The 140,837-nt window shown below is 34.8% G+C and overlaps 5 protein-coding genes across 15 annotated transcripts; 1 reads left to right on the plus strand and 4 right to left on the minus strand.

Annotated features, from left to right (window-relative positions):
* Positions 1-2,018: 2,018 nt before the first annotated feature.
* LOC123553966 (uncharacterized) lies at positions 2,019-41,449 on the minus strand. 7 transcript variants are annotated; one of them, XM_045343753.2, is made up of 19 exons: positions 40,770-41,449; positions 26,403-26,607; positions 25,822-25,920; positions 25,502-25,621; positions 25,150-25,218; positions 24,854-24,964; positions 23,659-23,736; positions 22,363-22,449; positions 21,519-21,659; positions 10,776-11,121; positions 10,015-10,209; positions 9,336-9,613; positions 7,615-8,120; positions 6,423-6,494; positions 5,853-5,918; positions 4,751-4,807; positions 3,950-4,000; positions 3,471-3,503; positions 2,019-3,259 (listed from the first exon to the last, which is right to left on the minus strand). In XM_045343753.2, the coding sequence occupies exons 2-19, from the start codon at positions 26,546-26,548 to the stop codon at positions 2,913-2,915; spliced, it is 2,802 nt and encodes a 933-aa protein (XP_045199688.2). In that variant the 5' UTR covers positions 26,549-26,607; positions 40,770-41,449; the 3' UTR covers positions 2,019-2,912. The 7 variants fall into 7 exon arrangements, with proteins under 7 accessions (XP_045199688.2, XP_045199687.2, XP_045199689.2 ...); XM_045343752.2 differs by lacking the exon at positions 40,770-41,449 and adding an exon at positions 39,944-40,228; XM_045343754.2 differs by lacking the exons at positions 6,423-6,494; positions 40,770-41,449 and adding an exon at positions 39,944-40,228.
* On the minus strand, positions 13,147-17,363 carry LOC128558644 (uncharacterized). The gene is made up of 2 exons (XM_053548623.1): positions 15,837-17,363; positions 13,147-14,863 (listed from the first exon to the last, which is right to left on the minus strand). The coding sequence occupies exons 1-2, from the start codon at positions 17,361-17,363 to the stop codon at positions 14,852-14,854; spliced, it is 1,539 nt and encodes a 512-aa protein (XP_053404598.1). The 3' UTR covers positions 13,147-14,851.
* On the minus strand, positions 17,427-18,562 carry LOC123565963 (uncharacterized). Its single transcript, XM_053548627.1, has 2 exons — positions 18,226-18,562; positions 17,427-17,962 (listed from the first exon to the last, which is right to left on the minus strand). The coding sequence occupies exons 1-2, from the start codon at positions 18,560-18,562 to the stop codon at positions 17,427-17,429; spliced, it is 873 nt and encodes a 290-aa protein (XP_053404602.1).
* Positions 35,411-88,990, plus strand: LOC123553965 (run domain Beclin-1-interacting and cysteine-rich domain-containing protein-like). Of its 3 annotated transcripts, none has more exons than XM_053548619.1 (22): positions 35,411-35,529; positions 50,317-50,473; positions 50,821-51,043; positions 51,674-51,780; positions 52,391-52,607; positions 56,925-57,572; positions 57,971-58,080; positions 59,468-59,650; positions 60,005-60,047; positions 61,432-61,500; positions 63,704-63,751; positions 64,168-64,242; positions 65,076-65,257; positions 65,537-65,623; positions 67,221-67,294; positions 67,880-67,944; positions 75,085-75,385; positions 76,422-76,500; positions 79,655-79,738; positions 81,620-81,713; positions 82,814-82,886; positions 88,345-88,990. In XM_053548619.1, exons 1-22 carry the CDS (start codon positions 35,510-35,512, stop codon positions 88,406-88,408), a joined length of 3,003 nt encoding a protein of 1,000 aa, XP_053404594.1. In that variant the 5' UTR covers positions 35,411-35,509; the 3' UTR covers positions 88,409-88,990. The 3 variants fall into 3 exon arrangements, with proteins under 3 accessions (XP_053404594.1, XP_045199686.2, XP_053404595.1); XM_045343751.2 differs by lacking the exon at positions 35,411-35,529 and adding an exon at positions 45,229-45,376; XM_053548620.1 differs by lacking the exon at positions 35,411-35,529 and adding an exon at positions 45,229-45,376 and having other exon boundaries at positions 52,391-52,553.
* Positions 88,991-108,653: 19,663 nt separating this feature from the next.
* On the minus strand, positions 108,654-127,058 carry LOC123553964 (toll-like receptor 4). Of its 3 annotated transcripts, none has more exons than XM_045343746.2 (3): positions 126,934-127,058; positions 113,465-115,614; positions 108,654-113,026 (listed from the first exon to the last, which is right to left on the minus strand). In XM_045343746.2, the coding sequence occupies exons 2-3, from the start codon at positions 115,556-115,558 to the stop codon at positions 112,931-112,933; spliced, it is 2,190 nt and encodes a 729-aa protein (XP_045199681.2). In that variant the 5' UTR covers positions 115,559-115,614; positions 126,934-127,058; the 3' UTR covers positions 108,654-112,930. The 3 variants fall into 3 exon arrangements, with proteins under 3 accessions (XP_045199681.2, XP_045199682.2, XP_045199683.2); XM_045343747.2 differs by lacking the exon at positions 126,934-127,058 and adding an exon at positions 126,381-126,890; XM_045343748.2 differs by lacking the exon at positions 126,934-127,058 and adding an exon at positions 117,161-118,116.
* Between the last annotated feature and the right edge of the window lie 13,779 nt (positions 127,059-140,837).

Here is a 140,837-nt window from a genome sequence, read left to right on the forward strand (position 1 = left end):
ACTTATATATAGTCGTAAAATTCTGATGAAAAGACAATTGATACTGCTGTCAAACTGTTAGATACTTACCAAAGTCTATGTCATTTTACACGAAGTCAAAATGTGTTGTGAAGTAAACTCAACATTATGTATAGACATATCTGCATGCTATTAAAAACCGGTGTTGTCATTTTATGCAAGAAAAATATTTTGCCAAACTTTGCGTATATTAGAACCGTGTTTCAAATGTTTTAAATGGGAAACGTTAAGAAAATCGTATAATATTCGTATGTTTCAATGTGTTAAGGAAGAGTATGGATCGATGGATGGAAGTGGGTATTCAAGTGTTCAACAAAGACTTAAGTTATTGCGGCCGACACTGACATGCACTTGTAATGTCCAAATTACGGACACAAATTTGCAGCTCACATGTCATCATAAAGAATACGTCCAATGCACTTGTACATATAAATTTGACATAACTAGACTAAACTCCAGTTTGGTCCGGCTTTAACCAGTTGTTATCATCAATATATTGATACGTATCTAGGTTACGTGTCCCGATTATGAAATATGTGTCACTGAACCTAAAGTTAATAACCAAACTGAAAAGTGAACCATCAGATGTTGGTACACTAAGAAAGTAGGACTCATTTAACCTGTTCGTCATCATCGACCTACATTGTATCTATATCTTTCTATGGTGCATAAAGTCAGAATAACTTGTTAACAATATATTTGAAGCTTTGTTGAACTTATTTTTTTTTCAAAGTTTAAAAATGTATTTTCTTGATTCTTTACAAAACTCATGCTCACGCCCTCGCATTGGGATTAAGTAATGGTTGTTTTCTTCGCAGTTTCTTCTACAAATTATGTCACGTGACAGCATTATATCACAATGATGTGTATTTCGTTTCTTTCGATATAACAAATATCAAGAAATAGCTTCTTTAAGTCAAGTAGAAAACCTACATGATTGTATTTGTCTAATATATTTGAATAGCACCATTGCCATGATATACATGTTAAAAGGCACTTTGCTTATTACAAAGGCAGCCACTTAATAGTAAAAAGACACAGAACGATCTGACCAGAGGGACAGAGCAGAACAGAACAGAAAGAGAGAAAGAGAGAGAGAGAGAGAGAGAGAGAGAACCTTTTAGATGCAGGACTGTCAGGTAAACTTAGCTTAGACAACAGTCTTGCGGTGAGTAGTACCGATACAAGCAAATCCGTGTCTCCTGGAAAGAACCAGTACTGGCCTTTTAGTTAGGTGGAAGACACTGTCCAACTCACTTACAGTGCTTGTACCGGAATTCGAACCCTGGACCTCTGAATTGACAGTCAAACGTGTTACCACTAGATCACCGGACCACCCGTTTAAATCGTGTATAAAATTTTCTCTTAAAAAAAAGTGCCAAGTAGCAATTTTGCATCTTACCCTATAACTCGGGCCATTGGAATGGTATTCAAGTAACTTAACTCTCACCAAGAGAGATACTTAACTGTAACACTAAATACTGGTTAGACTGGCTTACTTTAGTTCTTACAATCTGGCCTTTGTATAAATGTATTTGAACAAATTAGTCAAGTATTCACAAAACAATGGTTAATAAACCTTAAAATGACTGAAAATGAAATGGTCAGCTGAAAAAATGCTTGAAATATTATTATCATATGAAAATGTTTTATTTAAGCGCATTTACAGAAGCTGTCTCAGATATGAATTTCAACAATACTGCAGTCCGCCCTCTTAGCTGAATGGGAAGACTGCAGAATTAATTTACCGCAGTTTTATAGATCGTAAGGTCGTGAGTTCGATCCCCGGACGAGGCTTATGTTCTCCGTGACGACTGATAAAAGGCGTTGTGTCTAAAATCATTCGTAATCAACATCTGATTCATGTGGTAAAGTTGGCAGATTTTTGCGGAGAACAGGTTAGTACTGGTTCAGAATTTAGGAAAACTAGTTAGGTTAATTGCCCACCAATACTGTTGAAAAACGGCGTTAAACCCCAAACAAACAAGTAAACTACAAGATCTTTTAAAATTAATCTTATTATTGCATTGCATTTCAATAATTTATCTGAATATAATTCATGTAAGCATTGCAAGGTGCTTATATTCCAAATAAAGCTCCTCTTGAACAAAATCAAGCAAACACACGCACATAACTATATATTATATTTCACAAGCAACAACGAAATGAAGTTCTACAACACCTTGGATATTCTTATTCGATTGCACTACTTACATGTTATAATTTACATAATACTCTCAAGGTAATACGATACCATCGTTTTGTAGACAGGCATCTATACAGAACTCATCTTGCACAACATTTACAGAATGCACCAGACAGTTCACATGTGTTTGTTTTAGGAATTGCAATGAATTTTGTACTTTTGTTTATAAAAAAAAACGAACAAAAATAACTTCATTTGCACTTCCAGTTGGTTACTAGCAATTACTTTTCGTTTTGAAACAAAGTTTGAAAGTCACATTCAGTAACGTTTGTTGACATATCACATAATTTATCTTTAATGTTTGTAAATAAACTTATAAAATGACATACAATGTATATTAAAAAGATCACAAGACAAAACTTCGGCTATGCACTGATTAACTTTTTAGTACCCCGTCATATGTTAATAACAATTTGCAAGAAGACATCCTAGCAAAATTTCAGGATAAACAAAGTACAACAGAAGCGCTGGTGAAAGCTATATGATTTAGACTCGGTATAGTGGTTAGTGTGGTCCCTCACTTCTTCCATATGCACTAACGTTTGGCGAAGTGTGTAAGCAAGCAACACAATATAATGTATCTTTCTCCCGAACTTATTTTGTTTGAGCTCAAACGAAAAGTTCTTAAATGCAGTACAGTAGTTTATAACTACATGCCGCATTAAATCATGTCTACTATGGTTTTATTCTATGATCTCCTTGTCCTTTGTCGAGTGTTTAAATGGGCAAAATCTTCTGATGAAAGTCCCCGATTTTGTTTGCGAACATCAGACACAATGTTAGCAAGATCTCTCCTTCCAATGTCAAACAGTGCTTGTATAAGTTTGTCTGCCAAATCTGCTTGTGTCTTCCGCCCTCTCCATTCGTACAACACGTAGAAAGACGCTAGTGAACTACTATGGCGGTACATTCTATATATCTGGCTGATTTTCTCAGGCTTTAGACCCAGGCAAACACCAAGGAGACTCCCTTCGTCACTGATTACATACTTTGCAAGATTCACCAAACTGTTTCTGTTGAGGATTTTTAAGGAAGCTGAAAGAGAAAGTATATAAACGCCATGCGAAAGAGTTTGTGCATCTGAAATACAACGAAATGCAATCAGCATAGGATGTTAAATGATCAAAAATTGTAAAGGACAATCTGAGATAAACATTTTTGTCAGGTGTGCCTGTTTTTATACTCGCCTATGAAATAACAAGTGTTTAGTTTTACATGAATAACCTTGACATATATGTAAACATACCTTCTTTATCCGGTTCCGTTGGCTCATTTTCATCTAAAATAGATAAACATACAAGGTATTTAAATTCCTATTTTGACAATCCAATCAAAGCTCTTTTTAGTGTCTATAAATGTAGTAAGCTGTTATATGTTACATTTTACAGATTTCACGTTTAGTTATCGTGGGCAAAATATATATCTTTCTCAAATTTGCTGTCTTAATTTAGTTATTTCACATATCATTTCAAAATTTCTGTTAATAGTTTCTATGTATCCCTTTAGGAGTATTCTACGTAATTTAGACTAAACAATTTACTAGTAATTGAACGCAGACCAACAGATAACAATACCTTTCGGTGGCATATCACAATAACTCTACCATACGTTAAACAGTTCACAATTCCTTACAATGGATATGGATATTTTTGCCGTGATTCTGTCCAATTTTGAACAACAAAATATTTAAATCTATCATTTTTACCCATGCATAACAGATCATACCTAGTGATACTGAGGACGACGACGTCTCCCTCATTAGTGACGGTGTAAAACCTGTAAATATAACAGAAAAAGGACAATTTATTTTAGATTATGTCATTAGTTTTCTCAATATCCCTTTTAGGGTGGTCGTATTCCACTATTCCATATGCAGCAGTTCCTTAAGTTAATTGTACATATAATTGTCCATACATACATAATCTACCTGAAAATGAGCTATTCAATTGTAAATCATCACTGAAAATAAATGATATGTTCTTCATTATTGTAGTCTTTTAAATACTTCGTATTTCTGCATTATCAGTATTAAAGTTTATTTGATTACATTAAAAGTGTAAATTACTGTCAAAACATATATATACTATTTTACTATACGTCCATATATTAATAAATGTTTAGAACTACCATGCGATATTTTGCATACTATAAGAGATCATATATAATGTTTCTACCGTGCAACTGAAATTTTGGTCGTACATTCCTATAAGTATCTAATTCTTTATACTATGGTCGCTAGAGTGAACCAAATCAGTTTTATGTTATACATAGCGTGATGTAGAAAAAAATACTAATTAATGCTATGAAGCTTTTAAACTGCGACTAAAATTTAAATTTGAACATCTAAAATCTGCTTAAGCAAACTCAAACTACGCAATAACGTGTTGTATAAAGCTGCAAACATACAAATGTATAAAAGTAAAAATACAAAAATATGCAAAATATACAAGACAAATGCTTGAATTGTTATTATAATATCTAGCAAACAAGAAAAGAAGACAACGTATATGATACAAGTCACCATACCATGCTTGTTGTCTTCAAATTCGTACGTTTTTGACCGCAAAATTGTTTCTGGTTTTCCTGTATGGTCGGATATATTAAAACATTAAATCACTAGAGTTTGAATAGGATTATTAAAATTTGATCCAGTTTTAAATGTGTATATGCGATCAGTCCCTATGGAATATTTGTAAGCGTTAGACTTTTTTTAACACCTAGATTTCTATTACGGAAACAAAACAAACAGATAAGAAATACTAATATTTTCTGTAACATTAAATGATATCATAAAAGTAAAAATACATTTTACGTTTAATTAATAAAAATATTATTAGTATACAAAATGTAAATATCTAGTTTCATATGCAGATATCGAAACATTAGATAATTATATCCATCTTGAAAGTGTGTTTAAGAAGTGTACAGATTTAGATTAACAGACGGTTAATTAATTACATGTGTATATGTGTGTTACTTTTTCAGGAAATTAGTGCATACATTTCCATGAATAAATTTGTAAAAGCCCAGTCAGTAACAATTGAGAAAAAAAAAACATTTCTGGCAGAAGTATTATATAAATAGTGAAAAGTAACTTGTTAATCACAAGAGAAAATACATCGTTCTAGTGAAAGACTTAGGCTTCAGTACTGATGAAAATACGGACACACTGTGTAAACGGCAATACGCTTTCGTACACGATCGAATTTGCTCCTGTTGAAATATATAAATTCTGTTCCTACATTAAGCACTGTGTCGAATAAGTAAAAATACATTTCTTATGACAATTAAAGTAAACATCAATATCATATTGGACTATTATCAGTTACATAATATGCTACTAATTTTTGCGGGGCCTTGTTCAACAAGATAATCGAGTATAGGAATATTTCAAACTAACGCTCTGAATAATATTTCAAATGATCTCAAGTTGCACAAATGTCCCCGCAAAGCCATTTTAATATTTAGTATACATGATATCATTATTTCTGGTAAATACAAAGTAAAAATAAAAAAGCAAAACTCTTTTTTATAAAATTTACATAATTATACGTCTGAACGATTAATTTTCTCTAAACTATAAGAAAAAGGTGTCTGTGAATATAATATACGGGTACAATAGACATACTAAGTTTATCTTTAATAACTTCCGTCTCCTTCTCTGGCTGAGGTTCCTCCTTTGTCTTCTCTGAAACTAAAATATACCTGCATTTGTTAATACCCATGTCTCACTCTACCTGCGAGAGAGGCTTTTTTGTGCTGTAAAGATTATTAGATATTTTATTGGAAAAGGGAAAGACAAATTAAACAGCATTTTATTATAAAACGATGTAGCAGTGAGAGCCCGCAGAGAATTGAAATTGAGAGACGCTCTGGAATTTATATTGGTGGCTGTCAAGATTTAACGTGACGTACCATATCAGTAAAAATGGTAATAGCTGTAGCGTGAACACATAGACTCTAAACATATTAATAGTGTTACAAATTGGCAGAAGAACACATAGATATTTAATGTAGAGTAGAACACAAGCTTGTTGTGACATATTTCAATTTACAAGAACTGCAGACAACAAAACAAACATGTAACCCAACACCCTACAAGACATGGCACATTGGTTTTAGGGCAAGTACAACAAATATGTTAGTTCAGAAAAACGCAGTAAAGAGATCGCCGTCAAGGTCAAGGTCCTTTTCATACCTTGGTAACTACTAAAGACATCGTCCTCTGTCCCTGGAGAAGCGGGTGGGGTAGGCGCTATGTACCCTTGAACTGTAAATACACCGCAACCATTGTTAATTGTTGGTGAAAGATATATACGGTAATCACAATGAACAAAACAAATTAAGACCACTGTGCTACTTCTACTTTGAAAATTCCTGGTCCAAGGTCATAAAACTGAGTTTGGAAAGAATGCAATCTTACCACTTCCAATGTCAATGCTGTGTTAAGAAACCGTCAGTCATATGCCCAAGTTTTACAAGTGCTCTCCAAAATCAGTTTTATAACCTTGACCCAGTATTCTAAATTTTCTTTAAGGTTTTCAGCGGTGACTAAGATTAAATAAGCAATGGCACAACTTCTACGGTTAAAATCTAGAACAGTTATAACATATGCAGATCTTGTGCTCATTGTTGCTGACAAAGAGAAAGTGAATGAAGATCTACATAACCCGGTTTTTTCCGGTCTCCCACAGAAATATATGACAAAATTGTTTTCAAAATATATAAATCTATAGTTATGCTACCGACATAAACATGACTGTGAGTGCATAAAGTTATATATAGCACTACTAATATAACAGCACTCAATATAACATCATAGCACTAGATTCAAAATGAAATGTTTAACGCCTTCAAAGTTCAAATTACTGATTAATTGATTTGGCTTTGCTATTACTTTTCTGACATTCTAATTATGAATTTTTGTCTTATGGATTAAGTGTTTATCAGGATAAAACATAGGATTAGAGGTGTTTAAATCGTTAAACAATATTTATATTTCCTGAAGAGAAGATGTACTGCCAAACTGGAACTGTGTTCAGAGTTCTATTTTTATTCCAGTAATTCATTATCAAAAATACACTACTTGCTCCATTGGCATCCTGGTTGACATTGTTTTTGCTAAACGTACAGATGTTTTTTGTATAAATATTAAAAAACTTTATCAAACTTAGATGGTTTATTTTTCTGTATACGAAAGCTCACGTCCGTTTAAGAGCATATATAGCTCAAAGGTAGAAAGTTTGTGCAAACTTATTAAAATGTGCAAATGAGGTTGTTCTAATAGCTAAAAGTTCAAATTCTTCAAATTGCAAAAGAACAATTTAATTATAGGAAACACTACGATACTAACAGCTAAAGTTGCAACAGAAATGCTAAGTAAATCTTACCAATTAAAGCTAGAATATCCTGTACACTGCAGAAGTATGTGTGCAGCACAGAGTTATCTCTCCCTAGACGCAGAACAAAAGTTATTTTCCCATTGAAATCTGCTACTTTCACAGGAAATCGTACGTAGTTATCAGAACCCTCAAGGTAGGTCAAAGTATAAGCATCTTCTGGTATATCCGGGTCAAGTGACACACTCCCTTTGATTTCAAGCTTGATGTCGTCTGCTTGCTTTAGCAGACGATCAGGAGATTGGCTTTTCGGAAGTTCAATTAGACCAATTTTAGCTTTATCTTTAATAACATCTGACAGTCGATATTTTTCAGCACAAACAACACTCAACACGATTTGGTTCAGGTCAGCTTGTGCTTCATGTTGAGCATTTTGGTTTTCAACAAAAATAAGTAGTTTGCAGAGTTGTTTCTTGCCTAGAAGGACCTCCATCTCCTTTCTGACAAGGGCTTCAGTTCCGGTACTGTACGTTCTGTCAACTGTTGCTAAAACCGTTCTGGAAGTATAGAAACTTACATTGATTTTTCTGTAACGTTCTATAACTACACCTGTAGAGCACCACTACACGACAAGAATACAAATACAAACCATGTTAGTGCTGTAAATATTTATGGCTTATTGGCTTTCTACCGAGAAATATTTCGCGACTTTCAGAGCGCAATATTATTCCTCTAAAGAACGAATGCATATTTCCTGCACTGGCACGACTATCGGACCTGGGACAAAAATATGAGTAGACTAATACACACCCCTGTTTTCATCCTAAATGAATCCAAAATGAAAAATATGTAGTGAAATATGAGCCTCCTTCAAATGATACATACGAGTATTTTTCATTTTGGACTCATTTAGGATGAAAACAGGGGTTTTTATCAGTCTGATCATATTTTTTGTCCCAGGTCCGATACTCGTGCCTGTCAATCTGACTAAAGTACTTGATCTTCTAAACGAAGATCTGAGAACGACCCATTCACATTCGTCTTCTGTATATTTTGGATTTCCAAGATTGCTATTTTTATTTTCGCAAATCTATTTTTGTTTTAACCAATCAGACAACTTGTTCGAATGTCAAAGAGTAAGAAAAATTTGTAGTAAATCCAGGGCTCGAACCCGGGACCTCTCGTTTACAGAGCAAATGCGCTACCGACTGAGCTAACCGGCTGTCTGACATTTTTCTACATAAAAATTGTTAATATCAAATACCAAGGCTTTTTAAAGCTTGCAGAATGTTGTAAGTTAACTTTTGATTGGCTAGAGGAAGGGTTGTCAGAACGAGGCCATCAATAGCTCGTTGTCAGATCCTATGCGTAGCGTAATAGGAGATGTACTTCAGTCAGATTGTCGTGCCTGTAGTTCTTGATGCAAAGCAAATAATATTTTGATTACATACGTATTAATATCAAGACAAGAAAAGATTTTTAAAAACACTGGAGATGATATCAAGTACCACCAATGTAAAAAAATTCAAGCCATTTTCCGAAACATTCTAGAATATGACAATTAAATTATCTACAACAATTATAATATATCAGGAACTGAGCCGAACAAATCACATTTGGAAATGCCCCTCGGAGGCAGAACAAACGTCTTTTAATATCGTTCCTTTATGAAAATGCGCTTTAAATATATCTAAGGACTCTACTGCTGTACTTTATCACACAGCTCTAGTTTAGAAATAAGAAAGCACGAAATAAGAAATGCCTGCACTTACCCTCCATTTCCCGAGCTTACAGTAAAAATGTTCTCCCCTGTTTCTTCTAACATCCCCTCGCTATCATTCACTTCTATATTGTCACTTGTATACTTCAACACAAGAATTTTTGTGTTAGGATCATTTAGTACAGTAAATGGTATTTTAATGGAAATGTTTTTCTCTTCCATGCTGATTCCGTCTAATTCTATGGCATGTGAGGTGGCTTTAATGTGTTTGAAATCTTCAGGGCAGGCGGCGCGATACTGTCGTTCTGCTGGTTTATCAGTTGGTTGCACCTATAAAATTAAATACAGCTAGAGTAAAATTTTATCGGGTCGCTCTTATTTCTAATACTTGTATAAGCTTTCAGGCCTGCGCTTTTAGCATGTTAAGATTTTTGTAAATATGAGGGAGCTGACCTCCAAGTTGAGAGGCAGAAAAACACAAAAAGTCTATCCGACGACATCGTCAGCTATCAAGAAATCATAACGTGGATAGTGTTCTATATTAGAAAACTACTAAATTAATATGTGTAAAAGCTGAGTGTCAAATGATATCAATCTAATATTACATTTGCTAATCCACCGAATAGTTTTTAAAAATGAGTTGTTTCTTGCACTTCTTCTGACGGTAATCAGTTATTAGGTATGATTAATTGTTAATGATCAAGTCGATCATGGTAGTCGAGGAAACTAACCATCATTTTGACTAGAGAGGCTTTCGATCTCGTTCCTTTAGGAATAGTAGCCTCCATATTTGGATCGTATGGTGTGGATAGTTTTCCGCCCTCGGGGCCTATCTGCTTCTTGGTTAAAGGGCGTTCTTCGATGGCAACAAAACCATCTAACTTGCAACCTTCGAATACCAGAAAATCCCCTTTACCAAAGTTTCGCTGAAACGAAATGTTAAATTTATTACTGATGATATTTCAGTGACAATTTACAGTATATCAGCCTATTGTATTTTTCTGAAAATCATTATCAAAGTAATTAAATAAGATGTGCCTTAAATGCTCCTGTAGACACAAATATTCGATTTATATTGGTGTATTGGCATAAGCTTCATCTACGCATACACTGATGAAACAGTTCTCTCCCTTTGAGCATATACTATCAATTCTTGCTCAAGCTTTTTTTTAACTTTTTATTGCAAGCTATCGACATTTCTAAATATTTTCAAACAGACAGAGCTTTCTGAAACGAACAATTAAACCAACAACAGTCATATGGGAACAATGACATCAACGCACTGTATATTTTGTCAACCGATGAATAACAAATATAATGAATTCAACAAAAATGTTTCTTACATTTAATAGTATTTTACATGGTTTTACCATACATGCCCTATTCTATAAAGACTATATAAGGTCAGAACATTGATGCCATAGCTTTTACTGCCGTTTCAATACATACGGTACAATAATGTTTTGACCATTACTCTCGAATTGTTACTTACATCATATTGCGCATCCCTTTCTTCCCATTGTTCACCAACTTTCACCTTAATGAATAATTTCACTTTAACCTCATCATAACGTTTTGTCAATGGACAGTGGACTTTAATTCCTTTCCATGAATTTGGTGTCTTCCCATACATTATAAATATGTCTGAAATTAACTTCTGATTCTCTCGTAAACCTATTTCTTCTAAATATCCTTTGCGTTGTTCATTAGGACAATTAGCAAGCCTCGTATTAGCAACGTCTATCCATTTGTATGGTTGGCACGCGGCTCGCACGAGACACGAGTTTCTTATTTTTAATGGTGCGAGAGAAGATTCTGCTACTTCGTCTGGTAAGGATCTAAAAAGAAAAAAAAACGTCAATGTGTGTCTAAGGGGAAAGATGGAACATTCACAAACGATTATTCATTACATTACTTGAAAAGATAGATAGATAGATAGATAGATAGAGAGAGAGAGAGAGAGAGAGAGAGAGACAGACAGACAGACAGACAGACAGACAGACAGACAGATAGATAGATAGATTTCGGCATACAGACAGACAGACAGACAGACAGACAGATAGATAGATAGATAGATAGATTTCGGCATAGGAAACATACAATGCTTTACAAACATATATAATAAAATAACGGCATTACTAAAATAGAATGAATATAAGTTTCAGTTGAGAAAACAAACAAAACAAATTAAACCATGACATGCTTCCAATATCAAGGATAACACAATAAAGTGCCAGCGCTTATTTCTATTGTGGTCCTTATAATAGTTAGTTAATTTGTTTATTTTAGTCCCATTCATGTATAAAACAAACACTGATATTTACAATATAAAAAACATAAAAACAACATATACATGACAAATCTATAAAGATTTACAGGAGACTAGAACATACACATTTTATGACTTTGCATGTGGTTTCGAAACAATATACCAATTAAAACAGGCAACATAGAACTTTGCTGTCTCATTCATGTATAAAACCAACATTGACCATTACAATAAACAGCTCGCTCGACCTTTCAGTGCTTGACTATGAATTAGAGCTACACCAATAAAAAACAACAACAAAAAACACACACACACACACAAAGGGGCCTAACTCTGTCAAAATTCAGATTAGAGCTATGTGGATTAGGGCCTGGTGGCAAACTTAAAAGACACTGAAATAAAACTCTGATAACATCACAATTAATTTGCATATCACAGGTGAACTTTGAAATGTAATTATCACAGCTAATTGAATTTAATTTGTAGAGACAAAAATCTAGTGGACAAATTTAACAAACAAAAAATATCACAGAAATATTTAACAAACAAAAAATATCACAGAAATACTTAATCATATATAATCAATAATACTGGTTTAGTAATACCAAGTTTTTGAGAAAGCACCACTTGTAGATCGCACTGTAAGCATACCATGGAATTAAATGCTTAAAATTAAGATATTATTAGAAATAAGACATACCTAAGCCGAAACAAACAGCTAAACTTAAAAAAATTGTTCGATAAAGATGCAACCAACTGACATCAACTACAAACTGTTCATTAAGTGACTTTTGATAGCAACCTTAAAATGATGCATTTTTTGTATTTTTGTTATATCTGATGGTAACCAAAAATGACCTTGAGCCCGACCATTTTACCTTAGGAAGACCATAACCTCCTTTGTTTCTAAGCCTAGTGTAGTATTTATGCACAGAATCTTGGGCTTCAAAATATTCATCCATACACCGAGGGGCCATATAACAAAACATCAAATGATGAACCCTTGTCTCAACTGGTAACCAATTAAGATATTTAAAATGTTCAAAACCAATATGGGTTCTGGAATCAAGATTAACTACAAATTTAACCATTTTATTTTGAGTAATTAGCAACATATTGTTCAAACCCTGAGTTAAGCCATTGTACCATACTGAACAAGCATAATCAAACATAATCAAAGTGACATTTGATCAAGCTTTTTAGTATATTGTGTAGCATTTATTTGATTCCGTTGATTAAATAAAAAATTTACTAAAAATAAGAAAAAAAAAACAAGTAAGCAGTACAAAAACAAAGGTATTAACCCTTTAGAAACATTTACCAACTATTTGCCAAATGACAAAAAAAAAATCCTTTATGGTTCCGATTACGGTGCATTTTCTTTAGTTTTGTTAAATGTTAGATAGTAAAGTATGTCATGTCTCAAAGACTCTTGTAACTACAATTTGTCCCATGATAACCTACTGGGACCGTGGATGATTTCAACAGTTTTCAGTTTTGCTCTTTTGATTATTTATCCTATGTTGCAGTTTGCACTGTCTCACTAACAGGGTCCTTTCTATATACTATACAAAATCAACAACAGACACTGTTGTGCGATTTGCGAGACACATTTATTTTGCGATGACATATTTAAACATACAAGCCGTAGATACATGTGAATTAATCAAACACAAAATGTATACGTTTAAACAAACGATCTTTGAATATGTTTTACATGATATTCATAAAAGATTTCCAAAACGTGGTCGACTCGCCCAGGAAAAACCAGTGTCTGGAAACCTGTGCCCTTTTATCACATGTCTTTTACCACTGAATGTTGGGCTTCATCCTTGAAAGATCTTTTATGAACAATATGTCGGATAACTATTAACTCTAGATAAGTTACGTTTCCTCAACATTGAGGTTACAAATTATTGTGTAAATAAAGTAAGTATTACAATAATGTTCCTCTGATCTATAACATTGAATTTAAATTTAACGATGTCACCGCACAGAGTGAATCGCTAGAACTAATTTCTTACCGCCAAAAAATCTTATTTATATCTGATCTCGAATCACTCGAGCATTCAAAACAGGTTTTGAAAGATAATAACGCTAGGACAAAGGTACTCCGCTATACGATGTAACGCGGAGTACAAAAAGTCCTTTCTATATACTATACAAAATCAACAACAGACACTGTTGTGCGATTTGCGAGACACATTTATAGAAAATTACAAAGTATAGAGAAGCTGAAAAATTTAAATTCAATGTTCTTTATATGCAACTCTTGCAAGTCTTAAATAATCTTAAGTTCTTTACAATTTTAACATTTTTTGTGACAGATAACCTTTTTTCAAGAGAGTCTTTTACATAACCATCCTTTGCTACATCGGTCTTCCAACGACCGTGTCTCTTTAAACACCTGTCTGATACACCGGTGTTAGCTACGGACGTAGCGCCACTTGCCCTTAAAGAATGCGTACCAAGTTTAAGGCCCGGCGCAACACTTTTCAATTTTTCAACAATACATTCTTTTGCCCTTGTGTAACTTAACTTTTTATTCTTTCCTATAAGAGACGCGACATGTTTTGATCTAAATGCAGGTTTAAACAAATATTCATCAGAGTTAATCGACAAATGTGCTGCAGACATATATCTTTGTAACATAGAATACGGACATGCAGAAGAACAACCTTTAGCAATAACTATTTCTGAACCATCTCTATAAACGTCTGTTTTGCTTTGCCTTATTTTCAAAACTAGATGGTCGGAATTGAATTGTACATCATTGCAATGCAAATTACTGACTTCGTTCATACGCAGAAAACCTGCATAGGCTAACATAATCATTGACAAATCCCTCAAATCAATAATATCAACACTATCTTGATATGTTAAGCAAAGTGCTTGTAACATTTCTGAGCTTATAACGTCTTTCTTCTGTACTGGCTTGGAACTTATACGTTTCGCGGTTTCTAACAATTGTTTGACGATACTGTTTTCCGTCGGGTCCTGAAGATCGTTGATATTATGTACCCATTTTATTCCATAGTAAGCTGCAGACACGACATTGTCTGACTTGCCTTGATCAAGTAAACTGGTAAAGTACATTGCTACGCTGATAGGTAACGCCGGTTTAGATACTAGGCTGTTTATATCACAATATGATTTAAACTGATCAAAAGAACTCTGATACTTTTTTACTGTATTGTCTGCCCTTGATTGTAAAAGATAACTCGCCATATTGTCCGTTACTGATCGTTGTAATTCTCCATGTATCCCTGCCTCGTCTAGTTTATGTTTGATTGTGTCCTTCAGACCAACACCTGTCAAAGAATTAATACTATTAAAATAGTGTCGTATACAACGTAAGTTTCTAATTTCATGAAACAGTTGTTAACAAATATAATTTTACACCGAACATTTTAGTGCTAGCATATCAAACGGTAATGGATTTTTAGCAAAATAACCATTGTTCCCCGATCCTGATAAAACGACATTTGTCCGTTTCAAATTTTTTGTTTCCTTCACAAAATCTCTAAAATTTCCATCATTATTTGTCAAACATGGCCAAAACGGCGCACTCTTCCAAAATGGAACAATTAATGTACATTTGGCTTTTTCTACTACTAACTTGTTAATGCAAGCTGTAACCAGCCTTGGTGGTGGAACCAACCAGTTTATATCTTGCCCCCATGGCTGAACTAAGGCATCAATGGCTTCTGTGCCTGGAACCCACCAACGTGAATTAAACCTTGCACATTTTTTATTTAAATGTGACGCAAATCTATCTACATTATGTGGACCCCATTTATTTTCTAAATAAGTAAATACATTCTGACTAATGTACCAGTCATCACAGTCAAAACATCTACTCAGATAATCTGCTTTTTCATTATTTTCCCGGGGAATCCATTCCGGACACAACATGATGTTTTCTTTTTCGCAGAACTTATGTATATCTAAAGCGATACTATGAATTTGTGTTTTTCGACTACCGTTTAATAACACAGTTTTAACATTTTTGTTATCGGAATAAACCTTAACATAGGAATTTCGCAAAACATTTGCTTGCGAATGGAGTACTCTATTAACGGCCTCGGTTTCTCGCCATGTTGAACTTTGACTTTGTTCTAGAGTATCCCACTGCCCTATGACTTCCGTGTCGGAAACTTTTTGTTTTGATTTCAAAAAACAATTTTCATTTGCATTTAAACATAACACATGTTTACCTGTATTGTCCACTTCCGGGGACGTGTCTTTCACGTAACTGACTATGTTTTGAAAAGTTTTACTTACTGTTCTGTCTGCTTCCGGAGACATGCTACAAGTAATAATGTCCTCTTCCTGGGACATACGATTTAACATACTATCTGCTTTAGGAAACATTACACTTGCAATACTGTCCGCTTCCGGGGACAAACTACTGAACTCAACTCGCGCATCATGTGACCTATCACAAATCGAAGTGTCCACTTCCGGGGACCTACTACTGGTCTCATCACCTGCCTCAGATGACAAAGTATTAATTAAGCTGTTGGTTCCTCTGAATGAATCAGACACTGAATTGTCCGCTTCCGGGGACGCTTTGTGAACTAGTAAGTCCACTTCCGGGGACTCTTTGTTAACTAATAAGTCCACTTCCGGGGACGACATACATTCTATTGTTTTTTCCTTCTTTGAGAAATTTTCGTACTCTGTTCTCCTCACTTCCGGGAGCTTCTGGGACTCTAATTTTACTATTCCTTGACTAACTGAACTACTTACTCTTACGTTATTCTCTACATACCCGCCGTAGCCAAATGCGCTGGCATCGACAAATATTCTATACAGACACACATGATTTTCGTTTAATTGTCTCCCTTTTCTGTTCAGTGTACTTACATTGCTTCTCCAGAACTGTAATTCATTCATGGCTAATTCTGTTACTTTAACAGGAGCATTCCAACTGGCTCTTGCATTGATACAATTGAATAATTCTCTTGTCATTAAACGAACTTTGTTACCTATTACGCTTTGTAATGATATTATCTGTCCGACGACTCTGGCCAACACTTTTACTGGAACTATATTTGCTCTATCTCGACATACCTGATATATCACGGAATCTAATGTAATTTCTAATCTTTGTATTCTTTCATATGATATAAAAATCATATTCTGTGCCATATCTAGAACATGCCCAAGCCAAACTAATCTCAGTGTCGGTACCCAATTACACTTTTCGTCAGCAAGTAAAAAGCCAAAAGCAACCAACGTTTGCATGGTAAACTCGCTTGAGCGCAAAGCTTTTTCATAATCTGAATGACCACCGATCCCATCATCGAGAAACATAATGATTTTATGTCCAGTTGCTCTTAAAAATGTAACAACTACCTTCAAAAGTTTCGTAAATATGTGTCCTGCTGTTTTTATGCCGAATGGTAAAGAATTGTAAACGTAATACTTTGTATGTCCTGATCTAGAATATGAAAACCCCAAATATGTTCTGTGCTCTGGAAAAATGTCTATATGGTGATATGCTCCTTTCAGATCGAAAGTAAATAGAAAAGAGTTTTTGTCAAATAATGTTTCTGCAACTTTTATGTCTTCAAACTTCACATTGAACTGGTGTAAAAAAGGATTAATGTGTCTGCAATCTAAGACTAACCTTGGTTTTCCATTTCTATTGTAGGCTACGGTTAAAGGATTGACTACATAAGGAATACTATCAATTTCGCTTACTATGCCTTTAAGCAGGAGATTTTCAATTTCTTGCTCAACAAAACATGAATTTTCTCGAGCAGTCTTGTTGTTTTTTAAAACAACACTGTCTGTAACACTCATAAAAGGCAACTTGTAGCCTTTTTCTACTACATTTAATATAAATGTACTGTCTGAAGCCTCTCTCTATTTGGACAAATTTTGCTTCAGTCTACCTACCGGAGACGATTGCTTTGTACTACTTTTTTCAGTAATGACGTCACTCTCTTTCACCACATTATTACTTTGTGAAAATGAGATATCTGGATCTTTAATCCGAAATAAATTTTCGTTTTGAAAATTATTGCTAATAAAACTACTTATCTTATTATTGGAACTGTTCGCAGAACATTCCGACGATCCTTTCCAGTGGCCTGGCTTCCCGCAGGCGAAGCACAATCCTGGTCTACGAGGCGTTTGTTGTGTAGCATTAGAAACTTGTACATTGCCGGCCGATGCTGTAGTTGGCTTCCGGTATGGCCATGATCTACTGCCACGAGTTCTCTTAGCTTTCTCCGCCTTTAACTTTTTGTTCGCCCTCGTCTCAGCCTTATAAATCCTTTTTTCATCGTCGGAATCGCTGGCTAATGGGTTGGATTCATACTCGTTTACTACCCTCCACCCCAGTTCTGACGAGTCCGCTAAGCGTATGAGCTTTTGTCTATGAGATATCATTTCTTTTGCTGAAAATGAATGCAAATATTAGCGACTATCTCTCTCCATATGTATATGTCTATAACGGTAATAAAATGTGACTAACGTTGACAAATATAAACTGTGCCTACTGAACTATTAAAAACACAATGAAGCCTTGCTTTATGTAAACATAGCGTTTATCTTAATCTTATCGTCTGCTTATCGATCGTCTGCTTACCGGTACATTTTAAACAATATTTACCCGTGCGTCTGAAGCGATAACATTAAAAAAATATATATAAAAGAATACCTTCAGCGATCTTTTGTCTGGACTCCTGCAATTTGTTTGATTGTATCAAATGATCTGCCTCATCTAGAGCGATGCTAACCTTGGAGTTGTATTTAAACTGCTCTTCATTTGACTTCCGTTTAAAAGTTTGTGTGCCTTTCAATATGCTTGAAATCTTATTCATTTGCTCAAAATTAGAATTTCCACTTATCTTTTCTAGCATTTTCTCCATATCTGTAAGCATTGAAGTTTTGTGTTCCTCTAAAGACGCCTTCATCCTGTCGTCTATCATAGCCTGGATTCTAGAATTTTCCATTCCCCACCGATCGTCATAACTGCTGCGGTCCGAGGTGTCCATTGTTCCGGCTTGTAACGATGTCACCGCACAGAGTGAATCGCTAGAACTAATTTCTTACCGCCAAAAATCTTATTTATATCTGATCTCGAATCACTCGAGCATTCAAAACAGGTTTTGAAAGATAATAACGCTAGGACAAAGGTACTCCGCTATACGATGTAACGCGGAGTACAAAAATGTATACTGCTGCCCTCGGTCGTTTGTAAATTCTGTAGTAAATATGTTTATGGCTACAAACATGTTGCCAATAGTAACTTCTTGAAAAAATACTTATATATAGAAAAAAACTTTGCATCATGGAAAAGTACTAATATATAGAAATAACGTTGCATCATGGAAAAGTACTAGTTATATAGAAATAACGTAGCATCTTGGAAAGGTACTAGTATATTAAATTATTCACGTTTTTCATCGTCTGCTAACTATTTTTGTCTCCAGTTCCCGTTAGTTATTTTACCGCGTTTTCCGCTTGCAATTCACGATTTTCTCATGTTTTCAGTGCACTATATAAGTGATTGTTAACTGATATTCTTCACTCGGGGTTGAATATTCCCTCCCACCTATGGTGGCTGATTTCTGCCATCTCGTTCTGGCGTGTTGGCGCGTTTGCAGGGCGCCAGAACGCCAGGACGCCAGGACAACAATTATACGCGTCAAGACGACAAACAAGGCATTTGTCGTTCTGGCGGGGGCGCCAACACGCTAAATTGGGAAGTTGTCGTCCTGGCGTTCTGTCGACTTGGCGCGTTTGCAGGGCGCCAAGACGCCAACACGACAAGTGAACGCGCCAAAACGACAAATATGGATTTTGTCGTCTTGGCGCGTATAATTGTCGTCCTGGCGTGTTGGCGTCTTGGCGCCCTGCAAACGCGCCAAGACGACAGAACGCCAGGACGACAACTTCCCAATTCAGCGTGTTGGCGCCCCCGCCAGAACGACAAATGCCTTGTTTGTCGTCTTGGCGCGTATAATTGTCGTCCTGGCGTTCTGGCGCCCTGAAAACGCGCCAACACGCCAGAACGAGATGACAGAAATCAGCCACCATACCCACCCACCGTTACAGACATTTCTTAATAGTTATTGCTGATGGCTTGTAGCAGTATTCGAATATTAAAGGCAGATTTGACATTTTGACTGTGATTTAAACAAGAGTAATCATTTAATTCTAGAGAGATTCCTCAGGGCAGACATTACGTCTCTTTTATATTCTGATAGAAAATAAGGTTCACAGTTACGTACCTTATATTTCAAGGGTCTTTAGACATGAACAGTTGATAATTATTACTGTTGAGTATTCATGTATTACCAGAACTTTAAAGGCAGATATACATTTAACATTATATGAGAAGATTTGAATTCTTCATTATTCTTTCGTTATAAAATGGAAATTACCGTTATCCTCTTTTGAGCTAGTTTTCATTTTAATTTGATTTTACCTTAAAAGAATGCAATGTTTTACATACTGCACATTTTTTCTTATTTTGTGGTTGTTCAACGAAGCTGAGAGAGACCAGAATGGCCATCTTATATGCTGTTTAACTATTCTAGATTAGATGAATTCAAGTTATTACATTTGGTTCATTCGGGACCTAATAGAAAACACATTTTTACAGTTTAAATTTTCATGTACATCTGATTGTATGTTTGCCTTAAATTTTGATAGTATGTTTTCAGGCTGAGTGGTGTACAAAGATAAAGATAATAACGTTTACCCCACTTCTACTGGTCGACCATCACTACATCGCACAACATCGTACCATCTAACATTTGCAAGACAAATATATTCGTATTTTTTTGTACATTGGAATGTATCCTATATTTTTCGTTTGTTGTTTTTGTAGTTAGGAAAATGAAATTAGTGAATAATTGATTTACTCACGACATAGAGTGAGTAAATAGAAATAATGTAGCATATTGGAAAAGAACTAGTATATAGACATAACGTAGCGTTTTGGAAAAGTAACAGTATATAGGAATGACGTAGCATCTTGGAAAAGTACTAGTATATAGAAAGAAAGTAGCATCTTGGAAAGGTACTAGTATATAGAAATAACGTTGCATCATCAAGGAAATAACTAGTATATAGAAATAACGTAGCATCTTTGAAAAGTGTTAGTATATAGAAAGAAAGTAGCATCTTGAAAAGGTACTAGTATATAGAAATAACGTTGCATCATCAAGGAAATAACTAGTATATAGAAATAACGTAGCATCTTTGAAAAGTACTGGTATATAGAAATAGCATAGCATTTTGGAAAGATACTAGTATATGGAAATAACGTTGCATCATGAAGGAAAAGAACTAGCATATAGAAATAACGTAGCATATTGGAAAAGTACTGGTATATAGAAATAACATAGCTTTTTGGAAAGGTACTAGTATCTAGAAATGACGTAGCATCTTGGAAAGGTAAAAGTATATAGAAATAATATAGCATTTTGGAAAGGTACTAGTATCTAGAAATGACGTAGCATCTTGGAAAGGTAAAAGTATATAGAAATGACGTACAATATTGGAAAAGTACTAGTATATAGAAATGCGGTAGCATCTTGGAAAAGTACTAGTATATAGAAATGCGGTAGCATTTTGGAAAAGTACTAGTATATAGAAATGCGGTAGCATCTTGGAAAAGTACTAGTATATAGAAATGCGGTAGCATCTTGGAAAAGTACTAGTATATAGAAATGACGTACAATTTTGGAAAAGTACTAGTATATAGAAATAACAAAGCATCTTGGAAAGGTACTAGTATCTAGACATGACGTAGCATCTTGGAAAGGTAAAAGTATATAGGAATAACGTAGCATCTTGGAAAGGTACTAGTGTATACAAATAACGTAGCATCATCACGGAAATATACTAGTATATAGAAATAACGTAGCATCTAGGAAAGTTACTAGTATATAGAAATAACGTAGCATCTTGGAAAGTTACTAGTATATAGAAATAACTTACGAATCAGAAGATAGGGATAACACATTGAGAGTTTTTGGAACGGTAGCATCACTGTCTTCGTTACTTATTGTCTGTCTGAACTCTCGTTTAGCCTCGTCTAATCTCGCAGAAACTCTCGGAGACAAAAACGTCATGTCTGTTCTGAAAACATAAAATTATAACATAAAATTATGCCGTGAAACCAGTATGTATACTTGTAATTATTTTAGTTGTACGCATGGAATAAATCACTGTCATTCATTTATACCAATTCAGGGATCAATATTGGAAGACCTTTGCACGTAAACAGACGGACGACACTAAACATAAACTAAATAGAATTCCATTCAAGTTCGACACCAAAACAATCACTTTCCGACTGCATATCATCTAGGTAAATTGTCAATACTCACTGAAGAAAATAGCCGATGGTACCGATAAAGTTAAGCAGTGTTAGGTTCTTTACTGTACGAGGTTGTGTTTCTAAATGTGTGTTGAAAACTTAATCGACAATTACCCGGTGGCTGATCAACTTCACTTCTGGATACAGCATAAGACAAAACAGCTCTAACATTAAAAACCGTAGTGATTTTGTCAGTCTGTAATCATGGGTAAATGTTTTAAAAATTATTCGCCAAGGTTCTGGAATGAAACTTCCTTTTCTGAACTTAATTTTACTTTGTTTCTTTTTGAAGAATTTGTCCAACTGACTTTGTTTGTTATTGTATCGTGCGCACAACTCTGGTTGCTTTTCTTTCACCTGATAAGTTTAGAAAGGAATTACAAATAAACGATATAACTAAAGTCCGAAATCAAAGTTAAAATTCAGTTTTCCGCCAGTTAATAACATTATGAATAAAAATACCTGACTTTAACACCATTTTGTACCAGCTCTAGCGCAAACAATATCCATTGTCTTAAAAATGGCACTATAATTGGTTCTAGTTGTTCTCTGAAATGATAAAATCATTTTAAGTTTAATGTACGGTAAAGTTTGTTTTAATACTCATATACAGTGCCTATATGTCAATGCTATAATGAAACAAGAAGAAAAATAGTAAGAGATATTTTTTTAATTCTGTCGTATCCATGGTACTTCTGTAGTGACGTTAAGGACAATTTTTTGTTGGGTTAAAAGGGGTACGGTTAAAATTTCTAAAGGGTACAAAACGGTCTAGAAGACATTATTGTCTAGGTAGACCTGTTGTTGCAGCAACAAAGCGAAAAAGTTAGGGATAGGGTAGAAAAAGATATTTTATTTCCAAATACCTCACACTATAGGCATTTCAGAAGGTACCTTCCATCATATTCTAAATGATTGATAGAATTTAAAGAAGGTTTTTGCTAGATGGTTCCTCTATTTGTTGACACTAGACCAAAAGTCCAAGCGTTCAGATTGTGCAAAATAGAGCTAAAAGATATATACAAATTGTGATCCAAAGAAACTTTCTGAGCTGCTAACTGGGGAGTAAACATGAGTTTATTGCTGTGAGCTACGCATAAATAACAAACAATGGCTGTATAAAATCAGGCAAGGCCGGTCATTGCAGAAAAGTCAAAACGTGCACAGAGAGTTTTATATGCAATTTTCTTCAATTCCAGTGGCCACGTTGTACAAATTCCATGCAAAGAGGGTAAAACCATCACAGACAGGTTCTACCAAAATAATATACTCACAACTGTCAAAAACTTCTATCAGTAATGTCTGGAAGGCATGCTGCTTATTCATGACAATGCTTCTGCCCATAAAAATGTCGAATTGTACAGTCTTTCTTAGAACAAGAAAAGGTTATTCAGGTTTAGCACCCATCTTGTTCTCATGAACTAAGTCCATTGGACGTTTCCTACTTCCCATCCTAAGGAAAATGTTCGCAGGTAAACGCTACGTCATTTACAGTGCCCTTGGTCCTCCATATTTTCAGTGTCTCAACATTATACAAAGGTGAGAATACTTAGAAGGGATGATGTGAAAACTGTCTTGATCCTACTGGTATTAAGGCATACCAACGTCAGATTTGTTAGTTTATATAAATAAAACCCGCGTATCATTCTGTAGAAACATTTTAACGGGACATTAAACAAACGGTTGCAAACAATAGTATATATCCTTTATATACGATAGAAATATTTTAATGGATATAATACGGTCATTCGTACTTACGCCATTGACAAAAATTCTCCCGGTTCAACCAGAGCCTTTGATAGACGAATACATGTCTCGGCAAAACAGTCAAAGCCTCTGAAAATAAAAGTATATGATTTAAATGAATGCTATAAATGTGATATGTAACTGAACAAATTCTCAACAGTGGAAAACAGTCACAATATACGCTCGTCATAGCAAAGTACTTTTGACAATAAGCATTTTATGACTATTATTATTATTATTATTATTATTATTATTATAGCAGATTTGTTGAGCGCCCTTTTCATATGAAATATACGTTCAAGGGCGCTTTACAATTAAACATGTGACATATCGCAGATATGTAGGAAACTCACAAAAACATGACATATGCAATCATAAGAACAACTTCAAGTGAAACTCAAGTCTTGCAAAACACACACATAGAATGTCATAACCCTTAAAATGTGACATGATGAAATAAAGGATGAATTGCCAATTTAGTTAATTACATGATGAATTGTACAGTAAAGAGATCTTCGTCAGCGACGAATGACTTGCCGTAGTTCTGTATCACAAAAATAACAATAGCATATTTATTATGGGTAGAAACAGTCACAGTTGGTATCTATATGTTGTAGAAAATTTTGAAAAAGTGTGTTGTGAGAGCTCTTTTGAATGGATTTAGTGATGAATCTTTTCTGAGATTGTCAGGGAGAGAATTCCATAGTTTTGCGGCGGCAACCCTGACTAAGTTTGGTGAACATTAGGTAAGGTCTGCTTTAGTTCTTAAGCGGACACTGTCAATTCTCGCAATATCAAGTAATTAAAGGGCCTTTGCTCCAGAGCCTCTGGAACAATCCAACTGGTTATAGAACTTGGGCGAGATGTTATGCTCATTAGCATTTAGCGAACGACTCCATATAAAAAGGACCCATTCAAGGGCATATAAAATAACTGTAAAGTAAAATAAACCAGTTTGTTTTACAGGATGTCATATGGCAATTTGTAACTTAGTCGGTGGATAAAAATACCGACGTTAATTCAGGCAAAGTCGAGCGCGAACATTTTGTGTGAAACAGACACTCCGCTAGCTGTATGGACGGCCAGCAAATTTGATTCAGACCTGAGCAAAATGTTAAAATTGCAGTAGTGACATCATTTAATCAATATTGTTATCGTAGTTCCTTTATGAAATTTGAAAATGACCTTTATTCAGTTAGACCGTTACCTGAGTTGTGATTCTGGAGAACAGTACATGCACATTCCCACCTGTATAACCGCAGGAACAAGGTCCAGTAAAGCTCGCATGTATAGCGGGATCTGTTTCGAACTTAGCAATCTGAAAGTAAGAGCATATCTGTACTCAAATGGAAAAAAGAAAAAAAGTTCATTACAATGTCACTGACTAGAGTAACATAATTCACTTAAATATGAAATTATAAAACCTAAAAATGACATAATATTTTCCTGTTTTAGCTTGTTTTACAGTCACAGTCAGACTTTTTGAGACATGTATATACTTACAAATAGTTACTGTTCTCGAAAATAAAAAGGAAGGGTGTACAGTCTGTCCAAAACAAATCTATCTGACTCCTGAAAAATAAAACAATTGAAATGACTGATTATCACACACTATAAGAAAAGCTGAAAATAGATTTTTTTAGAAACATCGAAACACCATAGTATTCAATATCGGCTGCTTTTAGGATTGTTACACGAGTCTTACGGGAATATGAAACAGAGTGAAAACATTTAATTAAAACAGAAACATTCAGTTCGCTCATCTTGTGCGTACGTATCTTTACAAGTATTTTAAAGAATTTATTTTAGCAGTTGTAAAGGTTTAAGGTAACCTGCCCGTTAAGAATATACGTACTGTTTAACAGAAAGGCTTTCACTTGGGTTTACAAGAAGCATATCTCTAACTATACCCAATATCTCGCCAACTTCATACAGAATGCCCATATATGACAGGAATGGAAAATTAGAAGCTAACCTGAAAAATAAAAACAAAATATAGAATATAGCAGTTAATAATGTTTTCTGAATAGACTGGAGATTCAATTCTCGAAAATAAAATCAGTGCAATCACTCAACAAAAAGTGCCAGATGACAGACACAATGCCTATTATAAAATGTCTAAGAAACAACACGTTTTACAAATATTATATTAGCCTATTAGGATATACAACATACTTTTGTTTATGAAAAGTAAGGTAGGACACTAGATGGTTGCAGATCTTTCCAACAGAATACAACACGTCGTCAAAAAACAAAGCTGGCTTATTCAAAAACCTGAAATAGAAAAAAAAAGGAAAAATAAACACTAGTAATGAAATGTCATTTATACAGGCAGGCGTATACCTTATACATTTCTAGTATAAAGATGAACAAATATGAAAACTCAAAGTACTAATTTTCGAGCATCAACAGTTTGAGAATTAGGCGCCGAATACGAGTCGACTTAAACTACATTTATACCGCATCAAACATCTGCTCGGTGACAATCTAGAATTTGAATTCACACCATATCCCTACATTGAGCAATATGAACAATATATTTTCAATCTTTGGTAATCTAGACGAGAAAGATATAACGAAGCTTAACAAATGAGGTATTAGCTAGCTTTAGTAAGTGTTGGTTGCATGAAGAACTTCAAGTCATTGTACTAATTTGACATTTACCTACTGTTTCTTTGTGGTTGTCGATTTGGTAAATATTTACTCACGTTTGTTTCCGGCATCAAACTTGAATTTAACTAGAAGCAACTATTTACCACATGTTTTGTTTAAGCCAAACAGCACCCTGTCCGTCCCCTATCTCGATGGCGAGGTCCTGTAACCGGCTACTCAAGTACTCCAGGCGTCTCTGGCAGGTCTTTAGTTCCTCTTCTCTACTATGTGTCATTTTGTAGGTGGCCATTTGACATATATGTGCTCTGTGTGTTTTTATATACTATTCCTTTCAAGTCATGTAAAAACCTAGACAAATACAGTAACGGAATGAAGGCATGCTACAACCTAGAAGAAATACAGTAATAGAATGTAAAATAATTGTCCATGCACCATTTTATGAAAAGATCTAAAACAACTACAGTAAGGGACTATCACTGTCATTGCAGTCATGTTAAACCCCCAAAACATACAGTACGCTATTTTCTCCCGATAGAATCTGTGGAAAGATCTTTTGGAAGCATAGAACACGACTAAACAATATAATAGCAGACTCGGTTTAATTGACTGTTCATGAGAGGTTATGAAATGTGAAGAACCCCTTTATGCCCCGCCCCCTGCCCCGTAGCACCGGCTTAAGCGGAATTTTATTACAGTAAAAATGTAAATATACTACATGACCCCAAAGGACCAGAAAATGTAACAACACTGAGTCATGTTAAGCCCTAAAAATACAGAAACGGACTGTCACACTCCTTGCACTGTTATTTTTAAGTCATGTTTAAACCAAGAAAAATACAGTAACAAACTATCCTTGTACTGTTTCTTTTTCACTCAAGTAAAGTCATAGAAAAATAGACAAGCATCATAGTTGCATGATTTCCTTTTAACTCATGCTAAATTCTATAAAATGATACAGAAATTAACAACGTTTGCACTTTTTCTTTTTCAAATCGTACTTTTCTTTTCAAAGCATAAAAAGATGCAGGTATGACATCTACCCAAGTCATGCCAAAGACGCGGCAAATAAAGGCACTAAAATACCCTCTATCATTTAGCACTGTTTGTGCTGTTGAAATAATACAAATATTTTATTCCAGAATGTTCAGTGTTGTGCTATTTCTTTTCAAGTATATGCTATGACTATGACATGGAAAAATAAAAGATTTGCAAATTTCCTTTTTAATCATCTTTGGCCCAAGAAAGAAACTGAACTGACCTATTCATACTAATGTCTTTTTTCAACATTATGAAATCAGATGAGTTGTCATTGTATTGATTTAGGAATCAAGTGACAACATCAAAATAAGAAGCTTTGCGCCACTCGAATGATATGTCTAATGTTCTATATCCTGAAGGGAGGAATGAACAGTTTCATATAGATTTCTAATGACGTCTGACTGAAAGTATACTATAACCCTCATAGTATTATACATTTTCGTCGTAGTTATATCAGATATATAGTAAGAGGGAAAAGAGTTCTCAAATTAAGCTCTTTACGTATAAAATAAAAAGTTCAAAACATTCATCAAATGTAATCTAAACCAAGCTAGATTTTGACTTTGGTTTACACGCATTTTAGGAGATAATGTGATGATCAGATATGGTTTGTCAATTGAAGTGCAAAAATATAATCCCTGGAAAGTATTTAAAGAATTAATAAGGAATGCGGCTGTTTTACCACAGACGTGCGTGTTTTATGACTGACATGTTCAGATTGATATTAGGAAATCAAATGAACAAAACATATGTAAATATACCAAATGTGCTAATATTTATGCCGTTCGTTGGCTTAATTCCAATAATATTCATTCATGTTCCAATTTCGGACAATCAATAAACAATTGCCCAAAACATCAAACGAGGAACGTCAATCAAAAATAAATGATTATAGCATATAGTTGAACAGCTTTCCTGAAACGGACCTGGACAAGCCTCCTTCGAAATTTTAGTTTAAAATTTGTTTTAAATAATGAGCATACGTGCACATGTTAAAACCTAGAAAACTACTGTAACGGGCTGTCACTGCTAATACCAAGATAAACACAGTAAAACGAACTATCACTTTACTTTACTGTTTCTTATTTAAGTCATGCGAAGCCCTAGAAAAAATACCTTATAACGGACTGTCACTCCCCTGCTTTTTTCTTATTTAATTATGCTAAATCCTAGAAAAATACAGTAAAAGACTACCACTCTCTTGAACTATATTTAAGTCATGCTAAAACCTAGAAAATACATTAACAATCTGCGAGTATCCTTGTACTATTTCTATTTAACTCACGTAAAACTGTAGAACAATATAAGGGACAATCAATTTATTTGCATCTATCGTTTTAACTCATGCGAAAATATAGTAAAAATACAGAAATGAACAATCTTTGTACTATTTCTTTTTCATGTCGTATTATTGTTTTCAAGTCATGAAAAGATGCAGGCATGAGTTCAATCCAAGTGGACAATACAACAGACACTACAACCCCACATCTATATATATATATATAATATTGTTTCGCACTATCCGGCCGGTATGATTTTATTACTCCGTAATGTTTCACAATTTCTTTTCCAGTATATGCCATGGTATTGAAAACCATACGAAGAAAATATCACTGTTTTGCGCTATTTCCTTTGCAATCATCCTTAACACCAAAAGGATACTGAACTTGACCTACTTATATCACTTTTTACACCATTTGTTTGAAGACATGCGGAGGTCTGGGAAAAATAAATTCTACTGATTTTAGGGATCAAATGACAAAATAAAAATAGGAAGCTTCAAGGCAATTGAATGGTGTGCCTAACTTACTTATATCCTGCAATTTTATATTGTAGGCTATATTTGATTTCTAATAACGTCCGGCTGAAAGTGTACTGTAACCTTCATAGTATAGTATATTTTGGTCCGAATTATGTGAAATGTATAATAAGAAAGACTTAAAATTAAGTAGCCTAAGTTCTCAAATTAAGCACTTTACGTGTTCAAAACATTAATCAAATGAAAGATAAACCAGGCTAGACTTTGACTGAGATTTTTTTATACTCCTTTATCATGATTTATGTTGTATATATTGTACATACAGTAATACTTTTTATTTACTTAGTTATTAAACGGTTTAAATGATTCTTCAAACGCATTTTAGGAGATAATGTGATGATCAGATATGGTTTGTCAATTGAAGAGTAAAAATATAATCCCTGGAAGCCAAAATAATTAAAAAGGAGAGCAGCTATTATAGCAGACGTGCGTGTTTTATGACAGATTTTAGAAAACATATGTAAATATACCAAGTAGCTTGACTAAATGCCAAGAATGTCCATTCTTGTTCCAATTTCAGACAATTAATATATTATTGCTCTGCACATTAAACGAGAAACGTCAATCAAAAAACATTAATTATAGTATATAGTTGTACAGCTTTTCTTAAACAGATCTGACAAGAACTCTAGAAATTGAACATTAAAATTTGTTTAGATAAAGATTATATAGATTAAAACCAACGGACTGTCACTTTCTGTGCAGTATTTCTATTAGAGTCCTGCTACAACAAATGTAAACACAGTAAAACATACTATCACTTTCCTCGCACTTTCTTGTTAAGTCATGCCAAACCCTAGAAAAATACCTAACAGTCACTCTCTTGCTTTTTCTTATTAAATTATGCTAAACCCTAGAAAAATACAGTACGGGACTGTCTTGTTTTTTAAGTTATGCTTGAATCTAGGAATGATAACGCAACGGACCGTCACTCACCTTGCACTTTTTTCAAGTCATGCTAAACCCTAAAAACTATAGTAACAGACTGTCACTCTCCTTGAACTATTTTTAAGTCATGCTAAGACATAAAACAATATATTAACAATCTTTCATTAACCTTGTTCTATTTCTATTTCTATTTAACTCACGTAAAACCGCAGAACAATGTAAGGGACAATCAACTTATTTGCACCATTTCGTTTTAACTCATGCGAAAACATAGTAAAATGTACAGAAATGAACAATCTTTGAAGTATTTCTTTTTCAAGTCGTGCTATTGTTTTCAAGCCATGAAAAGATGCAGGTATGAGCTCAATCCAATTATGATATGCTAAAGACGCGAACAATATAGGCACTACAAACCCCACCTATTTTGCCGTTGAAACAATACAGGTATGAATTATCATTCCATAAAGTTCAGTGTTGCACATTTTCTTTTCCGGTATATGCCATGACATGGAAAACACAGGAAGAAATTATCACTTTTCGCACTGTTTCCTATATAAATATCCTTGATCCCAGAAAGATGCTGAACTGACCTTCTAATACCACTTTTTAAACCTATCTTTTTGAAGACATGTGAGACAGCTGGAAAATAAAGTCTTAGTTGTCATTCTATTGACTTTCAGGAATCAAGTGACAACATCAAAATAAGAAACTAAGAGACACTTCAATGATATGCCTAATCTACTGTATCCTTAAGGAAAGAAAAAACTGTTTAATATAGAAGGCTATACTTGATTTCTAATGACGTCTGACTGAAAGTGTACTATAACCTTCATAGTATAGAATAGTTTGGTCCAAATTATGTCAGATATATAATAAGAAAGAATTAGAGTTAAGTACCCAAAGTTTGTACATTAAGCTCTTTACGCGTATAATGAAAAAGTTCAAAACAATAATCAAATGTAACATAAATCAGGCTAGAGTTTGACTAAGATTTTTCATGGGCCTTTATTATGATTTTATTTTGTAAATCAGTTTTACATATATTAATACTGTTGTTTGTTTGGTTTGGGTTTAACGCCGTTTTTCAACAGTATTTCAGTCATGTAACGGCGGGCAGTTAACCTAACCAGTGTTCCTGGATTCTGTGCCAGTACAAACCTGTTCTCCGCAGGTAACTGCCAACTTCCCCACATGAATTATCAGAGGTGGAGGACGAATGATTTGAGACACATATCTTTTATCAAATCGTCACGGAGAACATACGCCCCGCCCGGGGATCGAACTCCCAACTGAGCTAAGCGGGCGGGCATTAATACTTTTGATTGGTTTGTTAACCTCTGCAAACTAAATTAAAATATATCGAAAAGAAGAGCAGCTGTTTTACCGCAGATGTTCGTGTTTTATAACTGACATGTTTAGAATAGTAATAAACAATTAAACTGACAGAAAAATATGTAAATATACCAAACATGCGAATATTTATGCTGTCCTTGACTAAATGCCAAGAGTCTTCATTCATGTTCCAATTTTGAACAATCAGTAAACAATTGCTCACAACATGAAACGAGATAGGCCTATATCAGTCATTAGTGATTGCATGTAGCTGTACAGTTTCAAATGAAATTCGTTTTACATACAAATTTAACGTAAACATGCTAAAACCTAGAACTCTTTGTCATTTTTCTTATTAAGCCATGCTAAAATCTACATAAACACTGTAAAGCATATTTCTTTTTAAATCATGCTGAACCATAGAAAACACTGTAACGGACAGTCACTCTCCTTACATTATTTTAAGTTTCTGTAATGCACTATTTCTTTTTAAGTCATTCTAAAACCTAGAAAAGTACTGCAACTCACTGTCACTTTTCCTTTTAAGTTATGCTAAAACCTACATTCTAACATGGCTCGATTTGATTTCCAGTTAAACAAAGAAGAAAATCAAGCTCTGTATATTCAGCGATAAACAACGGTTAACGCGCGAGAGCATTATGACGTCAATTATGACGTCAAATTGCCGCATGACGTCCGATACATTACTCCTCGCGTAAATGAAGCCCAGCATAATATTTATTAAAATATATTAATGAGCATGTCAGAATGAAAACAATCAAGGTCTTCTTGTGATTTATCGTCTAATTTACCACGGTTCATCGTTCAGATGCTTCAGTATTTAACCACTCGGGCTAACGCCCTCGTGGTTCAATTCCTACGCATCTGAACTCTGAACCGTGGTAAATCAGACGATAAACCACTCGAAGGCCTTGATTATTTGTTAATTAACACTGCAACTCATTTTCACTTTTCCTTTTAAGACATGCTAAAACCTAGATAGACTTGTACTGTTTCTTTTAAACTGTAAAATAAGAAAAATGCAGTAACGGACTGGCTATATTTTTTTTGCGTTATTTCTTGTTAACTCACGCTGAAACCTTGGGAAACTAGAGCTGCTTTTGAGAAAAGCGAATGTCTCCCACAACTGCCTAATCATCTAAATAGCAAGTCAGTCTTTATATACTATTTACTCACTACAATTCAAGAGCCAGAACTCCAAAATGCCTAAACCGATTTGGCTCATTATCGAACTTGTCCGGGGTCTTATGGTGAAACACATTTTGTTCAAATTTGGTGACGATCGGATGAGAAATATTCGACTTAGAGTGCGGACAAGAGCAAAAAAGGCCAATTTTCCGGTAATTCAAGGGCCGTAACTCCAAAATGCCTGGACTGATTTGGCTAGTTATCGAACTGGGCCGAGGTCTCATGGTCAAACATATTTTGTTCAAGTTTGGTGAAGATCGGATGAGAAATGTTTGACTTAGAGTGCGGACAAATATTTTGGCCGATTTTTGGTAATTCAAGGGCCGTAACTCCAATATGTCTGGACCGATTTGGCTAGTTATCGAACTTGGCCGAGGTCTTATGGTCAAACACATTTTGTTCAAGTTTGGTGAAGATTGGATGCGAAACGTTCGACTTAGAGTGCAGACAAGAGTAAAAAACCGATATTTCGGTAATTCAAGGGCCGTAACTCCAAAATGTCTGGATTGATTTGGCTAGTTATCGAACTTGGCCGAGGTCTCATGGTCAAACACATTTTGTTTAAGTTTGGTGAAGATCGGATGAGAAATGTTTGACTTAGAATGCGGACAATAGTTTAGGCCGATTTTTGGTAATTCAAGGGCCGTAACTCCAATATGCCTAAACTGATTTTGCTAGTTATCGAACTTGGCCGAGGTCTTATGGTCAAATACATTTTGTTCAAGTTTGGTGAAGATCGGATGGGGAATGTTTGACTTAAGAGTGCGGACAAGCTTTGTGACAGACAGACACATACACACACGCACACAGACAGACACACACACAAACCGGAGTAAATCAATATGTCTCCCACACCACTGTCAGGTGGGAGACATAAATCTACTGAACAATCAATATACTAGTATTTACACTAATCCGTTCCAACTAATGCTATAACGTAAAGAATACAGAAACGAAATCCAAAATGTTTGCACTATTTCTTGTTTTAGATGAAACAATAAATGTAACACCCTGGGGTCTCACATTGTTTCTATCTTAATTCTGCAAAGACGCTGGGAAAAGGCACAGAATACCTCTTTCACACTATTTTTGTCTTGAATCGTCATAACCGCTGAAACAATACGGGTATGAACTGATTATTCCGTTGTGTTCAATCCTTCGCGATATTTTCAAGTATATGCCAAGCAAGAAAAATACAAGAGAAAATTTATAGCTGAAAGATATTAAACTGACCTACTATAGTATCACTTTTTACTTTATTTCCTTTGAAACACACGCGAAGCTCTGGTGAAATAAAGAACTAAACTGTCATTATATTGATTTTTAGAAATCAAAGGACAACATCAAAATGATTTTTATTTGTTTGTGTGTGTGTGTGTGTGCGTTTTTTTTCTTTCAGTTGTTTCTTTCTTTCTTTTTTAGAAGGGGGAGTGGGGGTGGTAGCAGGGTGGAGGCTACACTGACACAATAGAGGCCATATGGAGACATTCCAAAAGGAAGACCCTAGGTGCTCCTCCGGGTGTTACCTCAGAAACGATCGAGTACCTTGGTAGAACCACCGACCTTCGTAGCTACGTAGGCCCCTCCATATCAAAATAAAAAGCTTTGAGCCACTTGAATGATGTGCCTTATATATATATTATTATTATTATTATACCAGATTTATTTAACGCCCTTTTCATGATCAATTTCACGTTCAAATGCGCTTTACATAGTTCAAATGCAGCCACACAGGGCGCATAATTCATCCTCTACTAGTACAGACACAGAGCGATCTGACCAGAGGGAAAGCCCCCACGACAGAGAGATCAGAAATCAGATACAGGCTTGTCCGGCTAACTTAGCCTAGCTCGTTGCGAATAGACAGCCTGGTTCTTTAACGTGCCCAGTGTATAGCACTGATACACGCAAGGATTGCCTGGGTTTCTGACCAGTACACCTCTAGTTGGGTGGGAAACACTGAAAAGCGTTTCCGAAAATTCCCGAGTAGCTGCTGGGGATCGAACCCCCGACCTCAGGATTGGAAGGCCAGTGTGCAAACCACTGAGCTATCCGTCCTATATATACCTGAAGGAAAGAACAAAATGTTTTAATGGCCTATATAGTACACTGTACTTGATTTTTCCATTACTTGCCGCTGAAAGTGTACTATAACCTTAATAGTACAGTATATTTTGGTTTAAATTGTCAGATGTATAAAAAGGAAGAACGAAATTTAAGTAGCCTAAGTTCTTACACTAAGGACGGTCTTTACGTGTATAATGAAAAGTGCATAATTTCATGCACAAATACTTATAAAAGGCACGGAGGGATTTCAATAACAAGACACCAAACGTGATCTGTTGGGTATAAATAATTAGAATTTATTTTGCTTAAAAATGTTCCGTTTAAAAATAACCCGGCTCTATACAATGATTTATCATTGGACATCCGCTTACAAATAATTTGTGTAGTCTGTCGTTTTTTTTCAAACAACATTTATTTACGGCAGTAAATTACCCAACAAGTGTTTCTAATTTTCTAAACCGTATCAACCTGATCTTAAGCGGAATCTGACAAGTTTCCCACATGAATTAGAGGAGGGGGGAGTTTGACGTTGTTAGGAAAGTTGAACGCATAAAGTGTGTAAACGCCTCGACCGGGGTTTGAATCTACGACATCACGGTTTGAAGTATTGTCCTCTAGCTACTGAACTAAACAAGTGAAATGTTTTGAAATCAAGGAGATATAAGAAAGCTATTCAGGACGTAATATACAATAAGACATAGAAATGAAATGAAATGATTTCCTCAAATAGAGTTTTAATGTCCTTGAAATTTTATCTTCCGTTTATCAACTTTTTTTTCAAATCTTTCCTATTAACACGGAAACGTTACCAGGCTTTGTTCCTGTAATGCATTACCAGTATCCACGCCTGAAGTTGTCTGTTGTTTCTTGTGTTAATAACTTGATACAGTTTGGACAATGAGAAGACCAGAAACTATGTATGTATATCAATTTATTTTTGTTGAATTTCAACTTACACTGACACAATTAAGATACTAATATGATGTTGACTGATCAGTTTTTAATGGAAATTCCGAAAGTCAGTTGAATGAAGAATTCACAGCGGTGACGGTCAAGAGACCGGGATCTCTGCATATGAGCCGTGCCATGAGAAAATCAACATAGTGGCTTTGCGACCAGCTTGGATCCAGACCAGCCTGCGCATCCGCGCAGTCTGGTCAGGATCCATGCTGTTCGCTTTCAAAGCCTATTGCAATTAGAGAAACTATAAGCGAACAGCATGGATCCTGACCAGACTGCGCGGATGAGCAGGCTGGTCTGGATTCATGCTGGTCGCAAACCCACTATGTTGGTTTTCTCATGGCACGGCTCATATGTATTTTCAGAAATAGTAAAATAGGCAAAAGCATAAACATATTAAGTAACTGATATAAGTGTTGACTTCTGTGGGTGTTTAACAGGATATCACATTTTATATATATGCGCATTCTGTGGCGAAACGTGAAGGTATATATAACTGCCCTGTAACACATAATTAAAATAAGTACTATAATAGCAGTGACATTATTTTGATATATTTCAATGTCATCTGTAATCTGTTCCACATTACATAAATAAACTATTTGTGTATAGTTACTAATATTCCCCTATTTTAATCGCTGCATAAAAATATCCATTAAAATATGTCACGATGATTAGGCAGTTATTGACAATACATTTTGTCATATTCTTTAGCTATGAACGAATTTGTCATTATTATAAAATACACACGGGGATTTTTCCCCGTAAGCTGACTGATTGGTAGTTTTGTTTCACAGAAGTAAAATTTTAAACTTTCATATAAAATAAACAATTCTACGACATAAGAAATAAACAGACTATTTAATTGTATACTCATATAATATACAATGTACTAGTATTCAAAGTCGGTGTCTGTTTGTTGTGGTTGTTGTTTCGGATTTTTTTAAAGTTTTAACAGGACTGAAAAGTAAACGCAACATGAAACTATTTTCTCTTCTCTAACGGTTTTGGTTGTATAACAGCTGAACCTGCTTTAACGGTCACCTCTCTTGCCTTAAACAACCAATTAGCTAACCTCCTGAATTGACATTTTATCTAATTTCAACCTGTCTCAAGCAGCCACGTGTCTTAAGTAGCCAGGTTGTGAAACTCCGTTGAATGGTTGGTTAATACAGGTTTTATTGTAGTAATAGGTTATTATGATAAGCAGCATTTACAGAGTTTTAGTATCTTACTGCAGGTGTTACGATACCTGAATATGAATAATGATTAAAAAGTGTCTTATGATTGTTGATATTAGAAGTGGTTACCTGTATTATATTTTACATTATGAATATAATGTAATGTTTGTACATAGATGAAATCCTAAAAGGATTAGACGTACAAAATGGAAAATTTCATAAATGGAAAAAAAAATAACATTCATATTTTTGTTGACAATTTGTTTGTTTGAATAAAATTATTGCATATTATCAGCACTATTGATTAAACGACAGTTTCTACTTTACTGAAACAGTTCAATAATACGATTGTATCTGTATACAGCACTTGAATATGTCAATGTTATCCGAAATTGGTAAAACAAATATATATGACGCTTGAAACCAAATATTTTAACAGCATAGTCTAAAATAAGCTAACCGTTCTGGATTGCAGCTTAAAATACTCCATGTCCTGTTTCAACGTGTATTATTTTAACGGCGATACGCGGACGTTTTCGTGAAATAAATGACGAAATCGTACACTCCATTGCAATAAATATGTGGCTGTCTAACCTTAATGTCTTATTGCTAAAAGCTGGAACGACTCAGATCGTTCAGCACGACTTTTATGTCGAGTTATTGGTACTCTTGAACATTTCAGCCTGGGTGGTTCCAATTTTCCCGCTTTCATAGCTTTGGGTATTGTATAATCACGCCTTGGATTTGGTGCCTGCTTTTTAATTTTGTCTTTTGGCAGTTCCTGTGATATGCAGGCTCCATAACCTCAGATCCCCTTTCTAAATTCCAATTTGTTTAGTTCTGCTCATTGTTTCCTTGTTTAGGGCAAGCCCATTATTTTTTAACTGGGGACCATACGCCGCTTTTCATGGAATCACACGCTAGTGTATCATTGAAGGTTCCATGTGCACCGCCGTATGAACAGATCTGCGGATGTCTCTAAATTGTTTTTTGTACTTGTAGCATGTGTAAATGTTGAGTTCTGCTCAACCCGGGGCTAGAGGGTGTGGACGGTAGCATCCATTTCCACTACCGTCCGTGAACAGGCTCAATCAAACCGAGTCTGCAACATTTTCGTTTTTGTCGTGCTGAGTGACCTGTGGAGTTTCCTCTTTTTCTATTTCCTTAGAACTTTCTGCTTAAAGTAAGAACAGTTCAAAAAGGCACACGGTGTATGTAGAACTAACCATTCTTCAGCTTGTGTTTCAGTCCCATCCGCACACTATGTACTGATATGCGCCCGGGAAACATTTTACAGTGTCACGCTGTACAAACGGCGCTCTTTGGCTTTTATTTTTCATAGCCATGTTTCGAGCCCCCATCGACAAGGTGAAGCGCCAAGCAAGAAGAACTGCGACCACTAGATAGTTAGTGCGCTAGAGTAACCCCTTCAATGGGTTGCCCAACTAACAATGCTGAAAATATAGTGTTGACAATCTACAATCTACATACATATACCGCTGTTGCTAAAATATATTATCATTGGGCTAGGTTTCGAAGAAAATCTTCTTCCGCCCGTTCCTGTTTAAGATGCAACTGTGTGTTTCTTTTTCAAAGAAGATGGTGCTCAGAAGGAGCCAGTATGACATTTGGGTTTTGTGACTGTTCTATTAGAAGGTGCCACAAATATGTCACACATCTGGACTCGGAAAAGAATTCTCCAATATTGTCAGTATCAAAGAGCTACAATTCTGAGTTCTGATTATGTAATGATTCTCCACATTTTGTCAGAACAATAATTTTAAATCCAAATCAGGTGACTTTGATTTGATTTAAAAAAATATTTCGCCGCTTGAAAGAAAACGTCTCATTTTATGACATTGGCTTTTATTATATAATATAAAAACAAAATGTGGATTATTTTTCGACAGAAATCAAACTTGGTGTATTTTATGTATTTGCACGGACTTGCTTTAATGAACCGGATAAACTCTCAACATTAAAGAATAAATCTTTAAATAAAAATTCTAGTGTAAATCCTTTAGAATCTCCTCTGATAACAAGACATTGTATTGTAAGAAATTCGGTTTTGTATAAAAAGGATTTAGATAGTAATCAATTAATGAAATTTATACCTTCAATGTGAATTGGAGTTAATGTTTCCCTTCACAATAAATACCCACACGTGGTATTTGAACGATGATTTTGTCAAATCAGTATCGATTATACACAGCTGGAGTAAACATATGTAATTTATGAATCCATTCAGTCTCGTTTTACAATGTTCAACTTTGAGAAAAAAGAATAAAACCACAACGTCTTATTGCATACTATATTAAATGTTTATGATTGTTCAATAAATCTTAAAAATTGTACATTATGCAAAGTATGGCCTCGCGTCTTTGAGTTTGAAACTTCACTTTGGAATGAGGAATTCTTTCATGTGAGGAAGCCGTCCAGCTAACTTTAGGAAGGCCGAACATACTACCTAGGCACCCGTCCGTGTCTGAAATAATTACATGAGGGGCATACAGGAACTACCTCTATCATCAACATTTAGAATGTCGCCATATGATCTAAAAGTGTCTGTGTGACTTTAAATCCAAAAAAAACAAACTTAAATGAATCTTTCTTTCGTTGTAATCCATTTATGGCTCACGAACACACAATGTACAATGACATCTTGAGAACATTTTTATTGTATATAAAAAACTTTAAACTTACAGCAATATTTGTACAGTTACCCATTTGTCTTTAAAAATGTCACTGTATACTGTGGCCCGAGAGTTCTTAAAACAGATTGTGAAATGGCGTGAAATCCAGATAACGATAAGCGATTTATGATTTATTACTTGACTCATTTCGAACACTTCACTCAATTCATTCTGCAAGTTCAGCTCAAACGCTGCGTATTTAGTACCTGGGCACTTGAGTTAAGAGTTTATTTACAGGACTTAAGAGCATTTGTGGCCACCGTATGATAACCCTGAACAATATTTACGATACCCTTACCAGTTTTCAAGTTGATTATATTGCCCCAAGTTTTGTTCAGCCTATATGACAACGTGTTCCCAGTCACTAACAAAGCTTACATCCTCATACTTTCACCGGTCAGCACGAGTAACTGGGAAAGTGCCATAAGATTGTGGACACGTGCACCCTGGTTTTACTTTTTGTAATTCATAATTAAGCAACGATTTTTATAACTTACCCATCTGTTTTGGTATAGTTTCTGCTATAAGTTTAACATCCTTTGAACACGCAAGAAAAAAACAGAAACTATTATATTATGGCACATGTTTGCATTGTACTTCCATGATACAAAAAACACAACATAATTCCAAAAATTGGTAAAGAAAACCAAACACAATTATGATTTAAAGTTGTAGGTATTTTGAGCGACTGTAATCCTATATTCCGATATCCAGTCGTTGTTTGTAAGATATAACACATCGATATTGTAAAAGATCATTATTGCAATATGGGTTTAAAACGACCCAACTTAGGTTATAATAGCTGATAAAAGGTCTTACACATTTATTATTTAAGGCTAAATATCTTAGTAGATGGTTGCTTCCTTCGAAAAAGAATAATCGCAATTTGATTTTTGTATCAGAAGTGAAGTGAACTACAAAAGAAATTTTTGTTCCAGATATACTATCGGGAATTATATTTGCGTTTTTTCCCTTTTTGTCAAGATGTATTTGCACACTCAGTTGCTGAGGAAAGCTTAAATGTTCTTTATTCCTTTAAGCGACTGGGGTGAAAAAATGCAGAACAATGTATTGTTTTACATTTAGCCGTACAAGTTTTGTATTCACTAAATTGTAACATGTGACACTTTTATGATATTTAAGAAATGAAACGATTTTTTTCGGTGTTCATGCGAAGCGCGATTCATGTTTAATTTGCCGATCCTGTTCTGTCGTTCATTTCGCATGAACACCGAAAAAAATTATATTTCCTTTCCATTTGTAAACAAGATAATATTATAAATTGCACATATTTTGTGGCATTTAGCATTAAAATCAGCTTACCGGCCATTCTGTTCACCAGACGGAACAACTGCGACGTCATCTAAGGAACGTTCTCCTTGACTATACGCGGACGTCGTCAAAACAGCGGTCGGTTATCACTAAGCAGCGATGATGTAACTTTCGCGCCATTCCTTTTGCTGTTCATACGAAATGAACGTCAAAATTTTCAACGGAAAAGGATAGGGCGAATGTGAATATAAGTATTTACAAAATGTAGTACAATTTGTATTTAGAGACGTGCTTCTTTTTAAAATGATTCGCAGATTACATCAGTGATCACAATTTGTACAGTTTACACCAATCCATAACTGATGAGGAACATTTTCCGGTTTCGCTTAGAGCTGGCGTCATTTGAAGTTTGCAATATGCGCACATTTACGCGCCTGCGTGGAGACAAAAATATAAACATGTATGATATCCTCGATACTAGTATATTTATAGGTCTGAATGCAAATTTTAGAATAGTATACATATACTTTTGATTTTACCAATAAGGAAGAAAATGTTAAATATATTTTATAAGAACGTCACCTGTAAAATACTTTTGAATTTTAAAAGTTTGACAATGCCTTTAGAAGCATATTCATGTTAAAAAATGTTCTAATATATTTGATATTATGCTAACAAGGTTGCATATCTGTTTTAATCTATGTGAACAAAAATTAAAGTGTAATAATAACAGTAGTAAATAAATGTCACAGGAACCGTAAAATTTTAGTTTGTTTTGGTTTTAAGGCCAGATATATTGCATTGTGTGAACACTGGATCCGATCAGACATGTTTGAAGAGCGACAATAGATAAATGATCGTTAGTTAGCTGATAATCACGGTAATAAATCAGGTTAATTTTAGTTTTATTGAAATCTTAAGATAACCCAAAGCGAAAAAGAACATTTATAATCTGGGCTTCGAGGGCTCTTTTTATGATTCGATAATTATGAAAATAATATTATTAGCTTACGGTACCAAAATCCTAACTTGTAGACACGAAGGGTATTTAAAGCTCAACATTATTTAATCAGAAAAACGCGCCTATTTAAACTTTAGGAACTATTTGTAAAACACATTTGTTTGCAAAGTGGGAGCACGCTGCTGAGCCTTATTTTTCACAAACAGTGTATATCAACAAAGTACACACATACAGTAACTGTACGGACAAAGGCAAATGTCAATCCTCACTGCAAAATATAGTACGCTAGATAATATATCTAAAACTAAACTTCAACACCGGCGCTCCCCTCCCACTGTAGGGTATATCATTTTCCTAAGACTAAATGAAAATCGGTTAATCTTTTTTAGCAACACCAAAATACAAAATTATAAGCATCGACATATTGGACACTGCCTTAGCGTGCGGCCATACTGTGAAGTATGCAGAACGGCCATCTTGAATCAGAACAACAGGAAAGTAAACAACATTCTCGAAGAAACACCTAATTATAACAAACACGTCAGCATCCGTTCGGAAATCAGTCCGCTACGACTTAATTTTGTCATAACGCTCCCTTGGGCAATAGCTGTCCAATACGTCATACCAACTGATTCCGGACACGTGCAAACGCAGCCAAGGTTCGTAATTTCTAAAGCAACCTCACGCTTTCACCCCAACTGTCTTGACAACCTCACACTGATTTGGTCTGGAACTTTTTCTAAAATGAATGCGAAATGTATATTCGTAGCTTCTGAAGCTTCAGAAAACGAAATTTTGAAATAATTTACTTGAATGTGCATTGGTAATGTTTCTTTTCCCAATGCACATGTCACGCTTTATTTCGCGTGGCTGGCACAATTCAATCAGGAGTTTTGCTCCGAATCAGGAATCAATGCTAATGTTGACATAACACGTTCCTGCGTTTTTCAGAAAAAATAACCTACACTGATCATGCACACATTCTGGCCAAAGTATCATCATTCTTTAATTTAGCGAATAATACCCTGTTAGGACACAAGCATTCACTGCAAGTTATATTCCCATATCAAAGCAATAAGTGTCAGGTTGTCTCCATAAGTGCCGTCCTTATTGCCGTCAAAGTCTTATCATGACACCCTACTTTAGGACTTTGTTGGTATTTTTGGTTTGGAGAATGGCTATCAGACTAATACTTTCTCACCAATCACGTAATTGCTCGGTGCTGTAAATTTGTGATGTTGTCTCTTACAAAATCATTTACTCTTTCACACTCGTATATATAAATAACGTGGGCAATTTCTTCTACACAGGTCACCCAGTTGAAGCCCAATTTTCAATTCACCATGAGACTGTAGATGATACGGTTTTCTGTGTATCGTCTGTATATTGTATTTCCCAATATGGTCTTCATAAACTTGCCTTTAAATTCGAATCTTTTGTCACATTGTATCTTATTTGGAGCTCCATGGTTTCTAAGAACACCTTCAACAGCTTGTGCAACATTTTCTGACGATTTTCGTTCCAGCGGTCTAGGAATGATAAATCTTTAGAAAACACCTACAATTTGTAGTATAACATAATTGTATATAGCCCCCTCATGTTAGACACTTAGCCATGTCAAATTGACAATATCTATATGTCACATTTTTTTCTAATGCGTTCTCATTTACTGTCTTGAGTGAGACATTGTTTACGAATCTCGGATTTCAGATCTTGTCTGAAATAATACAGAACAAATTTAATATATTATTTCCTGTCTTCTTTCAGTCTGTTGTACAGCACACGCGATCCACCACCGTGGTTTTTCTCCAACACTTCTTTAACGTAGACAAGGAAATCCTAAGGCTTCCTCAGCAATCACTTTTTGCCGTGAGATAAGTTGGCACCGTGTTCATCTAAATGGAGGTCATTCTGTTTTCTATTCATAGATTTAGACTTTCGTTTAATCACTAGGAACACTGAATATACCACTTAACAAGTTAGTAACAATTACGCCGTAGATTGCTCTTAGCAGGCATTCTAGGGACTTTTTAACGAGATATCTAAACCAAAGCAAAGTATTTCATTAAAGCTCTAATTCTCCAACACACACATTTATTTGATCCAAATTCGATCCCAATAAGAACATGAGGGTCCTAGTGGCCCTATATCGCTCACCTGAGTGTCAATGCTCTAAAAGACACTCAAATATGAATATCAAATCAATAATGACAAATACACGTGTCATTCTGTGTAGTGATTCAGATTAGTGCAAAAATGAAAGGGCCGGGGTCTTAACATAATTTGATATGGTAGATTTTCTCGCGGCGCAGCTCAGTCTCTAGTCTGATTAAGCTCATAACCGAACCCGGTCGAGATCTGTCATAGACATTGTCTATAGGTAAAGGTAAGCTTAATTTAATGTCGCATGTAATCAACAGACAACACGAGCTACAATTTTAAAGCTTTTGTGCGACAAACTATATGTATCCAGTAACAGATATTTACCTGGGCTTGTTTTATCTCCTGCATAGTGTTTCAAAATATGATAAGTATTGTCACAGTGAGCGATTTGTTTGCTCTACAAGATGCCTCTGTTACAGTATTATTAATGTAGTCTTTGCATTCATGATGTGACCTATATGCGTTGACCCCCCCCCCCCCCCCCCCCTCCTCCCTCGCTCTGGTTCTATTCTATTCAGCGAAACACTTGGAAAAGGTTAATATACCCATTTAAAGCTTTATTACATTCTCATCTATATCTGAGTTAAATTAAAACAATGTACGGAAAACTGAAAAATGATATTTTAAAATCCTTTCCGCCCCTACTGAAGATGAAAAAACGCAAACGCTCGAGAAGATCTGTATGGTGATAGGTCTGTGGTGGCATATTTCTGCCACGAGATAGCTAGGTAGCTATCGCGATACTTTAAAAAATTATCTTGATAAAGCGAAGTTTTCTGAAAAGACTATCTCAATAGTGGAAGGTTTCCTGGAAATATTATTGCGACAATTTACATTATTTTCTGGATACTTTTAGTGTAAGTGCCCGCAACTGCCATTTATTAGATATATTACCCGGTTTCGCGATACTTTTAGAAATTATCTTCATATTTCAACTTTTTCTGAAAAGTTTATCGCAATAGCCTAATGTTTCCTGGAAATAAAGGGCATATCGAGAAAAAATAATTTATTGCAATAATATTTTCAGAAAAATGCACAACTTTGCTGGATGGAAATGCTGGAATGTTTAAATATTACCATGATAGTTACCAAGCATCTCGTGCATGGCAGTTACAAGCATTAACGCAAAATTTTGCGTTAAAATATTTTCAGGAAATGAATAAAAATATCTAGGAAATACTGTTTATTACTGAAATGTTTTCAGAAAAATGATAACATTTCCTGGAAAGTTTACAAATTATCGTGATAGCTACCAAGCTATCTCGTGCCATAGTTATTCGGTTTGTGCAGATATGTTACGGCAAAACTGTTTTTATCTCGGGCAAACTTGCTTAAACATGGAAAGTTAGAAATTATATAGATTTTATTCCAGTGCGCTATAGAATTGAAATTGCAACTGTGATTTTTTCTTTAAGTGATATTTTTATTTTTCGAATCACAATTGACATGCCTTCGTATGAATATAAATTGTCATTATGATATAAGCGGTCAAAATCAAAATGGCTGACAAAGACGAAGAGGAGGATGTCCAAAGGTTAAAAAATGAATATTTCTTGTCGATACAACACTTGTACATAAAAATACCTCCTTCTTTGTGAAGAAAATTATTTGTGTTGTAAAAAATTAAAACGCCATTTCTGTTTATCCTTTGGCTACATCAGGAATCCTCCTGAGTCCAAATGTTTTGAATTTTGACTTCTGATGATTTTTTAGATTTACGTACATGATTGATACAATGATAGTGTGATTCTAAGTGTTATAAGATGAAGAAATGTGTCTTCAGTGTAATAAACCAAACAGTGTACTGCCAATTCGATGGGGCGGGATTACCCAGTCTTTCGTTATTTAGGCCACAACACCCCAGTAATTCTAACAATATTAAGGTGACTATTTACAAGGCAGGCGTGCGAATAATTTCTTAGGGACATGACAGCCTTGCGAATAATTTCTTAGGGACATGGCCATCTTAGCCGGTTGTTCCTTATTGCCATACTGTACACACTCTAGTCTTATCAATAAGACCTGACATAACATATTTTAACATTTTGACATCTATCGGTTATGTCAGGTCTTATCGGATCGCCATGTATAACATGTAGGCCTAGTGAGAAGCGAACAAACTTCATGTCGCCTCTAATCTTCAAATTATGAACAACATAACCCAATCCGAAGTGAAAGAACAATACTTACACCGAAAATAATCCTTTTTTCAACTGCACATGTATGTGAATAATTATAAAATAAAAGTTACTTTTCATATATAAATATCGAGTTGTTTCTTTCCACTGTATGTATTGCCCTGTATCAGTATTATGGTGTGCAACATTGCCGGTCTATTCCGAATGTTGTGTAAACACAGTTTATTTTGAGAATCAATTTTAGACGAAATATTTTCCCTCTGGATCAATTGGCAAATAGTTCACGTGGAAAATTGTTTTCGTCTAAGTCGATTCTAAATATATTATAACCTGCTGAATATGCTTGAAAAATGGCGGAATGTGTATTGAAAACTGTACACAATTGACATATATTGGATATGAGGGCTTTTAAAGGTAAATTTAAACGATATATTACTAGAATATGATAAATAACGGTAGGCTGGACTGTCTAATCCTGCGTATATCGTATATTTTTCGTGTGAGAAAATGCTACATTCTACTGATTAGGGCCCTTTTAGACGTTACAATGCAGATTGAAAATAAAATGTAAAATAATAAAATAATGAATGTTGAAGGTAAAATGAGCATGTACACGTCTAATATTTTGGACTATACACACTCGTACTTGAGAATCAACGGCTGTATACGGAGAATGGCGGAAAAGTACGGATTTTGCAATCTATTTTTAGATAGGAAGTGGCAACGGTCTCGTAAGAATAGGCTCACAGGCTATTCCTACGGCTCTCCCATACTCCCATAAGAATAGTGAAATAGCCCTCAGGTGGCTATTCCTACGGCTCTAAAGACAGTTTTGTATGTCCATCTTGTATTGCATTGTACTGAATTAATTCAACTGATATATTTTCGAACAAAATGTTTACTTTTCAGTATCACATTTAGAGGAAGTAAGTTCGAATATAGGAAAAGGCTAATTTATATGTCAAATGGGCAATTTTGTTGTCATCACATAGAGTGTATTAGTTACAGAAAGCACATTTTATTATAGTTAGATAACAGCTTTCAACTCTATGCAGTTGAATAGCTGTATTAAACTACATCCAGGCCATACCTCGGGGAGGTCTTTTCACAGAGAAGGGAACATACAACGTGTAACATGATATTCAAAACATGATGTAAACTTAGAATAATGACATATTTATTACTCACACTATTACAGGGATTTTTCTAGATCTCTAAAAAGGGCAGGGTGCTGCTGAAAAGGGGCAGGGTGCATTTTGCGCGTTGCGTACCTTTGTCTACGAAAATCATAAGGTAGATTTCCATGGTTTTTGTTGTAATGTCTACATTGAAAGGTACAACAGAAAGATTTGAAATGAATCTGAATGTCAGGAAAAACATTAATACCTGTTTGTCTATATAACATGCTTATCATTTATAAATACATGCAATTTGTTTTATGTTTGCATACATTATTTTTGTTTGGAAAGTTTTCTTGATTAGAAATATACCATAAAGATACTATTGAATAATTTAATAATTCTGGTGCAAATCTGTCATTATTAATACATTCATTATATTACTGTTCAAAAAACGTTCCGTTGATACTCGTGTATAAATGCACATTTTTTTTAACCCGGACCCCACCCCCCACCCCGAATCGTGGGTGCATATTATACAAAGGTGTAGACAATTTTCCAACTACAAATTTAACAAAATAACTTTGTTTACGATTTTCGCCATTTTGGTAAAGGGAAACTACTCTACGCGCTGACTGTCTACGCTAAATTCTGAGATTGCCGTTACGTTCTGTAAAAGATCGAGTGGTTTATTAATTAATATTATAGAAATTTAATAGTATTTTGATGAAATAAATATAACAAAATCATAGATATTCTGATAAGCAGTGATACTAATTAAAGATCGACTGTTATCTTCAACCGAGATCAAACTGTGAACAACAAAATTGACACGAGGTGCCACGCTAATAATTACTGGCCATTAATCAGCATTTAATAAGCAGCAGACTTTAAGATGTTTTCTTCCTTCTTTAATCTGTTTTGCAGTTTGCTTTAATTGCTGACCTATCTAATTGTTGTTTGTTACAATTCAGTCGGTCGTCGTCTGCATACCGATACTGCACACATGCCTCGGGCAAATACACAGCACCTGTGTATAGTCGGTGCGTGTCATAACTTTGTATCGATTGACAATTATCTGGTATGGTATTTTGACAGATGATTGATGGGCAGTTTGTTTAGAAATACTTAATTAATGGCCAAAGGGGCGGTGCTAAAAGGGCAAAGGGGGGCTGAAGAGAGGCAAAAGGGTGGCGATTTCGGGCAGAAGGGCGGCGCTAAAAATGGGCAGGGCGCTGCGCCCTGCTATTCCGCTCTAGAAAAATCCCTATATTATCATTACATTCATTGAATTCATTGATTTGTTGCATATATCTATACATATATATCATTCGATGACAACAATATTACACATAGACATAAATTAGCCTTTTCCTATATTCGAAATCACTTCCTGTTCTCTCGGTGTGATACTGAAAAGTAAACAGTTTGTTCGAAAATATACCATTGGAATTAATTCAGTACAATGCAATTCAAGATGGACATACAAAGCTGTATTTAGGGCCGTAGGAATAGCCACCTGCGGGCTATTTCACTATTCTTACGGGAGAGCTGTAGGAATAGCCTGTGAGGCTATTCTTACGGGACCGTAGGAATAGCCACTTCCATTTAGATAGAAATTTTAAGGAATATCAAAATTAATTAAATGTTTATTTTTTTTTTTTTAGTTGTGTCATTGTAGCAGCAAGATAATTACATGCAAGATGTGAAATCATGTGTTCGCGAGTTAAAGAAATTTTGATCAGACATGTTTTTATTTCATGTCTTTACAATGGTTTTACAATCTGACTAAAGTACTTGATCTTCTAAACGAAGATCTGAGAACGACCCATTCACATTCGTCTTCTGTATATTTTGGATTTCCATTATTGCTATTTTTATGTTATCCAATCAGGCGACTTGTTCGATTGTCAAAGAGTAAGAAAAATATGCAGTTATTCCAGGACTCGAACCTGGGACCCCTCGCTTACAAAGCAAGTGGCCTACCGACTGAGCTAACCGGCTATCTGATACATTACGACATAAGAATTGTAAATATCAAAAGTCAATGCTAGAGGTAGATTTGCAAGATGTTGTAAGCTAGGCTCTGATTGGCTAGTGAAAGGGCCGTCAGAACGAGGCAATGAATAGGTCGTTTTCAGATCCTATGCGTAGCGTGATAGGAGATGTACTTTAGTCAGATTGAATGGTTTTAATGACTGTTTACACATTTTGCCCATGTCACGTTACACTTAACATAATGATGTCAGTGCAATAAGTGTGACTTCATTTGATCCCTCCTCTAAGAATAAAAGCAGTTTTGTTGCATTTTCTTTTAAAAATTTATCTGTAAAATACTTTCATCAGATTATAAGTTAAATTGAAATCAAAAAGGATTTTTGTTTGATAAATATGGTTATTCTTATTGATCAGTCACATTATGTCAGCTCGTCACTGTGAAGTCACAAATGGTAACAACAACAAAATGGTGCCTAAGTAGAAACTATCCACAAGTCCAATGTTATACAGGTTTTATCACTAAGACATAATACACTACATTAACTGTAGACAGCAAACACTTCGGGGAAGACAAGGGAAAAACTTGTTCAGTCAAAGACTAGTGAACATCTTGAACTCGGTTGTCAGTTGTTGTTGTATCAGCTTCATCTTTAAATCATTTAAAGAATTCCTGACATATATAGTTGATTTAAATAATGATGAAACAAAAAATGATTTACCCAGCAGGCGTTGATCTCTAAATTTATGGTCAGACCCTCATTTTTCTCATAGATCTGTGGTTCGGTCACTGTTTCCCTGTTTTTAAAAATGTGAATACAATCAGAGTAGTGTGTTGTTGGATATATTATCAGATGTCAAATAGATAATATCTTTGTTTATCTTAAACGGAATTGAATATTATAAATGGCTAAAACTTTTGGTGCTCAAAAGGTTCCTTCTTTACATTTTTGCTGTTTAAGGCTTTAATACAAACATGTGCTACACTGCATCTCATGCACCTAGATGATAATTGTATGTTAATAAACTGCAATTAAGTTGTGTGGAAATTGAATAATATAAGAAAAAACTTTTGATGATAAATTTAAAAGAAACTTGAAAACCTATAACCGCCGCTGCAGCTACTTGAAAAACAACAAAAACAATTTTCTGTAAGTTTTACAGAACTTTTTTGTCATGAAGAAGATAGAAATGATATAACAGAAAGTGGTTACTGTTTTCAGTGTTCGGTTGAAGCACCAGTTACTTGTAGGACTGAAGACGACTGTAGAAGGCCTCCTAGCAACAAATAGCAGCAATGTGTGGAGCACGTATGGTGGGCTGGGCAGGTTGTGCAAGGATGTGGAGAGAATACTGAACCATAGACTCAAGTTTGTTGTAGTGAGTAGAAGTTGTAGTGTTCAAATTTGAGTAAAATTTGTGTTTACAGAGAGTGTAGTACACATATATATATTTTATTGGAATTTCTTCCACATTATTTATCAACTTGTCAATTTATGCTTCTTGCGAAAAATGTTTCTGAACAAACTGTTTTGGTAGCTAAATGAGCATATTTCAGTGAAAAGTTAGATTTGTTATATTTGTCTGTCAAGGTCTTCTGTTCAGTCTTTGTCAATAAGATGCCCGATTCACACTTACTGAAATTGTTTTTCCTGTAAGTATTAATAATTACATGTAGTAAATTTCTGTGCATAGTATATTGCAACAAGATAACTTTGTTTTTGCAGAGTGACTCAGGCAGTGTTATGGACTTCTGGCCATTTGTCAAAGGGTTGAAATGGCTTAATCCAGTAATGACCCCTTTCATAGAGAAGATCAGGAAGGGTCAACACCAGAAAGGGGTTAGTAAAGGTCAAGTTTGGGTGCGAGAGAGTCTTAGGGAGCACAAACTGGGGAGCCAGCTGAAGGTTCTGGTCACCCATGAGCAGCATCTCCACAGACACTACTTTGGTATGTACAGAATTTGATAAAACAGTATCCTATGTAAAGCAAGCATTATTGTGGATGGGATTACACCCAAATCTGGGGCACTGGTTATACTTTTAAGGTTGAGGATAATTATAGTGAAGGCAGAGTCAGTATGGAACAATATCCACAATAATTTCAGTTTGAAATGTTTTACTGAAGAATTAACACAAAGGGCTTGTATTTTGAGTATCAAGTATAAGCTACACCATTTTTCAGTTTTTTGTGCCCTTTGTCCATCTATCGGACAAAGTTTTTGCCATACACATGTACGAAAGTATTTGACTTGGCATCAAGAAACTTTGTAGGACTGTTATTCAACATGTGAAGTTGTCCTAGAGTAGTGTTTGAGATTTTCATTTAATACAACCAGATTTATGTCCCTTGAATTAGTCAGAAATATACATAAGGACCTTGGAACCTGTTATAAGACTGTTATGATTCTGCATTCTTTTTATCTTTAAAGCTGTCTAGACAACACTTAAAATTTGGTGGTCATTAACTCTCTTTAATACAATGTCCAGACAGTGAGAGACAATTGAGTGACTCTGGGTCATAAAGACGCATCTCTGATTATCCTTGAAAAGTAAGATTTATTTGTGATTTATATTGTAGAGGATGCTTTTTTGTTCAATCCAAAATACTTCAAGGCAATGTGTATATGTCTTCAAGCAGTGGAGGAGAATAGAGTGTCCTTGTTAGCAGACATTGATGCTAAATTAGTAAGTATATATTTATATATACCAGTATGTATGACAGAGTACAAAAATACAGAGATGAATATTAATGTACAGTCACCTGTTTGACATAAAACCCATAAAACTGAAAACACAGTGATCTTAATACATCTTTAGCTGTACTATTCAGAGAATGAGGGACATTGTACTCACTCAGGTGTTGGCATTGGTTAAGTTTTTTTCTATGAAGTGCAGTATCTTCATCAATTGAAACTTTCTGTACTTATTAACAATGCCAGTGTATGTTAGTGTGACAAGATATGTAACTCTACCTGCAATATTTCACAGAATAAATTAGAAATTTGTTAAAGTCTTTATCTTCTTCATTACTTAAGTCTGTTCAGATATTGAATTGAAACATGCCATACTTGCTTGGTGCATAACTCTGCCTCCAGTATTTCCTGAGTTATGCCCCTTTTTTAACTTAACCAACCATTGCAAATACTATGTTAAAACCTCACACTCATCTTTCAGGTAATAACATTTTGTCTATAAAAAGGGTAGTCTTTATAGTTTAACTGAACAGTAGCTGCAGACTTAAAGAATTTACACAAATGAAATTGAATTAATTAAAATATCAATTTGTACATTTCAGCTATACTTGAATCCAAGCCTGTCGAAGGCTGCACCAAGTTTTATAAGAAGTGCATCATTACCAATGAACACGTTAATTACAGCACGTCCTTCGAGACACAAGGGTCACAAGTCTATGAACAGTGACATCATGGCTTTAGCTCCGCCTTTCTCTTCCCCACAAAGTAAGGAAAGCGAGCTTTGCACGTCAGATGAGCATGCTATGCCATGTAATATTGGTAAGGAGGTTGGCTTTTATACTAGCATGACATCAGTTAGCAATACTAACTTTTTAATTAAAGCTTTTTTGTTCTGTTTGATGTACAGGATCTACTCAGTATGGAATGTTTATTATTAGTCAAACTGTAACCTGTTGTAACAAGCTTTACTAATACAGGTAGTCTTTCATGTTAGACATACAGTAAAAATACAATGCTGCAACATGTGCTTTTGGTTTCAATTTTATGTTGTTGTAACCACCCATTATTGCCGCTGGAATTTTGATTTTGCATGTCACATAAAATGAATACATTAATTATATTTCTTGCTTGCTAAAAACAAATTTGAAGATCATTAAAGTAAACATTTATTGCTCTTGAAGTTCGTGACCTTTTACAATTTTAATTTCTTGTTGTTTTTAAGCTCATCTGAGCACAAAGTGCTCATGATGAGGTATTGTGATCACACTGTGTCCATTGTGCGTCAGTGCGTCCGTCAAGTCGTCCGTCTGTTGTCAACATTTGTGTTTAAACGACATCTCCTCCAAAACAAATGGATGAATGGATTTTGATGAAACTTGGCCATGATGTTCCTTGGGTGATCCTCTACCAAAATTGTTCAAATGGTTCTGCTTGGTTGCACATAGGGGCTGCCAGAGCTAAAAATAGAAAAAAAACTTCAAACGACATCTCCTCCTAAACCAATGGTCTGATTTTTAAATAATTTCACACAAATGGTCCTTATGTCACCCTCTACCAGTTTGTTCAAATTATACCAATTTGTCAAAAAACATGGCAGCTAGAGGGCGTGGTCACTTTTCCCTATATGTATATAGTGGAAATTTTAAAAATCTTGTGTGAAACTGCTGGCCCGATTTTAGAATAATTTTACACAAATAGTCCTTGTGTGACCCTCAACCAAGATTGTTCAAATTATTTTGATTTGTCAAAAAACATGGTCGCCAGAGGGCATGGTCACTTCTCCCTATATGTATATAGGAAAATTTAAAAATCTGTATGAAACTGCTGGCCCGATTTTAAAATAATTTTACACAAATGGTCCTTGTGTGACCCTCGACCAAGATTGTTCAAATTATACCAATTCGTCAAAAGACATGGCCGCCAGAGGGCGTGGTCACTTTTCCTTATATGTATATAGTAGAAACTTAAAAAATCTTGTTTGAAACTGCTAGCCCAATTTTAAAATAATTTTACACAAATTGTTCTTGTGTGACTCTCTACCAAGATTGTTCAGATTATTCCGATTTGTCAAAAAACATGGCTGCCAGGGGGGCGTGGTCACTTTTCTTCCCTGAATCAATAATAGCTATTTGGTGTGTGATATCAGATTTGTAATGTTTACTTTAATTGTTCAAATTAGTGCCCTAGGTTCAAAAGTGTGTGTGACCTGTATATAATATAGGCTAACATAGAAGAAACCTAACTTTGTACTTATACAAACACACTTGAAGCCTTGTACACAGGTGAGCGCTTTAGGGTCAATGACCCTCTTGTTTTGTTTTGTTTTTTGTTCAAAGATCATGTAACTTTGTTTCTTGGGACAATGTAAATATGTCTGGCTTTACTAAGTCCAACAACCAGTATAATTATATTTTTAGGAACATTGAATGACCATTGTCTTGCATCCGTCAGCCATCTTTCCATCATCTATAATTTCTTTGAAGAATATTTTCGCTTAAACCACAAAGCCAGTTTCCACCAAACCTTTCTGAAATGTTCCTTTGATGATCCTTTTTAGCTCACCTGTCACATAGTGACAGGGAGATCGCCCTTCGTCCGTCGTCCGTCCACAATTTCATGTCTGCATGATAGTGGTTTCATTTATGATTTTATTTTAACCACACTTGCACACAACTTGTATCACCATAAGATCTTGGTTCCTTTCTTGAACTGGCCAGATCCCATTAGGGGTTCCAGAGTTATGGCCCCTGAAAGGGCCAAAATTAGCTATTTTGACCTTGTCTGCACAATAGCAGCTTCATTTATGATTTGATTTTAACCAAACTTGCATAAAACTTGTGTCACCATAAGATCTCGGTTCCTTTCTTGAACCGGCCAGATCCCTTAATGGGTTCCAGAGATATGGCCCCTGAAAGGGCCAAAATTAGCTATTTTGACCTTGTCTGCACAATAGCAGCTTCATTTATGATTTGATTTTAACCAAACTTGCACACAACTTGTATCACCATAAGATCTTGGTTCCTTTATTGAACTGGCCAGATTCCATTATGGGTTCCAGAGTTATGGCCCCTGATAGGGCCAGAATTAGCTATTTTGACCTTGTCTGCACAATAAGATCTCGGTTCTGTGTTTGAACTGGCCAGATCCCTTAATGGGTTCCAGAGTTATGGCCCCTGAAAAGGGCCAAAATTAGCTGTTTTGACCTTGTTTGCACAATAGCAGCTTCATTTATGATTTGATTTTAACCAGACTTACACAAAACTTGTATCACCACAAGATCTTGGTTCCTTGTTTGAACTGGCCAGATTCCAGCATGGGTTCCAGAGTTATGGCCCCTTAAAAGTCCAAAATTTGCTATTTTGGCTTTTGCAGCCATATAGAGACTTCATTTATGGTTTGATTTGATACAAACTTCCAAAATATCTTCAACAACAATAAATCTTGGATTCCATGATGAATCTGTCAGATCCAGTTGTAGGTTCCAGAGTTATTTTATATTTGATTACCTGCCCTGATTGTAATTAAAATGGATTTATATCAGAAAGTACTTATAGGACTAACTTGAAATTTCATTATTGTCATTAGTTGGACTGAGACAGTCAGGGTAGATAACTATGGACTGATTTTATGTCAAATTACCTCCATTTATTTCAAATTAAAATGGGTATATCTCCATAACTAATGGAGATACCAAGACCACTTTTCTGTGGTACAACATGGATGGTACCTCCAACTTTTAGGTGTATTTTGACATATCGAGGGCTGAGCGGGAAACTATTGTAACTGTATATGAATAAAGAACAAGATACAATAGTTTCGCGCTCAGCCCACGATATCTGTTCCTTGTAAGAATTTGTTTTCTTTTTGGTTAAATTCCTTCTTTTTGTTGTTTGACCTTCTTGTCCTTAAGTGCAATGATAACAGGTGAGCGATATAGGGCCATCATGGCCCTCTTGTTTTGTGTCTTGGATGTCATTTCAATTCCACAGCTGTTGCATTCCTAGGATGATTCAAAACCAAATTCCTTCAATTCATATTAAAGCCCCGACTTTTGCTACCCTGGTAGAAGTTTGTGGAGGAGGAGACTACCAAATAACAACGCTACTCTAGGCTGTCTGTCAGCTAAAAATATCTCACTTTCAGTGATTCACGAGCAAATATAAACAGTGGGTAGTTGAATACATGCATTTATTGATGGTTATAATTTAGTATTTTTTGTATCCATATTTTAATCAAGCTTTAATATGAAAAATTCAAAATTGAGACTAGCATTGAATTTCCTCATATTTAAATTTTGTAATTAATATAAATTGAGTAGAGAACACTCATTTGGCTCTTCTGTCACTGCTGACAGGCCCATTAAGTGAGATAATCTAGCAATCAATGTAGAAATAATAAACTATCAAAGTCTGGAATATAGAACAATACATGCAAATTAGCAAGTGTTGCTGTGATAAGGTCTTGAAAACGATGAGCAATTTGAGATAGGTGACCCTCTACCAAATTCCTTCAGTTAAAAATCATGGCTAGCTTGTATTCACTATAATTATGGTAATACAGATAAATTTGAAAATCCCAATTTCAAAATAAATTCACAGCAGTGTTTCTGGGGCTAACCTTTTGGAAATCCCTTTGAGCCATGTTGATTTTTTGAAAGTATTGCCATCAGAAATTGGGGCTAGTTTTCTCTGTATAGCTGTATGGGGTCTTTAGAAATCTTCCCTGCGGAAACTTCTCCCTGATATCAAAAATGATTTTACAGGTATGTCCCTTTATAAACCCTCTTCTAAATTCCTTCAGTTATTTTGATTTGTTTGAAACCATTTAGTGGGGCTAGTTTTCTGTATAGGACTATACAGAAAACATCGAAAACCTCCTGTGAAACTGCCAGCCCAAATTTAAAATGATTTCTCTCATAATTATGATCTTTAATTGGCCCATAACCAGCATTGTGCAAGCCAGCTATGAAACTCAGGTGAGTGATCTAGGACCATCATGACCATCTTTTTAAGGTTTTAATTGCATGTTTATTATTTTTGTTGAAACTCTAAACCCTACTATTTCTGCTACATATTTTTGTGACTTTCATTTGTTGCTCACTTTAAGATATATTGAAATATATTGATACTATTTCAGGTTCAAGCACAAGTCCTGAAGATGGAAGATTGACAGCAACAGCTTCTTTACGTAATGTGTTGAGAAAATCTGGGTCAGACTCCCCAGCAGAGTTGTCTCCTCCTGCCACAACACAAAACTCTTTCAGTCTGTACAACAGTATCAATAGTGACCCGCTGTTGAACCTTGATCTTCTAGAACTGTCAAGATCACCCAGTGCAAGTCAAGAGAATCTGACTAGCAAATCAAAACTTGAAACAAGGAAACCATTAAACAGAAGTTCTTCTGAAACAGTTGTGAGTAAAAGGTTGTCAGAGAGGAGGGCTTCAGAAATGATGGACAAAATTATACATGAAGATGAGGATGATGTATTTCCAGCGAATAAATCTACGACCTCTACAATGACCTTAACTACTTCAATGACCTTGACCTCTGAAGGGTCAGAAAATAAAAGTTTAAAAGGATCTAGAGTGATATTTTCTGATTCTGAAAGTGTGGAGAAGGACACAAAATCTAGAAAATTGACTGAGAGGAAAATGAAACATACACACAAAAGGTCGAGATCTGATATAAGTGGCATTAAAACATCTGTGATAGAGGGAAGTATAGAAGGTGGAACAAAAAATTCAAGTAACACTTCAGTCAAAAGTGCTTCCACCTCAAATGCAGGTAGGTTATACTACTCCATGTTGTAAAAATATTTATAAATATTTATTTTTTGGTTTATTTAGAAATACCACTTAAGTTGCTTCCTGATACTGTCACAAACAGTCTCTTTTCTTAAAATTTTCTAATTGATTAAATTGGAAAAGAAATGTTGATGGTATCTGTTGGTTTCATGTGTTTCGTAGGATTTGACATTATATGTTACTATACGATATTTTGTATCAATATGTTAATCTTTGTAGGGGATGATACAAGTAAAGTCAGCTTTCCACTAAGAAAACCTTATTTTACAAAATGCATCTTGTAAAAATGTCTTTTCATTACATGTATGACTAGCTTGATATTGAATTGATTTTACTTGCTTCATTAGTAGAGTTAAATTGTATCATATAATATTTTAGACTGTGTAGATGGAGGGAATGGTGGATATTTTCCACAGCCCCAGCAGGGTCAGTCCTTGTTACATTATCTGTCCTCTCATGACTTTCACACATGTGCCAATCTCGAAAAGGTGAGTGGTAATTCATTGCATGTTTCTCTTTATTTTTAGCAAAATTATTTTCAGTTCCTTTCAAGATCTGACATAATATTGCCTAAATTGGTCTGTTTGCATGAATTTTTAGCTTACCTGAGCACAAAGTGCTCGTGAGCTTTTAGGGTCGTCGGATGTCTATTGTGCAATTGTCTGTCGTCCTTAATTTCTTTAAAGAAGAACATTTCTTTAACCAACAAGCTGATTTCAACCAAACTTCACAGCTATGTTCCTTGAATGACCCCCTTTCATTTTCTTTCAAATCTGGCTCATCCGTGCAGAATTCTTTTATTGCAACAGAAATGAAAAACTTAAAAAATCTTCTTGTGGGGAACTGCTGGTCCAGTTACAATATATCTTCACAGAAATTTTACTTTTGTGACCATCTGCAAATTTCTTCAATTATTCTATTTCATTAAAAACACAGGGCGTCAGACTACTTTTCCCTAGATGGCTGTTAGGAAAACTTTAATATCATCTACTCTGAAATCGCTGGCATGATTTCTAAAATAACTTCACAGTAATGCTCCTTGGGTGACCCTCTGTCAGATTCCTTTTAATTGTTCTGTTTCATAAAAAGCATGGTCTCTGGGTGTCGGGATTTGTTTTCCTTTTTGGCGATATATGACCATTTTGTGTCGATTCGCCGTAAAACCCAACTCACTCACTTGTTTTCCTTTTATAGCTTTATGGGAAAGTTTGAACTTCTTCTCCCCTCCAACCATTAGCCTGATTCTAAAACAATTTCGAAGTGATGTTCCTTAATTGACCTTCTACTATGTCCCTTCAGTTCATTGTGTTTTATTAATATGGTGGGGCTAGTTTTCTCTATGTTGATTTATGTAACACTTTGTGAGCCTCTACCCAATTCCTTCAAGGTCCCATCCACATTACCCGAAACCACCCCACTCCCCAAACACAACCCCCACAATTTATTTGCTCCCCCACTTCACCCTAAACTTAACCCTCACAAACAACAGTGTAAGATTTGTGGGACCCTCTACATAAACTGTTCAAACAAGTTGTGATACTCATGTGAGCAGTCTAGGGCCATCATGGTCCTCTTGTTTACCTACAATGTTGATGGATGTAAGTCTTGGATAGAAACTTTAAACTGTTTTGATTAGAGTGTGATAACCTTATGTATTATTGTCCAAATGTGTTTCCTTCAACGATTCTATGTATAGTTAACATATTTCAGTTCCTATGAGTGATTTTCAGTTGAGTATTAAATATACGTTTGCTGTTACACACTATATAACATGCCAGTGCAGTTAATACCCAATTGAAGACTGCAGTAACAGAATTCATTTCTTGAAACAAATTAACCTGTCAATTTATTTTAATACGGAATGTCTGTATTCAGGAGAATGCCCACTTCAGTATATCTGAGGCTCTGATTGCTGCTATAGAACAAATGAAATGGAACCATGTAATCAGTCCACACACAGGCGGACGGATGGAGGAACCAGACGATGAGGAGAGTGATGAGGAAATAAAACAACTGCAGCAACGAATACGCATTCGGAAAAGGGAAAAATTGAAAGAGGTGAATTCATTTTTACATCCTTGCCATCAATAAATGGGGTGAGAGATGAAGTGTTACCACTGTGCATGTGTATTTCGTGTGTATGTTTTGTGTGTTTGGACAAAGCGTTCAGTATACTGTATTGAAAGTTCTGCATGGAGGGATTTTAGAATAATTTGGAACAAAAGAACAAGCATACCAAGATGATGCATCACATTCAAGAACCATGATTGTTTCAAATAATTGTACCATTATTATTTACTTTTAGCATAGAAATACATTGTATATTTGCAACTGTTACTTAACACTTTTTCTACGTGTCATATCAGTTATAATAATTTCTAGTACAAATTTCTGACATATTTCAATTTTCAGAGAGCACGTGGATTTCCAGCATTTAGTGATGGGAGAACAGACAGTATGTATTTAAACAAATAGTGTTGTCTATATGTTGTAAAGCTTGCTTTCCCTTCTTGTTGCTAATGTCAAGTTTTATATAGAGGTTATGATTTTCTATATGATTTACTTTCTCAGTCGATATTAAAGTGTTTATGAAAATGTTGTCATGTGTACTGTGGAGTAAATTTTGTTTTATGTGATTAAGAAAGCCAAGATTTAGTTAATGTATGACATAATTCATTTGTTGATACTCCTTTTTTTGGTCTCTTTTTAGCTCATCTGATTTTTTGAAAAAAAATGATGAGTTATTGTCATCACTTGAGCGGTTGTCGGCGTCGGCGTCGGCGTTGCCTGGTTAAGTTTTATGTTTAGGTCAGCTTTTCTCCTAAACTATCAAAGCTATTGCTTTGAAACTTGGAATACTTGTTCACCATCATAAGCTGACCCTGTATAGCAAGAAACATAACTCCATCTTGCTTTTTGCAAGATTTATGGCCCCTTTTGTACTTAGAAAATATCAGATTTCTTGGTTAAGTTTTATGTTTAGGTCAACTTTTCTCCTAAACTATCAAAGCTTTTGCTTTGAAACTTGGAATACTTGTTCACCATCATAAGCAGACCCTGTACATCAAGAAACATAACTCCATCTTGCTTTTTGCAAGAATTATTGCCCCTTTTGGACTTAGAAAATCAGTTTTCTTGGTTAAGTTTTATGTTTAGGTCAGCTTTTATCCTAAACTATCAAAGCTATTCCTTTAAAACTTGCAACACTTGTTCACCATCATAAGCTGACCCTGTACAGCAAGAAACATAACTCCATCCTGCTTTTTGCAAGACTTATGGCCCCTTTTGGACTTAGAAAATATCAGATTTCTTGGTTAAGTTTTATGTTTAGGTCAACTTTTTCTCTTAAACTATCAAAGCTATTGCTTTAAAACTTGCAACTCTTGTTCACTATCATAAACTGACCCTGTACAGCAAGCAACATAACTCCATCTTGCTTTTTGCAATAATTATTGCCCCTTTTGGACTTAGAAAAATCATTTTCTTGGTTGAATATTATGTTTAAGTCAACTTTTCTCATAAACTATCAAAGCTATTGCTTTAAAACTTGCAACAGTTTTTCACCATCATAAGTGGACACTGTACATCAAGAACCATAACTCTATCCTGCTTTTTGCAAGAGTGATGGCCCTTTTTAGACTTAGAAAATCATGGGTAGGACAATATTTCTATTATACAAAAAAAATCAGATGAGCGTCAGCACCCGCAAGGCGGTGCTCTTATTTAGTTGTTAAATTAATGTTCTGTCACTTTTTCCAGTTGTTTCCAAATAAATTGATGTTAGCCGTGATAGTGTTGTATATATTATGTGAATTATCTTTGTTCATTTGCATGTTTAGCCACACCTACCACCAGTCACAGCAGGTCTGAGTCACCTTTCAGTTCAGCACATGAAAGTGATTACTCAGGTGTGTATATAAATTGCATGTTTAGCCACACCCACCAAAAATCATTGTGAATCAACTGATTGCTCAGGTGTGTATGTTAATTATGTTTGTTGATTTGCATGTTAAATCACACCTACCAAATATCACAGTGAACCAGTTTCAGTATTACTGGGTACGCCAGTACATGAAAGAGATTGTGGAGCCTCCTTGGCCGAGTGGTTAAGGTCGCTGACTTCAAATCACTTGCCCCTCATCGATATGGGTTCGAGCCTCACTCTGGGTTTTGAATTTTTCATGTGAGGAAGCCATCCAGCTGGCTTATGGAAGGTTGGTGGTTCTACCAAGGTTACCGCTCGTGACGAAATAATGCATGGAGGGGCACCTGGGGTCTTCCTCCACCATCAAAGCTGAAAAGTCGCCATATGACCTATAATTGTGTGGGTGTAACGTTAAACCCAACAAAATAAAAAAATAAATAAAGAAAGAGATTCTTGCAATCAGTGATAACTGTTACTCAGGTGTGTATTTTTTTCTGTTCATTTGCTTACTTAGCCACACCTACCTCAAGGCACTTACCAGTATGCGAATTACTTAAGTTCATTTGCATGCATAGCCCCCACTTACCTCAAGGCACATAAAACTAGAATACCCTGCAAGCTGAGTCACACCTACCTCAAGGTTCAAGGCAAATAGGCATTCAGTGTGTGAATAGATTTCTTTCATTTGCTTGTTCAGCCACACCAACCTCAAGTCATTAAAAGCATCTGTCACAGTTCAGATCATCATATGTATGAGTTTGTTTTAAGTGTTTGCTCTGTTAATACCTTTATAGTTTGACTATTTCAAGACTAGGTAGAGCTATTTTACTTTGTTAGCTCAGGTTTTATTGTGAGCGTCTGGCGTCGTACATCATCTGTCAACATTTTTCTTTAAATAACATCGCTTCTTAAACCATCAGGCCAATTTGATAAAACTTCACAGGGATGTTCCTTGGATGGTCTTCTTTAAAAATCGTTCAAAGAATTGAATTCCATACAGAACTCTGTTGTCATGGCAACCAAAAGGAAAAACTTTAAAAATCTTCTTGTCCAAAACCACTGATCCTAGGGCTTTGATATCTGGTATGTAGCATCATCTAGTAGTCCACTACCAAAATTATTTAAATTATCCCCCTAGGGTCAAATATGGCCCTGCCCTGAGGGTCACATGATTATATAGACCTGTAGGGAAAATCTTTGAAAATCTTCTTGTCCAAATCCAGAGGGCCTAGGGCTTTGATATTTGATATGTAACATCATCTAATGGTCCTCTACCAAGATTGTTCAAATTATCCCCCTAGGTTTAAATATGGCCCACCCTGGGGGTCACATGGTTTATATAGACTTATATAGGGAAAAACTTTGAAAATCTTCTTGTCCAAAACCACAGGCCCTAGGGCTTTGATATTGGTATGTAGCATCATCTAGTGGGCCTCTACCAAGATTGTTCAAATTATCCCCCTAGGGTCAAATATGGCCCCACCCTGGGGTTCACATGATTTATATAGACTTATATAGGGGAAAACCTTGAAAATCTTCTTGTAGAAAACCACATGGCTTTGGGCTTGATATTGATATTTGGTATGAAGGATCGAATAGTAGTCCTTTACCAAGATTGTTCAAATTATCCCCCTTGGGTTAAAAATGGCCCTGTACCGGGGTGCACATGGTTTGAATAGACTTGTCTTCAAACAACATCTCATCTGAAACCATTGGATGGAAGTTAATGAAACTTCGCCTGGATGTTCCTTTTGTGGTCCTCTTTCAAAGTTGTTCAAATGGTTTCGCTTGGTTGCACATAGGGGCCAATAGAGCTAAAAATAGTAAAATCTTCTAACTCCTCTTAAAACCACTGGTCCGATTTCTATTTCACACAAATGGCCCTTATCTAACATTCTGTCAACTTCATTAAAAGGTTATTTCTTTCCTTCAGTTTTACCCCATTTTGGACACTATATGATTATTCTATCGTTGCGTGTGGCATTTGTAACACGTGTTGACATCTAAATATTGAAATATTAAATTAATAATCTTTCAAGTTTCTCTGAAAACATTATTTTGAAACAAATTCATTTTGATTTCAAGCCATTCATAACTGTGAAAAACCCAGTATATGAGAATACAGTGAATGGTAATAACAACTCCCTCTCAGTTGATGATGGTTTCTGTTGTGTTTTCTATTACAGACAGTGATACATCCAGTGGGGTAGATGACAAACAAATAGAACTTTCAAGTAAGTGTTGAGTACCAGATAATGCTAAACTTTGTTTTGTTCCATCAGTCGGGTTTTTGTTTTAAAGAAGAAATGCAGGAAGGCATGATGGAGATGTGTAGTTTTAAGACCCTCTTGTTAGCTTTTTCTCTGCTATTAAACTAAACTTTTGATAAAGGTCATTAAACTACTGTTTTGTTTCATGTGATAAAATTACGCTTATTTGTGGGGGAATAAGTGGCCAAAGGAGAGAGTAATCTTGAAAAGATTTCAAACTCTTCAACAAAATTAAAAACGGTTTACATTAAGAAATATTCATCGTCTGGTTTTCAGACTGTCAGTAGATTTGTGAGCTTTATTATTCTTCTTATGAAAAAAGATAAGTGTTAAAGAACACACATTGATGATCAGGCCTGAAATTTCTCTTTATTTTCTAGTGGAAGACACCCACAACAACATGACTACTCTGAAGAATAGTGGACTGTCACTATCAATGGCTTCACTGTACTCCGGTAAGCTTGATAATACCAGAATTACCTCCTTTTTGCTCATTACTTCTCTTACTTTTTCTCATGATATATCTTACCGTTTGCTCCATATTATTCTAGTATGTAACAAAAACCTTGGGTATGGATGGTGTTTGCTGCTATTAGACTAAGAGATACATGTTGATAAAGGACTGTTGTCGCTGTAGTGGAACTGTCAGCTTTAAGTATGGGGAGTTTGTGGGTTCACTCACTTCCCATGTTCAACAGAATACGTGATAAGTGGGACCATCAGCTGCCTGCTTGGTGAACAGCATTAAAAGTCAAATTGCTTCTCGTTTCTTATACCCTTGTAATGATCGATACCACCAGGAATGAGATGTTGAGAGTGAATTACATGACTTGTAGGAGTTGTCTCACAATTGGCCTAGAATTAATAAGTAATGAACAATTTGCGTATCTTTTGCAAAGATAGCTATTATTTCTATAAGATTAAAATAATTACTTGTAAATGTTATTTGTGATCTGTCTGTGAACAGTTTAGGAGATAACTATATTTGCATGTATACTTGTGGACTCTGGTTCAGTCTGGTTCAGAGCTGAATTCTTATCATTGTCTACATAATTCCTTGTCAAGATAGGAGTACTAGAGAAAGGTCTCAGTCTGAAAACACAGCAGAAAACACAGAACAATATAGTTTAACATTTCTCATATTATAGAAATTAAAAGAAAAAATATGCTGTTTAGGATGAGTGTCTAGTTATTTTTCATCAAATCTTATGTGTTGTTGCTGATTGTGATGATGTAGATATGACACAAAAGTTAATAATGTTAATTCATTGAGGACATTTTTTTCTAGATGCTGACATCCAAAAGAATATGAAGGCAGCTGTTGCGCGTGAGAACTCCATGCAAGAAAGTAGCACATATTTCTCAGCCGAGTCAGTAGCTATATCACTTCTGAGAAAGTTCACAGAGAAACAGCTACCAAAAGCCTCTGACCTACAGTGGCTTGTCACTGAGCAAGAGGCTCCACAAAGGGTATGCATTATTTAACAATTTTTGGGAAATACCAGTTCAAAAAAACTGAGTCAGTTAAATCTAAAAGCCTGGCAAAATAGTTGTTTGAAGAGTGAATTATATAAAGAGTTTTCATCTCAGAACTTACACTCTGCTCAAGTCGGTGCTATAGGGTTTTCAGGTTGTTACATCTTTAAATTTATTGTCTTGAATAAACCTGGTCTGCTATAATTTTGTGGTGTTCTATGCTTCTGAAGGATGTTCTGATAAATTTATAGAAACTTTAATATTGATTTTCAGTTGTTGCCGCTCCCCAATTCCTACCCTGTATCACCTGATGATGCTGAAAACACCAACATGCTGAAACCACCACTCAAGTCTTCCAGGGTAAGTTCAGCTCCACTTTTTCTACTGGACTAACGTGTCATATTCCTAAATCCTAATTTTATAATGTTTGAAAAAAATTACAAGTTGTGAGAATTAATAGAAGTGTCATCCAGTCATTTAGTATATGAAGTTATGCATCTGAAGTGTCATTTGGGTTTTTACTCAGTAAAAACAGAGTTATTGTCCTTTTTCAGAAATATGCATAAAGAATCTCAATATCTATGTCGCACTTATCTCAAAAAGTGTTTGGCCTAGTGTCATTAGACTTTATAGGATTATTGTTCAGCATTTGAAGTTGTGCACCAGGAGTTTAGGATTAATCTCACTCACCTTTCTCACACCCCTCTTCCGGCAAAAGTAAATTCGGATTTATTAACTCTTAAGATACTGGGACAGTTTTCTTAGTCCTCAAAAAAAGTGTCATATGACTGTACAGTGATAATAAGTGACTGCCAACTTCTCCTACTGAATCAGAGAAGGGAACAAATGATTTCAGAACAATGTCTTATCAGATTGTCACAGAGAACGTATGCTTCACCTGGGGATTAAACTCACGACCCTGTAATCTGTAGATCTATACTTTTCCTATTGAACTAAGTTGTAAGGTTATAAAATACTCAATAGCAGAAGATGCAGGCCTTCTTGTAATTACTCTTCATTTGTATATCCTTGTTTTTGTGTGTAGATTAATGAAAAACATGCTTCTGCTATCTATTATTTCAATGCTAATTTGTCATATATTAAAAATACTAGATCAGATATTATAGTAGCGCTACTTGTGTTCACTGCAAGTAGATCAACGTGATGTCACCATTAACATGTACATGTATTATTAAAGATAAGTTGATAATTTTCTTAAATGTGCCCCCTTTTCACAAATAACTTCTTAAGGTAGTTCTGCACGTTTGATAAACCGGAAGTGATGGCGTAACGTCATTTTTTCCGGAAAATGTATAATAAAGACTGGATTCGGCGTACGGAAATGAAAATCATTTTATAAATTAATCGCAACCTGCGAGTAAATTTATTACAATGGCACTGTTGCCATATTTCTAAAGTCAAAATATGATATTAAAACATATCACATGTTAAATAATTCAAAATAATGTCATAAAATTAGCGCGAAATGTCTGGTTTACTTTAATCGTGGTCAAAGATCTCAAAAATTAGCACACGGACCTATACATTTTACTTCATCAAATTATAGGCCATGCCTTTACTTACAACTGTGAGAAGTTTCATCAAAATCTACATTGTAGAAAATTTTCTATGCGCGAAAATGTTATGAAAATTATGATTTTCCCATAGACTCCCATTATGAAATATTGCGTGAGGTCCCTATTTTTCAAATCAGTGCAGCAAAAAATCAAGCACACGTCCCTATCTTTTTTATTTGTTTAATTTTCTATGTATATTCTGAAGTTTTGAAAAATCAGAGTTTAATTAAATTCTACATTGTAGAAATAATTTCGATCCAAACGTGCAGAACTACCTTAAATCAAAGGTTTTGTAATATCCAAGCTTACTCCTTTTCTTCCAAAATTGTGAATCAGTTCTGACTCTGTAGAGACTGTCTTTATGTTTTTGTTAATTACAGACAAGAATACGTGGCAATATGGAATGGGCACCACCCAGACCTCAAATTATCTTCAACGTTCACCCTGCACCTAAGTAAGTTACATTTTATGAGTTTTTCTAGCCAGTAGTTAAACAGAGATACTGCAAGGGCTTGTGTTTAAGAAATAGTATTTCTGGTATGTATGTGTATGTTATATTGAAACTTAATTGACCATCTCTTGAACACAAAATGTAATGTTCGAAAAAGGGATCTGTTTCACTGTGTGATAGAAAAGGAGATTGGTTTAACATTTGAAAGTTTATTCTTAAAATTTCGAGTTGTGATTATATTGTGTCCTGTTTTGCTATGATAGAGAGGTAGGGATTTCAATATGTTTATGTGTTCTTAATACAATACAGCCTCTGCTATGTTATTTTGGAAAACATCAGTAATGTGACTTTACTACACTTAAATATACCTTACATGTAAATGTACATGAATTTAAAGACAAATTGTTTAATTTATTTGTACATCATAATTTGTTTAAAATTGCAGTGTTCTTAATTTGACGTCCAGGCCACTAACTGAAATAAATGATAAAATGTCTGTATGAACAAGTACTCATACAAGTATGAAATCCTAACCTCTTTTATATTGTATATGTAATAACAACAATTATATATCTTTCCTATTTGCAGGAGAACATTTGTACTGGTCAGACAGAATTACAGATGTGCAGGTTGTGGTATGAAGGTTGAACCAGGTCAGTGGTAATTCAATAATATATAATTGAACCACGCTATATAGAACAACCTCATGTCAGTTGTTTAGTTTTGAGGTGTTTTACCTTTTCCGAGGTTGATGTTAAGAGTGTTTGAGACTCAATTCATTTCTTTTTTGTTTCTGTTTATGCTGTCAAAGAAAAAAGACTCATAGTTAAACCTGTGGTAAAGACTTTCTGAGAACATAAACCTCTGGGATCTAAAGACAAATAGATTCATGTCCATTTTAAACATTGCAGTATATTTTAACTTTGAATGAAAACAGACTGTAAAAAAAAAAGACACATTTTAGCTCTCCAAGGGTGGCCTATCTCAACAGGTTTGTTCATTTTAAAGACATCCAGAAGTAAAATTTTATTAAAGAATGTTTCATGTTGATAAGGAGATGTAAACATGTAGAAAAGTCATTATGACAGTAATGATAAGGGTCTGTTAAAGATTTTGTTAAGCTATGCAGGGCGTCCGCTGGGATTTTAAAAGTTGGAGCCACCAGTTCAGCCACTTTCAAAATTTTAGAGCCACTTTGGAGCCAATCCATTTTTTTGAAGCCGTGGTCTGTTAAGGGATGTGTGTATAAAATAATGACATAATACTTGTAACACTTACTATCTATGTAAATGTCATAACTTTTGTGTTTTATATTTTCTTATAACAAATAAATAAACAATAATTTTAAGTCTTTTTATCAAAATGATACAAAATTAAATTAGCATGCTTATTAACAACACAATCTCATATTCATCATATATCAGCTTTCAACTATCACAGTCTTCGTCGTAACTGGGTTGCCCGAAGTCCGGGACAAGTAGATCCTGTTTCGGGCAAGCCAAAGTTTTCAGGTGGTTGCCCGAATGGACAAGTGCTTTTTCCGAAATTTAAATCCATAATTTTCACAATAATTACAAAAAAGAATTTCACGAATCTGAAATGAACATCCTAAATACTAGCTTTCGTATATTTATGCATGAATTGATGACCATATTTGCAATATATAAAGTTGCTTTACAAAATTCAGAAATTACATCCATATGACTGGAGTTTACCCGCGAATCGTAAAGATATCAAAACGTCATGCCAGTAATTTTCCATTCCTCGAGCACGTGCGACTTATCGTATCGCCGTTACTTTTGTTTATCGACACGTACACAAAAAAACACGTGTAGTGCATTCATTTTTTAATATCATCGCTTCAAATTTTCAACACCGCTTGAGAAGTAATACAGTTTGAATTCTATAACAATTTTAATAAGATATCGACAGAAATGTAGGCAAAATTCTATAAAAACGATCGAAGTTTCATACAATTATTTGTAAAATTTCAAACAGCGCGATCTTAATTATTTATTTATTTCTAAAAGTAAATAAATAATACATACTATGATCATAAAATTCAGACTTTTGACAAGAAAGTACAAAAAACAGAATTAAAAAATCTTAAATAATGAAAAAGCGGCAGCAATTTAAATACATCGAGTAAAACGTTTTTTGGCAAACAGATTTCTGCAAGTGCGGCAAAATAGGTTACGTGACCTCGTGAACGTAAACAAAAAATTGTTTTAAAATAAAGATTCAAAGTTTATTTCTTGTAACGTATACATAAAGTATCTTGTTACAAACAGATGTATTAACAAATACAACGTGACACATTCAAATAACACGCACACGTACGCACGCACGCGTGCACGCACGCGCACACACACACACACACACACACATATACACAAGCGTACACATAGTTACACTCGCACACAAAAACATAGAAATACATATAAATGTTATTGATTATTGCATAGAGAAACTAAGTATGTTCGTTAATATCTTAAATAGAGAGGATGAACTAAAGAACTGCATTGTAATCTAACATTTGCACTGGCTCTAAACTGGCATTACTGTACTATAAATGAAGCAAACATTGTCATTAATCATATAATCTCCTATGATTTGAAACGGCACGAACTGAGTTTAATGAAATACAATTAAGAGTTACATTACAGTATTTAACACGCACGTATAATATCCTTTAAGATGATAAATAATCGTAGCCTGCAGATACGGGATGTAGTAAATCTGCATTGAAATACAAAGTATATACTATAGTGTCAATAGGGTAAACTAAACATATGATAATTTGAACTTGCAATACTACATGGAGCATATAGATATAACTTGTGATATGTAGGTATAATTCTACAGACAAATAATCTATCATAGATACAAACAATTAAGCTGCTTATTTCTTTATACATAACATTATGCATACAGAACTGAACCCATAACGATTACAATCGCTACGCGATGCATTAAAGCGTATAACAACACACTGGCCACATCATAAGCCTTACCGTACGTTAGCAAGGTTTAAGGTACAAACATAGACTACTAACTATACTGTAGGCCTCTGTGACAGCATAGCTTGCCGAAACGAAATACAAGGTTTGCTGTATAGGCCTAATAATAAACGAAATGAAGTACAGGCACAAAAAGTTAGATCCATATAAATGCTGAGGTAATGTCTTGCATAAAGAAATCAGCGCGTACAAAATTCTAATTTATGTCAAACAGTATGAACATACATAACACAACCGCAGTAGAAAACATACATCTGATTCAATAGCATACAACGAGTAATAACGGTTCGACAGACATAGCTTTCAATACAAAATAGTGCAATGGCTCTGGGAATAACTGGTACACCGCACTTAAATACTGAAATTGGCGCAATTATAGCGCTAGTTAATATGATTACTAAGTAATAGGTTATGAATGCATGGGGTGATTTGAAAATACAGTATGACCCGTTGTAAGTTCTTACAAAATATTATAATATAGTCACATTATGTTCAATCATGTCTATGTATTTACAACAATCATATTCTGACGTAAAGCAAAAGCATGATATACAAATTTGGCAAGATTCAATATAACTGATTTCTTATTGGATTGCATTAGCTGAGTAAACTTAAAAACACTTGGCCTAACACAATAATACGGCTTAATGTACCGTGTACGAATTTCTCTATAGGCGTTACATTTGATCACAAAATGAAATTCGTCCTCAATGTCGTTAGTATTACATATTCTACAAGTACGCAAATTTCTATCAATTCTTTCATTACCATACCGACCAGTTTCAATTCGTAGTTGGTGTGACGATAATCGTAATCTAGACAAGGCAATTCTATATTTCACAGGTACAAAGTCAAGATATGTTTCATAACAAAACATAGGTTTAAAATATTTATACAAACAAAGACTCTGACTCTCTGATATACTATTATTCCAAGACTGAATAAATACATCAATAACCCTCTGTTTAAATTGTAAATAGAAGCTGCGTAAAGAAACACTCTCTGGGTTTCTCCATACATAACCAAAACCGTAATTTTCTAACAGCACTTTCACTTTACTGGCCCAGTTGGTTACACCACGATTACATCCATCTACTAATGTACCATACAAATGTCTAACAATAATATTTTCTGACAATACTATTTTGCACCAATATTTGATAATACGAACGTACCTATTAATATAAAGAGGATATCTACCAAGTTCGCCGTAAATACCCATATTACAGGTAGCCGTTTTAACATGCAACAGTAAAGCAGTCTGATGTCGCTGTGGTTTTTAATAAGTTGAATAAGTAAATGAATCCTTGTACATGTCTTTTTTGACTCCACACTATGTCAGATATTCTTTTCAAACAATAACGTAAATTCCTTGAGGGCAAATAGGTCACAGAGTGTAGACTACTATTATCGTTTGACACATTTACCTGTCAGTTTATACGGGATATTGCACATTCGCTTTTTAAAAAAAAATAAAGCAGATACTTTTTTACTGATTTCTTCTCAGCAATTTAAAGAACCGAGGCCGTACGATCAGACAATGGCGCAAAAACATGACGTAATGCCATGACAATCTCGGGTAACTATACCGCTTTGATCTCCGATATCGACACACTTCTTTTAGCTCTTTGAGGGGGTTTTAATTGATGATGAAAACAAGGCAAATTACTCGTTTATCAACAGAATAATTACCGATAATTGTTAATGGTTTTCATTCGCTTTAAACACGGGTGGGTTGATGATTATTGTGTCCATATTTTTTGGACACGTCGCTCTGGGCTGTGATATTTACTTGATAATAATGATTCAACTTTTTTTGGCCATGCCACCAGAAACACATTTTTTGGGGGGGTGGGGGACCTATCCATTATTGCAGTTAAATTTGAACAACTACACCATATTTTAAAGGCCCTGGATTAAAAAAGTAAGTTTTAGAAGGGTAGTGTAAATTTGAACCCCACACCTGGCATATAACTAGATACTGGTATAGGTTTTACTTTTTTTCTACAGTTTTCTCCCATAATTTTTGTCGGCTAGTTATTTGAATATTGCAACATGGTTATCCACTTATGTTGGCTTAGCCTGCCCATCAATAGTGTGGGTAGGTTAGTTGACTACCATTTAAATAACTGAATGTTGAATTAAGCATAAACCAAAATACATCATATTTATAAACAAAATGATTTCGGGCAAGTAAAAATGTTTTCGGGCAAGTGGTTTTCTTAACTTACTTGCCCGAAAGGACAAGTGCTGAAAAAAAATTAAGGCGAAGACTGCTATCAACAGACTATTTTAAACAGAAAGATGAGCATTTATAGGGATTTTTCGAGAGCTCTTAAAAGGGCAGGGTACTGTTAAAAATTGGAGAGGGTGCATTTTTTCATGTTCCACACTTTTGTCTACAACAAACAAAAGGCATATTTCCATGTTTTTGGTTATAAAAGTCTCTTTTGTAAGTTACTGCATTGTTTACTACATGGTGTGCAATACAATCTTTATGCAGAACCTGCATTTTATGATATTTCTAATAAAGAAAACTTGCAAGACAAAAATAATGACTGCAATCATAAATCAGACAGTATGTTTTTATTAATCATAAGCATGTTATATAAACAAACAGGAATAATGTTCTGTTTCTTTGTTTTTCATTTGAATTCATAGCAAGTTTCTTCTAGTGCAAATCTGAATACATTTTCAATAAATGTCATTATACTTTCATCATATTACTGAACATACCGTTGATATTCGTGTAAAATGCGCAGATTTATGTTTTTCGGGAGCCCCCCCCCCCCACCCAACAGATCGAGAGTGCGTAGTAGTCACAGGTATACACAATTTTTCAACTTCAGCGTAAGTTTATTTACGATTTTCGCCATTTCAGTAAAGGGAAACTACTCTCCGCGCTAATTGTCTACGCTAAAATTTAAGATTGCTGTTAAATTCCGTAAAAGATCGAGTGTTTGTTGTTGATTTTTTCCTTATACAATTTTAATTTCATGTAAATTTAACATTATTTTGCTGAAAGAAATAAAAATCATAGATATTATGATACTAAGTAATAAAATATCGCGTATCAACTCCAACTGAGATCAAACTGTGAACATCAAAACTGACACGAGGTGTCATGCTTAAATTACAAAATACGGCGGAAATTAAAAGAAAGTTTGAACTTATTTAAAAATGTCTGATAACTGTCGCAATTTCGTGCGCGACATTACGTCGAAAGACATATGATAGAATAAGACAATAATTGGTAGAATGGCCATGTGATCAAATACGACAAGTGATAGAATCGATATTTGATAGAAATGATTTTCGTCGAAAAGTCTGGCGGGACAATCATCTGATGAAACTGCCACCTCGTTAAGTCGGGCCATGGCCTTCTGTATATCTATTTGTTGTCGGGTCCGTGGCTATGAGTGATCTCCTTCAAAACTATGTCGTCAGATCCTGTAATTAAACGTCCCTTGCATGTTCTATTTTGACATTTCCAGTAAGTTTTGCCACATTTTGGATCACTTTTGTCCTTCCCTTAAACATAGTCATCTAAACTAAATTTTTGGCTCCCCTTGAACTTGTAAAATAACTTACATTTTTCTCCATTTTTTCACTTTCAACTAGCCCTGTACCATATCATAAGAGAAATGATTTTAAAAAACCTTGCAAAATCGACAATTATTTACATTGTATTATAACTGTACAATATAACTCGCAGAGTAATACTGATTTTCGCTCACCTAGTTAAGTGGTCAAATTGCGCGTAACATATTTTTGAATGTATTCTAGGTAATCAAAAAGACCAAAGATCACAACACAGTGTGACACAACGTCGAAAATATCACAAACAATTATTCGGCCAAGTGTCGTATGTAAAAAACTGTTTCGACCATTTGTCATGTTCGACAATTCTTCCATTCTTTTGCTTGTCCATTCGACTAACTGTGTTATTCTATCATTTATCTTTCGACGATTGGTCGTAAACCCGTCGCAATTACCATAAATATTATCTGATTAAGTTAATCTCGTACAAAGAACAGAAAAAATCGTCGGGAAAACAGCCATTTAAAATAAATGGGTTGCTGCTCACTGATCAATAAAATTGGTTTAGTCATCGATAATTGGTTCAATTAAAATAAACATCAGGGAATACTTCAAACATTTCTATTGAAAACATGCTTTCTTTACTAATTGATAGCATCCGTCTCCCCCTCTCCAGTTAACTCGCACATACATGTCACAACATTATGTAATATACACGCCTGTCAAAACATGAGTCATCACATCAGCTGATTACATGCTATCGGTTTTATCTACCTGGGAGAATATCCGAGAGGCACGAAATGAGAACCACGCTTCCGGATCAAATACGCAGTAACAACGTGGGAAAAAAATATGAAAATATATGTGGAGCCATTATGTTTCGCCACTCGAGATTTTTTGGAGCCGCTTCAGTCAAAGTTTGAGCCAGTGGCTCCAAACGCGATAGGCAGCGTATGCCCTGCTATGTAAAAGTTCAGTGGATTTAATCACCAGAAATATGATTTTTATCTGTTTTATACATGCCTGTGAAAATTATATTATAGTTTCAATGTGCGTTGTCTTGATTTTGTCACTATTGAAATGTGTAATAAACATATATATATAGTATGATATCTCAATTTTCATGTTTTTAGGAAATTGAAAAGTGATATTTGTAATAAGTACTTGTATTATTACAGTTTTAATATGCGTGCTTATATAGATTCTTACTCTGGAACTTTTCCTTTACTCTAGGCTATGCAAAGAGATACAGATACTGCGAATATTTGGGAAAGTATTTCTGCCAGTGTTGTCATAGCAACCAGCTTGCTGAAATTCCTGCAAGAATTCTGAAAAAGTGGGATTTTACAAAATACTATGTGTCAAACTTTGCACGTGATTTCTTGACTAAAATATCAGGAGAGCCACTGTTCAACATATCTGACATCAATCCAATGTTATATAAGAAAGTGAAACTACTGGACCATATACGAGACTGGAGGATACAGCTTCGCCATCTAAAGTCTCTTGTTGGATTATGCAGGCATGCTTCAAGGTAGGTGATGTACCAGAGATCTACTAAATGAACAAACTGTAAAATCATTGATCTACATATAGAGAATATAAGTTGATACTGATTTGATGTATAGAGGGATTGTTTTATTTCTTGTTTTTCAGCGGTTCATTGAAATAATATTAGTGGATTTCTGGCATAGAATAAGTTTCACTGGTATGGAATTACAGTTGAATGAAGGAGGATTTGATAAATAAATCATCAGAAATTCTTATCAAGACATACATCAGTAAACATATAACGGTACATGTATATAAATTCCTGCAAGAACTAAGAAGATAAATGCCCCACTGTAGAAAAATAGATCTCTTTTACAACTAATTAATTTACTTCCATTAAAATATTGTGATGTCATGACTATGGTTGACATTTTGCAGTGTGAATGGCATTACGTAGGAGAAATTTGGTTAAAACCATTGGAAAAACAATGAAAGAAAGAACAATACTTGTTTGTTTTACTTTTTAGGGTCAAAATAGCCATGCAGAATATTCTTTTAGTTTATAATTCAAAAGTATCACAAAATTAATGCTTTAAGTTATAAGCATTTGCGTGTCTGTTAGTCCATCTGCATTTATGTGAAAGACCATAACTTTACCCTATTTATTTTTATTTAATCTGTTATCTCCCTTTATTATCCCCCCACTCTATATATCATCCATGCAGTTGTACAATATCTCATTTGTATCATGCTTTTCAATTGAGATACTGGTGATCTGTTCCATCAGGGGTTTAAGATTTTACAAGCAATATGTAGAAAAATAAATCTGTATGAAATAACTTTTATGTAAAGTAAAATAAAACAAAAAATTGACCAAGGATAAAGCCAAATATTATGTATCAGTTAACACTTTCAATGTCGCACTGCAGTTCAAGATTTTGGGGGGTGGGGGGGGAGGGGGGGGGGGGGAGTGGCTTGTGCTTTTTCAAAAGCAGTCTCTTGTTTTCATATACATTTGCAGTATTATTTTTTACAAGAAATCTGGGCATGAATTGCTTATAGTTTGTTTGTAATTTCAGTCTTTCTGAAGAAATATCCAAGTTGCCTCTTTACTGGATTGAAGATGTTCATATGTACTCTATCAATGATCTCATCTCTGTAAGTACTCTCACACTGTTACAAATCTTTTTTCATTATTTTATTTACACTATACAATAGATCTCTGTGAAAATATCTTCTTTGTTAGGATACTTATTATATGAAAGAACACATCTCTTGTTAGATACATATAAAGGATCCCATCTCTGTGAGAATACAGTTGTATAAAAAATCTCACTTCTGTTGCGATAAAACATGTTGTCTGAGTTAGGTATATGAAAATTATATGATGAGTCTCATTTCTGCCAAAACATTGTATAAAAGATTGCAGTTCTGTTTTGATGAATACACATTGTGTGTAAGATATCATATCTGTTAGAATTCACATGTACCAGAAGTCATCTCTGTTAGGATACACGTATGCAAAATATCATCTCTGTTAGGGTACCCATATCTGTAAGGATACACATTGTATTCAAGATATCATCTCTGTTAGGATACACATTATATACAAGATATCATCTCTGTTATGATACACTTTATAACACAAGATATCTCTATTAGGATGCACACAATATGCAAGGTACCATCTCTGTCAGGTTCACATTATGTGCAAGATATCATATATTTATTAGGATACAAATATGCAAGATATCATCCAAATCATTTGATTTTCATGATAACAGGCACTGTACCTATTTGAAAGAACTGATGCTAATGTCCTTATGAATATGGCACCTGATGAGAAGTAAACATAGTTTGACATAATTATCAGTCGATAACAGTTGCACAGGTTGTAAATTTGAAGTCACTTGGGGGTAATTGGGGTTGAAAAATATATAAATGGCAACTTTGGTAGAATTATTCGCTATGCATATTATGTAACATTTTCTTTAAAATCCAAGGGGAAAATATGACCTTCTTTAAGGGAAAATATAGCTATTTTTGGCTAAGGGAACAGCCTGTATTCAGCTGCAAAAAATAGCTAAAAAAATCACTGTATGTGCATATGTTCTTCAATATTCTCTAGCAAACACTTACAGTTTGCTATGCGTTCTGCTGATTATTTGAAATTTGCAACATTATAGTTCATCACTGTGTATTGAGATGTGACACATAATCCTCCTGCAAAATGTATCTTTTACAAAAAGTGCAAAGTAATTCCCACCATCAGAATCAGGTATAGTTGTGATGCAAGAGAAATAAATCTGTCTGTGTATTTTGCTCAGAAGTTTGTTTGTTTTGTTAGCTCACTTGAGCAAAAGGCTAATGGTGAGCTTTTGTGACCGCTCAATGTCCGTCGTGTGTCCTGCGTCCGTCAACATTTTCTAAAAAAATCTTCTTCTTGAAAACCGCTGGGCAGAATTACACCAAACTTCACAGGAATGATTCTTGGGTGGCCCCCTTTCAAAATTGTTCAAAGAATTGAATTCCATGCAGAACTTGGAAAAACTTTAAAAATCTTCTTGTCCTAAACCGCAAGGCGTAGAGCCTTGATATTTGGCATGTGACATTATCTAATGGTCCTCTATGAAGATTATTCAAATTGTACCCCTGGGGTGAAAAGAGGCCCCGCTCCGGGGGTCCCAAGTTAACATAGACTTGTATAGGAAAAAACTTTGAAAATCTTCTTGTCTGAAACCGCAAGACCTAGGCCTTTGATATTTGGTATGAAGCATTGCCTTGTGGTCCTCTACCAAGATTGTTCAAATTATCCCCCTGGGATGAATAGAGGCCCAGCCTCGTGGGGCTTACGTTTTACATAGACTTATATAGGAAAAAACTTTAAAAATCTTCTGCCTGAAACTGCAATATTTAGTATGTTTCATTGCCTTGTAGTCCTGTACCAAAATTGTTCAAATTATGCCCCTGGGGTGAAAAGAGGCCCTGCCCTGGGGGTCCCAAATTTAACATAGACTTATATTGGGAAAAAAAATCTTCTTTTCGGAAAGTTTAAGGCCTAGGCCTTTGATATTTGGTATGTAGTATTGCCTAGTGGATCTCTAACAAGATTGTTCAAATTATGCCCTTGGGATGAAAAGAGGCCCCACCCTGGGGGTCACTTGTTATATGAGTTATATAGGAATAAATACTTCAAAAATTATCAGATCATATTTCCTAGACTGTTTAATTATAATTACCTGATGACCCCAAGTGATTAGGAATCACTTGACTGTGACCTTGACCTGCTGACCTACTTTTTTTGTTTTTTAAGATACAGCCTTGAAATTTGGATGACATGTACAGTTTTGCATCTTAAAACTGACTTTCAGTGACCATGAATTTGACCTACTGACCTACTTTCTAATATTTTAGCGTCAGTTTGCCATTTGAAACATGTGGCTCATATTACTCAGGTGAGCGATTCAGGGTCATCATGACCCTCTTGTTGGGTTTTAATGTCACACTGGCGCATTTATAGTTTATATGGTCACTTTCCTGCTTTTGATGGCGGAGGAAGACATCAGGTGCCCCTCCAGGCATTATTTCTTCATGGGCGGGCACCAAGCATGGACCGTCCATAAGCCAGCTGGATAGCTTCCTTACATAAAGAATTCTGTGTCCCAAACGAGGCTTTGAACCCAAATCTGTGAGGGGCAAGTGATTTGAAATCATCTGCCTTAATCACGCTGCTATATAGGCCCCCACACAGCAGAGGATTATGGATTGAAAATGGAAGTATTAAAAGCAGATAAAACTAAAGTAAATTAAAGTAATTTGAAAAGAAATATCAAGACAAAGTAAATTAAAATTGTTCAAAAGAAAATTTTGATTGGCAAACTTCTGCACTTGATTCAAATTGTTTGTTTAGATCTGACCACTTCAAAATGTGTTTCCCGGTTAAGTTGCACATACAATCTGCTAAATTAATACATACATATTTTATATACAGTTGTATGACAAAATCAGTATGGACATCTGACTAGCCGTTCAAAGTAAACTTGTCAAAGGCTCAGGCTCAGAGATCAGTGATGAACTATAGTGTTTCCTAAAAATTGAAAATACGGTCAAACCTGTTCTGAATACCACCTGGCTCTACAGATAACTAGTGACTGGTTTCATTTCCAAATTAGACATTTTCAGTTATTTCAACTTTTGAATACCAGTAAAGAACCATTTACACATAAAGACCTGTTTCTATGTTCCCAAGCATGGTCTTGATATACATTTTTAACTTGTAAATGTGATTTCAGTATACATGATATGTTTGCAGGTGAAGACAGGTGCTAATGGTCAGATGTATTGTCAGTTGAAGAAGTTCACTACAGCTGCAATATCTCATGTAGAATCTTGTCAGGTACATCTTCATGCTAAGTTTGTAACTGATTTATTGCCTTGTTAACAATACTGTGCAGCCTCGGTACACATGCACCACAGGGAAGATTGACTTTGTTTATTGTTCAGAAGTTACTGCTTTAAGTAGGTTAATAGTTCTAGAAACTGGTTAAGGCAGAAAGAAAAAAATCTGCTTTTGTTGAAACATGTATTTCATAGTTGTGTCTATGTGACATTTTAGCTCACCTATATACAAAGTGCTCAAGGTTACCTAGTGTGATCAACCTGTTTCTGTTGGATCCATTATTGTCATCCTTCAGTTTGATTGTTAACTCTCTAGAGGTCACAATTTTGGCCCAATCTAAAGAAACTTGGTCTGAATGTTACCCTATATAAAACTTCAGAGGTCATCTTGGGTCAGAAACTAGTTCACTAAATCAAGGAATAGGAAAACCTTGTTAACATTCTAGAGATAGATAGATAGATTTATTTCAATAATTGAGCAAACATAACATAGTTACAATACATGCATATAATAAAATTTATAATCACATATAAAAGTTGTCATATGAAGTAATGTGTTATGACACATTTCTGTCTCGGCTTCATAAAACTTTGTCAGAGTGTTTGTCTCTGTAGATTCTAGGTCAGTTTTGAAACTGGGTATTTGAGGTAAAAAACAAGATCACTCAGGTGAAATCATAGGAAAACCTTGTTAACACTCTAGAAGCCACATTTTCTCCTTGAACTTAAAAGCTTGTCAGAATGTTAGTGTCTTTGAAATCTAGAGCAAGATCAAAACTGTTACCAGAGGTTGTAAACTATGTCAGATAAGGGAGAAACCTTATTACTTTCTAGTAGCCACATTTTCTACTTGATCGTCAGTCAGATATATTTGTCAGAATATCTATCTCCACGAAATTTTTGCGAAGTTCAAAATTAAGTTAAATTAAGTCAAAACCTAAAAAAGCCTTGTTAATACTGTAGAGGCCACATTTTCCATTTGATCATCATATATTTTTGTCAGAATGTTATCTTTTTGAAATCTAGGTAAAATTCAAAATTTGGTTATCTGGCTTAAAAAAACTAGGTCAGTAGATTAAATCATAGAAAACCCTTATTGGCATTCAAGTGGCCACATCTTTTCTACTAGATTGTCATATGTCTTTGTCAGAATGTTTTTCTCTATGAAATTTAGGTCAGGTAGGATACCTGGGGTCAAAAACAAGGTCACTATTTCAAATCATAGAAAAACTTTGGTACCAGTCTAAAGGACAGGTGTTCTACATAAGTCTTTTCCAGAATGTTTGTCTCTAGGAAATGGTCAGGTTTGAAATTGAATAATCTAAGTAAGAAAATAGGTCACTGGTTTTTCTTGAGTTCATCCTGGGCCTAGTTTTCTCTGTATCTCTGTATGGAACATTTTGAAACTACTCTGAAACTACTGGCTTGATTTCACAATAATTTCGCAGTAAAGATCCTTGGGTGACCTACCAAATTCTCTTGTTATTTGCCTAAAAACATGACAGGCAGGGACTGAGGTAGTTTTCTGTATATGACTAGTGTTATGAAAACATTGGAATATAATTATATTCTCCTCAGAAACAAATGGGCTGATTTTGAAATAATTTCACAGAAATGTTCTTTGGGTAACCTCAGTCCAGCTTTGAAACTTGGATGAGCAATATAGGGCCTTCGTAGCCCTCTCATTAAAACAAGCCTTTTAAGTGTAACAAGTGTATAATGCTTCAAACAAGATAATAAATGACTGGACATATATATCTGCTGAAATAGTTATCTCTGTTGACAAAATATATCTTATTTTTGATATATGAAAATTACTACCACCACAAATAATGATTCACAGTAACCTTCATGTTAAATGTCTATTTTTCTATTGTAGTTCTGCCAGTGTTTTGGTTTCATCTGTGAGATGTGTAAAAAGCAGAATGATGTGATATTTCCATATCAGCTCCACAAAGTCAGCATTTGTCAAGGTAAGTTGTGGTATTAAATGTTGCACATTTCATTTCCGTTCATATACATGATCAGATTGAATTTCCTGTTATATTGCTTGGTTGCATTTCTTGTTTCTATAGATAAATTTTATTCATATATTTGTTCGTAAGTTAAAGCATCATGGTTCCAATATAAGGTATAATAAACTATTCTGTTGACTTTTTATTATGCCTCCCTTTTAAGAAGTGGGGATGTATATTGTTTTACTAGGGGCCTCCGTGGCCGAGTGGTTAGAGTCGTTGACTTCAAACCATTTGCCCCTCATCGATGTGGGTTTGAAACCTCATTTGGGGCGTAGAATTCTTCATGTGAGGAAGCCATCCAGCTGGCTTAAGGAAGGTCGGTGGTTCTACCCAGGTGCCCGCTCGTGATGAAATTGTGCACGGAGGGGCAACTGGGGTCTTCCTCCACCATTAAAGCTGGAAAGTCGCCATATGACCTAAAATTGTGTCGGTGCGACGTTAAACCCAACAAAATAAATAAATAAATATTGTTTTACTATTCAGTTCTTTGGTTGGAAGACACTTTTGTTTCTGATAATTAACTGTAAAACACTTTGACCTACAGTGATCAAAGTATATGACCCTTTTAGTTTTAGGGGTCAGTATGATAGTGGATATCCAACATTGTTTTGGGGTTGTGTGAATCGAAGGTTAATCTCAATGTGAACATTAGACTGAAAACAGTTTCTGATCAATAACTGGAAAACGATTTTGCCTACAGTTGTCAACCTTCATGATGATTGTCTGAGGTCAGTAGATGGCCAGTCTGAAGGTCAAAGTTCAAGGTCACAGTGACCTCCAGAATGAAAACAGTTTTCTGTCAATAAGAGGAGAAGGCTTGGCCTGGAGACAGTAAAAAAATTACACATTTAATAACCTCTAACAGACAACCATGGAGGGCATGTGTGTTTTACTAGAGTACCTTGTTAAAATTAGTTACAGTAATTTCAAGAACATGTTGTACTGAAAAAATGTAGAAGGTTAAAATGTTGGTTATCAGGTGTTTATACATGTATATATAACAGAAAACTTTGTGTTTGATGTAGAAAATTGATCAGATTTATATCCATTGATAGGTTGTAAAACCTGCTTTCACAAGGGGTGCTTTATACCACAGAAGTGCCCAAAATGTGCAAGGCTAGAAGCCAGGTATGTCCAATACAATGTTTATCTTTTTAGTTCACTTTTCCCAAAATGAATAACTTGTAAAGTAATACATGTTAGAAGGTATTAATGAAAGTCTAGTTTTTAGCTCATCTGATTTTTTTGAAAAAAAATTATGAGTTATTGTCATCACTTGATCGGCATCGGTGTTGGCGTTGCCTGGTTAAGTTTTATGTTTAGGTCAGCTTTTCTCCTAAACTATCAAAGCTATTGCTTTAAAACTTGCAACACTTGTTCATCATCAATAGCTGACTCTGTACAGCAAGACATATAATTCCATCCTGCTTTTTGCAAGAATTATTGGACTTAGAAAAAATCAGATTTCTTGGTTAAGTTTTGCGTTTAGGTCAACTTTTCTCCTTAACGGTCAAAGCTATTGCTTTAAAACTTGGAGCAGTTAATTGCCATTAAAAGCTGACTCTGCACAGCAAGTACCATAACTCTTCATTGCTTTTTGCAAGAATTATGGCCCCTTTGGACTTAGAAAATCAGATTTCTTGGTTAAGTTTTGTGTTTAGGTCAGCTTTTCTCCTAAACTATCAAAGCTATTGCTTTAAAACTTGCAACACTTGTTCACCATTAAAAGCTGACTCTGCACATCAAGAAACATAACTCCATCCTGCTTTTTGCAAGAATTATGGCCCCTTTTGGACTTAGAAAATATCATAAAAACACAAGGTTGGACAATATTTCTATTATACAGAGACAAAAAAATCAGATGAGCGTCTGCACCCGCAAGGCGGTGCTCTTGTTAACTCACCTGAGCATGACATACGCAGGATGAGCTATTGTGATCTCTCATCGTAAGCCCATATTTTTCTTCCGACGATTTCACTTCTAAGCCATTTTTTTGAAAGTTGATGAAACTTGGCGTGGATGTTCCTTAGATTGCCTTCTACCAATTTTTTTAAAGAATTTCAATCCATGCAGAATTCTGGTTGTCATGGCAACCAACAGTTAAAACTTAAAAAATCTCCGTGTCTTAAACCTCAAGGCTTAAAGATAAGATATTTGGGTAGTAGCATTGTGTAGTTGTTCTCTACCAAGTTTTCACAAATCAAAATTAGCTGCTCTTCACTGGGGTGTATATAGAGTTATATAAAAAACCTTCTAAAATTGTCTGCTCGCAAACTGTAAAGCACAGGGCGGAGAAATTTGGTATATATTGTCTAGTGGTCCTCTGCAAAGTTTATTCAAATCATGCCCCTGGGGTCAAAATTGGCTTTAGTTGGTTAACATAAACATACATGTATATAAGAAAAGCTTTATACTAATCCCCAATGATAACGTGATTCCCGCCGAAACGGGAGGACGAGTCTAATTCATGATAACTGATGAAATAACCATTCATAATGCTTGCACATTACTTGACACGCAATTATTAGTATTTCTTTCATTTCAAATATCCACTAAGTATATGGCAACATAGCTCAGTTGGGTAAAATGCAGACAATAACTGGGTGTAAGCAGATCGTTTTGTGGGTTCGAATCCTCACGAGAGTTGTTTCTTTTCAGATTTTTTTTCCTGTTCGTTTTCTTCCGTATTTTTGTTTCTTTCTTTGATGGTTTGTTGTCGAGCACGCTTGCGGTGAGCTCGATATAGTCGCCACTCTCAGTGTATGTGTGTGCGTGCGTCCGTCCAATTTTGTCCGGACCATAACTTTGACATGCATGGACCAATCTTGTTTATATTTTTCATTAATGTTTAACACAATGAGAAGGTATGTCATGCGCAAACCCCATTTTTCTATCTCAAAGGTCAAATTGAAGTTTGTCCGGAGCATTTCTCCTTCATGCATGGTAGGATTTTGATGTAACTTGGCATAAATGTTCACCATTATAAGACGGAGTGTCATGCGTAAGAAGCAGGTCCCTTGGTCCAAGGCCAAGGTCGCACTTAGAGGTCAAAGGTGCTGGTGGGCTCGACATTCTGCCCGTAGGCATACTTGTATTTGTATAATTTATATGTCTTTATATAAGACACTAACTTGTATGTTCATTATTTGCATGGCTAAGTGCATGCATTTAATCAATATCATCTTTGTTATGTAATAAACTATTCTGATCTGCCTTTAGATACCTCTCTGTGGTATTGTCACAGAGCTCATGAAGGAATCTTAATTTTTATGCAAAAGTGAAATAAAAATTAAAAAAATAAAATAAATGTCGGTACTGAGTTTTGAACCCACAAGGCAAAAGATATCTTGAACATGGAGCCTATGCTTTACCACTGAGCTAATTCGTAACTGCTACAAAACCTGCAAGTATTTAGATTGTAACATGTTACGAAAATGTTGAATTCCCTATGTTCCATTTTAATCTATTTATAGTCATGTTTGTAAATATCAAGTTATCGTTGGGGCATAGTAACTCTTCTTAGCTAAAACCTCAAGGTCTAAAGCTTAGATATTTGGTGTGTAGCATTATGCAGTAGTCCTCTACCAAGTCTGTTCAAATTATGCCCCAGGAGTCAAAATTGGCCTCTACTCAGGGTTCACTTGTTTTGCATAGCCTTACATAAGAAAAGACGTATCTTCTTGTCTGAAGCTGCAAGACATAGAGCATAGATATTTGGTATATAGCATTTCTAGTGGTACTCTATGATGGTTGTTCAAGTCATGTTACTGGTGTCTAATTGGCCCCGCCCATGGGGGCACTTGTCGTATATAGAGAAAAAAATCTTCTTCTCTAAAACCTGAAAGCTTAGAGCTGTAGCATTGTGTAGAGGTTCTCTATCATGAAATTGTACCCATTTGAGGCAGGTGAGCGGTATTGGGCCATAATGACCCTCATGTTTTAAGAAAAGCAGACAGACGCAGTAGAATAAAGTATAACATGATTTTATTTATGTTTTTTATCTCCTGTCAGTGATGAGCTTTATAGTTTTCAGGTGGTCTACATATCTGTATTGGGAGTTACCAGCTTAGCAATTTTGTTTCTATAAGTACTGTGATGAAATGTTGAGCTAAACTGATAAAAGTATATACTGATATTTTTAGCTCACCTGTCACAAAGTGACAAGGTGAGCTTTTGTGATCGCGCAGCGTCCTTCGTTCGTCCGTTAGTCCGTCCGTAAACTTTTGCTTGTGACCACTCTAGAGGTCACATTTTTCATGGGGTCTTTATGAAAATTGGTCAGGATGTTCACCTTGATGATATCTAGGTCAAGTTTGAAACTGGGTCACATGCGGTCAAAAACTAGGTCAGTAGGTCTAAAAATAGAAAAACCTTGTGACCTCTCTAGAGGCCATATTTTTCACAAGATCTTCATGAAAATTGGTCAGAATGTTCCCTTGATGATATCTAGGTCGAGTTTGAAACTGGGTCACGTGCCATCAATAACTAGGTCAGTAGGTCAAATAATAAAAAACTTTGTGACCTCTCTAGAGGCCATATTTTTCATGGGATCTGTATGAAAGTTGGTCTGAATGTTCATCTTGATGATATCTAGGTCAAGTTCGAAACTGGGTCAACTGCGATTAAAAACTAGGTCAGTAGGTCTAAAAATAGAAAAACATTGTGACCTCTCTAGAGGCCATACTTTTGAATGGATCTTCATGAAAATTGGTCAGAATGTTCACCTTGATGATATCTGTGTCTGATTTGAAACTGGGTCACGTGCCATCAATAACTAGGTCAGTAGGTTAAATAATAAACAAGAGTGCCAGAATGTCACAATATACGCCCGTCACAGCAAATTTCTTTACTCTAGCACCTGTATTTGCAAATGGAATTTTAATTTTGTGGTTGTTTAGTAATCATTGTAAGTCTTTTGTTTTTCTAAGTCCACAAAAAAACTCCTTACCAGATAGAGAGACCTTAAAATACACCTAAAATTGGAAAGTAACATCTGTGTTGTACCACAAAAAAGTGGTCTTGGTTTTTCCCTACGGTCAATTATAAAAAAGTTACAATAAGTTATTTATAGTAACAACTAAGGGAAGTTAATCTTAAAAAAAGAAAAAAATCCAAAAAAAAGTCCACACAAAAATCTTTACCAGGTAGAGATTAGTCAAAATACACCTCAAAATTGGATGTAGCGTGCATGTTATACTACAGAAAAGTGGTCTCGATTTTTCCCTACGACTTGTAGTGAAAAAGTTACAATAGAAGCTATTTATAGTAACAACAAAGGGAAGTAATTCTAAAGAAGGGAACTGCGCATGAATGACACTTCGTCTCATGATGGTGTATAATTGTGCCAAGTTACATCAAAATCCCTCCATGCATGAAGAAGAAATGCTTCGGACAAAGTCATTCTTGTATCTGACCTTTGGCCTCTAAGTGTGACCTTGACCTTAGACCTAGGGACCTGGTTCTTGCGCATGACACTTCGTCTCGTGATGGTGAACATTTGTGCCAAGTTATATCAAAATCCCTCTATGCATGAAGAAGAAATGCTCTGGACAAGGTTTTCATTCTTGTATCCTTTGACCTCTAAGTGTGACCTTAGACCTAGGGACCTGGTTCTTGCGCATGACACTCCGCCTCGTGGTGGTGAACATTTGTGCCAACTTTCATCAAAATCCCTCTATGCATGAAGAAGATATGCTCCGGACAAAGTCATTCTTGAATTTGACCTTTGACCTCTAAGTGTGACCTTGACCTTAGACCTAGGGACCTGGTTCTTGCGCATGACACTCCGTCTCATGATGGTGAACAACTGTGCCAAGTTTCATCAAAATCCCTCCATGCATGAAGAAGAAATGCTCCGGACAAAGTTTTCATTCTTGTATCCTTTGACCTCTAAGTGTGACCTTGACCTTAGACCTAGGGACCTGTTTCTTGCGCATGACACTCCCGTCTCATGATGATGAACAGTTGTGCCAACTTTCATCAAAATCCCTCTATGCATGAAGAAGATATGCTCCGGACAAAGTCATTCTTGAATTTGACCTTTGACCTCTAAGTGTGACCTTGACCTTAGACCTAGGGACCTGGTTCTTGCGCATGACACTCCGTCTCATGATGGTGAACAACTGTGCCAAGTTTCATCAAAATCCCTCCATGCATGTAGAAGATATGCTCCGGACGAAGTCTCTGGACCCCACCCGCCTGCCCATCCGCCCGCCAGGGGCGTTCCCATAATACGTCCCGTTTTTCAAATGGGCGTATAAAAACCTTATGACCTCTCTTGAGGCCATATTTTTCAATGGATCTTCATGAAAATTGGTCAGAATTTTTATCTTGATGATATCTCGTTCAGGTTCAAAACAGGGTCACATGAGCTCAAAAACTAGGACACTATGTCAAATAATAGAAAAAACAACGTCATACTCAGTTCAAAACTGGGTCATGTGGGGACAGGTGAGCGATTCAGGACCATCATGGTCCTCTTGTTACTTAAAAGACATGTGGAAATAGTTGAATATACTCACCTAATTATATTTTATGCTGATTTAGTTAATACAAAGCTATAGGTATAGTATTTATTGTGTTGCAGAAAGAAGCGATTACAAGATGAGAGTACAGAGACATTTGATGACACAGAACAGGATGATGGTTAGATGAAATCTTATGTCAGTGCTTTAACCTTAAACAGTGAAATAAGTGCCATTATTCAACGAAAAATAACCGTCTTTCATCATTGTTATGTCATTTGTTTATGCTTTGTTATATACATGTATTATGATGTTGTTACGGTCGGATTCAAAGTAAAGACAATTCATGCAAGGAATTGGAGTGCATTGGGAGTACAATCATGTAGTAAAGGATTGTGGGTGATTATTACAGTATGTAGTTTGCATATCACTGAGCTTTCAGGCTATAATCAATGTATTAACACGTATGTAGCCTTTGTAAGCATATTACGATGCCACAGTCAACTCCATTCATTATCTCTATCTATTCATCATGAAAACTTCCACCATGCTCCTTGGATGTTTGGTATTCTTTGCCAGTGACAGTATCTATGTATTCCTGTATAAGTTTACTATAGCACAAGCATAAAGTGCATATAGTTATGCTAAATGTAGCTTAAAGATCAATACAAAGCATATGGGACAGGTTAATTATATTTGAAATAATTATAGTATAGATACATATTTGAAATATTTATTGCGCTGTGTGTGCAGCATACCATACACCATGGAAGTTCTATGTAATAGACAGATAAGGTGTATACCTTGAATTTTTTATAGTGCTATATTGATAACCAGCTGTGATATGTTATAGGTAATAAAAGTGCTTATAATTATGTATACTAAATTGTATGTTTACAAAAATGTTTACTTTGTTAATCATGTAAAACAAGTTGTTTCATGGTCAGTACAATAAAGCTTTTGGTTAATCATTTGTAATATTATCTAAAACAAAATACCTATGGGTTGTTCAAGTCAAGTTCCTTTTATCTTTTATGTTCATTTTGTGCCAATTTACAGAAAAACTAGAATTCCTAAAATTTAAGAAGTTAAATAAGATAATTGAGCCGCGCCATGGGAAAACCAACATAGTGGGTATGCGACCAGCATGGATCCAGACCAGCCTGCGCAGCCGCGCAGTCTGGTCAGGATCCATGCTGTTCGCTAATAGTTTCTCCAATTCCAATAGGCTTTAAAAGCGAACAGCATGGAGCCTGACCAGACTGCGCGGATGCGCAGGCTGGTCTGGATCCATGCTGGTCGCATACCCACTATGTTGGTTTTCCCATGGCACGGCTCATATGTTTTGTCAAAATATTTTTTTAAAAAATGAAGTTGTTGAATCATTACTGACTTCAAACTTTGGTAGATGCTGTTAAAGATAAGTTACTTGTCAGTGCTGAAGACAATAAAATGAAAATACCTTGTTTTTGTTTTTGTCTTATATTGAATGTTTTATCCACACAAAGTGTATTGGTTTGTAATAAATGATTTGAAGTGCACTGGTTTGAAATGAATACTGTGGAGTGCATTGTAGAGACTTACCCTAAACCCACTTTACACAAGGGAAACAATCCTAGATATTTGTCCCATACTTTAATGCATATATTATATATAATTATGTAGGTACATGTAGCAGGAATTGTTCACTATCCAGCTGTAGCTCTCTCAACATGTTCTACCCTTTAAAATTCTGTGGGTTGTAACTTAAAAAAGACTCTCTGTTCACAAATTTCAGTGAAAAAAGGTAGCAATTCTGGGTTTGATCTTTACTTAATTTTCTTTTCAAAGCACGGACCACAGTAGTAATTATGCATGTTTTTTAATACCTAAAGGTAAAAGTGCATGGTTTGTAGGAGATAATAGATACCTAGTCGCCTAAGCCGATTGGGTCAGTAGACCAGATCATAGGAAAAGTTTGTGAACACTCTGGAGGCCACATATGTGACTCAATCTTTATGAAACTTTTTGTAAAGCCCGTTTGCGGAAGCGAAGACATAGTTGTCCATATGGCTGTTCGGTGTATGTGCGTGCGTGCGTCTATGCATGCATCTGTGCGCGTGTCCATCCGGATTTGTTTGTCCGGACCATAACTTTGACATGCATGGAGCAAACTGCAGGTCACTATCTCAAAGGTCAAGGTCACACTTGGAGGTCAAAGGTTAAATTCAATAATGACTGTCCGGAGCATTTCTTCCTTATGCATGGAGGGATTTTGATGTAACTTGGCACAAATGTTCACAACCATGTGACGGAGTGTCGTGCACAAGAACCAGGATCCTATGTCTAAGGTCAAGGTCACAGAGGTCAAAGGTCAGAAACAAGAAATACTTTGTCCGGAGCATTTCTTTTTCATGCATGGAGGGATTTTGATGTAACTTGGCACAATTGTTCACCATGATGAGACAGAATGTCATGTGCAAGAACCTAGAATTACTTCCCTTTGTTGATACTATAAATAGCTTATATTGTAACTTTTTTACTACTGGTAGTAGGGAAAAATCAAGACCACTTTTCTGTACTACAATATGCATGTTACATCCAATTTTGAGGTGTATTTTGACCTATCTCTACTGGTAAGGATTTTTGTGTGGACTTAGATTTTTTTAAAGATTTACTTCCCTTTGTTGTTACTATAAATAACTTGTATTGTAACTTTTTGCAATCATTTTTGGTTGCGGGTTTATCCCGCTACCAAAGTTTAATGTATTTCTGACAATCATGTAGCATCTTTATTTGATTCCAAATCACATCCAAAGGAATTTGTTCATGTGCTACACAAAGTAGTTCCATTCATGAACAATGCGGATGAATTATCAATGATCAAGCAGTTCTTATTCATCCTCTGTCCATTCACACTGGCCTTTTAGATTATATAAGATCTGTCAATGATTAGATATTCCAGCCCATGGTTACATCACTGACTTCCAGCTGTTCACGTAAGGTCAGGCAGAGTTTATCTTAGATCGAGGCATATTAGTATTTGTTTCTTATACATGTATATTTATAGTCTGGCATTTAAAATGAAAATAACTCTAGCAAAACCCGCAATCACCAGACATCTCAAGGCTTTGATTTTATTTGGCATTAATGTTTGCCTCAATGAAACAGGGTGTCATGTGCAACTCTTAGTCCTTTTGACAGCTGGCGGGCTCGACATGTTGCCCGTGGGCATCTAGTTTAGAATATTTGTCTTGATGATCCCCAGGGTAAGTTCGAAACTGAGTCATGTGGGGGTAAAAAACTAGGTCACTAGGCCAGATCAAAGGAAAATCTTGTTAACACTCTAGAGACCACAGTGTAAGTTTGAAACTCATGAGAAGTTATCAGATTATTTTTGTCTTGATAATCTCTAGGTCAAGTTCAAATCTTGGTCATATATGGTCAAAAACTAGGTCACCTGGTCAAATCTAGGGAAAAGCTTGTGAACATTCTATATGCCACAGATGTGACTCTGTCATTATGAAACTTTGTCAGGATGTTTGTCGTGATCAAAACTGGATCATGTAGGGTAAAAAACTAGGTCACTAGGCCAGATAAAGGAAAAGCTTGTGAAACTCTAGAGGCCATATTTGTGACTCAATCTTTATGAAGCTTGGTAAAAAATTGTGTCTTGATGTTCTCTAGGAAAGCTTGTAAACACTCAAGAGGCCACAGTTGTGATTCTATCTTTATGAAGCTTGGTGAAAATGTTTGTCTTGATGATCTCTAGGTCAAGTTTGAATCTGGGTCGAGTGGGGTCAAAAACTAGGTCACACGGTCAAATCGAAAGAAAAGCTTGTGAACACTCTAGAGACCACGGTTGCGGCTCAGTCTTTATGAAACTTGGTCAGAATGTTTGTCTTAATGATCTCTAAGAAACTGGGCCATGTGTTGTCAAAAACTAGGTCACTAGGTCAGACCAAAAGAAAATCTTGTTAACACTGTAAGAGTCAACAGTTTTAGTTTGAAACTCTTGATATTTGGTCAGAATGTATGTCTTGATGAGCTCTAGGTCAAATTTGAATCGGGATCTTGTGGGTCAAAAACTAGGTCACCCTGTCAAATCAAAGGATTGATAAAAACTCCAGAGGCTACGTTTATGACCTTATCTTCATGAAACTTGGTCAAAATAATGATCATTAAGATCTTTAGCCCAAGTTCGAATCTGGATCATCTGGGGTAAAAAACTAGGTCACCTGTTAAAATAAAATAAAAACCTTTGGTATGAAATAGGGGTTGCATTTTTCACTTGATGTGCATGAAACTTGGTCAGAATGTCTGTCCGCATGATATCTGGGACTAATTTTTATCTTGGTAATGTAGGGTCAAAACTAGGTCACCAGATCAAATAAAATATTAAGCTTGTTTACAACCTTTGGGACACATTTTTATTCTATCTTCATAAAACTTGGTCAGAATGTTTATCATTAAGTCTGCAATACCTAAGTTAAAATTATCGTCTTGCCATACATCATAAAAAGCAAAACGACACCAGAAAAATGTCAAATAATCATAAATTCTTAATTCTCTAAATTCTGTATCTGATTTAAGTAACTCCTTGCTTTCTGGTATCGCTGCAAGGAAAACACAAGGGTAAATACCCAATAGGAAAAACCATTTTCAGAGCACACCGTGCAACTTCTTTTCGGCAGTATGTGACCTTTTTTGGTGTTGATTTACCGTAAAATCCAACTCACTCCCAAACCGCAACCTACAGCAGTGTATGTAGGGATGTGTACATAAAACATATACACAAAATATATCGACAAAGTAAAACCTAGACAACGAGGTCAAAATAACAAAAATAAAAGATAACTGGCGGTTACCGCAAAGGAAATGTCAATGGCAAAAAAAACAACAACACACCATTCTGATCTGAATCTGAATCTGAGTTTGATACGTTGAAGTAACCAATACTGGGTTTTATTCAACGGGGAGGTGTGCGCGAATTTAGACTGATGATGTTAGTTCATGTTTGAAGCTTTCAATGGTAACTATTGGGACTTCAAACGAAGCTTCAATCCCTGTTTGAACATTTCAATATCAAGTCGAGTAAGACCCACTCGGAGAAAACTGAACGCTGTAAAATAACTAGATATTTTTCTGTTACCCATTTAGAAAAAAATAAAATGACGTATAGGCCGCTTCGACGCATAGGCCGCACCCCTAAAAAATTCACTTTTTCAACGTAGAGGCTGCGGCCTATTGTCCGGAAAATACGGTAAAGCCATCAACAGACGGTAGGTTTTTGTTGTACAACACCAATTAAATTTAAGATGTATATGTACAGCCAAATATTACCATGTGTACGATGCTATTTCTTGATTTCGTAAATCTTAAGTCTTGACTTACAGATTTGGACATGTTCTATTTCGTAAGTTTTGCCTTACGTACCACCCACGTTGACAAGCAACAAATTGGTAAATAATTACCGGTAGTTAATAAGAGGCAAGTGAATGAAATTCCAGAAATAATTGTCCAAAAAATAAACACAAATCTGAATATAAAATGGCTTCCAATGCATAATGGAAAAAGGATGAAACTGAAAAGTTAAATGATATGAGCCGCGTCATAAAAAACCAACATAGTGCGTTTCCGACCAGCATCCGCGCAGTTTGGTCCATGCTGTTCGCTGACGGTTTCTCTAATTGCAATAGACTTTGAAAGCAAATATTATTGATCCTGACCAGACTGCGCGGATGCACAGGCTGGCCTGAATCCTTGCTGGTCGCAAAGGCAGTATGTTGGTTTTCTCATGGTATGGCTCGTTTGTGTCATACATAATCAAATTCATGGGACATAAAAAGGTGAATGTCAAGTCAAGTCAAAATATTTATTGGCATAAACATATATACATGTTTTTCGCCAAAAACTATCATTTGGCGGTTTGCTTAACAGAAGTAGATTGAAAAGCATGACAATTTTTTACAAACGTGGCAATACTAGTCATAGCATGAAAATAAGAAATATACAAATGTATGTACCGTATTAAACACATTAACTTAAATTCATTAAAAAACAATTAAACTGCATCATATAATACAGTAAAATAACTTTACAGTATATAATATATATAAAAATTAAGTACATCAAACATTATCATTTCTAGCCCTCATAGCAAGGTAAACAAACTTCGCGAGCTTCACTAGAACAGACTTTTTTGATGTAGACATCAGTTTTCTAAATTTCATCATATTTGGCCATGTATAATAATATCTGTTCAGAAGACGTGATCTCAGATCTCTGTATAAAGGACAAACTAACAGAAAATGAAACTCTGATTCAACTTGATTCAAATTACATCGACTACATACTCTTTCAGATCTAACAACATTTCTATAACGACCTTCTTCTATCTCTAAATTATGAGACGAACATCTTTATCTTGCTAAAGCGTTTCTATGAGCATCATTATTTATTATGCTTAAATAATTTTCTTGAACAAAATTTAACTTAAATTGTTTATAATAATCCAGTTTAGTAGATGAATCAAGTTCAGCCAACCATTGCTGTAAATACTGGTCATAGATCCTCTGAACTACTGCATTAATATTTGATTCAGATATTCAATCATAATTCCACAAAAAGGAAAATCCAAGTTCATTTAATAAGTTTCTCACATTAACTGACCAGCTACTTAACAATGTATTATTATGTCCTTGTGCCATCATTAATTTGTGCATTAATGTATTAGGCATATTCATAATTTTGTACCAGTACTTTATAATTCTAATTTTACGTATTACATACATAGGAAATACACCAAATTCTCCATACACTGCACTGCTACATGTTTGCTGCTTAACACCAAGAATTTGTTTAAGAAACTTTAGGTATATACGTTCTATGTCTGGAGACTTATGGAAACCCCATATCTCAGATCCGTAACACAATATCGGTAACACCATAGAATTGAAAAGTTTTATCTTATCAGAAACATTTAAACTAACGTTATCAAAAAGTGAGTTTAGAGAAAAAAGAGCTTTTAATGCCTGCGTAGATAATGCCTTTTGAGCCTGATAGAAACTACCATTACATGACAAAGTAACACCAAGATATGTAAAAGTTTTAACTTGTTTCAAAAATTTATTATTATATTTCAACGAAACATTAGTTGGCCTATTACCCTGTCTAAAAACCATAACAACTGTTTTATCTGCAGTAATTATATAATCTATCTAACAATATTTGTAAGTCTTCCTCAGAATACGAAAATAAAGCAGTATCATCAGCAAATAATAACAAATATATTTGTATTTCGTCTATACTAAATGCATCAATGTTGTCATCAGCTAAGTATTCTTGCATATCATTGACAAACATTATGAATAGAAAGGGAGATAATGGCTCTCCCTGCTTTAAGCCCATATAGCTATCAAAAAAATTCCGTTAAGAAACCATTGACCTTTACACATAATTTTACACTTTCATACATACTTCTAAGAATTTTAAGAATTTTATTAGACACACCCATATCTACTAACTTAAACCAAATACCATTTCTATATGTTAAATCAAAGGCCTTACGGAAATCTACGAATGTAGAGCATTTTGTTTACTACCAAAATCTTTTAATTATGGAAATATAACACCCTTTTTGATTGGTTATCTGTTATTCTCCTCTCTTAGGTCATAGGTTATTTTATACACTCAGTTAGGTCACAGGTCATATTTGTATTCCTACGCTGTGGTTAATAAAAGAATATACTTTCGCGCCTTTCAGCACAGTTTTGTCAGACACATAACGAGAAAGATGTTCTTTTGAAAATTGAAAAAAAATTTTGGCGGTCTTCACTGTGGCCATTGTTAAAACTACATTGTTATTTCGGATTATTTGATGTCTACTTCTGGAATGATATTTGGACATTGATTGAGTGAACAGTTTTTTAGTGCTGTGTTCCGAAAGGAATACGGAATCGTCGAGTTCGTTTGAATTTTGTGAATATTTTCATTTAAATGAGAAAATCTGAGAGACCTAAAAGCTCTATAAACTATAAAATCATGAGCGAATCAGGACTGAAACCAGCGGTCGACACAAAGGAAACCGAAAAAGTCACAAAACTTGTTTCGTCGTCCAATACCGAAAAAATCCTTCCAGGTGCATCCGCAAGTGAAAATGTGAGCCTTACAAAAAGTACGGAATCACCGGAAAAACCACTTCCGGCAAGTCGAGATGAAAAGAAAGAGTTGCTAGCTCGCCTAGCTCAGTTAGACGAAAAACAGAAAAGACTACAAGAACAGAAAGAATTAGAAAATTTGAGAAAGCAGGTAAAAGAAAGAGAAACTTATATACAAGACCTAGAACAGTCGGTAAACTTAGAAACAGTGGCAACACCATTAAAATCGACTACCTCTACAACTGGCACAAGAAAACCTTCACGAGGTAAATCCGTTTCTACAGCCGAATCATCTACAATCAATGCAGGAACGAGACCCAAATCGACCAGCAATTCACAGGCAACAACGACCAACGTTAATGAGGGGACAACACCCAAGAACAAAAAATCACGATTGGCAGCATCACTGAATTTCCCAGCAGATCAACCCACAGCTCATTCAGGTACGATTAACATTGAAACATTACGCAAATTACCAGGCCTAAGAAAAAAGGCAAAGAAACAATTGGCAGAACTTGGTCTATTTAGTTCATCAGATTCTGACTCTACTACTGATTCATCAGATGATTCGTCTGATTCCTCTTCCTCTTCAGAGGATGGAATATTTGATAGTTCGAGTAAATCAAAAAAGAAATCGAAACATTACCAACTTTTAGTAACATCGATCTATCGGAAAATCGATAAATTTGCCTATATGAACAAAGAAGGAAAAAATCACTTAAACTTAAATAAAAAAAGTTCTATTTGGAAATCAAAAATTCGATACCCCACAAATTAAAGTTTAATTTATTCCGAATATTATGAATATTTATTTTTAAAAATATTTTAATATTTGGTTGGTCCTTTTTTACTTTAAATAGACCCACCTCAGTTCATATAGACTCTGTAGGAAACGGGTTAAAAAAATTGACTTTTTCAAATATAACAGATAAAATGAGATATTTTCCGCAAATAATAAAAAAATTCGATACCCCTAAAAATGTAGAAAAATTATTCAGTTTTCGTTATGTGTAATTTGTTTTAAATTTGATAATGGTCTGTTTGGTCCTTTTTGCATTTTAGTGTGTACAGTGAACATTTCTTTAAAAATCCGGCTTTTTCCGCCGTTATCCGTAAGTACTCGGAAGCTGTTACGGAAAATATTGACGTCTGCTAGCCTGACTTTGTCGGTTCAAGTTGTTATAGCTCAAAGCCTATGAATTGTAGGCAACTTCACATTGACAAAAAAACTGAGATTGTAATAAGACAAATTAAAACAAATTAATTGTTGAACTCAGAAACGCCGAACCCTAGATCTGCTGTCGTTTAAAATAACGCTATGGAGGATTAAGCGTTCATTCGCATTTATAAAATATACAAATGCTTTTAATTTTCATCGCAAAAAAGATACTTAAAGCAACTAATTCTCATGTGTTTCCGTAAAATATAGTCTGTCAGTAATTGAGTTTCAAAGCATTCTTAAGAAATATAGCGATAATTAATTTCCAGATACCTATATTACCTATATTATTTTTTGCCGCTTGTGACTTTTTTATTGCCGCGGCGGTCCGGGTCCGATCTCCAACGCGGTTATCTTTTTTTCTTCATATGGGATTTTTTAAAATAATTTTGAAAAAAAAAAAAAAAATCATTTTCTATTATTCATAATATGACCAAACTTTAATTTGAAAGATAGCCTTGATGAACTGATAATTCTGCTTCTTTCCGAATCTCCTTTGTATATGTTATTCTGTATTCTTAAATTAATGCATGTTTCTGGTACATTCTTAAGTCATTCGTTTAAAAAATTGCGATATCTATTATTTGTTTTAGTCCCAAGATTGCAGACAATCACATCAAGCATAAAATAATTTGGTTGTAACAAATATCTTAATATTACCCTTTGACTTTTATTGTGTATTACAATATTGCCTAGGGGTAAACAGTATCCGTTCAGTGTTGTTTCAAGCCGGGTCATAAAAAAAATGTTACCCCACTTACTACAAGTGATAGGTATTTTTATGGTTTTATGATTTTTGCGTTTTAATATATTTATTTCACTTTCTTCTGTCTTTATATAGTCTTTTCCCTTTCTTTCAGGAACTTTGTTTTTACGGTTTTTACACTTACGAATCGTATGACAGTACAAATTTAGAATTCACGTCGTTAATAGAGTTGTTCCGTAAATATTTACTGAGTAAAGATCTTGGCCCAAATTTCACGAAAAAACTTATTCTAAAATTATAATTTAGTTAAGTCTGCTATTCTAAAATTGAGATATTGATTAAGTTATTGTTATTTAATGTTGATTTTTTCCTGTAACGATATATTTATTGTTGGTAGTAGTATTTGTCAGCAGTACCTATTCAAGTCACGCAAATATAATATTTCTATTTAGGCACGATATAAGAAGCTTAATCCTTACCATGCTAAATTACAATAATAAACTTGTTAATCTTGGACAGTACTATGAAAAGGGTGCATACCAGAAAGTTACTGGCTGAATGGCAGACAGTGCAGATGATGATCAGTCTGCACATCCGTGCAGACTGATCATGATCTACACCGATCGCAAAGGAAGAACAAATCGTGTCCAGAATGGTAAGGGTTAAGTATTTCCTTTTAAAGGTATAAGTCTTATTTCTATACTTCTTTTTCTTTAAAGCGACTGGTCTCCAAATAGTTCGACAACAAAAATACTTTTTAGATATCTTGAAAAAAAAAGCTATATTTCTTATGAAGGCTTCAAAACTTAATTACTGACAAACTTAATGTTACGGAAATACATGAGAATTTGCTGTTTTACTACCTTTTTCGATAAAAATCGAAAAGCGTTAGTGATTTAGAATTTTGAAAATATTTTAGAAACAAAAGCTCATACTTTAATGTTCATAATATGTGAAAGAAAGCGCGTATAGAGGAAGTATATACGCTTTCTAAATATTCTAGAGAACATGTTCATATTCATGAATATTTATTTTATTTACAGACAGTTTCTTGTGCGTAAATATTTCTTTTCTGTAAATAGATATATGTTAGCATGATGTTTCATGTATTAAAAAGAAAGTAAATCTATGTGTTCGATGTATAAAATGTAACGATTTCTAAATGAAATCATAATCTTAGAAACCATTTAAACAGAAGATACTCTGGCGTTTCCCTAATACTAGCTAGTTTTCATTAATAATCAACATGAAGAAAACCACAAAGCCTTTGGAAAGCTGCAATAGTAAACAAATAAATTTTAATTTTATATAGCGATGGTAAATAATCTAAATTGTCTTCAGAAACAACACATACATTTATGATCCATGTAACAATTAATTATATAGTGTATAATAAATTAGGCTGCCGTTTCCTAATATATCGCTACACTAAACATACATATGTTACCGCCATTGATATTGTTTGAAATGTTTTTCTTTACTGTGATGCTTTGCTGTTCATTATGTATGAGCCTAAGTATTGAAATAAAAGTTGAAAAAAGTTGAAAGTTGCTAAATATTTCAGATAACATATTCATATCCTTAAATATTACTTTTGTTTGACAATTAATAAAGTATTATATAATTTTTCGATTTGTTCCAATTTTCACTTTAATAATTATTAAAACTTCATTCAGTATATCATATGGAATAAACCAGTCAGTACACCTTTAAATGAACGTAAATGTATAATATGTGATAAATTAGAAGACGAATATCATTTTGTGCTAGAATGTGTTATATATTCTGAACTTAGAAAACAATTGTTACCTCTATATTACTGGAAACGTCCAAATATGTTTAAATTCATAGAACTGTTGAATTCGGAAAATAGCCGAACATTAAAAAGTCTTGGAAGTTTTGTTAACAAAGCATTTACTATGAGATCAGACTTTTATTATAAAAACACATAATTTAGAAATATATATGAAACTAGTTATATGTAACTTTAATGTTATGTAAACTAGTTATTACTACCTGCACATTTATTTCTGCAACAAACAAGCGTTATTTTCCACCGTTTTTTCTTGTCTTTTTCGTTTCGGACAAGATAGACATCAGAGTGGAACATGCTTTTTAATGACTTTATATAAAAATGACCGTTTGATTAGTACGTGTATTGATAATAGCGTAACATATGTTATAGTAATCAAATACTATTAAATATGTTTATCAAAAACCACTTGTGAATCTTACTTATAAGGTTTATTATGCAGTGGTATAGTATAGATCACATTTATAGATTTTTATAAAGTGCCTCAATAGTTCTGTTGTTGCAACATAATATGTATAAATTGTAAAATTCAGTGCAAATATGAAATTACATTATATGTACATGTCCGTCATATTCGTATTATTTGTATGTACAATGTACTAAAATTGCCACATGGGTCTATGACCTAATGGATATATGAAATAAACTTTGAAACTTTGAAAACTTTGAACTTTATCATATAGAAAACCGCCCGCCTGTAAATGCATCAGATAATGACCAAAGCTGTTAATTATCGATTTTTGCCACCGTGTTACTACAACAACAATTAGTACGGAAATCAACGAATCCGTCCGGTAGCGATGATATTGGATTATTGGTTTTATTGATTTTTATGATAGGTAGATCTGCCCCGCTTTATCGGTTTAGAGATGTTACTAAAAGCTGGTAATGAAACATAAAATAAAGTCAGGAATCACATCTAAATGTTCAGATTCTGTTAAAAACAAACAGAGATACCCACATTCAAACTTACGATTCGATTTCGTCAGAAAAAATGTTTCTTTTGACAATTTAGAGTTTAACCTATTTGTGGCTGGTGAACTAGAAATTATTTCATCATCAAAAACTAGTAAAAAAGAACAAAAAGGACGATTAAGTTTACTTAAAAAGTTGATGTACCTCAATTCTTCATATGATTATTCAGCAATTAAATCATTGTATGCGGCGATATTAAGGGAAATTGAGTTAGGACACGGTAACTGGGGGGACGACTTCCAATATGTGGAGTCTACAGTACTTGCTAGACACAATCGAAAAATCAAATCAAAAAGTTCAAAGGGTGAATTTAGACCGAGACCAGATTATGGTCTACCTCAAGACAGACCCGGTAATGGTCCAAATGAAGATTCCAGGATTTGGTTTTGCAATAAATACCAACGTAATAAATGTTCCCACAAATCATCGCATACAATGGTTGTTAATGGTAAAACTCGCTTTGGCAAACATATTTGTGCCACATGTTGGTTGACAGATAAGAAAGAGCTTGCCCACCCAGAATGCTCTAGCGTGTGTCCCCATACCTCTGACTGACTTCACAATGGTTTATGGGCACAGGATAGAAACAGTGTACATAACCAATCAAACAATGAAATAGTAGATGTTTTTCTTCCTGAATTTTGTAAAAGACCGATAGACAACAGAGATCTACCAACCCCAACCCGTAATGAAAGTCCAAATCCTTTAGATTGTATTTGCAAACATAAGAAAAGTTGTAAGACTTGTTTATCGTTAAAAGAAAAATTAAACCGAAACACTCAAAAAATGATACAAATTCATGAAAAGGTCAAAGCGTCAGGTAAATTCAACTTCGAAGAATGCAAAATTCCTGTCAATGAAAAAATTAACACCGAATTCATGAAACGCATGTTACATGGTTATGTTGACACACAAGTATGTGAATTATTAAGATATGGTTTCCCAATAGAAATAGAGTCAGATTATAAAACAACTCTAACGACTAAAACAGTCAATATGAAAAATCATGTTGGAGCCAATTCTTATCCAGAACACATGATCAAATATTTAGAAAAAGAAGCTTCTCATGGCGCAATTATTGGACCTTTTAAATCTTGCCCTTTTGATGAAGGTATGGTTATATCACCTTTAAATACTGTCCCCAAATCCAACCCAAACGAACGACGAGTGATTTTGGATTTAAGTTTTCCAAAAAATGGGACTGGAGTTAATGACTTTATTTCTAAAGATTGGTATTTAGGAGAAAAGGTAGATCTCGTATTTCCTAAAATTGATGATTTTATAGCTTTGATCAAAGCCAAAGGCCCAGGTTGTTTAATGTATAAGTTAGATTTGAGACGTGCATATCGTCAAATTAATATCTGCCCGTCCAGTTACAACTTAGTTGGATATTCTTGGAAAAAACACATATTTTTTGATACTGTTTTGGCAATGGGTTTAAGATCTTCAGCTCACATATGTCAAAGAGTGACAAATGCCTTCACATTTATGATGTGGAATTTTGGCTTAGCCTGTTTAAATTATTTAGATGATTTCGCGGGAGTAGAAAACAAAATGCGAGCATCATTTGCCTTTAACTTATTACGAGAACTGTTTATTAAGAGCGGGATTGAAGAAGCTGTTGATAAAGCATGTGCCCCATCTGAAGTAATGATATTTTTAGGTGTTTTATTCAACAGCCGTACAATGACTATACAAGTCACAAAGGAGAGACTTGAGGAGATTAAGATGTTAGTTTCATCCTGGTTAAATAGAGATTCAGCATCTTTGAAAGATATCCAACAATTGCTCGGAAAATTAAATTTTGTCGGAGCATGCGTAAGATCAAGCAGGGTTTTTATAAACAGGATTTTAAATTGGTTAAGAGAATGTCACGCTGCTCATTGTGATACCTATACTATCCCCTCAGAAGTCAAAAAGGATCTGTCTTGGTGGAATGAATTTTTACCTCTGTACAACGGTATCTCATTAATAGATTACGGTGACTCCCTGTAAACATGAAGTCATTGGGCCAACGACGGAAAACCGTCAAAGGATAATCGTTGTTGGGCCACTGTTGGCCCAACAATGATTAATAAGTATTGTAAATACAGCTGTTGGGCCAACGTTGAACCAACTTTAAATTTCAGTCACAGATATCTCTGCATTGGCCCGATATTGATTTTCAGGGAAAGACTTATACAGAGAAAACATCGTTGGCCCAACGTTGGGCCAACGTTGGTCCATTAGAAGTAATAATATAATAATTGTATATTTTACAGGTCACTGTTTTATCACAAGCCCTCACAGGTATACACAGGTTGTGTAGCTGTAACATGCAATATTTAATTAATTATTAAACACTTTTCTGCACCAATTCGTAATCAGTTAAATTTGGGCTAATTAAACTAAAAACTTATCTGCAGCCGTAATGATATTTTGGGCTATTTCAAATCTACTACCTTGAAAAAATTGTGAAAGAAGTATTGAAAAAAACCCTTACTAACTCTATAACAAATATCTAATTTTACACAATCATAAAATGTTTACAATAAATCTGTTGAATATTCCAGAGCATGAACTCTCGTTAACCCGAGTTATGTAAGAAATCCCAGAAAATGTGGTTAATTTTACTCTCTAGACCAGATTTCTAGCTTTTTAGACATGTGAAGTAAAGGAAACTATTATACATGTGATAGGTCTAGGTTTAACAAAAACCCGGTCTTCCAGCTATAAACTGTAAGTAGAAGTTTTTTTAAAAATATTTTTTGATAAAGTTATGGAATCTTATACAGAATTTCTTTTTATGTCCTGTATGCATGTTATATCCATATGACTTGAACATATGTTAAATACTAATATCTAAAGCTGGCGGATGGTATTTGTGTTGAGTATTAAATTCTGTAAATAAAATAACTCATTTTCTTGTTAATTCTAACATATTTTTCTCGGTTAAATACAGACAAAAATTAATTTCATACATTAGCTATTGTTATCAATTTGACGTAGATGGTTTAATCAACATTATGATTTTTGTTTTTTACAGGGTGCTGTTCAAGGGTGTAATAATGGAGTGCCTAGCACTGTGGTGCACAGGAAAAAATAAAAATATAAAAAGCTGCGACTTCAGTGAGAAAAGAAAACAAACAAACAGAACTTGGATATATAATGAGTTAATATACAGACAGTAATTCACTTTAGTAGGATTTGATTAGTGACTGCAATAAGAAAAACATTTAGATTTATAAAAGACTGGAAACAATATTTTACATGTTGTAGTGTTGAAATATTCTGTTATATTTCTTCAGGAAAATTGCAAACAAACTTTAAATAAATGTTAGATTTCTTTTTGTTAAATGTTAACAAAATCACAACTATTTGAAAATAAAACATGTATTAAACAATGCTAGTTTTAGTCTTTTTTTTCAATTTCGTAATCGTTGGGATAGCGCTGGCATCCATCTTTGGCCAACAAAGAAACAGAGTTGGCCCAACGTTGGACCAACCGTGATAGACGAAAAAATGCTGTTGGCCCAATGGAGGGCCAACGATGAGTGTAGGATATCAGTTGTTGGTCCAATGGAGGGCCAACGATGAGTGTAGGATATCAGTTGTTGGCCCAATGGAGGGCCAACGATAAGTGTAGGATACCAGTCGTTGGGCCAACGGTGTACCAACCGTTGGGCCAACGTTGCGCCAATTAGCAAAATGGCGTTGGGCCAACATCGGAAATCTTCGTTGGGCCAACGAAGAGTCTGCCGTTGGCCCAACGTTGGGCCAACGCATGTCTGCTATCTGGGCTGGTCAAACACAGACAGCGTTTTCAGTTCTGATAGTTGTTTGACAGGTTGTGGAGGTATTTGTGATAATAAATTTTTCCACAGCACTTTTCCCGGATTCATTTTAGACAAGAACCTAAGTATCACAAGTCTAGAGATGTTGACAGTTATGGTCTCTTTGAAATTATGGGGAGCTGAGTTACGCAGAAAAAAGGTTAACATTTTCTGTGATAATCTAGCTGTTTGTATTGTCATAAATACAGGTAAGGCAAGAAACACTTTCCTACAACAATGTTTGAGAGAGATTTGCTTCATTGCTTCAATACAAGAATTCCAGATAAGAGTGTCACATCTTACTAGTAGTGAAAATCGTCTGTCAGATTGTTTAAGCAGGTGGCATCTTGATTCTCGATATGCTGCAGAATTTTATAGTCGGGTTCCTCAAGTCTCTTCCCTTGTAGATGTCACAGTCAAGGAGAGTCACTTTAGATTTCTTCATGATTGGTAATTCTTGTTTCAGGTTCAGAGTTTAAGGTATTGAAACAAGAACTTAGACACTCCACTCGGTCAGCCTTTGCAGAAGGGACAAACAAAAACTTACGTATTCAGTGGGAAAGCTTTATTTTATTCTGTTTATATTTTAAACTATGCTTTTTACCAGCGTCAACGTCAACCTTACAAATGTATGCACAATTTCTTAGTAGAACGTTCGTATCTGTTGACAGTATTAGAAATTACATCTGTGGTGTCAAAACTTTACATTTGTGTTTAGGATATAATATTGATCATATTAATTCATACTTGATTAATCTTTCACTTAAAGGAATACAAAGATTGAATCCAAGATCAGTCAAACGAGCTGAACCTATTACTTTAGAAATTTTATTACAAATACATGATAATTTAGACTTTTCATTTCCAGAAAATACGGTCTACTGGTGTTTATTTTTATTCGCATTTTTTCTCGTTGCCAGGAAATCAAACTTGGTTCCTTCTAGTTCTTCTGACATAAGAAAAGGTCATTATTTAAGCACTAAAAGCGTACAATATTTCGGAAATTATATCCTGGTTCATTCAAACTGGTCAAAAACTATTCAGTTTGGAGAAAGAGAGGTTATTAGTCCTTTATTAAGACTTAAAGATTCAAGATTATGTCCAGTAGTAGCATATGAACAACTCCAGACATTAAAATTACATAGACATAACCATATCTTATTTTCTCTTCCTAATGGCTCTTATATTACATACCATAAGTTCCAGAAAAAGTTAAGGGAATGCATCGGTTCAATAGGTTTACATCCTAAGCTCTTTTCAAGTCATTCTTTTAGACGCGGTTTCACTACCCTAGCGCACAGGTCAAATATTCCACCAGAACATATTCAACTCTTGGGTGACTGGAAGTCCGACGCCTATAAATCATATTTAGAACTAAATTGGTCCGATAAGATAGCCATTTTGTCACGTATGTTTGATACTGTCCAAGATACAGGTTGAAGTTTTTTCATTACAGATATACGAGTTCACATAATATCTGACTCCATAGCCAAGAATGTAGATGGTATTTGGTACACGAAGGTTCATGCATTCCCTGGAAGTAATCTGGTTAGAATTACAGCCAAGATACAACGTGAACATTATTTAGTTGAAAAACCTTTTACAATTATACATATTGGAACCAACGATATCAATTCACATGATAAATTGTCAGTAGATCAGATTTTGAGTTATTTCAATAACCTAATTACTTTGATCAGATCCATTTCTTCTACGCATATAGTCATCTCCAGTATTTTGCCTCGACCGATAGATTATACATTAACGAACGAAAAGGTTAAACTTGTAAACAAACGGTTGGAAGCTAAATGCAAAGAACGCAATTGTCAGTTCATTCATTCATATCGGCCTTTTTTCTATCGAGGTAAACCAGTTTCAGACTTGTACGCAGTAAGGGATGGAGGATTACATTTAAACTGTGAAGGTACGCGTCTATTAAAGAAATTTTTCATTCATACAATATCACATTTACTTAAAGGAAAATTTGCTATGTAAAATAATGTTACCAAAGATCAACAGGTGGTACAAATATAGTCATATCTTGGTAAATTTAAGTTCACAATTCACTGTGAACACATGTTGTTGACACAATACACAATAATTAAATTTACAATTGGTAATTTTACAAAACCTGTATATTTCAACCACTGAAAATTATAACTATATATATATAGTGATGGAATCACGGTTAACGTTGACATATGAATGAATGTAGTGATGTTGGACTATTGAGTAGGATTAATACAAAACTGTATTGGAGACCTTAAAGGGAGAACACATTCCTTTGGTCTTTTACACTCATATAGTGATAGTAACACTATTTCACTTATGGGCTTTTCCCCCTCTTAAAGGAGGGTTTTAGGACTTGTAGTAATGGTATCCTCACGTTACTCTTGTCCTTACTTAGGTTTTCATTCTAACATCTCTGCATTCATTCATTCATATTATTTTATACATTATACATATATTTGTAAATGTGCTTGATATGTATTATTATGTGACATTTGATATTACTGTGAAATTTATCCTTTGCAGTTTATTCACAGTACGACAAAAACTGTAAGTGTGGATATAGTTGATTGCTTGTTTGTTGTTACCATTGTTTGCTTTCAGATTGCTTTACATTTATGTTATAGCAGATTATTTTGCATTGGCATATTTGACTGCTTTGCCTTTTGCTTTACATTTAAGCTTACCAGTTTACATTTGCTTTACATTTAAGCTTACCAGTTTACATTTGCTTTACATTTAAGCTTAACAGTTTACATTTATAAGTTGCTTATTGCTACCTTCAAATTAGCTTTCTTCCTTTATTTGTTTGCTTGTTTTTTGTTTGGCTGGGAGTTGGCGTATTTTGTTGTATTCAAATAGTGTTCCTGTAGTAAGAGGTCACTTGATGAGTTAATTGTAAATTGTCTATCTGATCATTTATATATTGTTTAGAATAACTTGAAGGGAATTTCTAAATAATTAATTAGTTAAAACATTAATTGATTGTAAATACATTTATATGTGTCTGAAGCTCTAATAAATCATTAAATATTAGTTCATCGTTTCTGGTTATGACATAATTTAGAACATTTTGTTTACTATCAAAATCTTTTAATTATGGAAATATAACACCCTTTTTGATTGGTTATCTGTTATTCTCCTCTCTTAGGTCATAGGTTATTTTATACACTCAGTTAGGTCACAGGTCATATTTGTATTCCTACGCTGTGGTTAATAAAAGAATATACTTTCGCGCCTTTCAGCACAGTTTTGTCAGACACATAACGAGAAAGATGTTCTTTTGAAAATTGCCACTCCCACCCACCCATATATAATACTTTTCATTTGAATTCGCTTATTTATTATGTGAAAGGTTGAATTTTGTTATACATTTGTGTTTATATACATAAAAACTGAAAATTTCAGTTTTATTGATTATTATACATATATTTAATATATATTAGTATACATGTTTCATTGTTGTGATACAGCAGATTATGCAGTTATCTTTTGAAATTTGCATGTTTGATATTGCTGTGTTATGCTTGCTATTTATTGTTAATATTCATGCAAGCGTATTTTGTTGTATTCAAATAGTGTTCCTGTAGTAAGAGGTCACTTGATGAGTTAATTGTAAATTGTCTATCTGATCATTTATATATTGTTTAGAATAACTTGAAGGGAATTTCTAAATAATTAATTAGTTAAAACATTAATTGATTGTAAATACATTTATATGTGTCTGAAGCTCTAATAAATCATTAAATATTAGTTCATCGTTTCTGGTTATGACATAATTCGGTGTACAACTTCTTTTTTTCTCTCTTAACAACCCTATCAATAATAGAGTTAAGTACTGAATTCAGTCAACGGTGCTTTTACCTTTTCTAAACCCAAATTGGTTATCTGTAAGTGTATCATTCATATCAGACCACTGACGTTATCTATTATCAAGGATTATCGGAAATATTTTTGAGAAAATACTTGTCAGAGATATTCCTCTATAATTATTTGCATCTCTAGGATCTCCCTTCTTAGGAACTGGGACTATAATTGCTTTAGTCCATGAAATCGGATAAATACCACTAGTAAAAATATGATTAAAAAGTCTACACAAAGTTGGTGATAATAAATTATTGCTTTCAATAAATATCTCAGGTAAAAGTAGATCATAGCCTCCACTTTTGTTTCTATTTAGAGAAGAAATAGCTTTAGACACCTCAGCTGTTGTAATTTCTGAGTCAAGCATTTCAACTTGATTATAAACTAAGTCATCTCTGTTTATAAATTGCTCAACATCATCGTCAACAAATACATCTTCATCATTAAATAAGTTCTTTAAATGGCTGAAAAGTGCATCTTTAGGGATTTTACATTTAGAGTCCTTATTCTTAAATTTTCTTATTTCATTCCAAAATAATTTTGGAGAATGTTTTGATAAATTATGCATTTTGTTTTTCTGGGCTAGATGAAATTTTGTCTTAGCCCGCCTTTTGGCTAGTCTATATAAACGTCTATTTGTAACTAAATTTTCTCTATTTAACATAGATCTACTATTTGCATATAATCTATTTGCATTCACAAAGTTATTTCTTGCTTGCTCGCAATTCTGGTCAAACCATTCACTTTTATATTTTCTTCTATATTTATAAGTTCTAATAACTTTCGTAACACCATAAGTATCATATGCATTTTTGTACAATATGTTAGATATAAAATCAATACCACTATCTATGCTTAAATTATTTTCAATAACATTATTTACAATCATTTCAATATTTGGCAAATCAGAAGTTATATATTCTCTAAAAGAGTCATTAAGACTATTATCCCACTTTAATTTTTTTTTACAGTCACAGACTCAATACTGTTTTCATGCTTTTTGCGGTAACAGTACAAATCAATTTGTATAGGTGCATGTGAAGAAAATGAAAACATATCATGTACTACAAAATTACTTATAATGGGAAATAATCGATACGACATCAATGCGTAATCTATAACACTGTTACCGGTAGTTGACATATAGGTAAAATTACCAACTCCGTAATCCTGACCAAGTCTACCGTTAACAATTTTTAGATCAGAGCACAAGCATAGATCTATTAGCTTAATACCCGATGAATTAACAGTTTTATCGAGAGAACTTCTCACCGGTAACGTATCAAGGTCATAAGCGGGTAATTCATTATCAACGGTGTGTATATAGCGTTCATAAATGTCCGGAGACTCTAAAATGTCACATTTATCTCCGCATCGCGAGTTCAAGTCTCCCATTATGCCAACGGAACCCATACTAGAGTATTTTCTGACATTTGTTTCAAGAAGTTCAAAAAATCCTACTTCATGAGAATGAAAATATACAGAGTTACTTGGAGGAATGTACATAAAGCAAATAAAAAAAGGTGAATATTAGTTTTTATTATTAATGGTTACATTCTTTTCAGTACCTGATGCACTGTGTTTACTAGGTAAATCTCTGTGATTTATATGGGAGTGAAATACTGTCTGTATGTGAAAAATGTACAATTTTAAAATTGTACATCTTTGAGATAATTAGTGTTGTACAACTAGAACCTACCATCTGTTGAGGCCTTAATAGATTCAAAAATAGTTTTTAACGGGGTGGACATCAGATTAGTTTATACATGAAACACTAGAAGTCTTGTAACCAGTGTCGTTTTGTACATGGGGAATTATATAAAAATAAATATATCTGCAAAACAAAATTGTTCATATATATATATATACACGGTAAATGATACAACCTTTTCATATATTCAACATAATTGGTATTTAAATAAAAATCACTAAAAGTAAAGATTTGATTAAAATTACAATAATTTTTACAGACATTCGGTGTGGCTTTCCAAATTTTAAGGTGGCTCGATCTTCAAGTCGGAATCCACATCGATTTAAATTTCCGATCCACATTCTGAACATACCAAACACAATTCTGAATGCAATAAAAAGTGTAAAACTCCGATTTCGTGAATGAATACAAAATATCTAGCTTATTATTCTAATTGTTTTTACTTCGAAGACTAAATGCACTATTATTGAGAAAAGATAAGGGCCTACAGTATCTGTTCCTGTGAAAAAAGTAAAGACCCACCGCGACCTAGTGACCTACTTTTTCCTTCAACATGAACGCCGTGCAAATCATTCTGATAATACCGGTATAATACACTATTCTACAAAACGATAGGCGGGCAATTTATGCCCTCCCTGAATTAATGTGTTTTTACAACTTCATCTGCAAACTTATTTAGTCATTCTCCTTTCAGTATAGTTTTATAAACATAGAATAATAACTATTTACACTGTACAAACGAAGTGTGTTCTAAACTCACCTTAAAACATCATCAAGTACTGTGCATACTACTACATTAATTTAACAATTATATATTCAGACATTAAACACATTGTTTTGGCCTTCTATATGCCACTGTCAGTTTGTAACTAGATACTTGATATTTCTCATTTTCTTAATGCAAAGCATGTATAATTACCATATCATGGAAATACAAAAGAATACCGTTATTTTGTGGTACCTCATTAAAATATCTGAAAATAACTGTTGCGACATTTATTTTATTACAGGCTTAGCAGTAAAGTTGTCCGTCGGTTATAATTTAAACATACTGTATATAACCACAAATATTATAATTAAAAATTCACATAGTATCACAAATTTCTGCTGTTAGTGTAATCAGGAAGGTCTAATACGTATCAGTTGTTCCGGGTGTAATTTGTAATTAAATGTTATATTTCAGTAGTGGATCCGTAGTGGCATTCGACACTCCTTTCGATTTTGTATTTCGGTATTCTTCCGCCGTAAAAATAGGTCATGCAAACAATGGTTTCGATGAGGCTGAACACCACTAAATCCAGCTGTTCTTTATTTCATATAAAATCAACTTACTTCATAACGGTTTTTCGACATTTTCTAACATATCAGATTTTCTGAGACTTATATTCCCATAAAGAACTAGGTCGCTACTTTAGAAAAAGAAAAAGAAAAGGGGGTGTTAACTTTTATATAAGAAAAGTACAGTTCGTTAAATACAACCCGCTGAATTTACTACTTTTCGCTTCTTTCAATTTCTCTTTTCGAGGCATTAAATTCTTACGCCGCCATTTTTACCTGTCATGCGATAGGAACATGCCGATTTCAAAAGAATGCAAAGTGATACATACTGAAACGCGGTAGGGTAAAAGTAAGCACGTTGCTGCCGAGAAAATGCACTAGGAAAGGAAAAAAGATTAGTACTATTTATATTTGGACTACTTGTGAGGCTTACATTCTATTTGGTAGTGATCAGCCATGACAACCGGACAATGCCGAAATCACATAGGAAGAAAACGTAATTGAACTTCTTGCATACCAGACAAGAATTTTCCGGTACTTTTACCGATGCTGGAAAAATCTGTCTTACACACCGGTGTGTAAGATGACTCTCGTGCTTTAAATGACGTATTACGAACTACATATATGTCAAAGATTTATGTACTAATTTATATTTAAAAAAAAAGGAATAAAAATGCAGTACCTCGACAGTTTCTCTTTGTTCCTGATAGTATATTTCTCGAATCAAAACACGTTACTTTATCAAAAATGCATAACGTTACGCTGCAACTGATAAAACAAAACCGGAACTAAACATTGTTATTTGTGTTTGAAATGTCATGACGTCTTTCCTGTTTACGGACGTTGGTTTAACGCGCTTTGTTTAAATACGCTGCTATAAGAAATAGTTCTAAAAAGAAAGCCGTTCGATTGATTTTATTTTTATTGTTATTTCTTGACATCTGTATGCCAGAAATATATTATGTCACTGGTTATAGGTGCAGATGGGAATATCCGGCTCTCGGGTAACTGTTATGCGGTAACTCAAGGCCGAAAATTCTCATCTGCATCTACAACCAGCGAAAGAATCTTATAGTAAATTACCGACTGTCATTAAGGGTCCACTATCAAAGAATTAATGATTGACAGGAGAATATCTGAAACCGGTTATACATCATTTAAATATAGTTGTGTAAAATTGTTCTCATTTTTTCATAGCGTCTTTCAATTTTGTCCAAAATAATTGCTGACCAGCCACATCTTCTGTCCATTCAATATATGTGGTCGTGTCCATCAGTACCTTAAAAGGGTAGAAACAAGAACAATATAATTATCTGTTCGATCAGGTAGAAGTCTTATAAATTACTATGGCTTCTCAGTTAATAAAGTCAACTATATTTTAACTGTTTAGTTTGAATTAGCATATTCTATTATACAGAAAACATCTGCCGTGTAAAGGAACGTGTAAAGGAAGAACGGCAGCAAATATTGGAACACGTCCAGGAATATGAATATATTTGTTCAGTATTAGATTATTTTACATTGTAAGCTTGAAGTGAGAACTTTCAGTTTTGAAACCCGGTGAGCATGTTCTTTCAGTGTATAAAGAATTGGTGAGACTGATTAATTCCAGTTAGATAACAATTAAAAGAAAATGCAAAACATACAATTTACTCATTGTAAGGCATATCCGTTTCAGACCGAAAAACTTTCAGAATTTTCAGAATAAAAGTCTCACCTTTAAAGAATGGTTAATGTTCCTAGCATCTATTTTCTCCAGGAGAATGACCAATACCTCTGTTTCCTCCTCAATTTGCTTCGAATGTGCAACCTTCAATTCAAACATGCACCAACCACTTTGTGCAAAGGCATTTGTCAGAATAAGGATAACCTTTTGACTAGCATTGATGTTTTGGACAATGTTATCATTAATAAAGACACCAGCTTGGAAGTCGCGCTCGTGGATACACAATTTCAGCCCTTCTTCAGCCTCTAGGACTGGAATTAATCGGCGTCTTACCCAGACAGAATCGTTTGCCTCATATCCAACAAAAGCATCATATTGATAGTTATCTCCCTGGATTAAATGGTACTGTTTCTTTTTCCTCAGTAAATATATATAATGTTTTATATTCCATCTATTCCTGTAAACAACTAATCCCGTGATAGCAGCAACTAACAGGCATGGTCCTACTACGATCCCAACCCAAATCCAAAGATTCCAGGGATGACATTCTCTGTAGGAAAATGTTACTTCAGCTAGAGGCTTGTTCATCCATTTTTCAGGGTTTGCACAGTTGTAGTTCCAATGGTGTGTACTGATCTTTTTCTTATTTTCTGGTACATTCAGCCAGTCAATAAACCACTGTAAGTTACAGTCACACGTAAAGGGATTGTTACTTAAATCAATGATTTCGAGTTGTTTTAATAGTTTGACAGGCAGTGCTGATGCTGGTAGATGTACAAGTTTATTGAACTGAAGCCTAAGCTTCTTTAGCGCTAGGTTTTGTTTAAACGATTCGCTGGTCAATGTTTGAATCAAGCTGCCAGACATGTCAGCTGTTATTAAATTCGGTTTGTTTGCAAGAAAGAACTTTGGATCCTGATTTATTTCACATGCATAGCAATTAAAATATAACAGTTTCTTTAATGGTGCAAAAAGAGTATATACTACTTCACTTGTCGATGACGTCATTTTGATGTTGCTTATACCTAAACGTAATAAATATGAACAGTATTCAAATGTGTCAAGACTTTCAAATACGTCATCAACATTTGCATTGTACCCTATATACAAATTCAGCAGCGAATTTGATCTGAAAGCGTAGCGTTCAATTTTGAATTTGCGGACATTTTGATTATTTAAATTAAGATCGGAAATGGTTGTATTCACGAGTAAGTTGTTTGGAATAACGCTTATGTAGTTCGAGCTTATTGATAAGTTGTGAAGTCCAGCTATGCAATTTAAATTGCTTCTGGTAAGTTTAGATATTTCATTTTGGCCGATGTTTAGAAACCTTAGACTAGGAAAGTAAGATTCGTTTTTGTTTGTGGTGGTGCAAAATTGTGGAAATTTACGTAAGTTGTTATCTGATAAATATAAAGCTTGAAGGCTTGGCAAATTCCACAATCTTAGATAAAAAATATCATTAAATGACAAGTTTAATTTGGTCAGACGACTGAAGATAGTAAACATTTCCATTGAAAACGAGTTCATTTTATTGTATCGCAGACTCAGGGAAGTAATAGTAGTTCCTTCCATCATTGAAAACAGATCTTTTTTAACTGCAAATTTCTGTAAAGCATTTAATGTCAGCGTCCTTAGACTTCTTAATTTTGTTATTGCTCCCAGAAACATTTTCAAGTTATCAAATTTAAATGGATTGCCAGAGATTTGCAAGCTGTTCAGATTTGTGAATATGTCGACCGCCTCTGTGGAAATGTTTTCTATATTATCGTAATCAAGTTCTAATGTAATAAGGTATTCAGGGAAACTTATATTTTCGAATGTGTGTGATGTGACGTTTTTTAAGTTATTATAACCAAAGACAAGACGGTCGATCTTAAAACCAATCCTTGGGATATAAGTTAGATTATGATGACTGCAATTTAGGACAGTGTAACTGTCTATCTTCACTGTTTTACAGTACACATTTTTCTTTCTGAACAGTTGATCTTTGAAATCCTTTTGATCTTTTCCGTCTCTCTCCTGTGTCTTGTTCCAGAAATATCCATTGGTTATCTCGGTATCAGCGGAACGTCTAAAGTATGTCATCTGCTGAGAGGATGTAATCCAAAAGTGTAGCAATACAAAAATAAAGGCCCAATTCATTTTCTTCTCTCTTTATTGTTACTCTGCTTCGTGCTTCCTTATGTTTCTCTTGATTCCTATATTAAAATAAAACGTTTTAAGGATCTTTTAATAACAGAAACCGTCCCTTTAGATAGGTACATGCATTATTATTTATTAAGGTCATGCCAAATTGATGAGTAGTTCATCAGTACGACTGCATCAAAGCTTACATTTTCAAGAAAAACAAATACCCACTCACATGAACAGAAAAGGTTTTCGATTGTTTTACTTCGGGTGGGCAATCAATCATAGCAAAATGCAAAACGGTCGACTCACTTACAATAAAGATAAATATTGATATGGTTATTTTATACTTTATGTGCACAGTCTGAGTTATCTAAAAATAAAATAGCTATTTGAGCCGCGCCATGAGAAAACCAACATAGTGCATTTGCGACCAGCATGGAACAAGACCAGCCTACGCATCCGCGCTGTCTAGTCAGAATCCATGCTGTTCTCTTTTAAAGCCTATTCCAATAAGGTAAACCGTTAGCGACTAGCATGGATCTTGACCAGACTGCGCGGATGCGCAGGCTGGTCTGGATCCATGCCGGTCGCAAAGCCACTATGTTTGTTTTCTCATGGCGCGGCTCATTTATGAAATTCCTGTGGTGTTTTACTTAATTAATACAAAAGGACGGTGTGATCCCCCAAAAGACATAACTACAACAAATTAACGACAGATATACATCAAACCAAAAAGGACAAAAGACGTTAATAGTATGAAACCCCTTTTATTAGTCGTCTTATTTTCAATACTAATTTACTGATTATGTTGTGATACATCACGATACACTGATTACATATACCGGTATTACTATAATTATGTTACTTATGAAGTAAGACAGTACGCTGGACTTCCCTCCGCCTCAAGTAAAAACATTTTTTATTCTTTAACAAATCTAACAAAAAATGATACCGAATAAAAGTTACAGAATAAAAGAGAGACATGCATTTAGTTAAGATTTTTTTCTGTAACAAGAATTTTACATGTAGACCATCTTTTATCAACTTTTTTTCCATTCGCATATTGAGTACTGAGTATATTTCTTTGTGTTATAATAGCACCGTAATTAATACTTTTAAAACTTTGTAAATTAAGGTTTTTGTTGTTGTATCTACAGCTGTAAATATACGTTTTGTTATAAGAATAATAAAAGTTGAAAGTTACATCAGCTCTTAGTTTATTTGTGATTCCAAAATGAAAGTAATTCGACCTTTCTGTTTCGTTTTGTCCAAGGTCGCCCTAATACTGACGCGTTATACAGATTTTAATCGGCTCCAAAAATGCAATTAAATCGAATATTTTTTCTATATTTACAATAATAACTAAACTATTGTTAAGACTACTTAGAATGAATTGTATTTGTACATACTAATACCCTAACGAGGCAGCTGATTGACTAACAATAAAAGTAGTTTCACGTTTTAATATGTTAATGTAGTCTTTGAAAAAAACCGTAGAGATTGTTTCTAAATTAATATGCATTATTGGAATAAAATATCCCCCTCATTATAATAATAATAATAAATGTTCAATCAGTGAACAGGTTTTAAACACCAATTTAACCAAAAGCTGACCGTGAAATGGAAAATATGGATCCCTTTTGTAGTCAGCGCTATTTCTATTTTTCAGTTAATTGCCGGATAGGAATCGTCGTCTTATTCTTATAGCGAGATACTTCCCTTTTCTCCATTTCGAAACAAACAGCCTCAGAGTTTCAACAGCAATTATTTCGGTCATAATCGTTTTGACAGAATTAAAAACAGTTTGAATGTGCTCATAATTCTTTCTTGATTTTGGACAGTTTTATTGAAAAGTTTTGCCACAATTCATTTCCTTGATGTGAAAATCTGAAACAAAAAAAGAAAGAGTTTAAGCTCAATAGGTGTTGATTAGATTAGGTAAATCAGTCTATTGCTTTACTTCCACACTCTACACTCCTGGTCAAACCGCATTGTAATATTCAAACATTTCTGTAACATGTTGAATTAGCGCAAGGTGTGACTGAAAAGGTCTTTAACCGGACTTGCAATCTCAATGTCAAGGTCAGCAACCGATATCTCTGTCTGAGACAAATCCAGCGGCATCGTTATCGTTATCCAAGTCTTCTCTGCCTCTGTAGACAAACCGTGTTCTGAGCACGTCACAAACAGTTTACAATTTCTGAATTATGGACTGTTCTATTATTCACTGGAAACTTATTATATATTGGTGGCCGTCGCCGTTTTGTGCACTTTAAAGTTCTCTGATTTTTTAACTGCAGTTAAGTACCTATATCTTTCTGTGTGTAAATTAAAGAGCAGCCTTCTACATTGAAATTCGACTTTTCCTAATACAAACAGCCTTGAGTATTTGATACTGAGTCTTTGACACAGGTGGGTACAGTCTATTATAATTTGCACTTGTTCTTTCGGTTGGAGTTGATCCCAGAATGCAAAATTTATCATTTTCGGTTCATGTACTAAGTCCAGTAGAATGGGGTCTCGCATAGGAGAAAGTATTTCACAGCGCAAGATAAAGTGTTCCATTGTTTCGTCTTCCAGGTTGCACAATTTGCATGTTTTATCTATCTCATTTTTATTAAATGCAGCTCTTACGGACTGAAGGGTGTACATTCCACACATAAACTTTGATTTTACAATAAGTCTGTTTGCATCTCGTGAAGAAGTTGGCTTCATTTGAACTAGCGGATGTAGTTTTTTTTTGGTTTCACAATTTCAACGTTCAGATTTCCAAGAGTTTTTAAGTTAACACTATTTCTCTTAATTTCATTTGCCCAATAAGTGTTAATAGAGTCATTAACTGTTTTCTTCCAAAGTTCTTTTTTTTCAAAGGTTTATCTAGCAACTCTTCGGGATCCTGCAGGTCATATTTCCAGAATAGTCGCTTCACAGCTATGAACCAACTGGCGCTGGACGGAAATTTCACTGTTAACTGTCGGCGTGCCACTCTCTTTTCTACTGCTTTTTCGGGTTGTAGACAAATGTTATTGAACAGTACAAGCGCTCTTTTATCGATGTATGCTTCTACAGGTAGAAAGCCCGTTATAGTATATACTGCTACATCAGAAGTATTATTCGGAAGTGTTAATAGCTGTTTAAGAAGTCTTTTTTGATATATTTCAAGTTTATTCAAAAGTCCTTTGTTCGGAAGGATGATTTCTAACCCGTATAGAAGAATTGATAATACATAAGTATACATAAGTCTCAACAATGTGGAGTGCTGTTTGGACATCTAACCCCCCCCCCCCCCCCCCCCGCCCCCCGTACCATGCAGTCCCGCTGACATGAAGCTATAAACAGTTCTTCGTGCTTTCTGTATATTCTGGTCGACATTTGTTTCCGCAGTATTTTGAACAAGTGTTGATCTTTTGAGCCCAAGATGTGTACTTGAGTGTGAATTTGTCACAGGTTTGTCATATATAAAGTATGTGTCAGGACTGTAAGTTTTTCTTGAATTCGGCACTACTTTCAGAGCTTCTGTTTTCTTTGGTTGGAGCACATAACGTTCTAGGTTTGAAAAATCCTCTGCCATACTAATCAAGGCTTCTGTTTCACACTTTAAGTTCGAGTTCAATGTAATATCATCTGCACACGCACTGGCGTTACACATTATGTTGCCTCTATCTTAATATTTAATAACGAAAGGGTACTATGTATACATTTTAACAGCTCTGAAGTAATGTTCTTCCATTATCTGCAATTTCAAAAGCTTGGGTAACCGCGTAATGTGATATTTTGGAGATTTCATGACTGTAGACATTGAACTTTCCACAGTATTAAAGCAATGATTTAATTGTTTGAAAAAAACAGGATTGTTGGGACGAAAATACGCCAGAAACCGCTAACGTTAAGAACAATGAGGAAATAAATGTCCCGATAACAGAAAAAGAAATATTAGATGCTGTTAAAACATTAAAAAATAACAAGTCACCAGGTTGTGATGAAATTATTTATGAACATGTAAAATATACAGGTCATTCTATGATACATGTATATAAAAAGTTATTCAACCTAGTTTTTGATCACGGTATTATTCCAGAAAGTTAGACCATCGGACATATTAAACCAATCTATAAAAATAAAGGTTGTCCAGAATCGCCTGAAAATTATCGCCCGATATCTTGTTTTGGTAAACTCTTCACATGTATCTTGAATAACGGACTTACAAAAATAACCTGATACATGAAACTCAAGCAGGATTTCGAAAACGTTACTCAACAGTTGACAATTATTTCTATCCTCAAAAGTCTCATTGACATAGTTCAGTCGAACAAGAAAAAACTTTTTTGTTGCCTTGTGGATTTCAAACAAGCTTTTGACTCTGTTTGGAGAGTAGGTCTATGACAAAAATAATTAAAGAAAATATAAATGGCAAATGTCTGAACGTTATAATAAGTTTGTATCAAAATATAAAATCTGAAGTCTTAACTTCAGAGGGATCTTCATCATTTTTCGATTGTCACATTGGAGTGCGTCAGGGTGAAAATTGTCGCCTTTCCTTTTCTCAATATACTTGAACGATCTTGAACAGCATTTGCATGCAAGTGGTGTAATCGGAATAAATTTAAATATATCAATTTAAGAAACTCATTTATATTTGAAACTCTTTATACTCTTATATGCAGACGATACAGTTATCTTAAGTGACAGTGAGACTGACCTGCAAATAGCCCTAGATAAATATTTAAAATATATTGTGATGAATGGAAATTGAATACAAATACTAACAAAACTAAAATTATGGACTTTAGTAAAGGCTGACCAAGGCAACATAAAGTATTTACTAAACAAATGCCTTAGAGACGGTTGATAACTACAAATACCTAGGTTATTTTTCAATAAAAGTGGTTCTTTTTACAAGTCAAAAATCCATATTGCTGAACAAGCTAATAAAGCCATTTTGCATTGTTGAAAAAGGTGAAATCACTTGCCTTGCCATTTGACTTGTAGATCAAATTGTTTGAAAAAAGCATAAAACCTATTTTACTCTACGGAATCAAAATTTGGGGTTATGGTAACACTGATGTTCTCGAAAAGGTATAACTGAAAAACTACAAACACATCTTTAACTTTAAAAAGTCCACACCATCTTATATGATTTATGGTGAGACTGGGGTGCTTTCGCTAAAATATATATATATATATATATATATATATATATATATATATATATATATATATATATATATATATATATATATATATATATATATATATATATATATAAAGACCCATTTTAAACGTGCTATATCAATTGACAAGTTGCCCTTAAAGCGGTGTAAAAATATTATCTTTTCTGACGAGGAATCATAGACTCCCTATTGAAACAGGGCGATGGCAAAATTTACCCGTTAACGAACGTGTATTTACAAACTGCAGAGAATTAGGAGATGGGTATCACTACTTGTTTTTGTGTCCAATATTTGAAAACTACAGAATTAAATACACAGAGAGACATATACGATTACGACCAAGCATGTTTAAATTTGAGAAAATCATGGATTATTTTAAAACAATTTAACTAATGACACAATTTTTGAAAACACCATACTTAAGCTCTGCAACACGTTCAAACACAACATATACACTAATATATAGAAATTGTTGTGATCGCCTATGTCTGACATACGTAAATTTTTTGTAGTACATATATTACATACATGTTATGCAAAATTAGGTCAAATAGGTGAGCGTATCATCCCCCTTGGACCTCCTGTCAAATCTCTCCTCCTCTTTTTCTCTTGAAAATAGATATGTTGTTCAAATGATTATATTAATTATGTATAAAACACAAAGGCTACACTTTATACTTGCTAATAAACTACAATTAAGTAGCTGTTTCCATTCTGATATTTTGAAAGGTTCGAAGTGTACATAACGGTAGGCAAATATGAACATGACGTTCTACGATCGGAATGTATGTCAGATTTTGGTGACTGCTGTTTGATCAGCGATATGTGTTTGAGAGACGTTTATCGCAGTGCTGATTCACATTAGATTGGTGTATTTCATCAACAAATAAGCAGTAAAATATCGTATATAATAACTATAATAAATATAAGACAGGTGTTCCTTGTACTATTATTTTTAGTCTCCAACCAGTGTTTCTCCTTGCGGACATATGGTTTTACCACACCTGTCCATCCACCAGTCAGTCAAACAGATGGATAATGCGATTTAAAGAACAATATATTTTTTCTAGAAAAGTGGTACTTGGATATGAGATGATATAGAGAATAAGCACGTACCGGTTCTTAATTTTCCTGCTATGGCTACAAATTTGGTCGTAATTACAATAAATTGTTCACAACTCTGACAAAAAATTGGATTATGCAATGACTTTTTTTCATGACATTTGGTAAATAAGAAGTCAAAATGTAAACATGTACGATTTTTTTTTATTTTCTCCGTTTGTCCGTCTTCTCGTCCATCTATCCATCAGTCAATTGAAAATTGTTGATTCTGTTATAACTTTAGAAGCACAAGATATTTTTTCCATGGAATCTGGGACACAGATAGAAAGCAATATACAGTTATTTCTACTATTTTGTCCCTTTATTTATCGGTTTGTCGTTCCGTTAGTCACCAAAGATAAATCCTTTGTTAACTTTCAAAGTACAAGAATATTTTTTATATAAAACTTATCTAAATATGGCTATTTAGAAACTATGCAGTTTTTCAGTTAAGTTTCAATATAAACAAATACGGTTCTTATGACAGCAAATATGACAAACTCCCCTTCCGGTAGCGTTCTTTTATTGCTGAACAAAAGTCTTGTTTTTTTTTGTTGTTGTTTTTTTTATACAACTGAAACCAGGAAAAAGGAAAATATAGTCAAATAGGAAAATAAAGTTAAATATGTAGATCTAGTGACTGTGCAGAACAGTATAAGACGGGAAGAATGGACCTTTAGGAAACACGTTGTATTTCATCTCCATTCATTACTAAGCCTGCTGTGACAATTATTAAGACATTTACTGTATACATCATTATTCTATATTCTCATAATATGTTTAAGTGAATTCATTGTTTTTTAAAAAGTCTATATCCTGAATATGTTGTTTCTCTAAGTATATATACATGAACAGGACAATGTGTATAAAACACATTGGTATAACACACATTGGTATTTTGTTTAAAGTATTTTAAGATAATGAAAATTACTATGCGGATTATATCTTATATTTAAAGTTTCATTTCATTACCCAGGTTTGCCTAATACTATCAGTCTCATAAAAAACTGAAAATGTGACAGATATCATTCATAGCAATTGTCTCGAATATTTGCCGTATTGAACTCTGGAAATGGCACAAATCGTAAAAAGAACGAGAAATAATGCTATGAATATTATATATATCAATACAGTGCCGTAGCCAGACACAAATTTTAACCGAGGCAACCTAGGGGGATCCGGGGGCATGCCTCCCGGAGTTTTTCCCCAGGACGTCTCTGGTGCGGTCTGAAGCACTCTCAAACTGTTTTATATCACAGTAAAATCGTCCCTTTAGCCCTATATTTCACAGAACGTTCATATTTTAAGAAAAAATATATTTATAACAAGGATAATTGGGGATTTATCCTATTCTAATATAGTCTCGGATACAATCATTTTTGTAATTGAAAGGCAATAAAATCAGAAACCATCAGTAAGACATACAACATGCTTTTTAGCTCACCTGTCACAAAGTGACAAGGTGAGCTTTTGTGATCGCGTGGCGTCCGTCGTCCGTGCATCCGTGGACGTCCGTTCGTTCGTCCGTCCGTAAACTTTTGCTTGTGACCACTCTAGATGTCACATTTTTCATGGGATCTTTATGAAATTTGGTCAGAATGGTTATCTTGATGATATCTAGGTCAAGTTCGAAACTGGGTCATGTGCGGTCAAAAACTGGGTCAGTAGGTCTAAAAATAGAAAAACCTTGTGACCTGTCTAGAGGCCATACTTTTCAATAGATCTTCATGAAAATTGGTCAGAATGTTCAACTTGATGATATCTAGGTCAGTTTTGAAACTGGGTCACATGCCTTTAAAAACTAGATCTTTAGGTTAAATAATAGAAAAACCTCGTGACCTCTCTAGAGGCCATATTTTTCAATGGATCTTTATGAAAATTGGGTCATGTGGGGACAGGTGAGTGATTCAGGACCATCATGGTCCTCTTGTTTAGTATACTAGTAGTTTATTAGTTTATAACCCGGGAGGGGGTAGGTACTGGAGGGGGACTGTGTCCATGTTGGTGTAAAGATAACTATGAAATGGTGGCCTCTGGTGCATTTTTTTGGTCTGAATTTTAAGGTATTGGAGGGGATTCCCCTTCAGTTTAGTGGTGGTCAGAAGGTTCTCTTATTTTGAAATACAGATACGAAATGGTGGCCTATGGTGCATTGTTTGGTCTAAAATTTGAGGTACTGTAGGGGGATCTTCTCAATTTAGGGGGTCAGGGGGCTCTCCCCCTGGAAAAAAATGAATTACAAGTATGAAATGGTGGCCTCTAGTGCCGTTTTTGGTCTGAATTTTAAGGTATGGAAGGGGATTCACCTTCATTTTCAGGGGGCTTTTCCCCCTAAAACATTTTGAAAAATTCAGTATGAAATAGTGACCTCTGGTGCATTTTTGGATTTAAATTTGATAAATATAATACACAATTGGGTTCGCTCACTTCTCAGCCAACTTTGGGGAGGGGGGGGGGGGGGGGGGGGGGGGGGGGGCGTGGACAAGGCTATCAATATGGCTGTTAGGATTTCCGCCTCACCTTGCCTCAATGATGTCATGAGGCAGATATATTATGTTATATTCTCATGATATTAATATACTTCTCTGAACTTTTATAACTGAAATTTTCATCAGTGTGAAAGGCCTACTTTTTACTCTTCTTTTGTTTTTGCCTCTCAAATTTTAACCGAGGCAACTGCCTCGGTTTGCCTCAGTGTGGCTACGGCGCTGCAATAATTGTTGCAAATAAATAAAAAACAACATTTTTTCATAGAATGATAAAATAAAACAAAATTCGCATATTATAGTAAAATAGTAATAGTACTGAAAACAAAATTGTTCCAAGGCTGCAAATCGCTATAACAGTGCAAGTGCGGATGTCTACATGATTATATTTTGTACACGAAAAAAACAAAAAACAAAGTGAAAACAAACAAATAAAGAAACACATTGGAGGTTTCGTCTTTTATGGCAAAACCACCACCGGGGAGGTTGCATACCAAACGCCACTCTGAACACCTATACTGTTCTAAAGGGCAGTCTTAACAAGTGAAGTACGTATTGTCCCCTACTTGAATGCGGCCCCTAGTTTTCTTTACTGCAGTATAACATAATTATCTAATATATTTTTCAATGATGTATAAAAAATATTCTTCTGTACTTAAAATATGTTATAACATAACACATGTTAAAATTTGCATATACAAAATATACAGTGATTGATTATTTCATAACATCTATAAATATAAAATGTTTTTAATTTCAATTTAATATTTCAGTTTGAAAATTGGTGGGAAAATATAAGAAAAAAATGTAACAAATAATCATATCAAGGGAAGAAATTCTGAAGAAAAATACACTTACTGGATCCATATGACAAACAGACTGGAAAGGAAAAGATCAATGTTAACTTTTGGCCTTCAGGTGTGACTTGATCTTTGCACTAGGGGTCTTGGTATTTCACGTGACACATTGTCCCATTATGGTAAACATTTGTGTCAAGTAATATAAATATCCCTTGATTGATGACAGAGTTATAGACTAGAAAGGGATAGGAAAAACCCTTTGACCTCTGAAAGTGACCTTGACACTCGAGTTAGGGATAAGAGGTTGTCTCATTATGGAAAGCATTTGTGCAAAGTGATACTAAAAATCCCTTGATGAATAACAGAGTTATGGACCGGACACGAAATTGCGGACGGACGGACGGAATGGCGGATGGACAAAAGGACGGAAGTTCTCACGAAACGGTATTTATGTGACACCCCCATTGTTCTCTCTATTGTTTTATCAGTCACATAAAAAGAAAAAAGGTCACATAAACAGAACGGAATGAATGACATCAAAGAGAAAGTACCGTTATGAAGTCACTTAACCATCATTTCGCGGGCACGAAAGACGGACGGAAGTTCACTAATAAAAGTTATATCAACCCAGTGACTTGCAATGGTAAGAAGACTCAGTAGAGATATATAGTCATGTTCCAACTATGTAAGAAGTACAAAGAAAGGAAATCACCCTGTAGCAGTGTATATATTGACGTGTAAATGTCCGATTCTTAGAAAATACACAGACAAAGTCTAACAGTTAGAGAAAGGGACACAATAATCAAATAAAGGAATAACCTTGGTAGAGATTTATGCTCACCGAGACTCCATCTTTACCCCATCATGATGCGAAGTAACAGGACAGTGTAATAGTCACACCCCAGTCACACATACGGCGCGGATAGCTACGTCTAGCCACGGATAGAAACGTAGTAATCCGTATTGATCCAAACTTGAGCCGAACGTCAAAGTAGTAATCCGTATCAATCCGTACCAACACTTGGTCAAAACGTATTCAAGATTTATCCCAAACTTACGAGTTTCTCCAACTTTTTGAACATGCACAAAAGTTTGAGCGATCCGTAGCCATTTGAGCGTTACTTTAGTCCAACTTGGTTGAAACTTATTCATCCGTAGTTAAACGTACTAAACGTAGTTATCCGTACTGACTTGTACTTGCCGTAGTTTGACATGATGTCAAAGATAATCGTAATGAAAACGCTGGCTACCCTTTGCCTATTTATATGAAACTTACCGACCTGTTTCTAGATCCTAATACAACGTAGTAATTTGTATTGATCCGTAGCTGAGCGTAGTTTCCCGAGGCTGCCTGTACTTAAGCGTAGATCAACGTAAATCACCGCACACCGTCATCACGCTGGGCAAGTTGCCAGGCGCAGTAAAACGTAGTTCAACGCAGTACGCCATACCTATCAGTAGTTATTTACGTCCTTCCGTTTCTCATTTTTTCCCGTACTAAGACGTACTGCTCCGTACTTATCCGTGTCCGCTTTTTCACAGACCAATCCCATCCGCATCGTATCTCAACGCACGGACATATCCGTATATGTGACTGTAGCTTTAAATAAGAGTTATCCCACCGTGAACATAGGCAATGGTTACATTCCTATCTAACATTAAATGAGGGGCATTTAAAACTTAAACTAAATCACCATGAACTTAAGTACGGATAATGTCATTATACATGAAGCGGTATAAATCCAGAAAAGATGCACTAGTGTCCGCATTGTTATTTTCATTTACTTGGAGCTGTACCAAATCAAAATTATGAGGGTAAAATTACTTACCTTGTTTTCCTTCCCAAAACCTTCTCCTTTATGCTATGTCTAGCTCTAGCTCAATCATCAGATAAGTATCTTCTATTGTTTGATATCCGGTGCTCTGACTAAAACTTAATTTCCTCATGAGTTTGTTCTGGACTTTATTACTAATAACTTTATTGTATGATATTAAGCTAGTAGATGCAAGAATTGCTGACATAAAATGTAATCATTTTGTCGTACATGTAAATGCAGTTTGTTGTAAATAAGTGAAAATTGTATTTTGACTTACCATTTATAACATTGGTGTATGAACATTTGACGGACTAATGGAGGGGGTGGTGGTAGGTATTGGGTGGTGCAACCTTACAGACAGATCCGACCAGGTATTGAGTGGGGGAGTAGCAACCTGACAAACCCGACCAAACATGTACTGAACATATTTTGAAAACGCCTATTTATTTGCAAAAGAGTAGAGATTTCTGTTTTAAAGAGATTGACCAATATAGTTAATTGAAAGAAATTCGTTGCCCATGTTTCGTTAAGATATTTAATCTTAAGGTATTTACTTCAAATGTAGAAAGTCCGCATCAGCTGTATTTAATATAGCTAAGTATGTAAATTAATTGTTTATCTGGAGCTGCATTCATCATCAAATATCATAAAGTATTACAGTAGTGGATAATCAAAAACTCTCAAGCTTTTGTAATGGTTGTACACAATTATAATGATTTTATCTGTACGTGTACAGCTTATTATTAAAACCTAATTATAGTATTGCTCATAAACTTGCTAATTTTATGTATACATTACGTATACTATATGTTAAAACTGTTCGTAATTTTTTAAAAATTGTTTTATTGTTTATTAACGTCTCATCAATGTACATGCACATACAATTGGTACGACATAAAACATCATAATTAATTAAAATATGAATCTACAAAACAGTACATTGCCACTCTAAGCAGAGTTATAAGAGACAATAATTTTCTGACAGACATAATTCACTTACATTGACATAAATCATGTATAAAACATTTCTCCTGTATTTTTCTTAATTAATCATATATAACTGATTACTAAAAAACCTTACACTTAAGATTTATATTAAGATAAACTGGCTATATATTACAAGGTTGTAAAATAACTTAAAATACAATGTTTGAATAAACTCTTTAAGAATGACTGAAGAACTGGTATTTGCAAAAAAGCATGATAATCAACAAGAGCTGTAGGAGGACAGCAACGCCCGACCAATCAACAGCCTTGTCAATTGAATGAATACAAAAATTGAAACCGGGGCATAATTTAGTAAAAATGGGAAAAAGGGTTATGTAACCTTCACAGTGCTTATCAGCTCATGACAGTGAACAAGTGTGTGAAGTTTCAATCCTTTCCCATTAGTGGATACTGAAATACCAGCTTACATATAAAAACTTAACCAAAAACTGCTAAGTCGAAAAAGGGGCGTAATTTTGAAAAATGCAAAGTAGAGTTATGGGACCTATACAGTGCACGTCAGATCATGACAGTGAACAAGTGTGTAAAGTTTCAATCCATTCCCATTAATGCATACTGAGATACCAGCTTATATACAAAAACTTAACCAAAAACCGCTAAGTCAGAAAAATGGGCATAATTTTGAAAAAATGCAAAGTAGAGTTATGGGACAGTGCATGTCAAATCATGACAGTGAACAAGTGTGAGAAGTTTCAACCCATTCCCATTAGTGGGTACTAAGATACCAACTTACACACAAAACCCCAACCAAGAATTTCTAAGTCGAAAAAGGGGCATAACCCTGTAAAAAAGCAAAACAGAGTTATGGAACCTGTTTATATATCATGATTCTAACAATAACAATTCTTCAACTATGATAAAACAATATAATTGTTAGTTAATTTGTACAGCAAATTGTTCCTAGTTTTTAAAATCATACAGCAGGTTTTGGCAGTAACATTAACTATATCCTTGTTGGAGAGTACAAAAATCAATTTCTTTTGGTTGTTTAAATTCACATAATCATTATTAATTTCACTAGCTTTAGCACTGAGTACTTCTCTTAAATCTTGGTATGCATCACATTCAAACAGAACATGCATTTCATTTTCAACTGACACTTTACATATTGGGCACACACGCTGATTTTCTGGAATGTTTTCATACCATCCAGTTTCTTACCTAAGGGGGGCAACCCCACATCGGAATTTAGCATAAGCAGATCTATGTTTGACAGATAAATGTGATTTGAGGTATGACTCTGTTTCATAATAGTGTTTAAACAATCTATATATACGCAACTTGTTTCTTCCCCGACCAGATGGACCAACTTCATTCTGAATATTGGAACTCCATGCACTAATAAAATCATCCATAGAACCTTGCAAAACTTTATTACAAAAATACTTTGATGTTGAACTTGTACACATATCTAGAGATTGTAACATATTTATACTGTTCATATAATTCTTAAACTGATATTGCCAGTTCTTACAACGAGCGTTACTTTTATAACAACAAAAAGTGAAGACCTTACTGTTAATTCTGTTAACATCCATTGATTTCAACCGATGCCACTGATGGGCTACAGATTTCCATTGTTCCACATGAGGGGGCTGCCAGGCAAACTCACCATAAAGGGCATTGTTGGGTGTGTATTTACCGGTGCCAAGAAAGAACCGCATGGCTCGGGACTGAATAGCATTTATACAGGAATATGATTTTGTACCCCAGACTGAGGAACCGTAGGCAATAACCGGACATACTGTACTGTCATAAAGTTTTGTGAATACATTGTACGGTACACCTCCAAAAGCTTTACATTTTGCTATCAGCAACCCAAGAGCTCTTCCAGCACTCTGAGCAACAGATTTGGCGGTTACGCTGAAATCCAAAAAATCATCCAACAAAAGACCAAGGTACGTGTATGTACCTGTCATCTGTAAAGGTTATACGATTTTTTATCCAGCCGATTTTTTATAAACTGGATTTTAAGGCAAAATTTGTAGCAAAACTTGATGTGAGTTTTTCCATTCTGACGTCTTAAGTGTCACACTTATTTCGCTGAATTTTGACTATTGAGTAGCATTTTCTGAATGCAAAATGACATTTATTTTGTATTTTTCATTAACATGACATTCAGAGCGCAGTAAAGGAAAAATGGCGAGAACATTCGGACCTGGGCGTTGCACGAAAAGTGACGTAAAGGGGCCATGTTTCTGACACAATAGCAAAACACTCGAACAATATAGCGACAAAGTAAAATCGGAACTCAATCGCATCTATCCTGAATTTTATACAGTATAAGTTTCAGGACGAAATTCTGCAAAATAATTTTGGGCGCATTCCACCTTAAGGGTTATTTTGTAACACTAAATTTCCTCTGAAAATCTGTAGATACTGTTTCGACCTCCCGAAGATAGAACTTATTAAAATTCTTGGCAGAAGACCAATCTGCTGTTTTGAGTATATATGAAAGTTTACAACTTGCTACATAGCCAGCCGAAGATGCCGCTCCCCTGAATGAGTGTGCTTTGTAAATATCAATGTCAATACCCGCTAAACACAAAATATTTTTTTAATCATCTAGCAATACTAGATGTCAAGACTTCTTTGAATGTTATATATGAAATGAGCAACTGATAAGGATGGCCTTTTCAACCTGATCATCCTTAATTTTGTTTAATATCCTACCTATCAGATTAACCCTTACCCTGCTTAATTTCTATAATGAGCTTGTCCATCATTCAGTTTAGACAGTAACATTAACTGTTAGAAGGGGTACATACCAAAAAGATACTCAGACTGAATGGCAAACAGTGCAGATCATGATCAGACTGCACTGATGTGCAGGCTGATCTTGATCTGCACTGGTCACAAAGGCAGAATAAATCATGTCCTGCATATGATAAGGGTTAAAGGGATGAAAAATATATGGTTTCCCAAGTTACCCCAGTTTACAGAGAAAAGCATTCAAGCTGTGCATTTAAGCACGAAGCAAAATGATATACATCAGGAGTAAAATATTTAAAAACTGTTATGTAAGTCTATGGAAAATATCAGTTTTCAATTTCCATTCTGCTGTGTCAGAAAAATGACGAGAGGAATAGTCTGCATGTATATTTTCTGACCCGCTTAAATAAAAAGCTGTAATGAAAAGGTCTCGATAACTTATCCATGCTGTGTGAACACATTCCACCCATGTTATTGATGTAGGAAATAGCCGTTATATTATCAGACTGTACAGCTATATGAATATTCCTTTTATTTGAACACCAAGATTTAATGCAAAGAAAATTGCGAGTAATTCAAGATAACTGATGTGCTGGTCGCGTTCTTCTGACGACCATCTTCCACCTGTTGTTTGTTTTGAATCTTTCAGGAACATACCCCACCCACTAGTGGAAGCATCTGCTTGTATAGCCATTGAAACTGGATCTTGACGGATCTTTTTCTCATTTTTGAATCACCAGTTTATTTCATCCCTAACTTGTGGGGCAATAGTAACTGTACCCTCAAAATTACCATCAGACTGTTTCAGTGCTTCAACTTTAGCCTGTTCAAGGATCCTATAGTGTAAGGTGCTTCTTAGTAAGGACTGCATGGAAAGCATTAATCAGTGACCCAATAAAGGAGGCTAATATCCTTATTTTGACAGTTTGATGTTCAAGTAAAACCAATGCCAGGTTTAAGATTTTCTCAATTCTTTTTGGTGTCAAAAATACCATGAATAAAACAGCGTCTAAAATGAATTCAAAATGAGTTATTCTTTGTGTTGGATAGACTACTGACTTATCTTCATTGATGATAAAACCAAGGGAAACCAGTTTTTGTTGCATTAACCCAAGTTCTTGGACACATACCGTAACTGTTTATCTTTGTTCATATTGATAGAATCTTCAATGTAGTAAGAGCATCGGATTCCATTTTGATAAAAAAATCCAGTTTCAAGGTTTTTGTAAAGGCAAACAGGGCCAATTATAGACTAAATGGGAGACAAACATAGGTGTAGAGGTATGGAATAATGATTGGCATGCTGAGCATAAATCTAGGGATGTGAAGTAGTCTCCCTTTTCTATTAATTCCAAAACAAATCTAAACACATCTTGTTTGAAATGTTCGTAATGTACAGACTCATAAAAGAATCAATCTTTTTAAATTAATAATGGGTCTAAATTTTCCTTAGATTTTGGCCTCAGAAATATATTAGAAACAAGTTGACCCTGGCCTCTTCTGGAAATGATGCTACAATTGCTCCATCTTAAAGCATTTGTTTGACTTCAATGTCTACTAAATTTTCCTCTTCTTTAGAAAAAGGTATTTGTTTTGGTATACTTGTTTGTCTTGGAATTTCATCAGAAGGAAACAGTACTTGGAACCTAGTGATCACTGATTAATGCTTTCCATTCATGAAAACAGCTGTTCAACTTGTCTGAATTGCTTACCTTTATCTTAAAATCTTGGTCCCTTAGTTTCTGTTCACATTTGCAGCAGCATTTGTGCTCGTAACAGTGGCAGTCCTTTTGGGATAAGAACGGTAATATTGGTGCTGATACCCAAACTGTCAATATATGTTGCTATATGACACCTCTTCCTCTGCGTACAGGACCAAATCCCAAAACTTCGACCTCTGACATTTAATAGAGTTAGACCTAAAAGTAAAAGGTTGAAAGGATTTTCCAACTTTCAGACTTGTTTCGCACTTTTTTATTTTCATCATCTCCAAACAAATATGATGTTATTGGTGATAAATGTGGCAGTTAAGTCCAATAAGTACAGAGGTGTTCAAAGATAATTCGTTATAGATCTATTGCAAAGCAGTTATTGGATTTACCTGTATTGGAAAAAAACAGTCTTGATTGTATTGAGGTCAACTGCCACATTATCAAAGTTTATTAGTAGTTACAAAGTCCATAATCACACTGGCCATAGCTTTCGCAGAAGCAGTGGTTCCAATGCCGCTGCGGTGGAGGATTCGTCGCAGAAGCGGTGGAGAAATATGGCCGACTGACTACATTTATGCTGTCATCGGTACGTTTGCTAATGTTCTTTTCACGTTTGACTGAAAACAACCAGTGAGACAGGAGCCCATATATGTGTACTCTTCCAACCAGAAACACTTGTTCAGTGCAATTCTTTGTCATTAATGTAAACACTTCTGTACAGTTTGACGAGGGACTGCCGTTTTTGTAGAATTCCCATTAAAAATGGTAAAATCTTGTACAAAACGACCCCTGAGCACGTTTGCAGCAAATCGTAAGTACGGCCCTGTCAAGCAAAAACTATTTCTTCGTAATAGGTGAATTTTCATTACAGGCATATGAAATAATCGACCAAAAATGATTCCAACACAGTGTGCAGTGGGTACAATTGCAACGCATTACGGCAGATCTTGTTTCTTTAATGTTCGTTATGGACTTTTAACTTAAGTAAACAGCATTTTCCTGGGATTTTAACTTGGGTAGGTCCATGAAATCACTGACATCAGACAGCAACAAAAACTTAATGTTTAGTAATAATATACTGTTGATTTGCACTTCCGTTCTGTTGGATGCACCCACAAAAAGCTTTATTTTAAACCATTATTATTTTACTAAATCAGCTGCCAAATAATAACGCCATGTTCTTTCGTACTAAATACACCTCAATTATGATTATTGATATTAAAGTATGAACGTTTTCTTTATTTTCCCTTTCCCTTATACAAAATATCAACTGACAATATCGATTGTTTGATTAAATGCTTACCACATGCGACTTTTACATCATAGAACAGATCAACTTATCTAATATACAAACTGACAGGGTTTATTCTGCTGTCCTTTTTTTGTTTTTGTTTTTTGTTGTTTTTTTTTGTTTTGGCGACATAATATCGAAGTTGGGTTCGCATTGGGGTGGGGGCGGTGGAGTATTCTCCAACATACTGCACATGCTGCAACCATTTGTCATTTTTAAAGGTTTTTAAATCATGTTTTAGCATATTTAATTATATTCCCAGCTGTAATTTCTCTTTAGTTCTTATAATAAGAACAACTGAAATTAGTTGAATTCTTGTCGTCCTCTTGGCAATAGAACAAGGAGTTAAAGGTCTTTTAATATGTTTGATTGGCGCCGTGACAGTTTTCACAGGAGAATGAAACTTTTGTCTTTCATTTATTGTAACATTTCTTTCTGCTTGTCTGTTGTTAATTGTTTGTACTCTGTTTCTCCGTTTATCTTTCAATGTTAAACTTAGCCTTAGAATCATCAAGATAAACATTACTGAACATAAGGCCATGAATGTGGCGTATGGCGTTAACAGGCTTTTCCTTTGATTTGACTTGGTGACCTAGTTTTTGACGCCACATGACAGCGTTTCGAACTTGACCTAGAGATTATTAAGATAAAAATTCCATGCACAGTGTGCCTAATCACGTGATCGCGTTACGTCATTTTGAGCTCGAAAGTGGAAGTAGAAAAGTAAACAAAAATTGAAAATCAGGGCGTAAGTGTTTTAATCTATATATTGTGATTATATCATGCGTATGATTCGAAACCTACTTGAAAGTGCTATCCACGGTACTATGATTTCCCCGCCAAAAGCTTTTAGTTTTAATTCTATTCCTGTTCAATTGACTTGCACATTGAGCGCACACTGTCGAAAGTGGTTGAACAGGAATAGCGTTAAAACGAGGTCTTGGCGGGACAGTTGTAGTACCTTGGGTAGCACTTTCAAATAGGTTTCGAATGATGTACATAATATTAACACAATATATTGAATAACAAAACTTACGCCCTGATTTATAATTTTTGTTTATGTTTCCACTCTCATTTTCGGGCTCAAAATGACGTATAGCGATCATGTGATTGGGCACACATGCAAGTTTGTATCAAATCCAAGCATAAATGAACCTTATATGGCTGAGAAGGTCAGAATAGAAAATTTGCCTCTTTCAGGGGTAGTATCTCTTAAACATATGATGGAATCTTGCTGGTTTTTAATAGGAACCGAGATCTTATTGTGACTTAATTTGTGTCTAAGTGTGGTGAAAGTCGAAAGTAAATCGTCACTGCTATCATGTTCATAAGGTGAACATTTTGGCTCCTTCAGGGATTAAAATCTGTTGAAAAATGAGTCTCTATCGTGTTCAAAAGAAATTGTGGACGGACGATGGACGGACAGACGACTGACGGACGACGGACGAAAGGCAATCAAATAATCTCATCTTGTCACTAAGAAAAAATCTAAACTTTTTCATTGACACTTTGAGATTCTGTGGTTAACGTCTAAAAATAAAAGGATATTGTTGAAGAAGAGGTAAATTAGCCTACGTGTAAAAAGTCTTAACTCCAGTAACACAGCTGCTCAATGGCATTTTGTTAAGGTATGCTACGTATTAGTAATTGTATTGTACTTTAGTCAAGTTGGTTTATCATATGATGCAGAAGTAGCATGTGTTCAAATCAGAAAATTAATATTGTTACTTGTTATTATGTATTTACGGATGTGCAAATCAATGTCATATTTATTCTAAACTTTCAGTTTCTGTTGCTATCTAATTAATGTCAAAATGATTTCATGGCCCTATCCTATCAAAATTCTGGGAAAATGTTGTTTACTCCAATTTAAAGTCAACAGTGAACATTAAAGCAACAAGACCCACCGTAATGCGTTGCAATTGTACCCACCGCGCACTGCGTTGGAATGATTTTTGAACGATCATTTTGTATGCTTGCAATGAAAAATCACTGATTACGGAGAAAACGTTTCTGCTCGACAGTGTCAGACTTACATTTTGCTGTAAACGTGCTCAGGGGTCGTTTTGTACAAGATTTTACCATTTCTGATAGAAATTCTACAAAAACGGCAGTTCCTCGTCAAACTGTACAGAAGTGTTTACATTAATGACAAAGAATTGCACTGAACAAATGTTTGTGGCTGGAAGAATACACATGTGGGCTCCTGTCTCACTGGTTGTTTTCAGTCGAACGTGAAACACTCGTTAGAAAAAGTACCGATGAGAGCGTAAATATAGTCAGTCGGCCATATTTCTCCACCGCTTCTGCGACGAATCCTCCACCGCTGCAGCGTTGGAACCACCGCTTCTGCGAAAGCTATGGTCAGTGTGATAATACTGACTTTTCAGAAATGTTCTAAGCATATAGCGTCTCCTTACACTCAAGTTGAATTGGACCTGTCCAAGAATTGTAAGGGCATTGGCAATGTGGGTTTTTGCATCAGGCAGTAAGGCATTTTGCTTGTGTTTTAACGTCTTTGCTAATTCAAGAATTGGCAATATACCACTGGCTACAAGATTTTGAATGTCTCTTAGCAACTTAATTATTGGTACTTTGAACTTTTCTAACCTGACAAAGTCTCCCCAAACTTCATCATTAACCTTTCGGGGACACATTAGTTCACAATTGTTTGGAACTTTGTATTTACTGAGAACATTATATATCTGATAATGACTGGTACATGCCATGTTGATAAGGATGGCAAGCGATTCAGATATATTTTCCCCAGTCTGTCAGCGGCTTTCAGTTTCGGAAGTTCCCAATCAAAGTCCTCCGAATCATTAACCTCATTATTAGAGTGGGAAACTGACATGGTTTCAGACTGATCATGTGTAGTTAATATGCACCCAATGTTCTTTTGTGAGGAGGGTGTATGTATTATAGGCTATATATCAATAAAAGAAATTGTTCTTTGTTTCATATAAAATTCAGCTACTTCAAAACTACATTTTCCACTAGATATCCATACATTTGCTTATAGTTCAAACTTTTTTTATCCAATGACAAGCGAAGGATTTTCAAAAATGTAACCAACTTATATTCATTATTCCTTCTCTTGAGAAGGAATATTATAGTTTGGTTAGTCACACTTGACTGAGCTACTGATACCGAAAGCTGTTGTCATTACAAGCTGGCCAGTCAAACTCCGTGACCTTAGAAATCACCTATGACGTTAAAACTATTCTTTCCTAATTGAGGCAACTCTCTGACTGAACGCGTCCATGGATTACATATTACTAAACCCGAGGATGGTTGACTGATTCTTTTATTTCCTCCATTCTTGAAGAACATAACATATGGACAAACAAATTTACATGTAAACAACTAAATATTGTCGTTATCTTCAAAAGCATGGTTAATATGTGAAAACAAACCCCATTGCGACCCTCTAATTATGTGTACCAAATCCCGCATCGAACCGGGTCAATGTCTTATTGCCGTATTTACTCAACTGAAAGTGGTAACAGATTTAATTTGTTGTTGGATTTAACAATTTATGTTAAATAATAACTAGCGTAAATACCTACTTGACATTTTTTGGCAGTATAAAACAGACATTGCAACCAAAATTTTACAAGATGATCATTATATATTTATATAGATGTGCCCTAGAAGGAACTTTTGGTATGCTTTAACTTGTATTATTTCATAACTGAAAAAATTGGTCCACTTAATCATGAAGTGGTACAAAATATCCATTTTCCCGCCTACTATGGATTTCCCACATTCAGGGAGGCGGAGCAACTGCCAAAACAGGGACTGCATACAAGAAATAATGTGTCTATATAAATATCAAATTGTGCTGTTTTTTTTTCTTGAGCTGTACTTTCATAGGTCAAGTTTCACTTTTCTGCACCTTTCACTCTTTGTATTAACTCAGCATTGACCGGGAAGTACACTAATTGTTGCTATTTAAATATATCTCCAAATTTTCCTATTGTTCATTAAATGCAAATGTAAACTGGAGGTCAATTAACCAATACTGGTCTAAAAATAAACCAGAGTGCATAAAGTTAAACCTGCATATTATATTTTCATTGAATAAGAATCTGAATGTAATACTACTCGATAAGTGATTGATTGATTGATTTGGGTTTTACGGCGCACCAACACAGTATAGGTTATATGGCGCCAAACAGGACTACAAATTTTGATTCCACATCCCATTTACATCGAAATAAAAACGTGAGGTATGGAAACTCGATAAGTGAGTCGTGTACTATGTATTCATGATTTTGTGTACAGACAATGTTGGCCACACCTCCCAGGGAAATTCAAATCATGAAGTTCAAATCTTTAAACTTTTTTCTCAAAGTCACCTTTGCAAAATAAAATGGAAACAGATTTTCTAATAAGATATTATAAAAAGTCACTATGTACAAATGTGCAAATTAAAAAGAAATATCTTTCTACTGATTTAAGATAATTTCAAAGAAGGGTTCCCTATGTGGTTTAGTTTACTTGAGACGGAGTTGTTGCTGATTGACAAAATGGGACGTTTTAACTATAAGTCGGTTATAGATACACTTATTAACATTCTAATGCATTAAGTTTTGCCTTCACTATGCTACGCTCCGTTTCGGCAAACTTACTTGCATTAGAAAGTCAATAAATGATCTATAACCTATACTTCAAGAAAACAAAAAGAAAAAAGGGTGTTGAATAGTATGCAGTAAAAGCAAGTCAACTGAATTCAGGTACGCTCACATTGCCACATTTCAGAAAGCGGTCTGCAGAATAAACACCCTACTTTCGTTTTCAAGTAAACAACTAGAAAACATGCGAATATTAGCATGAAAAGTGTCTTATTTTATGTAAAATTCATTCCACGAGTGAAATAATGCCCATTTGGCCCCAAGTTCACACGCAAATGCTCGAAAAAATGGTAAAAAATAAGGATCTTTTTATTATGTACTTCTTTTGACTGCACCATACAGAAGCACATTTTTGACCGAATTACTGCTAATTATAACCTGTATATTTAATCTCTTCCCCCCTGAGCTCTTGTTACATTTCTTGGTATTTTTGGTCAAACCATTGAAGTCTTTTCATAAAAAATGTCACCAAGGATGTCACTTATTTATATGAATATGAAATAGTGGAGGGCCTTTATAATTACCCTTACGAAAATTGTCAGTATTGCCATTGTAATGCCATTGCATTGTCAGTGTATGAGCATGCAGTTTTTACCAGTTTAATGTCAGTCTGTTGTCACTTTAAGGGTATGCTGCTATCAGTTCTGGATAATTAAAACCAGTGTATTACCAGCTTAATACCAGATCTGACAACAGAAAGGTAATAATCTGGCAACACAGTGGAAATAAGCTGAGTGGACAGTGATTAAAAAGCTGAGTGGAAAGTGATTAAAAAGCATCATAATCAGACATCATCAGAAGTGACTTTTTATTCAAAGAAAGAGTTGAAACTTGGTAAGTTTGTTTACAGTTCAGTGCCAGTAGGTCTATACTTGTTCTTTTATATTTATCTTTAATATGAATATAATGTGCAGTACAGCCTGTAACTTAAAACCTTCATTTGCTTGTGAGTCAGTTTTATTACAAATTAAGATTTACAATATTTCAGTTATTAATAATATAATATTGAAATCAAAAGAACATCAAAATATTTGACCAAGATTATAGTAAATCAGCATGTTTAATTTAATTTACAGGGTGGCGAAAGTACATGACTTTTAAATTTTCTATATCTGTTTAGCAACTATTTCTGTTTAGCACAAATAGTTGTTGAGAACAGATTCTGTGTTACAATAATAAACAAATAACTGTACAATTATGAAAAAGTACCTGTACAAAGTGCCAATCAATGCTGGAAAACTATTTAAAACTCAGAAAATAATTTTAGAAGGAACAAAATCAATACTCAGCCATTTTCATTACTCAGTCTAGCAATACAATTTTGTAGCATAAACGCGTGGAAGAGTCTTTTTGTAAGGTGTCTTGTAATACTTTTTTGTTGCGAAAATTGCTAAGATGGATATATTGCCAGTGCATTGCCAGTGTGTAACCAGTGTATTGTCAGTATCTGCTCCGAGTAAATTTATATCCAATGTACTGTCAGACAGACAGAAAATCCATACCATTGTGAGGACAGATGTTATTTTTCAAAAAACATCTTGTCAGTTATATCCAGTGACATTGTTGCCATTCTGTAATCAGAAGCTGACAATACACTGACACTAGTGCCTGTTTATTGCCAGAAATGGAAATTGTAGTGCCAGTATCATAACATGTTGTTGCCAGTTTGTTGTCAGTGAGGCCATCCAATAGCCAGCCTGTTTCCAGCTTCCGGCAAGTGTGCTGTCATTGTCATGCCAGAAACCAGTTTTGTAAGGATTGTTAAACATACCGCTCCAACCACAAAGAAAATAGTTAATATAGAAAATTTTATTTTTAACTCGATCCCAAGTTCTTTTACCTCTAATATTACTAACTTGATGATGTTTTGTGGTATTAATATACCAAGGTCATACAAAATGTCTTAGAAAAAGTGTGGTAGTTGAGCAGTTTGATAATCATGAACACCATGTTTATTATTTAATATGAATAAACCAATTACTCATCTGGAAATTATTAACATTTTATTTACTCAAAGATCAGAATAATGTGTACACTGGTATCAATTATAGATAAAAAATGGTTTTGTATTTATCTGTTCAACAGCAATGTTTTCCTAAATGGTTTACAGTCTTTACATTGACACGGTCAACTCCATCGTCCTGTGATCACACATCTGGTATGGGCGGCGGTTACCACCAAAATTAGTAAATATACAATCCATTCATAAACAAGTCAGTCAGTGCAGTGCATTTCAACGCCGACTAGTCTAAAACTCCATACCGTCCAATAAATTTGCATTCAACGCATTGTATTTTGAAACCATTTAACACAAAACTTCATTCCATCCATCTAAACATGGAACGATGCATTGAAAAAACTTGTTGCGGTGCTTCGTACTATGAAATCATCCAACAAAACATGATACCATCCAGCTCAATTGAAGCCGTTTAATACAACATGAGTTCGTGCATTGTAAAATGAAATGATTTATTACAACTTGATGCCGTCTAATGCATATTGAAACCGCTTTGTGTAATTAAGAGCGGTGTATAATAACTTGATGCCATGCAGTCC

The sequence above is a fragment of the Mercenaria mercenaria genome, chromosome 7 (genome assembly GCF_021730395.1).
Source record: "Mercenaria mercenaria strain notata chromosome 7, MADL_Memer_1, whole genome shotgun sequence".
In the NCBI taxonomy this organism is placed as follows: domain Eukaryota; kingdom Metazoa; phylum Mollusca; class Bivalvia; order Venerida; family Veneridae; genus Mercenaria; species Mercenaria mercenaria.

Excerpts from the sequence above, each read along its gene's own strand:
- LOC128558644 (XM_053548623.1), bottom strand. The coding sequence starts at position 17,363 with ATGAGTGTTACAGACAGTGTTGTTTTAAAAAACAACAAGACTGCTCGA.
- LOC123565963 (XM_053548627.1), bottom strand. The coding sequence starts at position 18,562 with ATGGACACCTCGGACCGCAGCAGTTATGACGATCGGTGGGGAATGGAA. Across the intron at positions 17,963-18,225 it reads CAGACAAAAGATCGCTGAAG|CAAAAGAAATGATATCTCAT; the intron begins GTATTCTTTTAT and ends ATTCATTTTCAG.
- LOC123553966 (XM_045343753.2), bottom strand. The coding sequence starts at position 26,548 with ATGGCCACCTACAAAATGACACATAGTAGAGAAGAGGAACTAAAGACC. Across the intron at positions 9,614-10,014 it reads CCTCTCTAGTCAAAATGATG|GTGCAACCAACTGATAAACC; the intron begins GTTAGTTTCCTC and ends TTAATTTTATAG. Across the intron at positions 6,495-7,614 it reads GGATATTCTAGCTTTAATTG|TTCAAGGGTACATAGCGCCT; the intron begins GTAAGATTTACT and ends GTGTATTTACAG.
- LOC123553965 (XM_045343751.2), top strand. The coding sequence starts at position 45,342 with ATGGCTGACAAAGACGAAGAGGAGGATGTCCAAAG. Across the intron at positions 51,044-51,673 it reads TCTCCACAGACACTACTTTG|AGGATGCTTTTTTGTTCAAT; the intron begins GTATGTACAGAA and ends TTTATATTGTAG. Across the intron at positions 65,258-65,536 it reads AGCAAGAGGCTCCACAAAGG|TTGTTGCCGCTCCCCAATTC; the intron begins GTATGCATTATT and ends ATTGATTTTCAG.
- LOC123553964 (XM_045343746.2), bottom strand. The coding sequence starts at position 115,558 with ATGAATTGGGCCTTTATTTTTGTATTGCTACACTTTTGGATTACATCC. Across the intron at positions 113,027-113,464 it reads ACATTAACCATTCTTTAAAG|GTACTGATGGACACGACCAC; the intron begins GTGAGACTTTTA and ends TACCCTTTTAAG.